At 41.4% G+C, this 144,179-nt stretch overlaps 1 protein-coding gene across 1 annotated transcript; it reads left to right on the top strand.

Annotated features, from left to right (window-relative positions):
* Nucleotides 1–16,963: 16,963 nt before the first annotated feature.
* On the top strand, nt 16,964–99,278 carry LOC308092284 (solute carrier family 23 member 1; the record flags this gene model as incomplete). Its single annotated transcript, XM_080438132.1, has 13 exons — nt 16,964–17,038; nt 38,399–38,719; nt 39,730–39,879; nt 46,433–46,590; nt 56,163–56,346; nt 57,352–57,533; nt 60,609–60,726; nt 74,210–74,366; nt 79,520–79,773; nt 80,403–80,567; nt 82,972–83,080; nt 96,907–97,002; nt 98,479–99,278. 13 exons carry the CDS (start codon nt 16,964–16,966, stop codon nt 98,664–98,666), a joined length of 2,157 nt encoding a protein of 718 aa, XP_080294258.1. The 3' UTR covers nt 98,667–99,278.
* Between the last annotated feature and the right edge of the window lie 44,901 nt (nt 99,279–144,179).

A 144,179-nucleotide genomic window follows, 5' to 3' on the forward strand; every position in this document is an offset into this window, starting at 1 on the left:
CAGCGATGGCATGGGTGTGTGGACCCGAGACCATAATGGCCGTGTGCTCACACAGTGTCGTCGCAAATGGGTGAGTGGACAGTGGACACCGTATGTGAGTGAATTGACGCCTACAGCACCAAGTTCATTAGCTATTGGCCTTATAGCTATTATAGCTATTATTACATTATATTTGTTTTATTGTTGTAGTAAAAGATAACTGATTGTTATAAACATAACTGTTGAATTTATTTAAATAAAGAACGGTTTTTACAACAAATGCAAGACGTTATACATCACTAGGCAGCATGGCAGGTGCACTGATAGCAATGCCTTGATGCCCGTCACGTGTGTCGGAGCACGTCACTGGGTGTGTGTGTTTATGGGGACACGAGGGGCTGAGAGCAGGTGCTGTTGGCTGTGAAAAGCCTTGTGATGTGAGGTTGTGGATGGATTCTGCAACATGACAGACTATGGAGCTCAGTCAAACCACTGTGTAATGTTGTTTTTTACAACAGAAGGAAGCAAGCCCAAATAAGTAACTACAATTTAGAAACCAAAAAATGTAACCCGCAACTACCAGTATTTACAAGCCACTTTACAGAAAAACAAGCCCAAGTTTGCTTATAATAATGTGTTTGTGTGTGTGTGTGTGTGTGCGCGCGGGCGTGTGTGTTGGAGGGGGCAGTTGATTGGTAGCCTGGCATGGCCAGATTAATATCACGGCGTAAATATTAGTCTGGAATCTATGTATGGAACGAGCATTTCCAAGGGGTCAATTAAAAAAATGCCGCTGGTGATAATAAACCCGACCCATATTTGCAAACTGGGCCCTGATTGGTCCCTCACAACCTCGGAGGGAGAGAAATCCAATCTCAACTGAGAGGGGCCAGACCTAATCTGCAGAGGGCAATTTTTTTGGCAATGGCAGATTCGTCTGGAACCAGGCTAGTTGATTGGCTGTTCTTCATCATAGAGGGGGAGAGGGATACAGTAGGAACACCCATGCATCGTTAACCATGTCTAATAACAAGTAGATTCACTGACGTTGTGAAGGTGGAAATGAAATACTAGGTCAGAACAAATGGGTGTGTATGTGTAGAACCGTATAACAGTTTTAGTGTTTGTGAAGTCAACACTCCTCTTGTGTCGCCTGATAAAATGGACAGAACTTAAAACGGCTTTGGTAATTATAGAAATGCAGACCGTGACCGTTGCCCCTCTCAGCCTCAAGCAGGTGATTGATATTGTAAGTGAAGAAAAAAGGAGGACTGTTTGGAACGCAGCTTGGTCTAGCATGGCCTTCTTTTGTTGATGGCTTCCCTGTAGTTGGCTGCTGGGGAACAAACAAAGAGGAACTGTACATGGTTCTTTTTTATTGTTTTTATATAGTTCTCGGTAGTGCCCTCATCTGAAAAAAGAGGGGGGGGACCCTTTTCAATTCCTTCAAGTTGTCTCAGTGGTGTTGTCATGACTGATGATCCCTTTCAGTTTCTTTATACCTTTTGATTCTCTCAAAATCTTTCGCAAGGAGCGAAGCATTTGTCTCAAGTGAATTTAATGTCATTCTCTTGCATCTAAATTTGCTCAGAGGTTTTGTCTGAGTTAAGAGCCGTTTGAAAGGGTTTTAAATTTAAAGCATCCATTAAGCAACCACCTCTTTCCCCCATCAGAAGAGCATTATGCAGAACAGAACAACGTCTGTTTGGAGAGCAGATCAATTCATTAACTGCATACTAGTTGAATTAAGATATCTATTTTCTGTCAAGTTTCCTCACTAGTTTTCTGGGGCATAGTAAATGTATTAATTCATTTAAAAATCAGATCAACTGTTGTATGCCAGGTGATAAGCAAATTATCACCTGACATTCGTTATTGCTCTTGGTATCCAACCATGAACAATGACAAGTGCCCTACATACAGTACATACTATAAATACATACTATATAGAATGTATGTACTGTAGGATAATTCTTACCATGAGATGTTGCTACAGTGTATCATAAGGCAGCCACGCTATACACAAATAACTATTTTTTTAAAATTAAATCATGTGGTGCCCTCATTGGCTGGTGCCCCATGGCACTCGCCCCCTACGGCCTATGGATGATCCGGCCTTATGCGTGCGTGTAGGCTATATGTGTGGTGCAGTATATATAGAATGTATGCACTGTAGGATAATTCTCAGAACACTGCATTACCATGAGATGTTGCTACAGTGTATCATAAGGCAGCCACGCTATACACAAAGAACTGTATTCACATGAATACACGTGTGTATACACTATTCACGTGAACTTGGTGGCCATGGTCTCCCTGTTACATTCCAAACTAGAAAAAGTGCTCCTCGGAGCACAGGTCTCCGCCAGGTCAGGTACTTTATTGTGGCCTCCTGGTGGCGCTATAATAGTCCAATGTGAAAAGGGTGTAATTTCTTCTTAGGCCTTTCACTGCAATCGGACACTGCATTCATGATTTGAGGCATTTTGTTCCAAAAATGTGTTTTGCTAAATTAGACTTGCTGGTGGAGCTATAACAGGCCAATGTGAAAGGGTGGCATTTCTTCCTCGGCCTAGTGGGAATGTGCGTGTGAAATTTCACGGAAATTGCAAGCTGCGTTCATGATTTGAGGCATTTTGTTCAAAACGGACCAATCCTGCAAACTTTGGAAGCCAACCTTAGCCAATCAGGATGGAATATGGGAAATCGGACAGATCCGGGTTGATCACATGACTATAGAGATTCTGTGTACCAATTTGCATGACGTTTGGATACAATCTGTAGGAGTAATGTAAAGAAATGGGTTTTGCACAAATCGGCCTCCTGGTGGCGTTATAACAGGCCCATGTGAAAAATTTGGGGCAGAGGTTCTGAATTGGCATCGAGGGAGTGTGTGTGCACAGTTTCGCAGCGAGCGGGCCAACGGTGCCGGAGATCATCTGGTAACACACGGACCGGACGGACGGACGGACAGGGGGTAAAACATACTCTCTCGCCATGCCTTTCGGCCTGGCGGAGACAATGAACAATAAAACATGTGAAAGTCAACACTTATAAACCATTTTATTCATTAAATTAACTGTGACCTGTCTGACAATAGGAAAGAGAAACACAATGCTATAAAAATAAATAAATATGTTTTATTCATATCAGTGCCAGACAGTGTCTGTCATTATCCGTGGTTGCCTGCACTTCCTCTCACCTCGCAACTGCAATTCCCACTATCTTCTTCTACAGTGGAAATCAAAATAGGGGAAAAGATCACGCACGCGTGTACAGTATAGCCCTAGAATGGCTAGACATTATGTATTCCATATACATCCACAGAACACTCAATACCATTTTTGTGGAGGGATTCACCTCCACGGCATTCCGATTTGTTGCGCTCTGTGTGTACTTATCCAATAATTAACCTCGGATTCCAGGCTTGCTTTCTCAGAAAGAAAGCCTGGAGAATGTTGAAGTGAAAAGTGAATAGAAGGGGTCTGGGCCACTGACAGTAGGGGCAGCAGCCATTGCATAGAGGGGGAGGGGCTCACTCAGGTGTCCACATTAAACTACTACACTGTGAAACAAACATGGCACATCCACCAAATAATGTTACGCCAGGAAAAGCTGTTGATACTGTATGTGTTGGGTTTATTTTGTGCAGAGCACATACACTACACACCTCGGGCAATGTTTTAATCCATTTCTCTTCCATTTTTGCTGATAGATATAAATTGTACTTGGATCTAAATTTGGTTCGCACCCAGCCGGGCTTAATGCTCTGCAATACCACTGCTCAATCACAGTTTTTCCAGGCCCTGCCTATGAGCTGCTCACTCAGTTTATCCACTGTTTATATTAAGAGAACTCTCCCCACGCGAGAGTTCCCAATAATGAATTTCTGTGACCAGCTTTTGTCATATCATTGTCTCCGCCAGGCCGAAAGGCATGGCGAGAGAGTATGTTTTACCCCCTGTCCGTCCGTCCGTGTGTCCGTCCGTCCGTCCGTGTGTCCTGTCCTGTCCGTGTGTTACCAGCTAATCTCCGGCACCGTTGGCCCGGTCGCTGCGAAACTGTGCACACACACTTCCTGGATGCCAATTCAGAACCTCTGCCCCAAAAATGATAGGCATTTCGGTCAACGAGCGCATATGTAATCACAATTAAAATGACCTTTCAACAATTGCATCGCACCTGTCAGAAGGATGATGTTGCATGACTTGTTGTTTTTGTATGTTGTAATGTTATAATGAAAACAAAAAATTATAAAAAGTCTGGTTTTCGGGACAAACAGGACAGGATTCAGGACAAGTGCTGTCCCGAGTTCTTCGGGATGGCTGGTCATCCTATTAAGCCATGGCCAGTTGTAATGCACACATTTTGTGCATCGAGCCTGAGTCAAACTAATTCGATAAGCTAGGTGTGACTGCACTTCTGTTGCGCATCGAGGATCGAGCTAATCAATGCACAACAGGTGTGGTTGGGATTCCATATCCATCATTTTTTATAATTTATAACATATATTAGTCATGTTTGAAGTGAGTTTTGGAGTTTTCTTTCACACCTATAATTTTGATCATGATAATAATAATACTGATAATGATAGTGATATGCGGTGATATCCGCATTTAACATTCTCATCTCAGCTGTCTGTCTAGCTCCTCCTTTTCCCATCCAGACACCAGGGACATGTGAGCTTCATATGATCTCCCATATCAAATTTGCATTTTCCGACAAAAAGCACCTGAAGCATCACCACTTCCAATCCCAACACTACCTTTTCTCAATGGCCAGTCCTCTCATGACAGGCCTCCATTTGCACCGTGACATGGGAGTGAATGGATTTCACGTTACCCTTTGCTTGCAAATGGGTTCACGTTTGGTATGTGGAACACTCTCCAGCTGATCTTAAAGATCCTATAGTGTTTATTTTCAAGTTCCCAGAGTACGTCGGATTCCCTGAGCATGCGTATTGCTGGCAAACATGTCCAATAATGTCCTTTAAGGTCATATGAGGTTTTCAAGTGGAGACGGACATTTTGCAGGATCAGAACTGCCCCTGCTGTTTTTGTCCTGGGCTGATTTCAGTTGGAACAGTTGAAAAATTATAAAAATCCACACACCAGTATTATGCTCCCAATCCCATATGCAAGTATTTAATGGTAACATTTCGAGCCACCAGGCTCTACCTCAGACCTTCCAATTTTAACCATTGCACCACATCATTTCCTCTCCATGGAACTATTCATCCTTGGAAACATCCGTGTAAGGGTCGTACACGCCAATGAATGTCTGGGATTTGTTTTAATTAATAAATATATATTTTATTCATCTGGAATGTGTGCGTGCATTCAGAAATCCCAGATCTGAGCTTTAAAGAACGCAAGTATTTAGCCTATTTCTCTATATAGGATGGCCATAGCTGAATGGGTAGAGAGGTCGTCTGGGATCTGGGGTTTGCACCCTGGCCCCGGTCTATGTGTCGAATTGTCCCTGAGCAACAAGACACTCGCCTAACTACTCCCTTGGCACTGCCCCAGTAGCACCCACTGCTCCTAAATAGCTAGGATGTGTTACATACAGAGGACAAATTCCACATATGTGCAAATGTACATGACCAAAAGAAAAGAAGGGAAAAGAGCCAATGGAGTGGGGCCCATATTATTGTCTCCGCCAGGCCGAAAGGCATGGCGAGAGTATGTTTTGCACCCTCTCCGTCCGTCCGTGTGACCGTGTGTCCGTCCACGTGTAATTTCCGGCACCGCTGGCCCGGCCGCTGCTAAACTGTGCGCACACTCCCTAGATGCCAAAGCCGAACTTCTGCCTCGAACTTTTCAGATTGGCCTGTTATAGCGCCACCACAAGGCCGATTTGTGAAAAACAAATTTTTGGATATCACTCCTACAGATTTTGTCCAAACCTCACGCAAATCAGTACACAGTATCTCTATAGTCATGTGATCAACACAGATCTGTCCGATTTTTCATATTCCATCCTAATTGGCTAACATTAGCTTCCAAAGTTTGCAGGAGATGTCCGTTTTGAACAAAATGCCTCAAAATATGAACGCAGCGTGCAATTTCCGTGAAATTTTGCACGCACATTCCCACTAGGCCGAGGAAGAATTGCCACCCTTTTCACATTGGCCTGTTATAGCGCCACCAGCAGGTCTAATTTAGCAAAATCATGAATGCAGTGTCCGATTGAAAGCCCTAAGAAGAAATGGCACTCTTTTCACATTGGCCTATTATAGCGCCACCAGGAGGCCACAATAACCTACCTGACCTGGCTCCGAGGAGCAGTTTTTCTAGTAATTATTATTTGTATCCAGTTTTGGGGACTAATGTATTTGTGAGAGACATAATATCTCTCACATTGTACTATATAGTACAATAAGTAGACCCTCCAGAAAAAACTCGGGCAAAAATCCTTGATTATGCGGGCTAAAACTCTTGATTATGCGGGCAAAAATCCTTGATTTTGCGATGAAATATGCGTTTTTTTTGGAATTTTACGAGGTGAAATTGCGGGAAGTTGTGAAATATGCGGCAATATGCGAAATATGTGATATGCGAAAAGTTGCGAAAAATGCGAAATATGTGAAAAGTTGCGAAATATGCGGAAATATGCGAAAAATGCCATGCAAAGCGCATATTATGCGATGCGATGCGAATATTATGCGATGCGCATATTATGCGATGCGATGCAGCCTTTTTGAAAAAACGTTACTCCTGCATAATTATGCGCCATTTTGCTGATTATGCGGTAAATTCTGCAATCGCATAATCGCATTTTTCTGGAGGGTCTAAATAAGAAGCAACAATTATGGCCAGTCTCTACACACAGGTGGTGTTTTTAGGTTTGGGGTATTTTTTCTGTTTCATTAAGTTTAAAAATTCACCAGAAAATAGAGGGTGGTAGAGAAAGCAAAACAGCCCTATAGCCAGCTGTGTACACAGAACCAGTCAATCTCATGCTGTTTAGCCTTCTAAATACCAATGTCAAGTCACAACTTCATTTCATTCACTTCATTACTTTTCGATTCTTATGGTCGCTGATTTCACATTTTAAGGTCCTTACCATATAGGCCCGCCCTACTGTATAATAAAATATGCACAGTATATACTGTATGTATATGCACTTCCTTTTATTGCATTTAAATATAGAACCCCCTCCACTCCTTCCCCCAACATGTCATTTCCATCTTGCTCTTGTCCCTGTATATGCCACTGATGTATAATATTCTCATAGATTGGCCACACTCATGTTCACTGGTCGTTCACTGGACAATATTGGCATCTGTGAACGCAAGGCAATATTGTTTAAGCATTCCATCATCTTTAATTAACCTCTGTTAACCTCCGCTATGGCACATTTAAGAAATGTATTCTGAAATGTATTCATGCATCTGATTCTATCCAGCGTGACTACCTCAACCTCATTTTAGACCACAAGTGGAGATGTGAAATGTAAGAAATGATGACCGTTCATTTGGGATGGCATTCACTTCACTTTATACTGTATACTTCATTGTATGATGAATAGTGAAAATAGCTGAGCTTGTAGATCTGCTATTTTCACAATTTATTAAACCTTTTGAATTTCTTTGAAAATGTTCACCTATAATAACATACCCAAAACTAGAAAAAGTGCTCCTCGGAGCACAGGTCTCCGCCAGGTCAGGTAGGTTCATGATTTGCGGGATTTTGTTCAAAACGGGCCACTCCTGCAAACTTTAGATGTCAATGTTAACCAATCAGGATGGAATATGAAAAATCAAACAGATCCATCTTGATCACATGACTATAGAGATCATGTATACCGATTTGCGTGAAATTTGGATAAAATATGAAAGCTTAATCTCAAAATATGTGTTTTACATAAGTCGGCCTCCTGGTGGCGCTATAAAAGGCTAATGTGAAAAATGCAGGTCAGATGTTTTTCCTTGGCCTCTAGGGAGTATGCGTGCAAAGTTTCACGCAGATCGGTGCAGTTACAGTTAAAAACGCAAATTGGCCTTTTATAGCGCCAATTTGTTCCAAAATGTTCAAGTGGCATTTCTTCCTCGGCCTAGTGGGAATGTGCGTGTGAAATTTCACGGAAATCGCAAGCTGCGTTCATGATTTGAGGCATTTAGTTCAAAATGGACCAATCCTGCAAACTTTGGAAGCCAACCTTAGCCAATCAGGATGGAATATGGAAAATCAGACAGATCCGTGTTGATCAAATGAATATAGAGTTACTGTGTACCGATTTGCGTGATGTTTGGATAAAATCTGTAGGAGTAATATAAAAAAATGGGTTTTTCAGAAATCGGACTCCTGGTGGCGCTATAACGGGGCCATGTAAAAAAAAAAAAACTGAATTGGCATCCAGGGAGTGTGTGTGCACAGTTTCGCAGCGACCGGGCCAACGGTGCCGGAGATTAGCTGTTCACAGACAGACGGACACACAGACACACGAACACACACACACACACGGACGGACGGACGGACAAGGGGCAAAACATACTCTCTCGCCATGCCTTTCGGCCTGGCGGAGACAATACTTTTTACAGTATAACCAAATCACTCCATAAAAGGCACCAAAGTAGACCAATACAGAGGAACCTTTGGAGGGCCTCCAATAATTGTTGAAGGTTAAAGTTGTCCCACAAACCCTGCTTTGGCAACCAATAGCATATAGTCAGTCAAAGGTTGTGGGCAACAACGCTGTGAAAACGTAGTGCAATTATAATGAAACTCTTGCTCTTGTATTTTATGCTTCAGTGATTGATCCTTGCATGTCATGAGTGGAAATGAAACTGATTGACCATGTAGTTATTTTTGAGTATGGCAATAAAATCTGTTTGTATTGCATCTATTGTATTATAATAGGTATTGCATGCCGGTCCACGCAGTATCAAAAACTGCATATATTTGAGTATTCTTGTTCTTGGGTATGCAATGCATTATGTGTAAAGTGCCGGGGTGCAAAGGGCACTCTTATTTTCCATCCCTGGAAGGGTAGGCTAGAAGAGTGAAATCAGGACATGAGCTGGGTTCAAATCCCATTAGTCAGGACAAGTACCCTAGTTCACCCCCAGCTCAGGCCATGAGGCTTAAGGGTTGTGTCAGAGGTCATATAGGCTGGCAGTAAGGATTTAGACAGCTCAGTGTGACTGAGAACAAGAGCAACCGTCTCTTAAATCTAGAGGTCCAAGAATCAATACCTTTTGCTGTTTCTTAAAGTGTTAATACTGAACATAGTCTGTTTTTGTGGATTTAGTGACACTTGCTGTGACTTGTGATAACATCAAATGTGTTTTCATGATAGATTCCACAGTTCCATTCAAAATAAAACATGTAGTAGCTATCACCTGTTTTAAATATCTTTTAAATCTCTTCTTAAAACTAACTTTTACGAGAAAGCCTTTTTATAATTAATTTATACTTACTCTGTTTCATTATTATATCAGTTGCTGTTAACTTTGATGCTTTCCTGCATGTTTGCAGTGAACACGTTCAATGAACGATCGTTCACAAACTCGTTCATGTTTTTGGCGAACGTGAACTGAACGTACTGTATTTCTGCTGGATGAACGTTATTATAAACAAGTTCATTCTGGTGTTTGTGAACGGTGCTCTCTCACAAATGCAAACTATAAGGTGCTTACCCGCTTGCCCCAAATGTTAACTAGGTGTCTGGAGTATTTGTGCAATGTATTAGTCCACGTTTTTCAATAAAGAAGTTTTAAATCCCGTCTGTGGCCGAAGGCCATTTTTCCCCCCTCGTTCACTTCCAGTGTAATTCCGGCTTTCACCGGATGCGCCCCGTCACTACCACCCATTGGGAACTTCCGACAGAATCGGCCACAGACGGGATTAAAACACTTAATTGAAAAATATGGACTAATACATTGCACAAATATTCTGGACACCTAGTTAACATTTGGGGCAAGCGGGTAAGCACCTTATATTTTGCATTTGTACATGTTTGGAGAAATACAGGCTTTACTGGTGACATTCCATGGCAAACTGGGGGGGTGGTCGCTAAGACTCTCGTAGATATAAAAATGTTCAAATTGATAAAATACATCTATGATAGTCTTGATCTAAGACTAACGGCGAAGATGAATCTGACACATAGTTTCAGTGTTAAAACGGATAAAATAATTGCTGTCTGTGCTTCTACATGGGCTGTGGCAATAATTTTCACAAATAATAGCTCGCAGCAATGTATTGAAAAAAATAAGAACTGTAATCATTTTTGGAACCATGAACTTTAGTTCAAATGTTCTAATTATGAACTATGAACTGAACTACTGTAGTTCATTTTAAAAATGTGTGACCTGAACTTTGACCTAGTTCATGTAGAAAGTGAACTTTCCTAACACTGCATGTTTATCCTTGTTAAATGATCTCTTTTCCCATGTCATGTCTTCATTGTTCTCTCAGCAGTTGTTAATCATTATAATACCCTATTGAACTTATATTTTACCTGGGTTTTGATCCCATTTGTAACATTGTTTTGTAATATGCTATACGAATGTTTATAATAACAATACTACTACTACTACTACTACTAATATTATTATGCATACATGCATGATTTACTGTGTACATACATTTTCCTATTTGGAATAGAAAGGCACCAATGGAATCTACCATGGGAGGATCGAGCACTTACAGAACACAATTATATTGACAAATGAAAGTGAGAAGAATATGAAATAATAATAACAAATATAGCTGCAAGCAGCGATAATACGGGGCCAGTGGGGGGGGGGGGGGGGGAGGAGAGAGAGAGAGAGAGAGAGAGAGAGAGAGAGAGAGAGAGAAGAGAGAGAGAGAGACGAGAGAGAGAGTGTGAGATTAGATTAGATTAGATTAGATTAGATTAGATTAGATTGAAGAGAGAGAGACGGAATAGATTGAAGAGAGAGAGACGGAATAGATTGAAGAGAGAGAGAGACGGAATAGATTGAAGAGAGAGAGAGACGGAATAGATTGAAGAGAAAGAGAGAGAGAGAGAGAGACATGGAAACGGAATAGATTGAAGAGAGAGAGAGAGAAAGAGACATGGAAACGGATAGATTGAAGAGAGAGAGAGAGAGACAGACATGAAATGGAATAGAGAGAGAGAGAGAGAAAGAGAGAAAGAAAGAGAGAAAGAAAGAAAGAAAGAGAGAAAGAGAGAGAAAGAGAGAAAGAAAGAGAAATGGAAACGGAATAGATTGAAGAGAGAGAGAGAGACTTGGAAACGGAATAGATTGAAGAGAGAGAGAGAGACTTGGAAACGGAATAGATTGAAGAGAGAGAGAGAGACTTGGAAACATAATAGATTGAAGAGAGATGGAAGCGGAATTGACATCTCAACCTATTGCCATTAACAGGAATCGAACCCTGAACTGACATCTCAACCTATTGCCATTAACAGGAATCGAACCCTGAACCTTCGGATTGACAAGCTGCAACACTACCTATAGTGCTATAGCTTTGTACAGGCTGAGGTTGTCTGTTGAAGATAAAAGTGAACCAGTGAAAGCAGCCGATCTACAAGCTCAGAAACACGTTGCTATCTGAAAAGTTTTGAGATTGTAGATCGGCTATTTTCAGAATGAACTATGTCATACATTGAAAAGACATACTCTCAAAATAAGCATTTCAGGTTATCTTTAACAATTGCACTTGCATTAATTGACACAATCATGTTGTGTGCAATGCAACTTAAATGAAGTCTGCATCAAGTGGGGCTTGAACTGGCAACCTTGAGGTTCTAAGGCACACACTTAAGCGAGAAGCATTGGACCAACAGACCTGACCTGGTGAGAGAGAGAGAGAGAGAGAGAGAGAGAGAGAGAGAGAGAGAGAGAGAGAGAGAGAGAGAGAGAGAGAGAGGAGAGAGAGAGAGAGAGAGAGAGGAGAGAGAGAGAGAGAGAGAGAGAGAGAGAGAGAGAGAGAGAGAGAGAGAGAGAGAGAGAGAGAGAGAGAGAGAGAGAGAGAGAGAGAGAGAGAGAGAGAGAGAGAGAGAGAGAACATTTTACATCCTGCCAAGTGAAAAGCAACATGTGGTTTCACAGTGTCTGAATTAAATATTAGATTGTAATGTCTTAAAAATTGCACATGCATTATTTGATGCAGTCATGTTTTGTGCGATGCAATTGAAAAGTGGAATGACCCACCTACAGACAGAGCCAGATAGACAGACAGAGTGAGAGAAACAGACAGCTCAACCTATTGCCATTGACAGGAATCAAACTCTCAACCTTCGGACTCACAGAATGAGACACTACAAGTAGTGCTATAGCTTCATCCAGGCTGAAGTTGTCTGTTGAAGATCATACACTTTTGCCTTCTGTCATGAACCAAGCCCCTGTTTCACTAACACTAAGATCACTCGTTCACAAAACCATTTACCAATAGAGAAATTGTATGTCTCCCTCGAAACCGAAACCAGTGAAAGCAGCCGATCTACAAGCTCACAAAACGTTGCTATCTGAAAAGTTGTGAGATTGTAGATCGGATATTTTCACAATGAAGTACGTCATACATTGAAAAAACATACTCTCAAATAAGCATTTCATGTTATCTTTACCGTTTTGCATATGTATTCATTGATACAGTCATGTTTTTTTGCAATTCAACTTAAATGAGTCTGCATCAAGTGAGGCTTGAACCGGGCAAACCTTGCGGTCGTGAGGCACTCGCTTAAGGGAGAAGCCATTGGACCAACAGACAAGAACCTGTGAAAAAGGAGATCACACAGATGATACAGTTTTCACGCAAATAGCTGAAAAATCCTGGGTTTAAGTGTTTTTCAAACTGCTCAAAATTGCAGACAATCTAAGGGCGGAGCTTACTGGTTAACGTGATACATGTGTTCCTCATGAGTCAAGGCACATGTGTAAGCAGGTTTAATGGCTGTCGGCCAAACGAGGCATGACTTTTGCCTGTTTAAAGTTTGCATTTAAAAAAAATCGCTATAGCGCCCCCCTTTGACCAATTGGAGTAAGATTGGTTTCAGTGATATTTGGAATGACCCTCAACATTACCGCAAAGTTTCAAAGAAATGTGAGTCTGCATGTATGTGTTAGGGGGGCAGATGAATAATTGTCATAAAACTGCAATATTCATTGGCTCATTTAAAGCTTCATTTTTTCACTTATGGAAAATCTTTTGCATCAGTTTTTCGGCATAGGTTCAAAAGTTCATGTGTAAAACGTTTCGTGCAGATTACTAAAAAATCCCAGGAGGAGATAGGTTTTAACTGTTTTTCATATTATTCAAAATGGTGGGAGATCTAAAGGGTCAGAGGTCAAAAGTCAGAGTGTGAAAGTTGTTGATCATGAGTAGACGCATATGTATATTGAAAGTTTCATGGCTTGTAGGTCAAACAGGGCATGAGTTGTACCTGTTCAAAGTTGGCATTTTGCTATAGCGCCACCTTTTGACGAAAGATTGTGAGAATTATTTCTTGATAGTTTTTCATGACCATCTACCATATGGCCAAGTTTCGTAAAAAGCGTATGCACAAAGTGGGAGAAGAAAAAACAGGTCCAGAGCTGAGAGCTCTGGCCCCGTAATAATACAGTACAGTATGAATATGCTGTTTTTTAATATGATGATATTAAGGATTAACACTTAAATATGCACAGTCTAGGGGTGTTTTGCTGACAGTGGCTTGGACTACTACTACTACTATTACTACTTTGCCTCGATATACACAAATATTAAAGTTCCAAAAGAATGGCTGGGAGGTGCTCTTTGGTGGGAGAGAATAAATAAGCAGAGAAAAGCAGAAAGACACTCAACCAGATACAGTTAAAATGCCATCACATGTTCAATATGGAACAGTTAAGAAAGCTCTGAGGCATACATGGACTACGTCAGGGTTTGCTTGAACTTTTACTTTAGACCCAAAGGTGGTCTTTCAGAGTGGTGTAATGATTTGTGAACGAAACATGACCACGGTTGCTGAATGGAGGTGAAAAGTTGGAAGATGCCACAACAGCCCATAAATATGACATAAATAATCAATGTATTTTAAGAGTTTAAAATTCAAATTAGGTGTACTAAAGCGTACAGGTGGCCAGTAATGGTTAATTTAGCAGGTTATGCTTCACAGGCTGCTCTGTCAATAGCTGCCCATTCTGGCTGACCTTTCCAATGATGTATTAAGCCTTTTTTGTGTGTGAGGAATTGGTTGAAAATTAATTATGGTGGTGTTGCAATGCGTATGACTATCCAACCAGCAGACTTACACCCCAAGACATACTACGCCACAGTGCTAGGGCATTCACAACTAATGATTTGTGTGAGTTGAGTCGAGCATTGTTTTAATGCCATCCTACTACTATATTACTATTATTATTATCCTCCTGCCCTTATTTTTATGGCGTTTTAAGGGAAGCGCTTCTGGCACAGCAGCACAGCACCACAGCAGCGTCTCCAAGGATCCCCATTGCCCAATAATAGGCTTTTATTGGGCATACTTTTGACCCCCTTTTGATCAAAAATAAAGTCAGGAGGATAATAATAATAGTAAGACGGGCCATTACTATGGCATTAAAACAAATTTCAACTATTCGACTAGTACCAACAGAGTCGACTAGTGGTTATACTAGTCGACTAGTTGGTGAAAGCCCTACGCCACACCAACTAGAGTAGCAGTACAGTTTTCTGTGTTTTTGCAGGAATCTGCAGAGCATGCAGAGGCGTCTCCACTCAACTGAAAATGTTATGCTTTAATGCACAAACTAAACAAACACTAAATGAAAACAAGGACGCTAAATACGCACTAAATATTAAAAACCTATTGTGATTTTTGTTGAAACAAAAGATGTAAATGTTGTGAAGACAAAAAAGCCCATTTATATTTGCATATACTGTACAATACTATACACATACACTAATAGAGTTGATAAAGGGTCGTAAATCCTGCTCTATGTTAATTAAAACTATTTGTAGTTAAACCGCTGAAAACCCAGTGTAAAAAGGATGAGGCGAAATCAAAGACAGACACAGGCCGGTTCTCAAATTAAAAGGTTGACATTGTATTAAGAGAAAGAATCAATCCACGAGGCACCGTACAGCAAAAATATCTCTCTGATATTACAAATACAGGCAATAGTATTTATACACAAGTTGGAGTCCGGACATCAGATATAAGGTGGATCCTAACGATTGGTTAAGACCCTTAGACGTCAGATCATATCTGATGAGCTGTCAGGCATCAGGGTGTCATCATAATAAGTTGTTGTTCATCTTGGGGAAGGCAGTGGCTCAGGGGTAGAGTGGCCGGGTAGAGTGGCCGGGTAGAGTGAACTGGAAACTGGAAAACCAGAGTGAACTGGAAAACCGCCAGGTTCCCAGTTCGATCCCAGTTCGATCCCGGGCTGGGGCGCTCCCCTAGAGTTAGTGTCGAAGTGTCCTTGAGCAAGACGCTGAACCCCTAATTGCTCCTGATGAGCAGGTTGGTGCCTTGCATGGTTTCCTCCGCCATCGGTGTATGAATGTGTGTGTGAATGGGTTAATGGCACAATCAATGTAAAGCGCTTCGGATAGAAGCGCTATATAAATGCACAAAAAAAAAAAAATCTTATAGTGTCCTTGTGTACAACTTTTGGTTCCATAAACAAGTTATTCCTTCGATATCATAGGACATGTGGCAGGTTTATCTGTGACAGGGTGACAGCTGACAGAGTAAATTAGTGACAATATCCCGGTCATACAGAGATATAGGTCATCGTACAGAGATACAGGTCATTAGGACATTAAATCACAAAGCGTTGACCAAGACATGTTTTTACTGATTGGAAACATATGGAGCCGGCACCAGATAACAAATATGGAGCCAGCTACATGGCCTTGGTAGGGAAAGTACAGGCCCAAAAAGACATCACTTTATTAATTTGACTGGTTAGATCGATAGTTCTAGATCATATCAATCTGGTCCACAAAACATATATATTTTTAACTCCATCATACACATACAGTACTGTTATGTCGCATGTCAAAAATAACTGATCTACAAGCTCACAAGTTGTGGGAAATGTGGAAGGGTTGGAGGGGGTGAGCAGATTTTAAAATGCGAGGGAGGTGCAAGGCTTTTTCAATAAATCTGATTGGCGCATGGAGAATGGATCACTAAGTATTAGGAGGAGCTCAGAATCAGGCAGATTGTGACAACAGGCTTTAGAAAAGAGGAAAACATGAACAGCTGGTCGTCGCTGCAGGTGTTGTTGGTTTGTCATAGATGGTCAAGTTAAATCCAATGGGCTGTTATTGTATTCCTCGAGATAATCAGTGTCCTTGCATGCGTTCCTTTTGAGTTCAAAACACATGCAGGCCTGTTTTCAGGTTGAAAGGTCACAACTGAGAGTGGGATTGGTTACACGATGCCTCAGACAGGAAAAATTATATGATTTGGGCTTAATTGACTTGTTACACTACACATACAGGTCGTTATTCATTGATAAAGGAGAAAACAGACCTATCAATCATATTTTAGACTTCAGTTCAAATTACAAAACAATTAACACAACTAAATGATGTAACTTGTGGAGAGACGAGCATCATGAGAGTGACATATTGTAGATGAATTGATAGTATATTGCATGTGACGTGCACTCATCTCAACCCATGGGGTCTTTGTCACACTTGATGAGACATATGACCGTTAAGGTCTTACACTCACTCAGCAACAGAGACGGCAGACTTCCGAGGGCTCGAGGGAAATGAGAAAATTACTCTTGCCATTCACTACCATCCAGTAAGCTTTCGGTTACCCTGACAACGTGAAAATGCGACGTGACAACATGACAACGTGACCTGGCCAATCAGACTCTTGTCTAAAGTCCCTGTGGCCCTCTCCAACTTTCAACCTCAGTGGGTGTGCGCGGGTGAGAGCGTGTGTGTGTGAGTGTGTGTGTGTCTCTCTACTCTCTTCTAGTGAAGTCCTTGGGAGCCACGGTGACCACCGCCGACAACTGCATGTGTCTTACTGGAGAGCCGCTATGCATCTCTCCAACGATCAGAAAATAGAGCTGGGTCTCAGAGACAGTCAAGGGACAGTGAACCCTGCATTTGGGGTAAGTGCCATGTCATGCTGATCCTTAGTTAGGGACTGCTGTTACCTCCGTAGCTTGGTTAAGTTGCAAAGAGGAACAGGCTAGCCTTGTTTCAGAAGGGACTCGATCCAGAACAAACGGCATGTGTTTGTAAAATGAAAATAGGCTATGAACAATACACAATAGTGTATTGTTCGTTTATATTTACTGGCTTTTTTTGACTGACACGTGACATGAGGAAAACAGAGATTATAATAGCCTGCAAAAGCAAAGTAAAAGCTAAATGTAAGCTGGTGTGGAATGTGGTTTGACCAGTGCTTGCTCATGCTCTATAAGAGAATGGCCAAAATTAGATGGCTTCACTTTTATAAAAATGTGAAAAATCAGTGACCGTAATAATCAAAAAGTAATTGAGTGAATGAAATGAAGTTGTGACTTGACATTGGTATTTAGAAGGGGTGCTGGCTCAACAGCATGAGACTGCCTCGAAGTGTACACAGCTGCATGGCTACAGGGCTGCTTTGCTTTCTCAGCCACCCTCTATTTTCTGGTGAAGTTTTTAAATTAATGGAACAGCAACAAATATGCAAAACCTAAACACCACCTGTATGAACAAGATGGGAACAAAACCTCCACATCTGTATAAGACTCTTTTCACTTTTGATGGAAAGTCATTTGGAGAAAATCTATGTACAGTGAGCTGCTGATTTTGGCATTGGCATTCATGTCAACTTTTCAGTATAGACTTTTCACTAGATCTTTTAATAAATGGCATTTCTTGCTTTTCTTTTATACCTTGAATAATGATTAAAAAAACATATTTTGAACTTTTGAAACCACAGCCAGGGCTTGGATTTGGCTGTGAGCACATTCACATTCATGCGAGTCATTTATTTTCCTTTATAACATCAGTTCCATTCACACTACAAAGTTCCTTATGAAATACATGTGACTCGGCCAGTTACAGTATGAATGCAATGCTCCATAGAATCTAAAGCGTAGCATTTACATTTTACAACTTCAGAATGGCTGAATTTCTCTTCCTAGATCACCAATTAAAGCTTTTACAATTACAAGATTGAATAGATCTCCAGCATAAAGTACATGTAGCCTATATACCTCAAATAATTAAATGCAAGGGTCAGAGCCATAAGGTTCTGCTATTGTTCCCATGATCTTAGAATAAGAGTGAAGTAAGTTTGTAGGAATGTAGGAAGTATAACAGAGACAGAAGGAATGAGACTAAAAAAGCACTGACAATGTGTAAATCACTGCAATTATGTACTTTTTATTAGATATTTTAGTTGTACGTGCAGTAATAAAATTGCAATTTCTTCTTTGTAGTGCAGTTTCCATTAGTTCAAGGATCTTTCTGAGGGAAATGAATGTCAAGAAATGCAGCATAGCACTCACTTTGTTCACAAAGTAACTTGAGTCAAGAGAACTGTTGAAGCAAATTCAACTTCTGTATGTTGGAATCAAGGTTTGAATGTAGGACAAAAACAAATAGTATTTCTTTGACAAATGTTTTAAGATGGACTCACTTGTTTAGATACTGTAGATAACTATTATTTATTTGACAAACTTCTTAAGATGGATTCACTACCTGGTTTAATGGTTTAATGTAGGTATGAAATGTGGTTTAATGTAGAAATGAAATGCCTTCATAATTAGACCAGCTGTGAATTCCTACATCAATATTCAATGCACATAGCCTATCCAAACCATGTTTAGTGAGTAGAATGCAACATACTGTAGGCCTAATCCATTTATGTGATGTTGTGTGCTTTAAGCTGCACTTTTTCTTTCATAGTTAGTGTGTAACTCTATGTATGTAACCTTCCTGTTCTAACTCAGATTTGAACCGCTGTCTCCTTCACCAGTTTTTTTTACCACTGAACTTGTAGTACCTGCCTGCTTGCTTGGGGAGAATTTTTTTTTTGACCCTCAGCTCAAAATCCAGAAACAGGATTAAAGGTCATGTCACCTAGACACAGGATCTAAATGTCTCAATAGAAGAGCAGGGACACCAAATACAACCACCCCCATTGTGTAAGTTATATTGTATTAACATACTCTACCATACAGATTGGACAAAAAAATTATACAGCACATAATACAGCTTTAACATTCATGTCACATTATAAATAAATACAAAAATGCTTCCTCTGTTTTCACTGCCCGGTGGTTTGGACAGGAGACTCATTGTTTCATAATGTTCTGTAGCTTTGAGTGTAATTTCTGCCCATTTATGGGTTTCAGGTGACAGTAGAGGCTTAAGGTGAGTGACACCGGCAAATACCGTACAAAATTGCAGCAGAAAAAGATTGCAGGTTAGGCAAAGCTAGAGGGTCCTAGTTAGCTGTGTCGGCAAGCGAGCAGTAACGTACAGTACAGCGTTTTTTTCTCTGGCAATTGGGTTGAAGTGTATTAGATTATTATTTCTCTTTTGGATTAAAGGTTTTCGTTTTGGTGCTGTATGGAGTTTATGACGATTTTATGTTTGGCTCCTGTTTGTGGCGATTATTAGGTGATTATAAATCTTATGTGATAGTGTAATAGTCTGACTGCACAACAGTGTATCTATCTGTGTACATCTATGCAAAAGAGTGACAGAAAAATGTGTTAGAATGACTGACAGACAGACAGACAGAGGCTGACTTAATCACCATGAGCTTGTGAAAGTTTATGTACACTGGTGATAAAACACTGCAGCCTTTATTTGGAACCTGAGCTAGCACAGGGCTGTTAATTTCATTTGACTTGTTGGTGAGACGAGGGGGTTCCAGAGGGGGCAGTGCATCTCATTGGTTGGTGGGCCTACAGCCTATATTCGGTTAAAGGCTCAAATAGGTTAAAACATTCACTGTACATGAAATCACCCATGAATATCTAAGCCAGAAAACACAATATAGGCCTATAGATTATTACCCAGCATTTGTCATTGTCTGAGGCTGGCCCTCCAACCGAGGGCCAACATATCAGCCTGAGCCATAAGAGAGGTTTGAGATGGATAACGAGGGCAACGATGAATGCCAGGTGGTTATTTGTTTATTACATACCCATAGCCTTGTTTATTAACTCATTGACTGCCAGTCATTTCACTCCAAGGCTCAGACCAGCAACGACAAGATTCTCGTCATGTGGTGTTTTCAGTGGTTTACGATAGAGGGCGCTCCTCTGAAGCCTGTGAATGATTATCATGATGAAGAGTACACCCAGAAATCACGTGATCACAACAAAAGGAAGCTGGTTTCGTTTTACCCAACTAACTAAGTTAGAAGAGTTAACAAAGACAATCAGGAAATAGTATTTCATCAACACTTAATTTAATAAATAAATTAACATTACCATCATAGAGGAACTGCCCCATTGAGTGAATTGGCAGTCCCACTGGGATGCAGGGCCGGATACAGAAATTATTAACTGGGGGGGCATTAATAAATGCTGGGGGGGCGGCTTCCTCGGCGACGAAATTTTTTTTTGGGGGGCCCAAAACCATTTGGGGGGTTTTCGGGGGCCCCAAACGGTTCTGCTTCATTTTTCTGTGTGTGGGTTTTGCGAGCAGTCGGCCCGTCACAGTCCCCCCACCCCCCCGCTTCGGAGAGACACTAAGCGGTGCGTGTTCAGGTGGGTCTAAAATGCTGCCCACGGTGCCCACTTACAGTCTATGGTGCCCACCCAATCAAAATAAATAAATGTTACATAAATATTTTATGATAAAAAAAGAAATTGGCAAAAAAAAAAACTTTTTTTTTTTTTTTTTTTTTTTACCCCAATTTTGATTGGGTGGGCAGGATGCACGTTTGGGTGGGCACTGCCCACCCCTGCCCCCCCCTAGAATCGGCCCTGCTGGGATGTCCCGTTAGTCCCTTCGCTATTGCAACGTTGGCTGAGAACATGGCTGGTGGCGTTATGCAGCCATTCTGTGAACCGTCGATTTACGTCGAAGGTCACTGTTTTCCACTCTGCACTTTGGTCCCTTTGTAGCCGGATAAACGCCAGTGTCTCCTTAGCCATGAATTCTACCATACCACCCCCAGCAAACGTGTTTCATCCATCCACATAGTGAGTTCTTTCAACAGTACAGTGTGTGATGACACTTCAAATCCTATATAATTAGTTATTTAATTAGTATATTGTATTTTTTATACACTCTGCCCACTCTAAATTTGATTTTAATATATGCCTTTTGTTGATTGTTGATCTACCTTGAGTGTTGTTAACTTATTTTGTATCGTTGCATTATATATCTGTATTGTTTCTTGTTTTTTTGGGGACTTCGGATGGAAAGTAGCTTTCACTAAATCCGGCATATTTACACTTGCTCATTGTGTATGTATTACTCCTGTCTTGTGTTCATCAATGTGCACTGTCCCGCCCGAAGTAAATAAATTAAAGTCTCAGCATTTGTAAATATATTCAAGTACACCTTTACAAATCTGGACCATCAAGGATAAGTATACTGTAACATTTTAAATCAATAAATAAAAACATCACTTTGTGTTCTCATTGAAATGAAGATGGTGAATGTAATGTTACTGACCCCTGGGGGACACCTTGTGTAAATACAATTATATCATTGTTTCTGAGCTGTACCAATAGAGGAATACTCAACTAGGGGAAGTTCATATGATGTTGTTCTCCCCAGGTTCAGGACGCTTAAGGGGATTTTTTTTAAATTACGCTTCCACTACTCAGTGGAATGCCCTACCGTCAGTCCTGAAATCCCTAAATTCCCTAGCAAAATTTAAAAAGGACCTTAAATCATGCCTTCATCACAACACTAATAGTTAGATCCCTACCCTGGATAGCCCGCTCCTCTGACTGCATTGGATTCTTCTTTTAGTGTACCACTTATCCTATATGCATTGTTTCTAACTTTATATATAATGATCGCATTTTCTTTGTTTGATTGTTGTTGGTACAGTTTGTTGTGTGTTGTTCCATGTCTCAAAGTAGACCACAATGTAAACAGGCTTTGGCTTTTTTGTGTGTAATCCACATTGGCATTTTTTAAATGGTGTCATTGTTGTGATTTCTTAAATTGTCAATAAAAATATTCTAACGAAAGCCAACATGCATAATTCCTTTTGGCACCCTCATTCTGGCAAGACCCACCCAATCACAGTGGGTGTGGCCAGAATGAAGGCACAGCCAACGCAGCCAACAAAGGCCATACTGTATCATGCTAACAACTGAGCAATATAGCCTACTTGACTGATCAGGGTTTGTCCATACTTTGAACTTCCTCAAATGTTAGGAAAAATCTTAAGTAACAAATCAGAATAACATGGGCAATCTAGATATGCATACAAAGCTCCATGGCTCATTGCCGACCTTGACCTTTGACCACTAAATGGCATGTTTTGTAATTTGATGATATAATGATGATACAGTGTATTGAGTTATTGCATACAGTGACATACAGTACATGCATATACAGTACATACATACAGTAAATACACATGCATGCAAACAAACACGCGTGCACACAGACACAGTGATACAAACAAGGAAATTCTCGTGTGTGTGTGTGTGTGTGTGTGTGTGTGTGTGTGTGTGTGTGTGTGTGTGTGTGTGTGTGTGTGTGTGTGTGTGTGTGTGTGTGTGTGTGTGTGTGTGTGTGTGTGTGTGTGTGTGTGTGTGTGTGTGTGTGTGTGTGTGTGTGTGTGTGTGTGTGTGTGTGTGTGGAATAAGCAACTCGATATGAATGTCATGGTGGGTTGTACACGCCATGTTCCCACATTCCACTGTGGCGAGGGTGAGGAAATCGGTTATATCTACCTCCAACACCCAGACAGTGTTTGGCGTGGTGCACATCACTGTAAGATAACATCTTTAAAAAATTATGCCACTGCAGTATTTGATTGCAGGGCCAGTACCATGTACCAGTTGGGTACATACATACGTATTGGCAAAGAAAATAAGTTGTGTGTCCTTGAATAAGACACTACTAAGTGGCTAAGATGAGTGGCTGTTGAGAGCCCAGGTGAAGCTGAGTTAAAATCCTAAAATTCCTAAACTTGACTTTCAGATTACTCAAAGGGATTTGAACACAAACCCACAAGCTTATGAAATACATTTCTCAGCTTTATCTAAGCTTTATCCTTAATCTAACCACGGCCACGCCCTTGGGGACTAACTATATAGGGTTTAAGTGGTTATAAGTCAGTCCAAAAAGTAGAACTTCAGGTGCTTAACCAGCAGATGGCAGGAAATAACCAGTGTATAATGTACCTCAGCTTTTGTAATAACCTCTTCTATCATGATTTCTAAATCAAGTATTATGACTGTATATGAATGTGTCTTTAGTGGGCACATAATTGTACTAGGACTACAGGAATGTACAGTGTAATGGGAGGATGCAGCATGCAGTAGACAGTAGACTGTACATAACTCCACATACATGCGCTGTAGGGTTGGATGGAAGCAGAGGGTAGACACAAGATTTTCTTCATACACGTCATGATGATTCAGCAAGAGTGTAAATCTCTTCAACAAAGATACAATGAAACATTGTAATAGTGTGAGACTCGGGGGCAGAAATACGGGAGTGCCTGCTGGATGAGGCCTGGTCCAGACAGATTTAAGCTTGTCCCATCGTATGAGATCAGAGAAAACATGGGATTCCACCGGGCACGGCAGCGTCGCGACACAGCAGCCATACCTGATCGCAGCCACTCTAAACCAGCGGTTCCCAAACAATGGGTCGAGTAAATATCCCCATTTTTCCCACTTTTTTTTTTTCAGAATTAAAAAACTCAAACTCAAAAAATAAATATAAAATAAATCCATAAACGAAAAATAATTTTAAGAGATTGTGAAAATAGTGGATCTACAAGCTCACAATGCGTTGCAATGCGATCCATTGTGATCATGTAGATCGGCTATTTTCACTATTAAATGGGGCCTTAATTCATAATGTATTTTTGTATGCTTTTTGAGAGACACTATATTTATATTTTGGGACTCAACTCAGGCCAAGGACCCCTTAGCTGAGAGAGAGACGAAGTAGAGACCCCTACTATATTGTATAAATTGTGTCAGCATATATTTTTGAGAAAGCCTTCCATGCAACTTTATAAGAGGCATTCAAAGCTATCTCACCGTATTTAACTGATTATCTCATCAATTTCTGTTGACTGTTGTGACTGTGATCTGAGACTAGCTTGGAAGTATTCCACAGGTTTTTCATTTAACTGAATAAGGGTTCTCTCCAAGTGATGCTGCAGCCATGATGGCCTTAGTTTGTTTTGTTGGATTCATGTTAATGGGACCTCCTTTCGAAGAACCCTGCTCTAGACAATGTTTGTGATTAACAGGCGGGTTTAGGCCAGAATTGGTCTAATTGGTGACAGTGACAGTCTGTCAAAGTGAGTGACTCCAGTAGTCCCTGTTTTCTCAGTCTGCACAAGCAGCACATTGTGAATTAGCAATAGATATGTCATTAGTTTTGGGTTCAAACTTATGGCAGTTTATGGTTCTTACACTGTGCACTTTAGATACATAGTCTGTGTGTTATGGTCTGCTGGACAACACTTTGACTGTTACTGTCATTTAGCCTTTCTTAGTGATCTTTGTCCTCACTTACCTTTCATAGAAACCGAAACTGTAACCTCTCACCAGAAGTTCGTACCGCTTTGCGGCCCTCACACATACAGTATGTCGCCCTTCTGTTGTCGTGGTCCGCCGGCCGGCCAGTGCCATATCAGTCATGATGAATATCAACCCCTATATATGGTAGTGCTTTTTCTAGAGCTCATTATATAAAGCTGACCGATTTGTTTGCGCCTGATGCCATGACGACTTATTGAGATTAGACAACACACTCCATATTTGGGTGTAGCTGCATTGGGATCTCCTTATATGGTTATGGCTGAGTCATAGTGACATGAGCGTGATGACATGGCCCGCCCCCGCTGGCAGGCCATCCCATTAGCCAATTTTAATATAGGATAGACTGGCCCATCGACTGGTTGACACTTGACATCTTTATGTACATTTGGACAGATATGGGGGCCGCTGTCATTTACTGGGCTGATTTGTGTTCTCAGTCCACCGCTGTACAAAAATAATTGATGCAAGCCATTAACAACCAGCATCCTTAATCATAGCCCTTGCCCCCCCATTGCCCCACTTTCATGCATGTCCACAAACCCAAAACGTTGTCATCAGATGCCCCCCAGGTTGCCACACACAGAAAGATCATGGCCCTCCCAGATCTTTCCACGCCTAGTAGTCAATAGACACATTCTGTATCCGCCACTGACAATTTTCTTGTAAATGTGGTGAAATCCCGCAGACATCTTCTCTGGAGGGTAATTACAGCTATTATATGTAATTACTAATCATTGACACATTGGTACTACTCGACGCTTTGCGGGCCATCGGCACTGCTTTGTAATGAGACAGTCTGGTAATGGAACAGGTAGTTTCAGTTGAGCTTTCCAACTGTGCAGCAGCTGCCAGATACCCATAAATCACAATTATCTAAGGGTTTTATTTGGCTGATAAATAAAGCCTTGTGGTAATCAGGAAATGTGCTGTCTCAGATGTCTTTGTTTTGTTGTTGCTGTTGTTGTTTCGTGCTTTTCTCATTTTACGAATGCCATTTGAAGAGAACACTTGAGTCAATACATAGAAATTCCATTGGAAATATTTATTTATAAAAGACATAACCTCACTGTGGAATTTCTTAACAGTCATTAATGGGTACTCTGCTTAGGATTGCATTACTGTACACATACAGTAATAACAGGGCATAGGACAATCTTACCATGATCACTGGTGCTCTCAAACTATTTCTTTATGATTATTATTATTAGTATTTAATGGGCCAAAAAGTGATGCTGGCCAGTAATTTCAGGAGACATATGGAGATATACGGATATGTGCACCTGCTGACCACGTATTTACCACGCTGGGCAAGACCTGGCCGGTTGAGTGTCTAAACAGAAGTACCAGAATTTGGCCGCGGTACCACTCAAGGAAATGACGTTGACGCTTTACAAATCTGTTTACATTCTCCGTGAATGAAACGAGTGTTGTGATTGATCGAGAAATATCATTTCCGGGGGAACTACGTATGACAGAAGTCCCGCCCCTATAGGACATAGGACAATCTTCCATGATCACTGGTGCTCTCAAACAGTTTATTTATGATTATTATTAGTATTCAGGGAATGGGTCAAAAAGTGATGATGGCCAGTAATTTGAGGAGATATATGGATATGAGCACCTTTTGACCGCTTTGTAGTTCTTATAGAATCACGGTCCCCTGTGGGCAATGATAACAGTCCGTTTTAAAGAAAAAATACAATGACGTTTTGATTTACATAAATTATTTTATATTAATGTTATATTATTACTAAATCTTTGTGTTTGCCAGTTATTTTGGGGGCTCACTAGCGATATCCTCACGGAGAATCACTTCCCTATACCATTCAAATAAAGCAGAGTTACCAAATAAATAATCAGCGACTCCTTTGAAACCCTCAGTTAACACCACAGCATATTTGAAAGCCTTCCACTGTAAACACAGTTACACTTCAAACAGTCACATCCACAAAAGAGTTTGCACAAAGCTTATGGAAAGGGATCCGACCCATGGGGCATGTGTTAAGAGGCACCTGACCTCTTTGCATTTGAAGACAGCGCCTGTTCTCATATATCAATAAACCTCCGTGGGCCATTAGGCCTTGTTTACTGTTGATGCAAAGCTACTATGACTGCCCACACACATCGGGCCATTCCCTTTCGTTATCGTCCCCGGCTATCGTTTTTTTCCCCCCAAAGGACCATGTATGGTTTTCTTCCTTTTGAGGCGTTGATCATTCCCAAATGTTTTTCCCTCGACAAATCTATAAAATATGCTCAAATTGCTTTCCTCATTGAAGGTACCTGCATTGTTTACTCGTGGGCTTGCTTTATTACATCAGAAATAATGGTATTATTTGATTAACCAATGTTGACCAAAATGCTGAATTTGTTTCCTAGTGTGGCTTGTATCCTCCTTTGTCTACACCGTACCTGACAAGATAGTGATGTGTTAACAGCATGTGGGGGTGCCTGGTTTTTGTACTTAATGCAATGTAGTGAATAGTGTTGCCCCTAGAGGCCAGAATAAATGTTGCGTACTCACCTGTGCACAGTGGTGACTGCAATTACAGTATAACAAGAAAGGTGCGCTCAGGAGGCACGCCCTCTTGCCCCCATCTTTCTGTGTGTGGGAGGAATCTGATGACAATGTGTTGTGGACATGTATGAAAAGGCACAGGGCAATAGGGGCCAAGGGCTGTATGATGCTGATTGTTAATGCATTGGGAACACAAATCAGCCCGGGAATGTAAATGACAGTGGCCTCCCTATCTGTCCAGATTTACATAAAAATAAGTTGATAAAGCATGAAGACAAAGTGTGTCAACCAGCTGATCAGTCTATGAAATAATTTCTCAGCAGACATCCTAGAAAAACTCATTTCGGGGAGGTTGAGCAGCTGAACTCAGCCCTGTTTCCTGTTGTACAGTAGAAACCTGTGATGCCCTGTCATGCCCTAAATAATAATTAATGACCACACTGTCAGATTTGTCCTATACTACAATAGTTTCTGCAATATAATTATTGTCTCCGCCAGGCTGAAAGGCATGGCGAGAGAGTATGTTTTCGCCCCTGTCCGTCCGTCCGTCCGTCCGTCCGTCCGTCCGTCCGTCCGTCCTGTCTGTGTGTTAGCAGCTAATCTCTGGCACCGTTGGCCCGGTCGCTCCGAAACTGTGCACACACACTCCCTGGATGCCAATTCAGAACCTCTGCCCCAATTTTTTCACATGGGCCTGTTATAGCGCCACCAGGAGGCAGATTTGTGCAAAACCCTTTTTTTTTACATTACTCCTACAGATTTTATCCAAACGTCATGCAAATCGGTACACAGTATCTCTATAGTCATGTGATCAACACAAATCTGTCCGATTTCCCATGTTCCATCCTCATTGCCTATGGTTGGCTTCCAAAGTTTGCAGGATTGGTCCGTTTTGAACAAAAAGCCTCAAACTATGCACGCAGCTTGCGATTTACGTGAATTTTCACACGCACATTCCCACTAGGCCGAGGAAGAAATGCCACCTTTTTCACATTGGCCTGTTATAGCGCCACCAGCAGGTCTAATTTAGCAAAACACATTTTTGGAACAAAATGCCTCAAATCATGAATGCAGTGTCTGATTGCCGTGAAAGACCTAAGAATAAATGGCACCCTTTTCACATTGGCCTATTATAGCGCCACCAGGAGGCCACAATAACGTACCTGACCTGGTGGAGACCTGTGCTCGTCTCCGCCAGGCCGAAAGGCATGGCGAGAGAGTATGTTTTGCCCCCTGTCCGTCCGTCCGTGTGTGTGTCCGTGTGTGTGTCCTTTGATTGATTGAATATTTTATTAGGCAAAAAATGTAAAACAGCACAGTTACATTTAAAATACTTTGTCTAACAGGTCCGTTCATAAAAGTCCTTGCGGACTTGTTTCCAATGAGGGCCTTGGTATTGGTCCGTCCGTCCTGTCTGTGTGTTAGCAGTAAATCTCCGGCACCGTTGGCCCAGTCGCTGCAAAACTGTGCACACACACTCCCTGGATGCCAATTCAGAACCTCTGCCCCACATTTTTCACATGGGCCTATTATAGCGCCACCTGGAGGCCGATGTGTGCAAAACACATTTTTTCCCATTACTCCTACAGCTTTTAACTAAACGTCATGCAAATCGGTACACAGTATCTCTATAGTCATGTGATCAACCCGGATCTGTTCAATTTCCCATATTCCATCCTCATTGGCTAAGGTTGCCTTCCAAAGTTTGCAGGATTGGTTAGTTTTGAACAAACTGCCTCAAATCATGAACGCAGCTTGCCATTTCCATAAAATTGCACACGCACATTCCCACTGGGCCGAGGAAGAAATGCCACTTAAAACCTTTCACATCAGCCTCATGGTGGCGCTATAACAGGCCAATTTGCATTTTTAACTATAACTGCACCGATCTGCGTGAAACTTTGCACGCATACTCCCTAGAGGCCAAGGAAAAACATCTGCACTACATTTTTCACATCTGCTTTTTACAGCGCCACCAGGAGGCCGACTTATGTTAAATACATTTTTGGATATTAATCCTTCAGATTTTATCCAAACATCACACAAATCGGTACACAGTATCTCTATAGTCATGTGATCAAGACGCATCTGTCCGATATTTCATATTCCATCCTGATTGGCTAAGGTTGGCTTCCAAAGTTTGCAGGATTGGTCCATTTTGAACAAAATGTCTCAAATCATGAACGTGGCGTGCGATTTCCGTGAAAATTTGCACGCACATTCCCACTAGGCCACGGAAGAAATGCCACCCTTTTCACATTGCCCTGTTATAGCGCCACCAGCAGGTCTACTTTAGCAAAACAAATTTTTGCACCAAAATGCCTCAAATCATGAATGCACGCACATTCCCACTAGGAAGAAATGCCACCCTTTTCACATTGGCCTATTATAGCGCCACCAGCAGGGATGAGCTGTGGATTTTTGAACTAGGGGGGCTATATTTTCTGACGTCACGTGCACGCGCACGTGCACGCATGTGCACATAGCCAATCAGCTCAGTGCTAGTTGAAATACTGTATTCAACATGTGATTTTTAATGTAATTACATCTTATTATTTAGTTGCATTGTTAATTTGTTGTTTTTATTTTTGTTTCAATTAATTAATTATTTTATTTTCCTTTTAGTTTTATATAAAAGCCCTTTACATAGACTCACCCACACATAAGTACTTAAAATAATCAGACAACTTGTCTTTGTCTTCTAAGCGATCCCCTTCACACTCTGCAGTGCAGAGACTGTTGTCTCTCATTGTGAGAGGAATGTACACATTCAATTCAAGTCCATGGCTTTTTTCGAGTAGCCTAATGTTATGCAAAGCAGCCAGGTAGACGCTATTGAGAACGGCTCGCCGCTGACGGCGCGAACCTTGAGAGGCTATTGTTTAAACTTTAAGGTGTTAAGACCGCAGCTGACGGTGCGTGCTCGCGCGTGCATGTGGAGCTCCCAGCCCCCCAGCCAGCGCCAGAACTAAGGGGTCGCCGACCCCCCCATAGCACCCCCTACAGGCCACAATAACCTACCTGACCTGGCGGAGACCTGTGCTCCGAGGAGCACTTTTTCTAGTTATTATTATTATCACATTAAAACGGGAAAGAATCTGTGTCATTTTAGATTTGAGCTAAAAAGCATTATTTTATACTTTGGTTATTCAAATAGCAGACATACAAGCTTGCATATCTGCTATTTTTGAAAAATCATGACAATGAGTGCAAATCTTTGAATATATATTCTTTTAAAGTGAACATTTTTTACTCAAATCTTTGCTTCTGGGGGTCCCTGGAACAAAATATTTTTGGGGGTCCTTGACGCTTCCTTGACGTTTGAGCACCACTGATATAGGAACATACATTACAGTACGTTTTTCAGAAAACTGTAAGGATTTAGAAGACGCGTAGAATCTGCCTCAGGTCTTAATGGGTTATTATTATTACTTCTACTACAGGGTTAATTTGTCGGGTGTTTCTAATTGTCTAATTGTTCTCTCAGTATGCTGTACCCATATGGCTCAGGGCTATACACACACAAAAGCTTGCAGAGAGAGAGACATATCTATCTCAATGGTGTGAAGTTATCAAGTACTTAGATTTAAACACATAGCAAGCAGCAGAACCAAGGCTGGGCATGGTGCAGACAGACATTCCATTGGATGTACCTTTCCTGTTACAAAAGCTCACACATCTTGCTGCTGTGTGTGCACATTATTGTACTTTATTGTAGTTTAATTTTTGTATGTTTGTAATCTGAGGGTAGTGTGTGTTTCTGAAGACTGTGATGTCTTGGTACTGTGTGCAGGTACGGAGTGCATCATGTGTGCTGTGGGTGCACAGTCTGTCTTTTCTTGGGAGCCAGGTGTTTCTCCATTTCTCGACTGTACTCATGCCTCTACATAGTCAAGGATTTCCTTTAATTCTCGATCAGTCACAGTGCTCAGGTATTCTTCCATTGCTGGCTGAGGGGGCATTGCATAGTCTGTCTGTAGGTGAGGGCTTTGCTATGGAGTGTGTCTGGGTCACTTTCGTGCTTATAAAATAAGTATAAATGCTCTCCTTTTAATTTTGATAATTACTGGGCGTAATTATGTGTCTTTAATAAACGTGTCATGTGATACTGCCTGGTGTCATCTTGTTCTCCGAGCTTGCTGCTTGTTTACAGAGGAATACTTAAATACTTCAAAACTAACTATACGCCAACTAACTATACGCATATCCCATTTTAAGCGAGGGCTAACGTAGTTACTCGTGGGCTGGCTGAGGGTAGACCGTTCTGTTCAAAGTTGTAGTTTAGGGTAGTAACCATGTGTGTTTATGTGTGAATGTGTGTGTGTGTTACTAATAAATCTACAAAAGACACGAGTGGTGTAGAGCGTGCTTTGGTGTTTTGATGTTTAGTTGTAGAGCTGTTGAGTGATTTACGCCAGATCTATCTGCATGTATACGTCCCCCCGGTCTGTGGGGAGATTTTGGAGTTAGGTAGAATTCCAGAATAACGGAACACCCATTGATGTCTGCCTGTGGGTGAGTGTACACAGCCATAGAGATTGAGGAAAACTCCTAAGGGAGGTAGAATGGACGACACATGATCATCAGATGTTCCAGCTCATGCGAGAAGGAGCACGAGAGGATTTTAATCCCCTGTGTATTACATCAGTTATTGTTCATCATAAAACAGACTCCCCAACCCTGCTTTTTCAGACTCCTTTGTTCTGTCCTTGCAAATATTAGAGAAGGGCTCAGCTTGAGTTAATGCTATCCATTTCATACACCATAGAGATGTATTTATGTATTATTATAATTCAAGACCTGCAGAGTGGGCAGATGTGGCTCCTACAGTGCCTTTGAAACTATATATGGTAACCGTAACGGTCGGTACAACAACCTCGTCTGACCCCTTTTTTTTTTCCCGCGGACTTGGCCCTAGTGGTTCTTGTATTCGTTTTACTGAGGTTAAGGTCAGGAATAAGTGTAGGGTTAGGCATAGTTTTACTGAGGTTAAGTTTAGGAATACCTGTTGGCGACCATTCCGACTCGAGGTCGCCCGATTTGACCAGGTCCGACTCCGACTAGGTTTTTGTACCGACCGTTTTTGTATTCCTATATATGAGGTCCTGCTGTCCATACAAAATGTATTGTATGTTAGTACATACTGGGACATGTAGTATGCCTGTATGTCTCATCCCCAGTGGCAACAAGACAAACTAGACGCGTCGCAATTCAGGGCAATTGCAGAGTGTGGTTGCGCCGACGCGATTCGCGGGTCGGTGCCGCCGGGACCCGAGTAATACGCTGGGAGGTATACCGTCGGAGGCTGCGGCAATTACATTGTCACGTCACTCCTGAGATCACTTGCTTTTCATTTTGAGAGGATTGATCCCCCAAAAATCATGTTTTTTCATAAAACGGTTACGTTTTGGGCATTTGTGGCGCCCTCTATGGGTCAAAGTGGAAATTATTTTGGGGATTCGTTGAGTAAACCACCCTCGACATGTGATTCAAATTTGGGATTGACCGGACGTTTCGTTCGTGATTTGTAGCATTTTTGGTAAAACGGGCCCCTCCCACTAACTTTGGAAGCCATTTACGGACGAACGGTAAGGACTATCAAAATACCGTTTGGATATGTTTATCGCATGGGCCCAGAGATCATGTGTACCGATTTTCGTGAAATTTGGACAAAATATGTGGGAGGAGGAGCTAAAAGTGTGTTTTGAAGAAAATTCAAAATGGCGGAAAATCTATCCTGACGCAAATGGGCGTGGCCTATATGGGGAGATGCGTCGTGACCCAAGGAATCCAGGTGAAAAGAAATTTTTATTTTACGACCTACGGTTCAAGAGTTATAGGCCAAAACGTAAAGGGGGCTGTTATAGCGCCACCATGTGGCCGAATGGTGTGATAATTTTTGTAATAATTTCGGACTAAATTATGAACCTCCCCTACAAATATGGTAACTCTAGCTCTTACGGTTTCTGAGAAAAAAATACTTGAATTTGAGTTTTTTCACTTTTCCATTAAAGCGGATGGGGAAATTTAATGCACTTATAAATCAATATCAATTAAACTATTTAACCAATCTCTTAGCAAAATACAAGCACACGATTCCCGCTCAAGACGGTCATTTTGACATATGGCACGACATTGGGGGATAAAAACTGTGGGAGGAGATGCGGTTCAAAGTATTGTTTATCTAGGAAAATAATAAAGCCGGAGGATTACTATAGTCTGGTTGCCCTGTTAGGGCAACCACACTAATTATCGAGCATTATTAACCTATATTTAAAGGGCAAATTATTTTATTTGTTTAACCTGAGCCCTATTTTGGGGATCATTTGGGCCACAAATGAAGGGTGGGTGTCCAAAACATCGGAAACTAGAAAAAGTGCTCCTCGGAGCACAGGTCTCCGCCAGGTCAGGTCGATTAGTGTGGGCCAGCAATATTCGGAATTTGCCAATCAGGCTGGAATGTGAAAAATCTGACGGATGGGACGGATCCGTCTTGATCACTTGACTAAAGAGATCATGTGTACTGATGTGCGTGATGTTTGGACAACATTAGTAGGAGTAACATTTAAATTTTCTTTTTTGCAAAAATCGGCCTCCTGGTGGTGCTATAATAGGGCAATGTTCAAAGGGTGGCATTTGTTCCTCAACGTAGTGCAAATGTGCGTGCAAAGTGTCACCACAATCGGACGCTGCATTCATGATTTGTGGCATTTTGTTCAAAACGGGCCACTCCTGCAAACTTTAGATGTCAATCTTAGCCAATCAAGATGGAATATGAAAAATCTAACTGATCCGTCTTGATCACATGACTATAGAGATCATGTCTACCGATTTGCGTGAAATTTGGATAAAATCTGAAGGAGTAATATAAAAAAAAGTCTTTTATAGAAGTCGGCCTCCTGGTGGTGCTATAAAAGTCAGATGTGAAAAATGCAGGTCAAAGGTTTTTCCTTGGCCTCTAGGGAGTGCACATACAAAGTCGTATACAGATCGGTGTGGTTATAGGTAAAAACACGAATCGGCATGTTAAAGCGCCACCAGGAGGCTGATTTGAAAATTTTCTGATGGCATTTCTTCCTCGGCCTATTGAGATTGTGCGTGCAAAATTTCAAGGAAATTGCCCGCTGTGTTCATGATTTGAGGCATTTTGTTCAAAACAGGGCAGTCCTGCAAACTTTGGAAGGCATTCTTAGCCAATCATGATGGAATATGAAAAATCTGAAATACCCGTTTGGTTTAATGACTATAGAGATACTGTGTACCGATTTGCGTGATGTTTGGAGAAAATCTGTGTGAGTACTGTCAATTTTTTTTTGTTGCAAAGAGCGGCCTCCTGGTGGAGCTATAACAGGCCCATGTGAAGAATTTGGGGCAGAGGTTCGGAATTGGCATCCAGGGAGTGCAGGGCTGCCAACACTCCTGGATCCCGCAGGAGTTAGTCCATGAGCCAGAGCCCCAAAATTGAGCAATTATTATCGAAAGAGTGGGCAAAACCAAACCTATATTAAATTGTTCAGAGGGTCAATACGAGTAAATAAATGTATGATAACCTCACCACAGGAGCAGCTTTTTCATGGTTATCACACATTTTGTAATTTTCCCCATACGTACATGACAGGTCAAAAAATGACAAAATTTTAAAAAGAGTTATCATAATGAAACTGCCTGAGTTGATTACTTACATGAAGACGATGATTTATCGTATTACAAGTTTTCTGAAATTGTATATTTAAATATGCAAATTAGGCATAGGAAAATATGCCCAAATTTGCATAACTTTCCAGAATCAACATTGGACAAAGCCAGAGTCAACATACTTATTTCATTTTGTTAAAATGTTGGATTCAAAGGTTTTTAACGAGGGAATATTCAATATCTGCTCAATTTTGGGGCTCTGGCTCATGGACTAAATGCCTAATTTGCATATTTAAATATACAATTTCAGAAAACTTGTAATACGATAAATCATTGTCTTCATGTAAGTAATCAACTCAGGAAGTTTCATTATGATAACTCTTTTTAAAATTGTGTCATTTTTTGACCTGTCATGTACGTATGGGGAAAATTACAAAATGTGTGATAACCATGAAAAAGCTGCTCCTGTGGTGAGGTTATCATACATTTATTTACTCGTATTGACCCTCTGAACAATTTAATATAGGTTTGGTTTTGCCCACTCTTTCGATGATAATTGCTCAATTTTGGGGCTCTGGCTCATGGACTAAGTCTCCTGGTTTTTGACCACGTCTCCTCACACTGTCCTGGATCGTCATTTATTCTGTTTTTCTCCTGGATTTGGTATCAAACTCCCAAAATTCACCAAAACACAGGAAATTACATCTACTATATTAAATTGGGGGGGGACCCAGTTCGGGGGTGTGGTCAGTGCATGGCATCATATCCAGAGATATTAACTTTTAAGTAATGAATGGTTATTATTAAAGATGGGTCTTACATTGCTTCAGTCATCAAATAAATTTTTGTAGGCCTACTTTTTTAATGGATGAAATTGTACCCATTATTTTCCAATGCTAATAAAGCAAGCCTGATAAAAGTATCAAACTCACAAAATTCACCAAAACACAGGAAATTACATCTACTCTGTTAAAAAAAATCGGGGGGAGGACCCCCAGACAGCTAGCTACGCCCGAGACAATAACCATAAATATGAATACAATATTTATTGCTCTGACGTGGGAGTTGAGTTGTTTTGCTGGAATGGGGCTGGGGGTTCTTCTAGGCAGAGGAGTTTGTTGCTTTGCGCTACTGCACAGTAGTAGAATTTAGTTAATGATAATATCCCTTGCAGTAATCCAACATTCAGCTATATATGACTTCTAAAGGAAGGAAAAGGTATACCCACAGTTAACCCAATCATGCTGAATCTTTGTCTGTAAATATAACGCTCTGGATTCAAACCCGGGTCTCCCGCAAAGGAAGGGACACTTAAAGCCAATCATCTTATCCACTAGCCCAAAGGGGAATCCCCTTTGGCTGGGGGAGATATTAGGCTGCTGGTCTTCAGGCAGAGGCTCTGAGCCAGTCTGCTACATAAAGGGATGGGCATTATAATATGAATTAATGCTCGCTTACAAACCCCTTCTCTACAGTAGATGTGCTTTTTTTGAACATTTTGAACAAACACTACACTATGAATACTCTATTATGGGTATTCTTAAGAGGCCCAGCTCCACACAATAAGGTTTAATTCATCATAAGGCCTGCCGCCCGACAGACATTATGGCGTACATAATAACTGCAATTTTACACCTCAGTGACAAGAAACAATTACTTTCAGTGGATATTTACTGCATGCTTATCCTGAATGTAGCTGTAATTAAATTTCAAAGTCAACAAAAGCATGACAAAAGAGGAGCCTCTGGCTCTGCAGCCTGATCTCCAAGAATTTAGTATACATTGCACGGATCCAGCGCACGTCATTCCGTGCACTAGCCTAAAGTGCCGTCTCGCTCGCTCGCTTTAGCTCACTCGGTGATCCCTTACGTGGCGACAGTTCCCTTGAGACTGCGCGCCTCCGAAATGGTTTAGTCACAATGGGGGAGATGCGAGGCGGCTATACACAGATTTTCGGGTTTTCCAGTTGTCTATGCACGGAATTTGAAAAACGTTCAATGACTACGTTTCCTCTGGCGATCGGGTTGGGCTCTGACAGTAATTACAGCACAGTATGTTGTACAATTACTTTGGTTTGGCGGTGGTTGGCATTTCCTTTGGATGCCAGCTAGCCAAGCCAAAGGAAGTTTTTTTCACATTCCCCAAATTTAAGTTGTTTGTTAGAATTGTTGCCACAGGCTGTAGGATCTAGTCATTCGACTTTGTTGAACTTTGACACGTTTGACGGCTCGGCATTATGTTGGCCTATCAACTGCCATTGTTCATGTGTGACCATATAGTACACTAGAGGTTTGGGCCGTCGCGCGCTGCCGATCCAACTGATATGCTCATATACATTATGGCCGTATCAGAGGTACCGAGGGGACACATGCGCAAATTGGTGTATCATCATCATCATCATTTTTTTATATGAATCAAAAATAACACGTCTAATAATAATTGTTTTCTGTTATGTCTGATATCAGTGAATGTTGAAAATCTCCATATATGCATGTGACGTGGTTTCTGTTGTGTCTGACATCTGTCGATTCAGAATCTGTAGTGGGTACTCATAAAACATAAAAACACATTTAGGCAAAGACAAGAAGAGCCAAACTTACATGCACATTTGCAATGGAAACCCTGTCTGACTCAGCCTATGTCAAGACAAGACAAGACAAAACTTAAATACCAACACACACACCTTCAGGGTAAGGTGTTGGCTCACATAACTGCAGCTGGTCAAGATATTGATCTACACCAATGGTTGCTTACATGGTCAAAGGTACATCACTACAAGAATAATGTTCCCTGCGATATCAATACATCAGCTGTTCTGGTGGATACCAAAACACAAACACACAAAACTACGAGTTATCTTTAGAATACAAGACAGGTGGGCATTAGGGACTTCTGGGCACCATATTTTTGGGATGACTGGGCACCTGGACGAATGGGCACCTAGAGAGGTGGGCACCAAAACCATCTGGGCACTAGGGACATGTGGGCACCTGGACGAGTGGGCACTTTGGGATGGAGATAACTGGGCATCTGGATGAGTGGGCACCGGGATAACCGGGCACTAGGACGAGTGGGCACTAGGGACATGTGGGCACCTGGACGAGTGGGCACTTAGGGGTGGAGATAACTGGGCACCTGGATGAGTGGGCATCTGAATTAGGATTTTAACTTTACATAGCATGTTGCTTTGTTGTTGGTAAGTGATATTTAACCCACTGTTCTTTAAACCCCCAAACACAACACAACGACGAGGTCAAAAGTACAATATAAGAGTTTATTTGCCAAAATAAAAGTACATGTTGGGAATGTCTAAGTGGGAATGTCTGAGTCATAGTGAACTCTATGGTTATGTATGAGTCATAGTGACGCGGTCCACCCACCCACCACCCACCCATTAGACAATTTTAATATAGGATACCCTTATAGATGTAACACATCAAGATGGCAGTGACTTTAAGGAGCACTTGTCTTCACATGTTTAGAAGATTAAACACCTTTAAACCCAATGGTGTCGTGTTCCCAACCCACATCCGTCAGCAGTGTTCTCACAGTATCAGCCTACCATCCAGTGTTGTTCAACAGACGTCTCTGTCCAGACCTCCCTGCAGTACATTGACCCTGAAGAGCAACACCAACAACATGCAGCGGTGGTCCAAAAGGAGTACAGTCGGCTGTTCGCCGCTGTTCACTTCACCAGCCGCCAGTGGAAAGTGACCAAGCTGATGCTGATCGAGAACCACATGGAAGCCGAGTGCGGGGATAGAATCCGCGTGGAGAACGTGCTGATGGTTGGAGGAGAGGACTTCACACTTATTGGCAGACTGCTCCTGGGTTTGAACATGGTTCGAGCAGAAGCCATCGTTGTGTACGTAGAAGACAGAGTCATGGCCCAAAGTCCTGCAACGCTTCAGGAAACGCAAGAGATACAAGTAAAGGAAATGGATTGTCCAGCCGGTACTGAGGATTAACATCATAGAAGTGGCTCATACAGTGGGGGTGCCGATGGCCTACTAGTTAAGACACGTACCATATACAATATAGGCTCTGATGCTTGATACTTACATGATGATAATGCTTATGTTTTAGATTTGCACATATTCTGAATCAAACGCCCTGCATTCATTTGCCCAGAAGAAAAATACATGTTTTTATGTATGTCACTGTCATTTATTTTGTAATAATTGTAGTCCTTTTAACTATAAATTACTGCTTGTGAGATAAACTAAACAAAAAAATTGTAGTGTGTTGAACATAGGCTCAGGGTTATACACACACACACACACACACACACACACACACACACACACACACACACACAGACACACAGACACACACACACACACACGATAGAACACACCAGATAGAACACCAGCAGAGAGACAGAGATGTTGCTCAAGGGTGCAAATGTTATAAAATACTTTGGTTTAAACGCATAGCAAGCAGCAGACCTAGGAAGGAAGGCTGGGCTATAGAGACTTGGTGCACCGATATCCTCCTGTGTTGTTCATATACATATGAGTTATTGATAAAGTGCAGAAGTTTTAATTACAAAACAGTCTCATCCATTGCCTATTTTATATATTTATTGCCTTGGATGTGATTTGCTGATGAGAGCGGCTGTGGTTCTTCATTTCCCCTCGGGATTAATAAAGTATTTCTATTCTATTCTATTTTGTCTGCAAGAACCCACAGAGCGTGCTACAGTGACATAACCAATCATCGGAACGGGACATTATACACATACATGGTGGTTTTCATTAATTTTCCTCCTCAAGGGGTGGGTCAAACAATCTGAAATGACACATGTGCATTGACCATTGGCATATACAGGGACTGACGAAGCAGATTTTGAACTTCTCTCAAATATAAGCTGTTAACTAGCATTTTATTTTGCTTAGGTAGAAAATGATGAGTGTTACTGTTTTTCCTTTTTTTTAAGGGCCCAGACAAAGATGGTGAAGCGCCCCCCACTGCAGACCTGGAGGACAGTCCCACAGAGTCCCTGGATGATGTTGATAAAAGTCAGGACCTGGTTTACTCCCTCAATGACAGACCACCTTGGTACCTCTGCATTCTGCTAGGCTTCCAGGTAGGTTATGACTCTCACGCCTTGCTCAAGGACAGTTTGATTGGATTGGTGGGCACCTCACTACATTAATAATTCTCAAGAACATGTAGACATTATGTAAAGTCGAGAGAGACAGAGAGAGAGGGGCGGAGAGAAAAGGAGAGCAAGAGAGAGAGAGAGGGCGAGAGAGAGAGGAGATAACTTTCAAAGTCAGAAAGATGAATACAATACATAACCTAACCTCCATTATGCTATGCTCACAATGGCAGCATCAAAGCGACAGGCTACAAGTCATTTTCAAAGGAAGCCAGCGACATGAAGCTACAAAGTGTGTCACACCCAACACTCGTTGCTATACGTGACGGGTGTGACACGCTACAAATCAAAGTTGAGCTGGACTCAACTTTTTTCACTGCATCAAACAATCATGCTTTGGTTTTACCATTTCCACTCCTCTTCCCTCTCCCCCACAATTCCTGTTCCTCGTTATAGAGAGAGTATGTTTTGCACCCTGTCCGTCCATCCGTGTGTGTGATTACCCTTAATTATGCAGTGTGGCTTGAACAACACTTCAACAACGACTTAAGTTGGCATTAAATTAGGCGGTCACGCTTTGTCGTTTTGTAGCTTTGGCTGAATGCAGTATTAATCTACAGCTGTGATGTATTATTTTACTGTTGTTGCGGCTCAAGAGCGAAGCGCATGAGAGCCATACTATAGGAATACAATAGTTTTTCTGGCGACGTGTTTCTTACAACGTGTCTCAGTGTGATCACTCCCATTACTGCTGACATACTTTGCTCCTTTCTTCTGAAGACCAGTAAGTCTAGATCACACAGAAGAAAATTAATCGCTTCAAGCGGCATCCTATGTGCACTAGTTAATAAATGTGTCACGGAGACGCTCAGAAGGTTGAACTTCGGGTTGAACTTCACAGCATAACAGCCATGAGATGGGACTCATACAGTAATAATTAGTTACACAGGATCTCTGCAAAGTGTGTGCATCAGCCATGCTGGGCTCAGATAATCTTAAAATTTGCATGTGTTTAATTATGTCAAACAAAAGTGTATTTTTATTTTTGAATAATTCCCCTTCAACCCATTAAAACCGTAAAATGCATCTGTGTAACCACTTAATAACCAATTAACCATTAATTTATACTTTGGCCATTCAAAGATAGCAGATATGCTGCTCTACGAGCTTGTAGATCTGCTATTTTTCTTTTTATCTTGAAAAGTTGTGCAAATCTTTGAATATATTTGTTTTTTCAAGCAAACATTTTTAACTCAAATCTTTGCTTCTGGGGGTCCCTGGAACAAAATATTTTGAGATGGGGGTCCGTGGCCAAATACATATAATTTTGGGGGTCCTTGACATGAAAAAGTTTGAGAACCACTGCTATAGCAACATGTTAGGATTTAGAAGACATTTGCTGGCCTCAGGTCTGAATGGGTTAATAAAAACGTGTCATGCCAGGATTGGAGGTTCTATTATGTATGGCTCAATGGGCAGAATGTGACGCTAACATTGTCAAGGTTGTCAGAAAAGGATAGCCACACTCATCATGACCGACACACCACCCCCTCAATGGCCAGTGTCAACTCCTCCATTAACTAAAGTCAATGTTTATTTAATTTAAGACCTGGAACTGTGTCATTTTTAGATTTGAGCTAAAAAGCATTATTTTACACTTTGGCTATTAAAAAATAGCAGATATACAAGCTCATAGCGTGGCACCGAGTGCCGCGCTACGAGCTTGTAGATCTGCTATTTTTTTTAAATCTTGAAAATGTGTGCAAATCTTTGAATATATATATATTTTAAAGCAAACATTTTTAACTCAAATCTTTGCTTCTTGGGGTCCCTGGAACAAAATATTTTGATGGGGGTCCGCGGCCAATTATATATAATTTTGGGGGTCCTTGACATGAAAAAGATTGAGCACCACTGATATAGAAACATACGTTTTTCAGAAAAGTTGAGATTTAGGAGACATGTAGAATCGGCTTCAGGTCTCAATGGGTTAAAGCGGTAATCCGGTTTTATGTCCTCTGCCAACGGAGAGAGATAAACACCCAGGATTCAAACACCGGTTTCCTGTGCGGGAGACCAAACATCTGCCACTCTTCCAACAGGGAAGCCCTGCTAGGCCAGGGGAGATATTGGGCGTATGCGCTTCAGGCAGGGCTACTTGTCAATCAGCATGTGTCCTACCTGACACCAGGGTCCTCCATATTTTAATGGAAGAGCAGGGAGACCACCTTCAACCACTGCAAATATACTAGTTATTTTGTGTTTACATGCTCTACCATACAGATTGGTTGAAATAAAGTTGTATTCATTAAATTAATTTCCGGATTGCAGCTTTAAAGAAGCACTTTCAACCTTGTCTTCATATAATTGATCACTAATGTTCATTATAAGATGGCACCATTTCTGTCTACTCACTCTGTGTCTCATTGGTGGGCTATGGACAGTTCAGAACCATGGATACATTGAAGGGATCTTCTATTCAGTCCGAGAGGGGAAGCCAGTTCAGTGAATGGAGGGAGGGGGCTACAGTATGTGCTCGTATACACACTCTCAGCGGGATCCTAGCAGCGCTGTTCTCAATGTATTGGAGCTTTTGAAGGCTCTTACTAGGGATCCCAATGAGAAGTGCGGTACAGTAATCAAGCCTAGAGGATACAAAGGCATGGATAAGCTTTTCGGAATCAGACGGAGTGAGTATGGGACAGAGTTTGGCGGTAGAATGAGGTTTTACACAGGTGTTTAAAGTTCAGGTGCATTTTCACACCCAGACCTAAGTTTGTGCTTGTCTTATGTTTGCTGTTGCAACAGTAAAAATACAAAAACATAGCAAATAGTAGTTGTGTGCCCAACTACTGTCTTTGAACTGTTTTTACAGTTTTTGCCACGGCACAGCTCCAGAGCTGGATCTATTGTAAGGCCAGTGACTTGGCAGGATGTTATGATTTAAAGTTGGATAAGATATTGATGGCTATTATTGATGGCCATTATTTTATTTGTTATCTAGAGAACATCTACAATTTCAAATTCAGGTCTAACAGGCAGGCAGTCAGTCATTCAGTGTACTTTTAACAGAGCTTATAAATCAATATTTTTCTTTTTTAATAGTTTTTTTATGCTGTATTTCAGATAGGTCAGTGTGGAGAGACAGGAAACCAAGGCTAGAGAGATAGAGGAGAGACATATGTGAGAAAAGACGGAGGTTGGATTCGAACCCCGGTCCTCATGCTCACTATAGGAGCATAATGGTCTGTGCACTGGCTGAGCCACTACACACACCCCATAAATCAACAGAGTTTGAAAGTACATCTGCGTGCTCTGTCACAGTGTCAACCAGGTGAAGCTGTTCATGTTTCAGCACACATGCTGGTTATATTTTATACCTCCTTTTGTGCATAATGTAGCTCATCCAGTTTATTCCTCTTTTAACCCATTAAGAATCGGCCTCAGGTCTTAATGGGTTAACAGTCATATATAAAAGCTTTCAATCGAATGGTCTACATATAGTGTCTTCATCCAAAGCGTGCGCACGCACACACACACACACACACACACACACACACACACACACACACACACACACACACACACACACACACACACACACACACACACACACACACACACACACATTCACACACAGGCGGCGGTGACATCTTGCTTAAGGGCACTTTGACATGATGCAAGGAGGAGCCAGGGAGTGAACCGTGAACCTTCTAGCCTTGCATGGCCAGACTAATATCACTGCGTAGATATTAGTCTGAAATCTCAGTATGGAACCTGCATTTCCAAGGGGCGAATTCAAAAAAGGCCTCTGGTGATATAAACCCTCCCCATATTTGCATACTGGGCCCTGATTGGTGCCCCACAACTTTCCATCACAACCAAGCAGGGCCAGACCAAATCTGCTGAGAGCTATTTCTTTTTTTTTTGCACTGGCAGATTCGTCTGGTTTCCAGGCTAGGAACCTTCCAGGTCCCAGACTGCAGCTCTAGCAATGGTATTATGGTGATTAACTTCATACAACACATCAACATAGATATTTTATATAATTTGATCTGACTATATGCATACAAGGCTCTTGGGATATATGCATAATGGAGGGCAGGGGTTCTGTCACTGCACAGTAGGCCCCTCGTTTTATGCTACTGTTCTGCCATAACATCCATGTCTTCCTTTAGGTAACATTACAGAAGCATGATGATGATTCAGTTCTTTCAGAATTGATTTAAGATTCTCTAGATTAGAATATGCAAAACAAACTTTTTCAAAACACACAAAGTTTTCCTTTAGCATAGAAAAGGCAACCCTTAAAAGTGCCATGCTTTTACAGTTATTATTCTTTTCAGAATACTAGCCTTGGTGGATGATAGATTATCACCTAGGCATTTGTTGTTGTCCTTGTTGACCTTTATCCAACTGAGGGTAATAATGAATGACAGGTGATAATTTGTTTAGCACACACACCTCGCCCGTGGAGCTGGATCTATTGTAATGGCCTTACAATAGATCCAATAGATCCATCTCCAGAGCCAGTGCCTTGGCAGGATGTTATGCTTTAAAGCTGGACAATATGTTGATGGCTATTAACTTGATCTAGAACAACATCTACAATTGCATTAGACTGATATTATGCCAAAATGGCTGACTTTCTGCTTTCCCTTCAGTCCAACTTTCAGCCAAAGTGAGTCACAACAAAACTCATGAGAATTGCATCACCTGGGAATATTCTAACAAAATACACTTTCCCTTACAAAGGGGGGCAGCGGTAGTCAAAAGGTTAGAGGAGCTTTATGGCTGAACGTTTCCAGTTTCGGAACAATCTGGTTGGGCATTCTGGGGAAGTAAATCACCAACACTCATCCTTGCCTCAACACCCCAACTGCTCCCTGGGTGCTGCTAGGTGACTGTCCACCGCTCCTAATAGTTAGGATGGGTCAAATGTAGAGGATTTCCCCATAGAGATCATTAAAAGTGTAGCAATTTACATACACCACCACACTTCCAGTAGTATAAGTATAGGCATACATGATTTAAATCAGTAGTGTTTACCAAATAAAAAAAAACGGGTTGATAGACTAGTCAATGGAGATGCAGCTGTGTTTAAGACTGTTTTGATGACATTAATGAAACATTATACAGTATTATGCTGATCATTGATAAGGTCAGTATTATGCTGATCATTGATAAGGTCTTTTTTCCTTTTTTCCTCTTCTATGTTTTCTATAATAATAATAAATAAGGATTTAGGCAAACAATGGATGGTATTTTACTGTGCACACACAAGCGATATGATTGTCAAGCAATATTCATTCTGTAAGGGTATAAGTATGCTCTAGTCTAATGTAATATACTATTAGCTTAGAACAGCTATCTGGCTATTCATCCTTGGTCTGTTGACAGTCTTGTAGCTCTCATGTGCTTATTTAATGCATGTCCCGGTAGTAGAAAAATAAAGCCCAGCCATCAGATTTGTTCTGGTGCCGGGACCGAAAGGGCTCATTATATCTGAGAGAAATGTCAGTGACCTGAATTCAAGTGATTAACCACTTGAACCCAACATAATCTGGGGGGAACATTAGCCAACAATAGCCGATCTACTGTACAAGCTCAAAACGCGTTGCAACGCGTTGAGCTTGGTAGACAGAAAAAAAGCAGTTCAAGTACAGAGCCAACTGAGTCTAGAAGGTTTCAGTGGTTAAATTCCACATTCTGTAGTTTACATCTTCAACTGTGAACAATCATTGTACTAAAACAATGCAGAGAAGAGCTTAATCTGGTCAAATATAGACAGTGAAGATGTGAGCCCTAGACCTACCTGCAACGCTAAGTTGGGTGCCCTCCCAAAATTCTCAGCGATGGTTTTGAATGGCTTTGGCTGTTTTCCTCTGATTTATGTACGCTGTGAATTTGATAATACCCCATAAATCTGTACAAGATAACCAACATCTGTCTCAAATTATTTTTCTCTCTGTTCCTTCTTTTATTTTCTCCTCAGAGATCGGGTTAATGTACTGTATGTCCAGTATCATTTATTCAAACAGCATCTTTGTGGCCAGTCCACTGGCAGATTTACAATTTGCAAGGCAATGAGTTCCCAGCCCCTTGTCACAGAGGTTTTATTGAACACATAAACCCATCCATCCAAAAACCTGTGCCTATGGACACCTGGTATTAGATAAGCGAAACATTCAAAACCGGTGTTATAGCCTACTCTTGCTTTGCAGTGGCATTACGCTTCAAACATGCATTCACCCGAACACAGGGAAACAAGAATTATTGTAACCGGAAGGCACACACTCTGAGAATGGCTGCCTACTGTCAGAACCAAACTCCTAACTCTATTTTACCTGCTGAGGTACACAGGGATAGAACCTGCAACCCTGGCAGCAATAGTGCCTTGCTTTACCCAGAAAGCTTATTTATGTTACAGCAGCCAGTAACAGGATACAGATGTAGATAGTGACCAAAATAAAGACTTCTCTTCTGTCTTCCTTATATCTTCTGCATTAGAACTATTGTCATTTATCTGTTTTCACAGCACTATATCCTAGCCTTTGGAGGGATCATTGCAATCCCCCTGATTCTGTCGGAGCCTCTCTGCATCGGTGACAACAACGCTGCTAAGAGCCAGCTCATCTCAACCATATTTTTTGTGTCAGGGTTGTGCACCCTGCTCCAGACTGCTGTAGGAACGAGGTAACACACACACACACACACACACACACACACACACACACACACACACACACACACACACACACACACACACACACACACACTTATTATTATTACACACACACATTTTAACAATGCATTCATGTCCACATAAAGGAGAGCATACAAGGACACAAATATTAAAGGTATACTTATATGGTTACATTCACAAAATCATGTCATACATCTTCATGATACAATAAGCCTATCACTCACTTATTTATTTATTTTTTACATTTTAACAATTTTGGGTATACGGACTCAGTACTCTATGGGTATAAGTAACAGCGTCTCTGCCAATATGTGGCGGCTGACTTACATTCTTTACTTAGCCCCTTAACTTAACCTTAACCACAGTCGACCTAACTCTAACCCTTACGATATGCACCTGCGAACCTTAATCCGGCCTAATCCTATGAAACTCCTCCAATACTACCATCCCCTATGAGTTTGATGTTCAAAACATGTCCCAAATGTGTCCGTTTCAAGAGCTCTAAGGTCAGGGAGGGGCCCTATAAAATTGTGCCAACTGCTCCAGAGCCTGATCTTAAATTTCATGATCTAACTGTTTTGTTAATCCTTTAAAAGCTGTTATCTCCTCAGCAGGCCTGGAATTTCGTCACTTTAGGGGCAAGGCCACCTGGCCTTTGGTGGTCATTTTTTGAGGGCACAAAGGCCAAATACCAGGGCAGGAAGGTAATCAAATAAAACACTGTTTTTATGCACTTCACTGACTGGAGTAGGGGTCACACGGATCACATGAGCATCTACAGATTAGAGATTTTATTGAACACAAAAGTTATTTTCATTCAAGATGAATTGTGATTGGACTTGCAGTATTGACTTTACTTGATTTTCCACTATTTAAAATATAGTATTTCTTAATTATTAATAATATAAAATACAGTTAAAGATTAACTGTATTAATCATTAATTTGGTTTGCCTAATACACATTAATGTTATCATCAACTGTCATCCAACAAGTTTTTATGAATTTTTCATAAACTCTCTCTCTTCACTCTTTTCACTTGGCTTCTGCTGCATTTTAGGCTGCACGCACGCACGCACACACGCATGCACAACACTTATTTAATTAAGTATATTTGATGACATACAGTATAACATAAGATAACATAAAGTGTTTGCATTTACTGAATACTCAGAGAAAGCTTGGGATAAAACAACAAAGATGACATTGAAACAAATCTCAAAGTGCTACAGTACAGAATACAAAAACATTTGCTTAAAACAATCTAAAAAGGAGGGTTTAAAAACAATTTTAAAAAAGCAAGGGGGGCAAAGAAAACCTAGGGGGTAAAACCGGAATAGCTAACCGAATGCTTTATTAAAATGGAAAGTGCAATGTTTGATGTGGGCCTCATAGTTGAGGTGGGGGTCCATTCTCACGCCTAGGTTGGTGACGACAGATCCAGGTCCTGGCCAGAGAAGAGCTATCCAATATCTGTTTTTGTTTTAAAAATTAAATTTTATTAAAACGTCAAGTCAAATCAAATCATTGGTGATGTGTGAGTGTGTGGCTCCGTGTGCATGCAAGTGTGTTGCCTACATTCACCCTTCACTCTAAATAATGGAGTCAGTCAAAGTTTCAGAAAGTTGTTGAACTGAGGCCTCACTGCCTGCGGATGGATAGAACACTTTCACTTTGAGTGAAAGTGTTCTTCTTAAGACCCCGGTACAAGATTGGACAGCCCCTGAAAAAATAGGGAAAATTCCCCGATCTTTGAAAGAAGTGCATCAGAATCTTTTCATTAGCGAGGATTAATACCTTCTCTTTCTTTTCCTGTTGGGGATTTACGAAAGGAATATTTTTTCACAGAGATGGATACTCTATAAAGAGTATCTATATATGTTTATTGTTTTTTTTACAGAAGCATTCGTTGTATTCAGCCAACCACCATGCAACCATTGAATAGATTAATATAAATACGTTTTACATGAACAATTGACATGTAACCAGTTACTTTTCTCCCCTCCAAAAAAAATACCTCACAAGACGAGAAGGAAAGTCAAGTCAACTCAACCATATACTGTAGGTCTTAATGTATATTGCAATCTGCATAGCAGCACAACACTCCGGCAATAGGGCTTTGGAGAAAATTGGATGCCCAGGGCATTCTTTAGGTTTTCAGTTTAAACCTACGCTGTTACTAGTGCACCCAAGCGTCCTTAGTATTTCAATACTCCACCAGACCAAAATGGGTGATGCTTCGGTTAGGAATGAAAGCTACATTTATCCTCCTCACAAATTGAAAGAATGGACCCCATATTTTCCCAAATTTGGCGGAGCCACTCAATGAGTCTGATTTTTTCCAGTCTAAGAAAAATAAAGGACAAGCTCTCATCCAGTGTGTATGAGAGGGAGAGACAGAAGATTTCCAATAAATGAAAATCAGTTAGCCTATAGGGTGACAAAAGCCAGAATTTTTTTTTATTTCGAGAGGGAAGGCAATGAAGGGAAAACCGCGAACAATGCACCAAACTTAATTGGTTCTATATTTCCCCCTGTTATCTCTGAAGTATTAAAGATGTCCGTCTAATGAAGGGATGGGCATAGCCCAAACATATGCATGAGGTCTGCTGGAGAATCTTGACATCTATTACAGGCTGGAGATACACCATCATAAATTCTAGACAACAAAGCTTGAAGTGGGTACGGTGTACCACTTTACACTGAATAAGAGCATGTCTTGCACAGACAGAAGACCCATAAATCTCCCTCAAATCCTCCTCCAAATGGGATTTCAATGATTCTGGGCGTACAAGGCAAATCTCTCTTGTGTGTGTGTGTGTGTGTGTGTGTGTGTGTGTGTGTGTGTGTGTGTGTGTGTGTGTGTGTGTGTGTGTGTGTGTGTGTGTGTGTGTGTGTGTGTGTGTGTGTGTGTGTGTGTGTGTGTGTGTGTGTGTGTGTGTGTGTGTGTGTGCGGTGGCGTAACGGAGAGCGATGCGGTGTGGGGGGGCCACCAGCAGGGGGCCTGCGCTGATACAAATATTTATATTGGTCAAATAGAACCGAATTAGACCAGAATTTTTTCTGGTTGTGCACGCACAAACTCGCAGCAGCCCTGTGAGTGCAAAGTGCTGCATTGTCTTCAGTACAAGTTACTGTACTACAAGTCATACTTGGTACTTTTCAAATAATAAATATATTCTTTCACTGGAATATTTTGCACAATAAGTATTTCACATAAATGTAAAATACTTATGTGACCATTTCTCTAGGCCTACAATTTTTGCATGTGAGTGTCTGCTGGTGTTTGAACCCTACGGAAGTGCTTTGGAATGGAAATGTATAAATGTTTTACTAATCTCTCAAGAACAGATTCTGCTCTGCGTTGGAATCTGTCGTGAAGGCTCGTCATAACATGTACGCACTGGGCTACAAGTGGGCGTGCCTTCAGATCAGGAAGCAGGCCGCGCTTTACCCAATCAAATGTAGTGGGCGGGATTCACGTGTCCGTCGATCTTTCCCCCTCGAAACAAACCCAAACTAATTTAACAATAGCGTCCGCGGAGCAGACAAAACCACGGAAAGATGTTCACATTTTAACTTACTCTTTCATCATAGAAACAAGTGGGCTTATAACCAAAACGATCCATGTTCTCTGGAGAAGTGGTGTTAGTGTTCCGTGTAGAAATATTGTTAGTGGGAATGAAAAAATAGTGGCACCACCGGAAGTGAAAGCTGAAGGCAGACCAAAACCCCGGTTTCCTTTGCGCACGTGTGCTACGTCGCCATTGTCCCAGAGCCAAGTGAGATAGTACAAACAGCAGAGGGCGCTGTTTTTCATTCTTATTTGGTTCTGGGTTCCCAGATTGCATTTTTACTAGCAATTTTACTAGCAAAGCCAGTATAGTGGGGGGCTGTGTATTGAATTTTTTGTTTTCATTTGAAGTTCATGTGAAAGTTTCACTTTGTAAAATATTTATGTGACCATTTCTCTAGGCCTACAATTTTTGCATGTGAGTGTCTGCTGGTGTTAAACCCCTACGGAAGTGCTTTGGAACGGAAATGTATAACATTTTTACTAGCAATTTTTACTAGCAAAGCCAGTATAGTGGGGGGCCGTCTGCGCTGATACAAATATTTTTACAGCAAAAAAAAAGAAAAAAGTTGATTTGTATTGGTCAAATAGAACCGAATTAGACCCGACATTTTTCGCGCGCGTGCGCTCAGGTTGTGCACGCACATGCACGCGCGAGCGTGAAACTCCCGCGGGGAGGCCCCGCGATTCTGCGTTACGCCACTGTGTGTGTGCGTGCGTGCGTGCGTGCGTGCGTGCGTGCGTGCGTGCGTGCGTGCGTGCGTGCGTGCGTGCGTGCGAACAGATTATATTACATACTTACATAGAGAGATTATACACATACTGTACATGCAATGCTTGTTACGAGCCACATGTATATCTATCTATCTCTCTATATTATATCCTTATACACATATATTACTGTATGTGCATTTGCTTCTTGGGAATGGGAATTTAGCAATAGTAACGGAAGTATGTCAGCTCTTCAAACAGGTTGGCAAAAAACTAAAATAGTTTTCTGATGAAGATGCGTTGGTGTGTTTTTTTTGGGGTCTGTCAGTATTCAGATATACCATTTCTCCTCCCCCTCCTCCATTATTTATTGAAGTGTGCCTTAGATGTGTTTACCGGATTAACAGCTGGAATAATTCCCTTTCTGTTGCTAAATAATAAAATCTCGTCAAAAGTTCAGTAGTTTTAAGCATCCATACAGTAGCAGCCATTCAGCATTCTAAAACTGGGATGGAATGGAATCCCTGACGTGTGTAAGTTTCTGTTTACTGAAATTCTCTCTGGAGAACTTACGTTTTTTTGTATTTACCTGTAACTAAACTCCACTGGAGTTTTTAACTCCAACCCCCACTCCCACCCCCTATATCCACCATTCACCTCACCACGACACACAGATGCCATACTCACCCACAACCAGGGGTGCAATGCTCACTGGACGGCCTTGCACGCCGTGCCGGAACCTATTTGACCAGGAGCACACGCAGGCACACGCATAGATTTAAAACTACTTTAAATTCGCACCTCAACAAAGTTTTCAAAGGCTCCCGACTCACACCTAGCGAATTAACATAGGAATAAGCTTAGATGCATATCAATTGTCCATTGTGTGACTTGCAGTGTAGGTGTTAAGCGACGTGCGCGTCACGTCATTGAAATAGAGTGCAAGATCATACCAAATGAGCACTGCATGCCTGCCCACAACAATGCACATTACCACATAGCACTGTTTACCCTGGAGTGGTTTGTGCAGGTTCATGCCCAGACACAGCAGTGTTCAGTTGAGCTGTACGTATTTACACACCTCTGGGTTATAGGTCAACTAAGCGCATATAAAGATTTGCACGGCAGTAAATCATTCAAGCCAGCAAGACATGGTTCTAGTTGAGACAGCACTTATACAGTTGATAAGATTTCTCCTGCCCGATCAGCACTGAAATAGTTCCATTGTTATTTATTGTAAAGATCCTGGTACTGGTCCATAATTTGGGTGGTTTTGATTGTGGATTTGTTCTGGATTGTAACGACCCTGGTACTGGTCCATTGTTTGGGTTGTTTTAATTTGTGGATTTGTTCTAGATTGTAACGACCCTGGTACTGTTCCATCATTTGGGTGGTTTTAATTTGTGGTTTTGAAAACTGTTGCGCAATCTGGGGAAGCAGCCAATGGGTTAATGAGACAAAGCCTCTGGGAATATTGTAAAACATTTTATATAAAATAACACAGTCCCAGGTACAATAACGCACACATGCATGCACGCACGCACGCCAGCCCGCAGGCATGCACACACACACACACACACACACACACACACACACACACACACACACACACACACACACACACACACACACACACACACACACGTACATTACGCACACACGTACAGTACATGCACACACCACACACACCATCACCGCCAAAAAGGTGCTTTCACACATACTGTGTAGACAGGTACATCATACAATTCCACACACACTTTTACCAGTGTTCCTGCTGTTACAGTACAATATGTATGTACTATAGGTAAATGCTCCTTTTGAATTCCCCTTTTATATTTTTAGATGGGATGTATTAGACAGGTTTTAAATAAACCTGTCTAATCTCAAACCGGAGGTCATTCCAGTCCAATGCAACCATGTGTTATGAGAGTCTCTGTCTCTGAATCGCAGCCCTGTGAGTGCAAAGTGCTGCATTGTCTTCAGTACAAGTTACTGTACTACAAGTCATACTTGGTAACTTTTTCAAATAATAAATATAATCTTTCACTGGAATATTTTGCACAATAAGTATTTCACATAAATGTAAAATACTTATGTGACCATTTCTCTAGGCCTACAATTTTTGCATGTGAGTGTCTGCTGGTGTTTGAACCCTACGGAAGTGCTTTGGAATGGAAATGTATTCCATTTTTACTAGCAATTTTACTAGCAAAGCCAGTATAGTGGGGGGCTGTGTATTACATTTTTTGTTTTCCTTTGAAGTTCATGTGAAAGTTTCACTTTGTAAAATATTTATGTGACCATTTCTCTAGGCCTACACATTTTGCATGTGAGTGTCTGCTGGTGTTTAACCCCTACGGAAGTGCTTTGGAACGGAAATGTATTACATTTTTACTAGCAATTTTTACTAGCAAAGCCAGTATAGTTGGGGGCCGTGTATTGAATCTTTTGTTTTCATTTCAAGTTCATGTGAAAGTTTCATTTTCACTACTAATTTGAAGGTAAGGGTCTATAGAACAATTTTGGTTTGAGTGTCAAGCACTCAGATAACAAATTGGCCTCTAGGGGGTGTCGGCAGTTCCCAACCCCCCACCCCCCCCCTAGCAAAATATGTTAACTGTTATAACATTCGATTGGATTATCCGATCCGAACATAATGAGATATGTATGGATTTGGATCAGGAGTAGCATTTGGTACTTTAAGAGTATTACCCATAGAATACATTTTATTTTCCAGTATTGGCGCATATCCACAAAATTAGAAATAGTGGTATGGGTAATTTCTTGTTTTAATTTCAAATTGATGTGAAAGTTTCATTTTCACTGCTAAATTGAAGGTAAGGGTCTATAGAACATTTCTGGGTCGAGTGTCAAGCGCTCGGATAAAGAAAATGGCCTCTAGGGGGTATCGGCGGTTCACAGCCACACACCAGTCATAGCAAAATGTGGGAAACTGTTATAAATTTTGATTGGAGTCTCCAATACTGTATGAACATATGAGGTATCTATGGATTCAGGATCAGGAGTAGCAACTGGTACTTCACCCATATTGCCCAAAGAAGCAATATTTCTTCTGCTATCTGCAAATTTCCACAAGAATAGTCAGAAGAGGTCTGTGAGCTAACATACGTGTACGTGTTATTGTGGGTATTAGGGGGCGCTGAATCTAAATCTGCTGTATGCCCAGCTCAAAAATGGCTGCTAATGCCTCAAAATTGACCATTTAAAGATACCATTATGCTGAAATATATTAAAATATATATTTTTGACTAAACAAGGTAGAAACTTGATTGAATTTAGGTTTTCATATATGGGAAATTCAATCCCATATTCTGATTTGAGATCAAATGTGAGGAAAGTGTTTATAACGCATACAGTATATGTATATTGAGAAATGTGTCATTTATAGGAGATATTACAAACTATTTGGAACAAATTCCTTAACAAGGCATTTCTTCACTTGTAAAAGTGTCTTTTTAATGTTTTTATTTTTCAAATTCAACTCTCCTTGGCCTAGGGGAACCCGTGACAGCTGGAAGTCCAGGGAGTCCTGGGTTGTCCACCTTCTCCCCTGTACAGTTTTGATAAGTTCCAGATTGGAGGACTGAGCTGGGCCATTAGGTGTGTACCGTAGGTTAGACGGGCTCATCAGTGGGGATACAGTGAAGAGGCAAGGCCACTTATGGGTCTGGAGAGGGTGTGGAGATCAGTACAGAACTGTCAGAACATACAGTGTCTACTGGGTGTGGTGTCTAGGCATGGGTGGAGGCAGAGTGTAGCAGGGATAGGATTTACCTTTGCGTGTTGCTTTTTATCCGGAGCTTTTTAGCTGTGCCAGCCGCTGTATATGTGACTGAGTGTGTTTGTCCGTCTGTCCGTCCGAGCACGGCATCAACAGCTGCAGCTGATTGCAACAGTGTGCCACTTAAAGCCACAAACAGAGTAGCCCCTCTTCCTTATACACCTGATGGCCCAGCTCAGTCCCCAGGTCGGGAGCTTTTCAAATCCATATATTGTAAGTACAGATTGGACAGCAAATATGTTATAAATTCATGGGATAAAGTTGGTTGGAAAACCACCAATAAATGACAATTTTCCCAATATATATGAGTTTTAAGCACTTTCCTCACATTTGATCTCAAATCAGAATAGGGTAATGTATTCCCCATGAAAACCTAAACAATCTAAATGCAATCCAGTTTATACCTGATTTAGTCAAAAGGATATGTTTTTTAATATATTGCGTGCGTGCGTGCGTGCGTGCTGTGCCTAGTATACGTACGTATGCCTGTATGTTTATTATTGTTTTTTTTCCCCAATTGCCCCCCTGGCAGCCAGGGTCATCCCTGGACATACTAAGCTTCGGTGTGTAGCCAGGCCATGCTTGTCACCGTGAAGCTCTATGTGTAGATCAGATCTCTCCTTGGGTTGACTCCAGCCTTTAAGACACCAGGGAGTTGCCTGTTGAGAATACTGAACCTCCTAGTAACCAAACAAACCTGTCTAATCCCTTTTAGTGGTGGAAAGTAACTAAGTACATTTACTTAAGTACTGTACTTAAGTAAAAATGTGAGGTATTTGTACTTTACTTGAGTATTTCCAATTTCCAATACTTTGACTTCTACGCAAATATTGTACTTTTACTCCACTACAATTATTTGAAAACTTTAGTTACTAGTTACTTTTCAGATATAAATTATGATATTATAAAACATACATTAACCACTTTAGCCCTATTTTATAAATAGGCTATTTGAAAATAGCCGATCTACAAGCTCACTACACGTCGCATCGCGACGCGTTGTGAGCTTGTAGATCTTGTAGATCTGTGAGCTTGTAGATCTGCAGATACTTTTGTACTTTTACTCAAGTGCATTTTGAATTCTGGACATTTAGTATTTCTATATTGCAGTATTGGTACTTTTACTTAAGTAGAACATTTGAGTACTTTTTCCACCACTGCCCTTTTGAGAGTTCATGTCTATAAAATGTAAATGGATAGGTTAAAGAAACCTGTCCAACCTACCTTATCATAATGCTTGATCATTACTCTCTGTTGAGTAAAGTACTTACTTGGAAAAAAAATCAACATTACTTCTTTTTGAGCCTCGTTGAGCCTAGGACAGTACATCAACATTTGTATTTTAGAGTGACTTTCTTCAATCTCACTATAGTCTACAAATGTTTTTATACTTTTTAACGTGTCACTTTATTTTGGAATGTAATTGTAATAATGAAGTGTCACACCAATTACGATGAATGTGTTTAACCCACTACAGGTTACCAATCCTCCAGGGAGGGACATTCAGCTTCATCACTCCGACCTTAGCCATCCTTGCTCTTCCCAAGTGGCAGTGTCCGGACCCTGAGGCCCCCGTCATGGTGTCCATGGAGCTGGAGAACGGAACCAGCTCCCCGATGCAGATCAGCTCTGACGAGGTGTGGATGTCACGGATGCGTGAGGTACCTCATATTCTCATTTCCTTCTATTGGTTAGGTAATGTAATGTTACATTAACCCTTGCATTGTGTTAGAAAACAGCATCCACTTGTGGTGATAGCGGGTAAAATTTGACCCGTGATTTAAATCAGCCCAAAATACTCAAAAAATAATTATTTTCATTAATTGTTTTCTCCCACCTCATAGCTGACTTGTAATGCATTCATATCCATGTAAACACTTTTTAAAATATTATGTTGGGTTAGGGCTAGGGTTTCATCTTTCAATATATCTCATTTCTATTATAAAAATGTTAAAATTCACTCATTAAATGTCCTATAATGAAGGCAATGGATAATGATGTTATCTAGCTATAATAGAATAATTAAGAATAATAATTAGAACACAAAAAATGTTAATATTATTAAAAATAGTGACACTAGTGGTGTTAGGGTCATTTTTGACCCGTATACCATAGAAGGTAAAAAGTCATTTATTTTTCATAAACTCAAACTTTATTTTACTCCTGATAGCAAATGCTAATTGAGGACAAGTCTCTCTCACTCTCAAACATGTAAACATTGAATATTGACAATTTGGGGGGAATTGAGCCACACTTCTCTGCCGGGTCATTTCGGACCCTAACACCACAAGTGTCACTTTTTTTTATAGAGACCATCAGAATTAATTAAAATGATGATAAAATCATTTTGTTGTGTTAAAATGGCTATTTCTGAGGATATCATGAAGCCTCGTTCCAGTAAAGAAATGTAAAGGGTACTTTTTACCTATTTAAACTTGAAAACGGGTAAAAAATGACACAATGGAAGGGTTAAGGTTAGAGTCATGGATGCATGATATTTTTTATTCTCCTGTTATTTTAGTTCACATTATATTTAGGGGAGTTTAATAATGTCTCAATGAACATCTATAACATTCTTGTCATAAGCCTAATCTTGATAGGCTACAGTATGTAACATACAATATTAAAAAAAGCAGTAATGTATCTCTTTTCTCTTTTTATTAAAGATCCAGGGAGCCATCTTGATTTCCTCTCTGCTCCAGATCGTGCTGGGCTTATCTGGATTAGTGGGCTTGGTGCTAAAGTTTATCGGGCCTCTAGCCATCGCTCCCACCATCAACCTCATCGGACTGTCATTGTTCATCGAGGCTGGGAAGAAGTCTGGAGCCCACTGGGGAATAGCAGCCCTGTGAGTGGAAAGTGCAAGTTCATTGCCAGTCAAGTGTCTTTAGTAGCCTACAAGCTACCTCACTGTAAGCTCGGGCTTGAAATAATTAAATGTAAAGGGCCTGGTTGTAAATTTTGCACAAAATGTTACGATTTTTCAAAAATAGCAGATCTACAAGCTTGTAGCGCTATGAGCTTGTATATCTGCTAATAGCCAAAGAAATCTAAAAATGTCACAGATTCTTTCCCGGTCTAAATGGGTTAAAAACATTCAGTTCACAAGTGATCAATTACTAAACCCTGAAAACGACATGCTGTATAACCAAGAGCCTGGCGTCCACTACACTATGACTAATGAGGCACCCACCATACAGATTGCCCACGGACACCTCCTAGATGTAGGCGCCATGATAAAATGCAAGCTACTGTACAGTACACAGAGCTGGTCTAGATTATTCCTTGACATCCTAAGCTCCTACAGTGACTCATAATGCTGCAGTTAGAACCAATGTACAATACATACAGCATTTCAGCAGTAGTGTGATATGAACTGGAGCTCATTATAGCCTTGAGCAACTGAACCGGAAAAACTAAGTCGATGAGAATCGATAGCTACTGTAGATATGAACAGTGGAAAACCCACCATACATCAAGGCTGATATCTCACAGACATCCGGCAAGAAGATAACATGACAAAATGCAGGCTTGCCTTGAATGACTACTAGATCATGCCTAGACAGAATTATAAACGTATACACCCTCTACAGCAGGGGTCTTCAACAGGGGGTCCGGGACCCCTAAGGGGTCCTCAGAGTTACTACAGGGGGTCCGCCAAATCTATGTGAGATTTTTCTCTCTCCTTTAGTTTTTTTTTTACACTAACCACTTAGTCGTGCAGCTTGTAGACGCGTCGTGCAGCTTGTAGATTTTTGGTGACGAAGTTTGGTGTAGAGGGAAAAAAAAAGTACAGAGACAAATATCGAATTTACTAGGTATTGAGGGTTTATAAGTGGTTAAATGTCTGGAAAATGTCTGCAGATGAACGTATCCCATTCCCAACGTATAACTTTTGGGATAATCCACTCTGAACCGTGTAGATATTGACAGCATGCATGATTCGGGGTCTAAATTTGCCTCTGAATTGTGCATTTCTCAGTTTCTCATTAGCGTAGTTGACAGGCCTAATTCACATTTGTTTTATGTTGACCCTAAATAATGTTAATACTGTACTATTTATATGTGTAGTTATGTGATAAAGTTCAATAATGCATGATGGCCACGGTATAACTACAGATACACAAGGGGAAGTACCCTACTGAACAAACCTGTTTCAAAACATGCCAGCCCTCTCCTGCAGCATTTCCACCACCCTCCCTCATCCCTTGTTTATTCATTTAAACAACTTAACATGCACTCGACTTGGCAACTACCGGCTGTCTACAGGCAGTGTTGTGTGAATGTAGCAATTCAATTCATTTAAACAAAATTTGGAGCCAAAATGCAGTTAGAAGTAAACCTGCACTGGAAACTCCACCATAGTGGCGAGCATAGGGATGGAAACGGTGTGAATATATTTTCAAGAACATGGAAGGTGTCAAGTTGTGTTAACAAATCTAGGAGCTTGGAGAGGATAGCCAGAAGGCTGACAATGTGCAGGTTTTGTGCACATATTGGTCAGTGGTGTATCATTGAAACCTATATTTTTATAACTTGTGTGACACATTTTCACAAAATCATCTTTGGGCCTCTGTCCGATTTTGGAAAAAAATGTGAATTACTCGCCGGCAAATATATTGCATCAAAGCTATTCCTATTACAGATTGATGCTTGCGGTGTGAAAGCTCAGAAAAATCGACGTTGTTCCGAATAAAAACAACATTGCTTTAAAGACAATTCCTGACAAAAACAACAAGTTGTATGTGTAAAATCTGTCGATTTATTTTCACAATAATTGCTCCCGTTATGCAATAGCTCCCCCAATCCCACCAGTTTAGAATGGAATATACGCTCGTCAGGCTGTTTAGGCTTAAATTTGCGACCCTCTCTTTTCACATACATCGTTAGATGGTTAGTCAAAACACTCACAAGTCACTGCTTACCTCAAGGAGCTCTCTGAAAAAAAAGTTTAGCAAAGTCCCGCGAGAGTCCCACGAGAGTGAGACTTGTGAATCGGCTGGTATTTCTTGGTTTATTTTGCATTAATAACCATCTAACGCCGTCTGTGAAAAATAATTAGCAGTTTTGTGGGACAGCCTGAGGAGCATTATAACCCGTTCTAAGGTGGTTGGACTGGGAGTTACTGCATATCAGGAGCACTGGTCTTATGGTCTGCTTATATACACAGGAAAATAGGGCTGAATGTTGTTTTTGCCCGGAATTGTCCTTTAATCTATAGTATTTAATCTTCATGACGCTGCTTTCCTGGGAGTTGCCCTCTGATTTACCTTTGGCCATTAGCCAACTCCAACCCAACCCACTGGTGAAATTTGTCTTCATTTTCCTACTGCCGGCCCTAGATAATGTCTGACTAAACTCATTACATTGAATGAACCTTTGTGGGATTTAAAAGGGTCAGCTCGTCCAGTCCCTGCCGCCATGTCTGGATGGTAATCAGCCACATCCTTCTTAACCCAGTAGCCTTTCATCACCCGGCTCTTTCCCGCCACACAGTCAGCTCAGCCCAAGAAGAGGCTTATAGTATCAGTAGAAAAATGACACTATTTGCTAGTTTTCTAATTCATTTCAGAAACGAGTTCTGCTCTGTCATATGTGGCAATTCAGGGACAGAGGAATATATGCATATTATTACATAAATAATATGAGCATGCTGGCTTTTACCTGCCGGCTGCCTGTTTAACTCAGTATGCCACACAAAATCTTCAGGAGGTGAGGAAGGGCTCCAACACCTCTGCCACCCTGACCCTCAACAAAGAACAGGACCCCCCTGATCTATTCTTCTTCACGTCCTGTGTACATTTGTGTCCATATCTGACTGTACTAGTGTCACCAAGACAAATATCCTGTACTACTACTGTGCTTGGTGAATACCGTGATTCTGGTTCTGTTTTCTAAAAAAAGGTATATCTTTTTTTTTCAGGACTGTGTGCCTGATCCTTCTGTTCTCCCAGTATCTCAGTAAAGTAGATGTTCCAATGATCGCTTACAAGGACAAGAAGTGGAAGGTCTTCCAGTATCCCCTGTTCAAGCTCTTCTCGGTGAGTCACTCTCAAGCTTAAGTAAAGCCTGATTTATTTGTTGTCGTACGACACATTGTGAGCTTGCAGATCTGTTGTTTTCGGCACTGAATATCGTTGAACAAAGGAGTATTAGTTAGGCATTATACTCCATCACATGGCAATGTCGTTGTCCCCCGCCCCAAAATAACTGATTTTAAAGCATTCAGATTGCGTTAAGTTCTGTGTTTCTTTTCTCACAACCGGGAATAATTTGCTTTATTTTGACCACATTTCATTGTTTCCTATTGTCATGTCAAGGTTTATGCATACTGTAGATAGCATTCGCATTAGAGGACATGGAAAAACAAGGTAGCCTACATAATAAGTGTATTATACGAGCAGGTGCAAATCCATCCATCCATCCATCCATCCATTGTTGTGGTACGTCAAACAAGGGATACTTTTAGTGTCTACAGTACGTGCAGGATAGAGGAATACTCGGGACGAGGAATATCACCTATATCTTCTTTACTTCAGAATGGCAATAATAATCACACAGTCTTCAGTGCGCTCTAGCTCCGGTGCAGAGGAACGTAGGTTCACACCAGAGGCCTTAAACCTTGATGCCTGTAAAGGTTTTATGGATGTACACTATAGTCACTGCTAATAAAGTGGAGCAGTAAAACCACCTCACCCATGCTGCATGGGCTGGATTAAGTTAGCCATGGGCTACAGTTTTGTGTAAGCCCTCCCAGCCTAGAGGGACATTTATTATGTAGATTGGCTGCCGATGTTTGCGTGTAATGTGGAACATTAGCAGTTCATCATCAGTAGCATCTGCCAGCGGGCAGCGGCAGATCTTTTTCATGTTGTTGTTCTTTCAGCTTCAGTCATTTTCATTTCACTGATCAGCTCATGATTTCCAAATTCCGACATGTGTTCCACGCCAATACGCCAAATACAACTACACACCATGACCTGGGGCTGACACCTGGTGGATTAGTTAACCAAACAGCAACAAATCAACAAGGAAAATTGAAACATCCTGGTTTTCAAACAAACCCACACATTATTTCTTTCTTTTTATGCAATAAGTGAACAAATATATCTTTGAACAGGTATTATTTATTTGACAGAGGGGGGCCCAGATCTTATTTTTATCAAGTTAATATTTTACTAGGTATATAGGAAAGTTACATTTTGAGGAGGCCTTTGTGTCCATGCATCAATCCGCCCATGCCCAAACTGCATGGTGTGACTTGATAAAATCAGTGTGGCAGTTAACAGCCTGACCACAAACGTGTGGTTTGGCATGAGCACAAAACAAGTAATAAATGAAGTGGGACGGCTAAAGCCTTCCTTCATGAAAAACACACTTAACCTTCTGTAATGTTTTCCGACTAAAGGTTCAAGTTGAGGCACTCTTCTCTGAATCACATTGTGTTTAATGGTACAGATACAACTGTCGACATGTTCTGAAACTAAATTACTGTACATACTTCAACACAAATGATGATGAGTGATTGTGGATTTATGTTTACAAATTCCCTCCAGCAAATACAAGCCCATGCAAAACTTTTGGAGGGGTAAATGAGGATATGTACAGTACAGGTGTACAGTGCAGGTGGTGCTGCAGACAGGACCTGTTTCTAAGCCCCTCGGGTATTAATATCCATGTCATCAAAATGACAGTTAGGATGAAGCAAAGTGGACCATCAAAGGGTTGGGTTGAACACCCATATTGTCCTTGAAGGACCAGACCACCCACCCATATTCGTACCTCAGAGCGTGCATACAATCAGTCTTCCACTAGTCAGGAGCAACTCTGCTGGAATGACTAAGTATCATCCAATTTCAGTGAATGATGTCCCTTGCTCAAGGATAATTCAATGATGCTGAAGGTGAGAAGGTGAGAGAGTGTTTTTCATTAAGTTTTCCTGGCAATATCTATTCTTTTTACATTCGTTATATTAGAAAACTATAACTAGTACTAGTGACACAAACTATAACAAAACTATAGCCAAAGAGGCTCCACTTCGCATATCTTTTGGAGCCAGACAGACCAAATAGGGTTATTATAATAGACCCATCATATTATGATGGGTGACATGTAACGTTGGAAAAATTTTCCCACACATTTCCCTTCAGCTGTCTGTTCAGTGCATCAGTCTTTCTGTTCTACGTCCAGGAAAACTTCTCTAAAGGCACACGCAAGCCTCATTTCAACACAAGCTGTGCACATTTCTACAGTATATCAACAACAACAACCCCAGGAACAACAACAACCATGGAATCAGCCACACTATGCAGTGAACAGATAATAACGGGAAGTGCAACCATTTTAACCCATTTAGTGCCGATTCTACAAATGTCTTCTAGATCGTAACAGTTTTCTGAAAAAACGTATGTTGCTATAATATCAGTGGTTCTCAGACAATTTCATTGCCGCGGACCCCCCATCTCAAAATATGTTGTTCCAGGGACCCCCAGAAGAAAAGATTTGAGTCAAAAAATATCTAAAATGTATTCAAAGATTTGCACAAAGCCACTGAGAGGCCTAGCTGGTTTGTACGGCCAGCCAGTTGTCCTGGTACTCTGTATAGGGTCAATATGTTCCTCGAGCGTCGCTGATTACACTGGATTGTCTGATGAGCTATTCCTGATTGGGTCTATGTTGTTCACTCTGGAAGGGTTAAGACTGGGTCTAATGCCGATGATGAGAGTAGTTCAACCCTGACATACGGCTTGTTTTATACCACTGAGGGTGGCTCCTGACATCACGGCGGTGATGTCAGGTGGTGTCAGGCATTCCCACATATGGAGCTGGCTATGTCTGTCATGCCCAAACCGGGGACTATGATGTCAGTCCTGGATGGTTCTAAATCTAAAATTACACATATATACGTTCCTGGGTTGAACGGGTTAAAAGTGGTATCAAACAACATTTTCTAACTGTAAGCCTTCAAACTGAATACACTACAGCAGTGATTTTCAACCTTTTCTGGATCAGGGCCCACTTGAAAATCTGAATGTGTTCGCGGCCCACCCATCTGACCACTTCACATGGCAGGCGAATGGCTGTCTTAATTAAGTGGTCAGATGTGTGGGCCGTGTGCATTTTCAGAGCATGTTTATTTGTGTTCTGGCTTGGATCAGTGGATTTAAAAAAAAAGGTTTTACGTTAATGTTATAAATATATCAATGTTATTTATTAACATTAATACAGTAAATAACATTATAATTATTTTGGGGCCCACAGGTTGCGAACCACCGCACTACAGCACAACCTCCACTTTAGAGTTAAGACCTCATGTACAAATTCTGCCCCAGGTCAGTTTTTAGGAAAGGTTAATGAACAGCAAATCAAAACATTTATTTTCAGTACAAATGAGTCAGCAGTGACTCACATCCCATCAATTAAATAAAAAGAAAAAAAAAAATCTTTCATACTGCCCTTTACACAGGGGTGCGGTTTGTTGCGTAAGGCAATCACAACTGAGAAAGCAGGTGCAGCTTTCTCAGTTTTTATTTAGTTTGTTAAGCATCCAAGAGTAAACAAGTGTTTCAAGTCAAGACCTGCTTATGGCAAATGGTTGGTTTAAATACAGTACAGTACTATGTAACCCTAGTCTTGGAGATGACTATGTTGGGAGGGATAATTTGGCTGGGCATATTTATGTGTTTCATGTCTCTCTTTGACTTTAACTAATCGTACTTTACGATTCCACATTATTACCACAAACTGTGTCAAGGCAAGGGCTTTAACATCAAAGCTTCATGGGTAGATAATAGAATGCTGTTAGTTTAAGATGTTCTCCTGCCCTGAAGCTAACAGTCTATCAGCACTTCTTAGCGAGGCCTGTTCTCTCGTTCCCACGTAATTCCTACACGCAAATTCATTCACGAGAGCTTGTTGACACCCAAGGCATGTGTCATACAAAAATGCTAAATATTTATATCCTCGCACTTTATAGCCCAAGATAGGGCTGTTGCAGTGAAGGAATTTACCCTGCAGTGATTTAGTGTGGCTCAACAGCGCAATATATGGTATTAGCGCCATGTTTTGTTTTTACACATTACTTAATTTATCCTGATTTCAGTGCTGTATGCTTTATTGTTAGATGTTTTGTCTAAATTGGGGGGCTCTCACTTTCCATTCGACTGAAAGCCAAAATGTTCCAATGGAAACTAGAAAAAGTGCTCCTCGGAGCACAAGTCTCCGCCAGGTCAGGTAGGTTATTATGGCCTCCTGGTGGCGCTATAATAGGCCAATATGAAAAGGGTGCCATTTCTTCTTAGGCCTTGTAATGCAATCGGACACTGCATTCATGATTTGAGGCATTTCGTTCCAAAAATGTGGTTTGCTAAATTAGAACTGCTGGTGGCGCTATAACAGCACAATGTGAAAAGGGTGGCATTTCTTCTAGTGGGAATGTGCGTGCAAAAAAAATCGCACACTGCGTTCATGTTTTGAGGAATTTGGTTCAAAACGGACCTATCCTGCAAACTTTGGAAGCCAATACAATGTTAGCCAAGTAGGATGGAATATGAAATATCGGACACATCCATCTTGATCACATGACTGTAGAGATACTGTGTACCGATTTGCGTGATTTTTGGACAGAATCTGAAGGAGTAAGAGAAAAAAAATGTTTTACAAAAGTCAGCCTCCTGGTGGCGCTCTAAAAGGCATATGTGAAAAATGCAGGGCAAAGGTTTTTCCTTGTTGAAAGTTTTCAAGTGGCATTTCTTCCTGGGCCAAGTGGGAATCTACGTGGACAATTTCACGGAAATCGCATGCTGCGTTCATGATTTGAGGCATTTTGTTCAAAATGAACCAATCCTGCAAACTTTGGAAGCCAATCCTAGCCAATCAGAATGGAATATGGAAAATCGGACAGATCCGTGTTTATCACATGACTATAGAGCATCGCAGTTCCCGCCCCCTCCGGGTGCCGGAAGAAAAAACTCAATGCATTTTTCCCATTGACATTTCCAAACATATTTATATCTATTAATTTAAGCCTCGAATCAAGCCATCATGACATGACATGAATCATGACCATAAAACGTTTGATTCTGTGATTATTTATTTTTTTAAACGGCAAAACAAGGGTATTTATTAAATATAGTATATCATATAATTAAATATAAAAATAAAAAAAAATCACAGAAAAAAACGTTTTATGGTCATGATTCATGTCAAGTCATGATGGCTTGATTCGAGGCTTAAATTAATAGATATAAATATTTTTGCAAATGTCAATGGGAAAAGTGCATTGAGTTTTTTCTTCCGGCACCAGGAAAAACCAGGAAGTGGGCGGGAACTGCGATGCTCTATAGAGATACTGTGTACCGATTCGCGTGTTTTTGGGACAAAAACTGTAGGAGTAGTATCAAAAAATGTGTGCAAAAGTCGGCCTCATGGTGGCGCTATGACAGGCTGATCTGAAAAATATGGGGCAGAGGTTCTGCTCTGGCTGGGAGTGTGTGTGCGCAGTTTCACAGCGACCGGGCCAACGGTGGCGGAGATTAGCTGGTCACGGACGGACGGACGGACGGACGGACGGACGGACAGGGGGCAATTCAATAATGGCATTCAAGTGAACAGTTGTTGGGGTTTCTTGCCATCCATCCCCTGTGGCTGGCTTATCAATAGTGCGGTATTGCGGTTATTGTGAAAGGTACTGTGAGACGGTAGATTTCTTCTCCCCAAAATAGAAATGATAAAGCTCCTATTGTCACAACCAACATGGACATTATACTCTGAAGAAACAATACCTGACAATATGATCACAATTAATAGTTATTAGTTACAATATACTGTAGATCCTACGCTCAGGAGATGAAAATACGCTCAGACAACTGTCTACCAGAGGATGGGCGCTCTTATACACACAAGGGCTAACAGGACACAGGTAAATACAATAGACAATCAACACAAGTGTAACACATGAAAGGCAAAGGGATAGATCAAGACCCATGTGGCGTAAACCAAAGCACATGGTGGGAGAAAAGGTTGGAAACTGGGGAACACATGTTGTAAACAAATCAATGGAGACAGGAAACAACTGACAACCAAAACACCAAGGGAGAAACACTGGCGTTGCGAAATAAAATGAAGAGGGAAACTAGAAAAATTGCTCTTCGGAGCACAAGTCTCCGCCAGGTCAGGTAGGTTATTGTGGCCTCCTGGTGGCGCTATAATAGGCCAATGTGAAAAGGGTGCCATTTATTCCTAGGCCGTGCACGGCAATCGGACACTGCATGCATGACTTGAGGCATTTTGTTCTAAAAATGTGTTTTGCTAAATTTGACCTGCTGGTGGCGCTATAACAGGCCAATGTTAAAAGGGTGGCATTTGTTCCTCAACGTAGTGCAAATATGCATTCAAAGTTTCACCGCAATCGGACGCTGCGTTCATGATTTGCGGCATTTTGTTCAAAACGGGCCACTCCTGCAAACATTACATGTCAATGTTAGCCAATCAGGATGGAATATGAAAAATCTAACAGATCCGTCTTGATCACATGAATATAGAGATCATGTTTACCGATTTGGATAAAATCTGTAATATAAAAAAAAATGTTTTACATAAGTCTGCCTCCTGGTGGCGCTATAAAAGGCAAATGTGAAAAATGCAGGGCAAAGGTTTTTCCATGACCTCTAGAGAGTGTGCATACAAAGTTTTACACTGATCGGTGCAGTTATAGGTAAAAACACGAATCGGCCTGTTACAGCGCCACCATGAGGCTGATTTGAACATTTTCAAATGGCATTTCTTTCTCGGCCTAATGGGAATGTGTGTGCAAAATTTCACGGAAATTGCATGCTGTGTTCATGATTTGAGGCATTTTGTTCGAAACGGAGTACTCCTGCAAACTTTGAAAGACAATTTTTGCCAATCAGGATGGAATATGAAAAATCTGAAATGAGCCGTTTCTTTTAATGACTATAGAGATACTGTGTACCGATTTGGGGGATTTTTGGCCAAAATCTGTAGGAGTACTGTTCAAAAATGTGTTTTGCACAAATCGGCCTCCTGGTGGCGCTATAAAAGGCCCATGTGAAAAAAATTGGAGCAGAACCTGCTCCGGCATCCAGGGAGTGTGTGTGCACAGTTTCGCTGCGATCAAGCCAGCGGTGCCAGAGATTAGCTGTACACAAAATGACAGAATGACACACGGACACACACACACACACGGACGGACGGACGGACGGACAGGGGGTAAAACATACTCTCTCGCCATGCCTTTCGGCCTGGCGGAGACAATAACAAACTAAAAGCACAAGGAAATGTTCATGTTCTCTTCTCCTCTCTTGGGCTATTTGTCACTGTGCATAATGTGAAATGTGTCCTCTGCTGGAGGTTGGAGCAGGGGCAGACCGTGACACCATAACAGAGTCAACTAGAAAGAGTGTTCCTCGGAGCACAGGTCTCCGCCAGGTCAGGTAGGTTATTGTGGGGCAGCAATGTTCGGAATTCGCCAATCAGGATGGAATATGAAAAATCGACAGAACCATCTTGATCACTTGACTATAGAGATCATGTGTACCGATTTGTGTGAAATTTGGATAAATTCTGAAGGCTTAATATCAAAAAATGTGTTTTACATAAGTCAGCCTCCTGGTGGCGCTATGAAAGGCAAATGTGAAAAGTCCAGGGCAGTTGTTTTTCCTTGGCCTCTAGGGAATGTGCGTGCAAAGTTTCACGCAGATCGGTGGAGTTCTAGTTAAAAACGCAAATCTGCCTTTTATAGCGCCACCATGAGGCTGATTTGAAATTTTTCAAGTGGCATTTCTTCCTCGGCCTAGTGGGAATGTGCGTGTGAAATCTCACGGAAATTGCAAGCTGCGTTCATGATTTCAGGCATTTTGTTGAAAACGGAGCAATCCTGCAAACTTTGGAAGCCAATCTTAGTCAATCAGGATGGAATATGGAAAATTGGACAAATCAGTGTTGATCACATGACTATAGAGATACTGTGTACTGATTTGCATAAAATCGGTAGGAGTACTGTCAAATGTTTTTGTTGTTGCAAAAAGCGGCCTCCTGGTGGCGCTATAACAGGCCTATTTGAAAAAATTGGGGCAGAGGTTTTGCTCTGGCATCCAGGGAGTGTGTGTGCACAGTTTCACTGTGATCAAGCCAACGGTGCCAGAGATTAGCTGTACACAAAATGACGAATGGAATGATAGAATGACGGACGGACACACACACACACACACGGACTGACGGACAGGGGGTAAAACATACTCTCGCCATGCCTTTCGGCCTGGCGAAGACAATTAGAACTGCCTGCTGTTAGAGTGAATATATCCTCGATAAGATTAAAGTTGCATCCCAATATACATGTTTAAGAGAGTAACATTGTTGGTTTTTGGCTTCTCGAAATTGCAGCAAGAGAAAATGGCAAACTAGAAATACTGTATATAAAATGTGTATGCCCCCTGTCTGTCTCTCTGTCTGTCTGTCTGCCTGTCTGTCTGTTTGTATCCGGGTTTGGTCCGGGTTCCCTGGCACAGAATATTTTCAGGTGGTGGTCTGTGGCAAAATACATATTAATTTGGGGGGTCCCTGACATGAAAAAGTTTGACAACCATCACTGTCAACAGGCCAGGCTTATCCAACGGGCTGTAGGTGCTGAAGCACAGGGCACCAACCTTGGAGGGGCACCAACCTTGGGGGGGGCACCAAACGGCGTGGAGAAAATGAAAGAAGACAGAACAATCGGCGAAAAGCGCTGAAATTTAGAAGCAGTGGCTGCTAAAGGAGCGCTAAACATTGAAACGCACCGGTGAAGCGGCATTTTTTTTCGCGCTGCACCTCACAGGCCTTGACTGTCAAGCCAGCCTTAGACTGAAAGAGCGAGCCCTATCGATGGTCTTGAAGGGCGGATCCAAACCCAGGCCGTTGGATTCCAGCGCCGCTTCCTATTGCTTCACCAATCTATGTCCCCGCCTCCCCTCCCCCCCTCCCCTCCCCCCCCGGCCTGTGCACGGAACACTGACGTCACCAAATTTAGAGAGACGCCCCTCTGCACTCTGATTGGTTAGGAGATAACAAGGTTGAGGTTCACTCCCACTCTGAAACCACCGTTCCAGCATGGTTCCCCCAGCCTTTTTTCTTTTGTAACAAAAAAAAAAGGCATGGGTTTCCGAGGCTAAGCCAGCCTTGACTGTCAAGCCAGCCTTGACTCTCTCTCTCTCTCTCTCTCACTCACTCACTCACTCACTCACTCACTCACTCACTCTCTCTCTGCAGCTATACTATAGTGGGTAGAGAGGCACTCTGGTAATCAGTCACTGCCTCGCCTCCGGGCCCCAGTCTACAGTAAATGTGTGAAGTGTCTTCCCCCTCTCACTCTCTCGCTCTATCGGTCTCTCGCTCTCTCTCTCTCTCTCTCTCTAGTCTAGCCGCTACTAGTATAGTCATGTGAAATTCATACATTGATGTTTGTGAGTGTTTTAAAGTTAACCTGGGCAGGATTCCTAACTGCTTGCTCCTTGTGTTGTTCTCAATACGTTGAAGAAAGACAATTTATTTAATTTTTTGTTGTTACATTTGGCTACACTGCCATTTGACCAAAAAACTATATACTAAAACACTAATACAAATTTTTTTTTGTAATGCGATGCATTTGTTTGTGACTTTGTTATGGCTCAAATGTACAGCATGACGGGAGATGCAGACAGCATCTCCGTCAATTATTTTCAAATTCTCAAAAACGTTTTGAACGGTTGTAGATAGTCAGTACCAGTTGTCAGAGTACTTGGAGGCCAGTCTTTCATGTGAGAACTAGGACATCATTGCTGTGATGTCAACACTTTGCGAGTCATCTATGATGTCAGTACTGATCGTGTGTGTGTGTGTGTGTGTGTGTGTGTGTGTGTGTGTGTGTGTGTGTGTGTGTGTGTGTGTGTGTGTGTGTGTGTGTGTGTGTGTGTGTGTGTGTGTGTGTGTGTGTGTGTGTGTGTGTGTGTGTGTGTGTGTGTGTGTGTGTGTGTGTGTGTGTGTGCGTGCGTGCGTGCGTGCGTGCGTCGGTCGTCTGTCTACAGTATATACAACTGTAATTGAGTGTATAATCTTTGGGTAAAACACAATATGTAAGAGGTCTTCACGTGGTAATGGGTTGTTTTGGAATTGCATGCAGCTAAGGAAGATGTTACAGCAGTGGTTCTCAAACTTTTTTATGTCAAGGACTCCCAAATTGACACTTATTAGCCCTCGGACCCCCATTTGAAAAGATGTGCCAGGGACCCCCATACAGTAAGAGAAGATTTTTACGGCTTTGCAGTGATTCTCAACCATTTTAATTTCAAGGACCCCCAATTTGATACGCATTAGGCTACGGCCACCCATTTAATGGCGTTTCTATCTCTGGGACACCAATTTATATTGTAATATCAATGTTCATTTAACTCTGAGAGTGTACACATTTGGTTCCATTTGTACACTCTCAGAGTTACAGACCCATAAGGGTCCATTTGGTTCCTATAACTAACTATCATTTAGCTGGGACCCCCTGGAACTCCCTCAAGGACCCCTGGGGGTCCCCGGACCCCACTTTGAGAACCAATGTGTTACAGTACCTAGGTAGGCTGCATTTTAGACTATAATGTATCTGGTGAGAGTATGGCCAGAGTTATCGCAAAGGTCAATCAAGAAGTAACATTTCTAGCCACAGTATCCACATTCATTGTCAGACGTGCTTGTCAAATGTAATTTGATTACGCATGTACATCCTGGTACAATAGCATCCTGAAGAGTCTAAAAAAGAAATTGCAGACCTCCCCAAATAAATGTGTTAGATTGAGCCTTTATCTCCATTCAAGAACTCCTCCCTGCTCACTTTATCAGCCTTGGGTGGCCCAGAGTGGAGAAAAATGTGTATGGTTCACGGAATTGTAAAAATGATTGCTCCCAAATATTTGTGCTATTACTTTTCCAGATGTTCACAGCTACCCCACCAGAGGTAGCTCCACAAACTTCATGCCATGCAGGTTTAAAACGGAAAGGACTAATATTCTGCAATGTGCTGTATGTGGAATGGTTTGCCTGCAGGCATCATGTCAATCAACGCTATTGTTAGCTGTAAGTCCACCTTAAAGGTTTCATGACGTTCAGTTTTACCACACATTAAAAGTCTTTGTTATGGTCCTTCAAACGTGTATAGAAAGTTTTAACAAAACATTCCGCTCCACTGATCCATGGCAGGTGTTTTTCTCTCACATTTCTAAAGCCTTTTCAACTGCAATGAAAAAAGAAATCTTTGCCTGCGGGTGTCGCTGGTGAGGGATTTTGCCTGTCAATCATCGCCTCTGCTCCGCCCCCCCCCCCCCCAAAGGAAAGGATAGGGGAGGGGAGGAGAGTGGGCGGGATTAATCGGCTGTGACCTCACTGCCGAAGGGCCAAGCTCAGATTACTTTTCAGCCTAATTATTCAGAAAAACCCAGACCACAGAAAATCCACTGAATGTTCAAAGTTCAGATTTTTTGGGTGTAATTGAGGTCATAAACCCCCCCCCCCCAAAAAAAAAAAAAAAAAAAGAATGTCATAGAACCTTTAAAGAGGCTGCTGAATACCAGTTGGTCCTGATCATAAACATAAATACATTTTACATCTTGTAGATGAATGTGCCCCACACATATACTGTACACATTGACTGTAGTATTCTGTAATGATGTCAGTGATCATTGTGACATTTTAATGATTGGAAGAACAATCATTTTTACATGATTTGTAGTAATTAATTAGCCTGTTTAATCCATGATGTTGAGTGTGCATGATGGTGTCGATTTGCACTAAGCATGCCCCTATAACGAAATTCAATATTTCTGGCAGGGATAGCCTTAGAGCTACAGTATATTCTGATAGTAATCATTGCTATAGTAGAGCAATACCACTAAACTCTGGAAACAAATAGAAATAATTATCACAATATTATCTTATACTTAAAATATCTCCGAATTTTAGTTGACTCCACTCATATATTATATCGGTGGACACTAACATTTTACTCCTTTGCTGGCTCACCCCCTTTGTTTTAGACCTATCTCTAGTGTGGAGATCTGTAAAGCTTTGGAAGCTATTGATCCAAAAACATTGCCTGGATCCCTCTCTTTTAAGGCTTGCAGCTGAATGTATTGCCAAGTCTATTGCTCATATGATCATATGTTTAATCGGGGTCTCCAGACTAATTCCATCCCCAAAATCTGGAAAGCAGAATATATTCTATTGAATCAAAATAGAGCTAGCCTTAAGTTAACAGTTAGGAAGGTACCGGTCCTTTCCCCATGTATTGCATATGTACTGCACAGTTGTATATTTATGTTTGTATTGTTTGTTTATCGTTGTAATAAATGGTATGCTGCTCTCTTGGCCAGATCACTCTTGAAAAAGAGATTAATCTCAATGAGACTTTCACCTGGTTAAATAAAGGACATGATGATGAACACTCCTTCAGGCTATGTCAAGTGCTCTAAATTCTAGAGGATGTAAATAATGTCCCTATAGTCTAGAAGCTAGACGCTTTGAAATAACACGTTTTCATTATGGAAATACATATGTAGGCCTATTGTATTACTGTGATTCCTGTCTTACATGAACACCGCAGTTACATATATACTATATCCTCCAATGCCTCTGTAGCTCTGTCTGTGCTGTGTACAAAAAATCGCCCAGTTCTCCTCAGTGCCTCGAGCAATTGATCTGCATTTGCACACAGCCATTGACCATTACCATGTGCACAGAACACCGACGCGCGTTTATTAGCGTTTTTATGTAAAAGAATGTCGCCATGGTTACGGCTCCCCAGCTGTGGGGTGGCCTTACGACCTATGGGATTGAATGATCAAACTGCGCATGCGTCGAATCCATAGACCCACTGTGTTGCACTGTTGCCGTCTGCCACAAGCGCACACAGAAAACGTGCTTAAGCGGCGACGGGACGCTCGCGCGCGTCCGGGCCTGCCACAAGCACACACAGAGAACGTGCTTAAGCGGCGACTGGGTCCATCCGGCCGTGTGTGTGTGTATGTGTGGGGGGGGGTGTGTGTGTGTGTGTTCACTGTGCGTCCAGGACGCCGCGACGGGACGCACGAGTGTGCGGGTCCGTCCGGCCGTGTGTGTTTGTGTGGGGACGCACGTGTGTGTGTCTGTTGGAACTGTTGCAGGTACCAACAGTCACTTTCCATCCCTGATATACTATCTGTACACAGTGCATAACCCAAAATGCATATACTCTGGGTGCTCATATCCGCCGACGGGTATGGGCTAGTATATATATATATATGTGTGTGTTTGTGTGTGTATTTATTTATATATATATATATATATATATATATATATATATATATATATATATATATATATATATATATATATATATATATATATATATATATACTGTATAAATATAAATATAAAAAAAAAATATATATATATATAAACAAACATATATAAACCTTTATTCTAGACGAAATTGCTAATGTGTCTCTGTTTTGAATCCCAATCCTATAGGCCTTGTTTGGCATGTGCGGGGGCTGGCTGGTCTGCTTCCTGTTGACTGTATTTGATGTCCTGCCATCAGAACCTGACCGCTATGGTTACTTAGCGAGAACCGACACCAACCTGGACGCCGTAACGAGCGCTCCTTGGTTCCACGTGCCCTACCCAGGTGTGTAAAAACTAATGATTACTGTATTTTGTTTTCCCTTGTGAAAAGAGAGTGGGAGGTCCATTCCTTATTTTAAAAAGACACTTAGGAATTTTCCAGCTTTTTTGGCCATAAAGGAAGAAGGACAAAAATAACCTGTGATTCCTACATTGGAACCAGTTGATACAATTAAGTTACAGTATATAGTAATAAGCTGTTGTTAGTAGTAGTTTCTATTAATAGAATATTTATAAAATACATCCACAGACTTCACCACTTTCAACCTGGCGTCCCTAATTTGGACATTGTAAAATTGATTGAAACGTTTAAAAAAAACAAGAAAATAGCAGATCTACAAGCTCACAACGTGTCACATCGCGACCCTTTGCGTGCTTGTAGATCTCCTTTTTTGGCTACTTTTGCATCACATTGTCACACGACAAAGTATCACTTTGGGCAGTCATTTATGAAAAAACATGAAAAAAGATTAAATATGGTGATTGGCAAGGCAAGGGCATGGCAATTTTATATGTATAGCACATTTCAACAACAAGACAATTCAATGTGCTAAATGCAATAAATGCTGCCATCCATCCCCTGTGTTTGGCTTATCAATAGTGCGGTATTGCGGTTATTGTGAAAGCTGCTTCCCCACGTTTATTTTTGTTTGTAGGAACAGAAAGCAGACCTTTCCCAGATGACCTGAGAGGTCTGGATGGTTCATGATATCGCACAAGATCAGAAATGTTTTTTGGCCCTAAACCAGAGGTCTTCAACAGGGGGTCTGCGACCCCTAGGGGGTCCGTGGAGGTACTGCAGGGGGTCCGCGAAATTGTTGTTTGATTAAACAATATTTTTGTTTGAAAAAAAAAATTATACTTTTTTTTTTTCCCAAAAAATGTCAAATTGTCTTTAAACATAACATTAATCCATAGCATACAGATAAACGGAGGCACAATGCACAATAACATACATGGTATGTTTATACATATTTTGTAGAGATTTTTTTTTCATAATATTTTTATTTTGCACACCTACTGGGGCAGGTGCGTAGGAGCAGGCAATATAAAACAAAATTTTATACATAAATATACAATATATGTGGTAGCCCCCCCTACCCTACGAGGTAGGGGGTCCCTGCTCCATCTCCCCATCAGTTTGGGGGTCCCTGGCCTGAAAAGGTTGAAGACCCCTGCCCTAAACCATTCAAAGCTGTATACTGTAGATTAACAGTAGTAGAAATACAAGGTTTCTGCTGAACAGCGACAATATGTAACACATACAGTACCAGTAAACAACATACTACATGATTATTAGCAAATTCAGTTTAAAACATATAGAAATTAGTCAATGCAGTATGTAATTTTTCATTACTTAACTCACGTACATTTGTTGTTATTTTACTGCCATTCTAATGTTGCTGTAAAACAATTCTGAGTCCGACCCAATAGACCACTTCAGAATGTTTGGGGTTATTTCCGAAGGGATATGCTACATCCGCCCAGCCTGTCTGCAGGTCTGAACCTGAACTAAACATTGGCAGTTACGCTGGAATCATGTCATGCTTGGGGCTTTAAAACCAAGTGCTCTGTATGTAATAAATTAATAATAGGCTTTTTTCCGTTTTCCTGCTTTGACATCTAAACACGTAAACATACACAAGCGCATTAATTGCGCATTAATTCCGTCACTGTGTCGCATCACGTAGGATATAAACATGGCCAAGAAGATGACATGTCCTGGACACACCCAGAGGTGCTGGTCATCTTTATATAATAAAACAATTGGGTAAGGTTTCAGCCTGATCAGAGCCACATTGACATCCATAAAAATAAAAAATATTTCAAAAAGTAAAGTAATGTGAAAAATACGCCTATAGGGCATAGCAGTGGCGGCCATTTTGTGGTGCCACAGATAGAACACCCATGAATTTTTCCCATAGAGATTTCCGGAAAAAATGTAGGCCTATATGAATTATTTTAAGCCTGGAACCAAGCCATCCAGGCTCCTGGCGAATCATGACCATAAGACATTTGATTCTGTGTAAAAACAATATTTGAATATTTAATTATATTATATACTATATTGAATAAATATCATTTTTTTTGTATCCTACGATACTATGCTATGCCCTATACTGCCAGTGTGAACAGGAAAGTTAGCGCTGATTGATTCTGCAGTTTGGGTGATTAACTCCAGACACACAGACAGACAGACGGCAGACCATCTTATAGATGGCTAGATTCATGCAGAGCCGCGTCATAAAAATAACGCTAAATGACAGGAATTATACCATGGTTAATACTGCCCCAGTGCAGCCCTGCTAGCAGTGGTGGACAAAGTACTCAACCCCAGTATATAGGAATAGAAGCAAAGGAAACCAAAGTTCTGCTTGTGGTGAGGCAGACTAAGGAAAAAATACTGAGGCACTCCGTCTTCAGGTGAAAAAATATATTGATTTATTTGAGCAGATGAGCAAGGCAACAACTGACCACCAGTTGACTCAACCCCCAGTATTTGAGTCAAAGTATAGATACTCCTAGTCTAATATTACTCAATTAAAGTGAAGGTTGTTCTGTCAAATTTATGCTTGAGTTAAAGAACTGGAGTACTTGCTTTTAAAAATACTTAAGTTAACAGTGCAAATTGCAATGATGATTTGGCCACTGGTGTTGAGGAAGGCACTGATGGATCATGGGACGTGAGGAAAAAGTATGCTGTACATAAGAAATCTTTATAGGCAGAGATGGTGTGCATAAAGTGTGATTTATACTTAGTCGAATGACGTGTCGCACGCCAAATACAGCAGATCTACAAGCTCACAAGGCGTGCTGCACACGACAATGTCATATGGCTATATATAGTATATAATATAGTACAAATAACACTGCAGATGAGCTCCCATGGTGCATTCATGAAGGCAGCTGAACACAGTAACATGTTGAGTATGCTTCATCAGATGAAAAGCAGCGTGCTCAAAATATTACTGGGTGTCTTTAAGCCACACAGTTGGTCTGCAGTATCGTTATCCACTTCAAATTGTGTTCATAAACACGTAATAAACCTGTCAACAGCTGTCAGTTTACCAGTCCTGCCCCGTTTATTATCTGCTTTACTCACCTTCGCTGGAAGTTCATTTTTGTCAAACATCCAAACCAAGCCCTAAAAGAGAAGGAGACACACACACACACACACACACACACACACACACACACACACACACACACACACACACACACACACACACACACACACACACACACACACACACACACACACAGATCTTTCAGATTAAAACAACTGAAGATATTGTTCAGTAGTATTAACTTTCCCTTGCACGCTATCACTACTTAAAGTAGGGTGTTTATTTCATTCAACACTAATGGCTGCGGTTTACCACAGGCCTTTTATTATTTTTACAGTTTATTATTTTTACAGTTTCCAACTTGTTTATGAACAAGTGTGATAAATGGCACTATCAGATCTCAGTAAGTGGTTCCAGGAATGTCAGCCATCTTGCCAGTTAATTGTCTATTGAGAATCCTGAAAGTGACAGATGATAAGGAATGTATTGTTTTTTGTTTTGTTTTTGCCATTCATGATTTGAACCCTGGAAGTATGCTATAAATGTATGTTTTGGTCGTTTTAGTATCATTAATTTGTGTATTTGTGTGTGGGTGGATTTGGAGGGTTTTAATTCACCATGCGCCCAATCCAGTTGAAAAAGTATGGTTCTCGGAATAAGTTTAGACATAGCTGTCATTAATCAAACTGCACATTGTCATTGAATTATTGCTGACTCATGCACATCAGAAAGACACATCCATAGCAATGAGACATAGAAAACACTGTGCTGTGTAGTTACAGTCATAACACGCTAGAGCAGCGCTACTCAACCCGCGGCCCGCGGGCCGCATGCGGCCCGATCGCAGCGTCTTGGCGGCCCCCTCATGGTCAAAAAAAAAAAAAAAAAAAAAAAAATTTTTTTTTTTTTTTTTTTTTTAAGCACAGGATAAAAATATACATTTCCGTTCAAATATATGGGTTGCTAAAACATTTTTCAAAAACAAACAGACAGACATACATACAGGTGCGTCAATTGTTACAGGTATAATGCATAGTTTTCTATGCATTTCGGGTTTTTGGGGGGGTTTGACCCCCAAATTTTTCCGACCGCGCGGCTTTGCCGCGCGCCCAGGATAGGTGTCTGCCACTGGACATACACACAACACAAAATAAACTGGTACAGTGAAAAGAATATGATGTCAAAATGTACATTTTCTTGTGCGTTACAAAATCGAAAAATCCAAAATAGGACCGTCATTTTTATGGCGGCCCCTTGGACTTTTGGTATTTTGCTGAGTGGCCCCTGAGCCATCTTAAGTTGAGTAGCCCTGCGCTAGAGGAGTCTAAAAGGCCAACTACTGTAACTCATGGTTAGTACTAACCCCCGAGCAGAGTAGTAATTAGGTTCTGAGAACCATATCTGTGTGTAGAAACAAGAACCCGTGACATGTGTTACACGCCACGGCACCACACGTGCTGCTTAGTTCTCTAGTCGAAAAGCGCCACAGTGACCTGGGGATTTTTTATATTCACTTAACACATGGAAGGGTTAACACAAGCTTTAAAGAGAAATCAAATAAAGTACCAAAATAGAAAATCTTCAAAGTATCTTTAAAATGGAATGCGAATTTGGGTTTAAGGGTAGCTCTAAAAGCAAAGATCATGGTGTCACTCAAGGGCTTGGTTTAATTCTCCAGTGATCTTGAATGTGCTCACCAAGTTTCATGCTAATCCAGCCATCAGATTTAAAGATATCTTGTGTGGAAGTTGACATTTTGGTCTAAGGATGGCGCTGGAGGAAAGGCCAGTAGGATAAAGGCCACCTTTGTCCTCCGGGGAGCATAAAAATGAACAGCAAATTCCATGTAGATTCAGTCAGTAGTTTTCAAGATATATTGTTTGAGACTGAAGTGTTGGACAGATGGACAAACCAACATTGCCATCAGTAGAACCCCACCAGTAGCGGGGCTAAAAACTGTAACCATTGTCAAAGGTTGCTAATGTCAAAAGGCTCTAATCTAGTGTGTGTGAGAGTGTGTGTGTGAGAGTGTGTGTGAGAGTGTGCGCGCGTGCACTATTAACACCAACAACTCATGCCTCCCCTGTAGGTCAGTGGGGTGTTCCCACTGTGAGTGTGAGCTCCGTACTGGGCATGATGGCGGGGGTATTGGCCTCCACCATGGAATCCATTGGGGACTACTATGCCTGTGCCCGCTTATCCGGGGCCCCTCCCCCACCCACCCATGCCATTAACCGAGGTATTGCTGTCGAGGGCATCGGGTGCATCTTAGCAGCCCTGTGGGGCACTGGGAACGGCACCACTTCCTACAGCCAGAATATCGCAGCACTCGGCATTACAAAGGTATTGCCTTATACTAATTATGTCATTATTAATGTCTTATATGTATATGTACATAACCACAAGATCACTCTGCCCGTGTCCTTTATTTTATAGTACTTTTAACAAGACTAATAATAAGCATTCCTCAACATTGACCTTCTCTATCATTATTCTTCACTTCCATCATCAACAGGATTCATGTGTCCTTTATTTTATCATTTTAACAAAACTAATAGTTTAAAACCCCTGCTTATACTAGTACTAATAGTTGAGTACTACTACTAAAATGTCATGCATTCCTGAACATTGACCTCCTCTATCATTCTTCTTCTCTTACCGCTCTTCAAAACCATCAACAGGATTGATGATGTAAAAATCTGCAAAAACAATGTTGCCAAGTTTCACATTAATGTTTTTTTTGGCATGGCAGTTCTTCCCTCTCCCCCTCTATCAGGCTGTTTGTGTGTATGTGCGTGCGTGCGTGCGTGCGTGCGTGCGTGCGTGCGTGCGTGCGTGCGTGCGTGCGTGCGTGCGTGCGTGCGTGCGTGCGTGCGTGCGTGCGTGTATTTGAGTTTGGGATGATGAATAGTCTCAGTGGCTCTGCTTTGATAAATGAAGCCCTCGTTGTTGTTGTTGTTGTTGGGTGCCAGGTTGGCAGCAGATTGGTTCTTCAGACAACAGGCTTGCTGATGATAGTCCTGGGGATCTTTGGGAAGTTCGGAGCGGTCTTCATCACCATCCCAGACCCTGTTATAGGTGGCATGTTCCTCGTCATGTTCGGAATGATCGCAGCGGTGGGAATATCCAACCTGCAGGTATGGAAAGAACAAACAAGCTATTAAAACAAATAGGGTGGTTAATTTGGTCCATGCTGCTTCCACTACTCTGGCCAAATGTATTTTCACTTTCATTTGTAATTTGATGGCAGGAAAATTGGCAGGGTTTACTACAACTACAGCTATAAACTCTGATTCCGTATCCGTGAGGATATGGCAAGTGGGCCGCCAAATAATTGGGAAAACACTACGATTTGAATGATAATGTAACGTTAATATATATATATATTTCTCTGCTGTCCGGCAGCAACCAGCTAACTCCAAAATGTTAATTTTTCAGGAAATGACAAAAATAAAACAAAACGTGGAGTTAGGAGGTTTTGTTCATCATTGATAAGAACAGCTAAATGGACCTCCATGCTCACAATGAGGTTGGAGGTCAAAAGGGGGTGGAGCCTGGAGTCCGCAAAACCAGCTAACTCCACCCCCCTTTGCTGGACTTAGCTGGTTTAGCAGAAGGCTTGAGGATCCAATGGAGTCAGCTGGTTTTGTCAGAAGCACTTTTTAATACTGTTCATTGGTTCAATATCTTTTGGATCAACACACAGACGTAAAGGGTGTTCAATAGCACTGATTTATGGGAAAAAATGCTGTGCAGTGTTTTCATTGTGATACTTAATAAATAATAATAATAAATAGGAGATTAAAGTACACTACGTTTGTTCCAATGACCCAAGCTGGAACACAATCGACTGATTGATTGATCATTAAAATAAACATGCTCTGAAAATGCACACATCTGACCACTTTTAAGTGGCCAGATGTGTGGGCCACGAACGCTTTGCAGATTTTCAAGTGCGCCCTGATCCAGAAAATGTTGGGAACCACTGACTGAACTACAGCACAGGACAGGGGGAGATCTAAGGGTATTTCAGGGCAGCTGTATACTGTTTCATTGTTTTGGGGTCCATGTGTAAGTGAGCACTCCAGATAGGAAACAAACAATAAGGCACGCACATCCACTCACTAAAAACCAGGTGCTGGGCTGAGGTCAGAATCCTAAAAGAATAAAGTCTGCACACTGGGTCATGCTCCAAAGCTTAAACATGTTATTGGTTCCTTTACACCACCATTGGACGTGATGTTTCGAGCCTTCCGGCTCTTCATCAGACACTCCAGGCAGGAACCACATCAATTAATCAAAATGATCTGTAACATTATCTATGAAAACCATGTCTATAATGCTTTATAAATGATATATAATGCATTATGATCTGCTTATAACACCGTTTAATTATAGTTATAAGAAGTCATACATATTCATAATGCTTTATAAGAATAATCATAACCTGTTATGAAGCATTTTTAAAATGTGTAACGTATAACGCAATAAAAGTATGTTTATATGCATTACAGACACAGTAAGTGTTATAAAAGACCATTTTCAAAGCAGACATTGTGAAGGGTAAACACAGCTGATGCTTAACGCTTTCATGTACAGTATGTGTTACCGTGGACAACTCCTGTAGCGCCAGTTAATTAATTTCATGCTGGCACACAGAAACACATCTAAATGAAAACACACCCGCTATTAATGTTATTACCTTTGGCTGTGTTTACCTGGCATAATGTCTGCTGTGAAAATGGTCCCTTAACACAGACAACAAGTCACATGGACATACAGTATAAGGCTGATGTACAGTGCAGTGCTACAGGACATTACAGGACATACATTTAGACATTTGATAATGGCATTAGACAACATATAAGTGAGTGAGCCACAGGATTGAAAACATGTGATGGGGGCATGCTGATGGCTGAAAAGAGATTATGCCGACCACATGGGTGCAGCAATTCCAGGCTGGAGGCCTGTGATGCGTGTCCTTCCCCCTCTCTGTCCTCGTTGTCTTGTCTCTCTACTTCCCTCTGACCTGCACCTAATTTCATCTGACCCCCAAAATGTCTTTTTATGTTTGCTTTTTTTTTGTATTATGTCAATTTCAATAAAAGAGGGGAAAGAAAAAACAGCTATGTTTCCTGTAGCAGTAGTTCTCAAAGTGGGGTCCGGGTTCCCTGGCACAAAATATTTTCAGATGGTGGTCTGTGGCAAAATCCATATTAATTTGGGGGTCCCTGACATGAAAAAGTTTGACAACTATCACTGTCAACCGTTCACTCAACATAATGACTCACTCGTTCTGTAATCTCTCTGACTCACACACATTCACATACCTGTATTCCTCTGTCTAATTCATTACTCATGCCAGCACCAGCCTATCACTCTCCCTTTCACTCTCTCCCCTTTCTTTTCTTCTCTCTCTCTCTCTCTCTCTCTCTCTCTCTCTCTCTCTCTCTCTCTGTCTCTGTCTCCCTCACACAAAACTCTTGCTCTTATCTCCCCCCCCCCTTTCTCATTCACTCACTCCCCCTCTCTCTGTTTCAGTATGTGGATCTCAATTCATCCAGAAACCTCCTCATTCTTGGTTTTTCTACGTTCAGTGGCCTTGTCCTACCAACCTGGTTTCACTCCAACCCTGGTATCATTGACACAGGTGACTAACACACACACACACACACACACACACACACACACACACACACACACACACACACACACACACACACACACACACACACACTCACTCACTCACTCACTCACTCACTCACTCACTCACTCACTCACTCACTCACTCACTCACTCACTCACTCACTCACTCACTCACTCACTCACACACCCCAGTGACATCATCTGTAGGCAGATTTGATTTGCAAGAACAATATTTCAGCATGCTAACTTTCCAGGTAGAGAAAGGCTATTTTTGCCGGACCCAGGGGGTCTGGCTTACATGAGGCTTTGTACCTGTTTCGTCCATACATGGGCATGTTTTGTACCTGTTTTCTCCATACATGGGCAAAAAACTGGTTTTGGTCACTTTGTCCTTAGGCCCCAGCCATAAAAGTCTGTCCCCCTTTCGTCCATACATGGGCATAGACACAGGCTGACACGTCATGTGAAGTCTGGGTCTGGCAGAACCAGGTCTCCTGGTCTTTTTTTCTATTTGCTTGGAATCCCCATTGATGATGTCATTGTCATTGATGTCACAGATTTCTGAACTGTCCAGCCCACCAAGGAGAGTGAATAGACAGAAACTGTGGCATCTTGAGCATGAGTAAAGAAGGACCAATTATATTGTATATTGTAATTCAGTTTCCTCCTTAGCAGATGTAGTACAGTGTGCCACAAGGCTCTGATCTCTGCCCTATATCTTTCTCTACATGATTCTACTACACAGCCATTGCCCATTACCATGTGCACGGAACAGCGAAGCCCGTTTTTCGCTTTCCCCAACTGTCAGCTGTTTATTAGCGTTTTAACGTACAAAAGAATGTCGCCATGGTTACGGCTGCCCAGCTGTGGGGGGGCCCCCACAGCTGGGCAGCCTTAACCCAGCTGTGGGGGTTTAACTGTCTGCTATGGGACGGGACGAATGATCAAACTGCGCATGCGTCGAATACTCTGCACTGCTCATAACCCAAACACTGCACATACTTTGACTGCACATAACCCCGGGTATGGACTAGTTGTCCATAAACACAACATCAATTTCCACTGTTTTGCCGATGATACACAACTCTACCTGCCCATTAATTCTCTGGAGTCTGGTTGCCTAACAATTCTCAAAGCATGTTTAGCTTATTTACATTGTTGGATAGCTCACACCCTTTTACAGCTAAACAATAGCTGTAATTCATCAGTCCCTGCATATGGCAGTCCTCAATGCTCAGGTATGTCAGATCGATTGGTCAACCCAATGAGGAGAAAAATGCGTGACAAAGAATGGACTGAGAACTAACAGGTTTTTCTGTTAGTAGGATGATCAAGCAAGATTATCAGGATTATCTAGGTACAGACTGTACAGTCACCCTACTGTCAAGGAACATTTTAAGCAATGATTGTTTTACATGAGACAGATGTGAGTTCATAGCCTAACTCAGCCTTCTCAAGCAGTTGATTTGATTTGATTTATTTAATTTATTGATTTGCACAACAGGAATCGTATACATATACAAAGTATAGTATATTACTTCTTTCCTAGGAAAGATGACGGAATATTGTTGGGCTGGTGAGGTAAGAAACCCTAGAAGTAATTCTATTGTTTCGTCCACCCGCCACTGTAATAATTCAACATAATGTTGGTGACTTAGCTGCCACTGTAAAGCCTATGACAGCGATCTTAGTTTTAACATACAGGTAAATAAGATGGATGGTCCAGTTACATTTTACCAGCTAAGAAATATCTAAAAAGTATTTTGTTACTCCTACTGATCTAGAAAAAGTCACCTGTGCTTTTATCTCCTCCCGTCTAGATTACTGCTGCTCAACTGTATATATGCTCTGGCATCATAAAGAAAAACGTATCCCATCTCCAATTATTTCAGAGTGCAGCAGCCAGCTGTTAACTAATGACAGAAGAGCAGAGCAATTAAGCTGGGCTCACTCTACAGGAGTTTTAAAATCATAACCGATTTTGAAATTGTTGTTGCGACACACACATGACAATCTTCACAAATGTTCTTCTCTCTAATCTCAAACATGCACACACTACAAGATTAGAATAAATAAATAATGGCGCATCACACACTATGGGATATTATTAACAACGCACCACCTCAACAATGGAGCGTTCGATCCCTTGCTCCCCCTGGGTTAGTGTCAAATAATCCCTAACTGCTTCGGGTGAGCAGGTTGGTGCCTTGTATGGATTTCTCTGCTATCTGTGTGTGAATGTGTCCGTGAATGGGTGAATGTAATGCACATTGTAGCGCTTTGGATTACTTTTAAGGCATAGCCTTGGTATAGGCCCTTACATCACAGACCTTTTAACCCCATATGAACAGGAGTGCAGCCTAAGATCCTCGGGCAAGGCCCTTAGCCATTCCAAGTCTACACTGTGTTCTTATCCTTTAATGCTCTCTTTTGCTGTGTTTCTTAGACACAGTTTTTCCTTTGTTTTTATTGTTAATACTGTGTGAAGCAAGTTTTAACTATTCTTATTCTTATTCTTATTATTATCATTATGTCCACTCAGTCTATATCAGTCACACACTCAAATGAGAACCTTAGTCATGACAACTTCCATCTGCTCTCGTTTGATTCCAGAGCTGTACGGAAACATACATCCAGCTGCTTGCCATGCCTTAAGTATTAAACTCACTAAAGTTGCTGTATCACCACACATAACTTCTGGAATCCAAGGAGTGCAGATGGAACAAGTTGTCATGAGTGTTGGGATGGCTGATTTCCTGTGTGCATCGATTAGCTGGATGCACCACAGATGTGTAGTCACACGCAGCTCATCATCTCGGCCAGGCCGAAGGCTGGGGGCGGGGATAATGTTTTCGCCCCTGTGTGTGTCTTTCTGTGTGTCTATGAATCTGGAGCTTATCTCGCAAACCACTGGACCGATCCAGTGTCAAACTTTTCGTTCAGGCTGCCAATACTGTAGGCCATGGTAGACATTCTAACCAAACCGAAGTTTTCAAATCGGCCTCATAGTGGCCCTATACCAGCCCACTTTACGTTTTGGCCTATAACTCTTGAACTGTAGGTCGTACAATCTACATTTCTTTTCCCCTTGATAACTTGGATCATGACACCTCCCCATATAGGCCACACTATTTTCCACCACACTAGATTTTCTGTCATTTTTCTTTTTCTTTACACACTAACTTGTTAGATTTTTTAATGTTCCATAACGATTGGCTATAATTGGCTTCTAAAGTGCGTGGGATGTGCCTTTGTTACAAAAAACCTAGGCACATCCCAAATTTGAATCAATTATTGAAGTGCTTCTAAACAACACAGAGCCAAATGTGATTTTACTTAGACCAGTGGTTCTCAAAGTTGGTGCAGGCCAGGGACCCTGAAGGTTCCTTGAAGGGGGTCCAAATGGACCTTTACAGAGTAACTCTGAGAACCAAATGGACTCTTCCGGGTCCATTTGGTTACATGTGCTCACTCTCAGAGATCTGGGGATCTTTGAAATAAATAAAAATTAAGAACCTATGACTTAGACCTGTGGGGAGGCACGGATGTGACAAATGTTTGTTGCAGAAACATGATATATTTCTCATAATTTATTTATTGAAAAAAAAAAGTTTCACCACATTAGGTGCAGTACACTTGATCTGCAGTTCATTCATTCAGATGACAGTAAATAAGATCCTAAATTTGTGTTCAGACTGCTGAATTCACTCATCTGACAATGACTACTAGACAACGGAGGAACGCACACACTCACATTCATATGCATGTAGGCACACACATCTTGACATACACACGTACGTACGTACGTACGTACGTTACAATACAAGTGAGTAAAGGCAAGAACATGCACACACCCTAATGCTTTCGCTCTCAGACACACGCATGCATGCATGCACACACACACACACACACACACACACACACACACACACACACACACACACACACACACACACACACACACACACACACACACACACACACACACACACACACACACACACACACTCTTTCTCTCTCTCTGGTACTTTTATCACTTCTACTGAAACTTTTAGTTTCTGGTGTCCGCTTTCAGCACCAAGGTTGTGAGTGGTTTTTCCACATAATTCTCTATGGAAAGAATCTTTAAAGTGACAAATGAAAAAAAAAAATGTTTTCGCATTTTTAACATAATTTACTACTTTTGCAAACTACAGACAGAGAACCCACAACTTAAATAAAAAAAATAAAAAGATCAAGGTTAACACCTTGATTTATTTATTACGAACAGAATATCAAATTGCGGACAAAATCAGTGACCCCAGATTTTACGACAGTTTCACATGGTTAGGTTAAGCGTTGGTTAAGCATGGAGTCTGTTAGGGTTAAGGTTAGGGTAAGGGTTAAGCATGTATCTGTTAGCGCTAAGGTTAGGGGCAATATAATATAATTACTGTAGGTCAGGCTGCGTACCGGCTCAGGGTCAGATGGGTGGAATTTGCCACAAGTGTACAAAGGAGCTTTAATGTTTAGAGTAGATCATAATACATAATAATGGCCATCACAGAGAAGTTTTCCGGCGACCTTGGAAGACTAGGCACCTGGTAAATCTGGTAAAAATGTTGTGGGCGTCAATAAATGTTCCATGCGAAAACAAAGCGCTCCTCGGCTCACTTTGTGTGGACGCATTCCGTCAAGCATAGGATATGAGTCATATTCTGAAAGAATTCTGAGAGTCATATTCTGAAAGAATTCTGAGAGTCATATGCTGAAAGAATTCTGAGAGTCATATTCTGAAAGAATTCTGAGAGCCATATTCTGAAAGAATTCTGAGAGTCATATTCTGAAAGGAAATACTGTATATTCTTTGGAACGGTTTGCATCGTGAGAACATTCGCACAAACGCTATTACATAGTAACTTCTTTCTATTCATTCAAGCCCAACACTAAACATTTCAAGAAAAATCTCATCTCTTAATGACTCTCTTACATGCAGTCAGACATCCATGTTTAACAGGTTGTCATACACTTCATTTTCCAAAGCATGCAGTTAATCTGAATTATTTTACAGTTAGGAAATTTGCCAATTAGGTGCCCAGTGTTCCGGGGACATTTCTACTGCCCAGAGTTCCCAGGTGTCCACTTTTCCCATTTTTTTGTCATACACATGAGCGGCGACTGCAAACCAGATACAACTGAGAAAGACGTGAACGTACTGTAGAACTATGAAGACTAGATGAGGGAACATAACGCATACAAGACCTAGACAAGACAGTAAATGAAGCAAATCTGTTACTGTGACAATATTATCAACAAAATGTTTCAGTATGTGTGCGGATCATCGGACCTCTGATTATAACCATATGGGCAAAGCGGTCACTTGCTACATAATAGAACACACAGTAAAAGGCCAGTTTTACATAAAGTTGCTGTGCCACACATGCACGTGAGTTGATGCACATGCATGTGTGTTTGACAGGTATGATTTATGATATGCTGTATAAGTTGTGACTTATAACACCCATGACAGGTTGACAGTGTACATATGATTTATGACAGTGTCCTCTCGTTTAGTCATCAGTGTGGTCAGCTGGGGACAGTGACTTCACACATGCATCCTCTTGCTTCTCTCTCTCCCTCAGACAGGGGACCATAAAACCCCACCACGCTCCTTTCTCGTTCTCTGTTTGTGGTTATATATTAGATATTTTCTGTTCTAATAATATATAAAAAAAACTATAATGATTATCAACATTGGCTAAAAGTAGAACTAAGGGTAAACACATGAGAAAAATAAAAGCCCAAGAACGGAAAGAAATTCAAAACAGAAAACTAAAACATAAATCAAGGTAAAACGGAGCTAAAAAAGATTAGTAAAAGAAACATCGCCTCACTCGGGCGTGCCTCTCGGGGCAAAAGTCTGCTCCTGACGGCGGACATGCCTAAATACTGTGACCTGCGAGTGAGAATGTGTGGACAAGACTGCCGGCTCTTAAGCAGCGGGCATCTACTGGAAGGCACAAGTGATACAATCCTGAGGTCGTATGAGGTTGTTCATTCCATGCTTGTATGTTTTTAATCTTCTCTGCGCCTCTGTGTTTGTTGTTGATGTCTCTGTTGGTGTGGGTGTTTGTGTGTGTGTGTGCATAATGGGCTGCAGGTGTGTTTGGCTGATTGAATGAGTGGATGATGAAGTGTGCTGTGAAATCAATGAACACTTCTATGAAGACATCTCACACAGAGTGACAGTTTAGCTGGCAGTCTGGCTTGGAGTGCAGAGAGGAAAGCCCGCAGGCGCTAGGGAAAGCCGGCCCTTTAAACCCACCGCTGGAAGCCTGGAACCAATCAGCTCCCTGGAACAACATACATACTCAATCATCCACTTCATTCAATACGCCAAGCACACCTGCAGCTCATCACACACACACACACACACGCACACGCACACGCACACACGCACACACACACACAGAGGCACAGTGATTACAACACAAACAAACATAAATTGAACAACCTCACACAACCTCAGGGTCATAACACCTCGCCCCCTAAACATTGAACGTTTTCCCCCAAAGGATATCTTCAATAATCACATGTCACAGGAACAAAAAAAAACATTTCTTATGCTGAATTCCATATGGAAACAAACCTTGCCTTTCACTCAACTCCATGTTGACACTGAGACCCAATGCTCTCCCGTCTCCACGTAAGGTCCTTGCACACTGGTGCGTCTTTTCGTTGCGTTTTTTTTTTTTTCATTGTTTTTTCAATTTATTTCATTGTTGTAAAAAAAACGCAACGAAAAGACGCACCAGTGTGCAAGGACCTTAAGACCCCATTCTCTCCCTGTCTCCACGGAGGCTCCATCTCTCCTGCCTCCCGCATCCGAACATCCCTGTTGCAATGCCACCGAATATCCACAAACTACGTCACCGAAAACCACCAACCACTTAAAACACTTTGTTGGCCAGGGGCCTCAGGGGGTATATACTTGTTCCCCTCTTTCCTCTACACCAAATCTCTGAAAATAGCCGATCAAAGCTCCCAACATGTGGTTAATTTAACGTATTACAGAGGAAATTACTGTTTCCCGGACCCTGCAGTGCACCCTCCTGGAGATGAGTAATTAAGCTGCCGTTTTGACAAATTAAGGTTTCGTGCGTCCCCCCGTGCCACCAGACTGCCACGTTTAGGAGAGATGCCATCGCTAATGGTTGGCTGTGATATACTGGACATATCCCTGATCTCCTGCTGAGGTCCCAGTGGCCAAAACCCCCGACCTGGAGATCACATGCACTGGCAAAGTAATGGCATTCGATCGTTGGGTTTCTCTCCTTAAGTGAGGTTCCAAATTGTGGCATAACTCCAGAAGGACGTGCCATGGAAAGATACAAAAATACTTGCACGCGCATAGAGGTTTTAATAGAGCTAGATCTGCCATTGTCTAGATCTGATGGCAAGGCAAATTTATTTGTATAGCACATTTCAACAATAAGGCAATGCAATGTAGCCTGGCGTAGCCAGACTATATCACTGCGTGGATATGAGTCTGGTGCTTCCATGACGAAGTTTTTTTTCCCAAGGGGCGGGATCAAAACAATGGCCCTCGACGCAATTGGTTAGACCTACAACCAACTACCAATTACAGTCTCCCATATTCGAATACTGGGCCCTGATTGGTCACCCACGTCTCCTGGAGCAGGAAATGGATTCTCTATGGAGCGGTGCCAGACCCAAATCGCAGAGTGCAATTTATTTTTTGCACTCGCAGATTCGTCTGGTCCCAGGCTAAATGCAATGTGCTTTACGCAAAACATTAAGCAATAGGAAACACATTATAAAAGGACATTTTAATTCAGTAAACAAAAAGAAAAGACAAAAAAGTTAAACACGTATCTAATAGAAAACACCTATTTAGGACACAGAGCAAAAAACACAATACAAAATAGTAAGACCAAAGAAGTGGAAAAAGGACTCGGGCAGCAGCGTTCTGAATCAACTGCAGTCATCTGATTGATTTTGTAGGGAGACCTGTGAAGACACCGTTTCAGTAGTCAAGTCTACTACTGGTTATTTTAAATCCTGTTTGAACATAAGTCCTTTAACCCGTGGTATATTTTTAAGGTGATAGTGTTATTAATGTGGCTGTTAAAGTTCATTTCCAGGACTACACCAAGGTTTATGACTTGGTTTGTGGTTGACTGTCAAAACTTGTTTAAATTATTGTTTAAAATATTGCTTGTAATTACTTTATTAAAGTTCCTTAAATCTATGAGAATTTAAATATGCTACTGTATGATCCTGGCCAAATGAAAAAGTCTGCGAGTGACCAGCAGTTTCCTGTTCACGCCAATAATTGCAAACAATTCACTATAGCTTCGGGGAGTTAGGGTTAATGTCGATGTTGTTCTTTACGAAATAGAATAGTTTGACATAGGTTAAATATTTTTGTATTAAATAAATAGCGGCATATGTTTAGATTTAGATTTAGATAGAGCCATTTACCACATTTGACCATTGGCTATGCTCATGTCATGTCAAATTGACGACAGATTGAATGATGTCGAGCATTGTGTTGAAATGACCGAATGCCCACGTTTTGGTCACACACAAGTTTGATAAATGAGGGCCATTATGCCGTCAATATTTATTCTCTGTGCGTCATGACGTACAACTGTTTTGTTAAGATACAAGCAATTAACCATTGTCATGTGTGTATGCATAAAAAACATAATTATGTCAAAAGGCTTGCATTGCGCACCAGCAGCCAATGTGGAATCCAAGAGTCGTAACACAAGTATTGTTTTTCTTCAATTATTTGATTACAGAATGTAATGGAAGGGGACAGCTTTCCTTACGTAAGGGCCCGCTCCTCTATCGCGTGTGTGTGTGTGTGTGTGTGTGTGTGTGTGTGTGTGTGTGTGTGTGTGTGTGTGTGTGTGTGTGTGTGTGTGTGTGTGTGTGTGTGTGTGTGTGTGTGTGTGTGTGTGTGTGTGTGTGTGTGTGTGTGTGTGTGTGTGTGTGTGTGTGTGTGTGTGTGTGTGTGTGTGTGTGTGTGTCACTGTGTGTGTGATTTATACAGCACATTCAACAACAACAGGATTTGACATAAAGTGCTTCCAGTCAATGCAGCTGGATTAACTATACATGAATAAACAGAAGGAGGAGAATGAGTTAACTGCGGGATTAAGAAACCCATAACAAAAACCCATCACTATTTCATTATGATAATTTTATGATGCATTATACACTGTAATAATGCATTATAGTGTGATTATTATGTTATTGTAAGTGCCTTTAAGTGGTCATTGGTGCTTTAAGTAAAGTAATGACATTCTTCAAGTTTAAGGCAGAGATGTTTTGGGATGTTCTTGCATGGAATCAATGCAATTTCACTTTAATTAAAGTACCCAATGATCACAATTTTAATCACAATATAATGCATTATAGTAGTGATTATAATGCATTATAAATTTATTATAATTCATTACATCTATGAGAATTATATAATACATGATTATATAATCATAATACATGATCCTGGCCAAATGAAAAAGTATGCGAGTGACCAGCTGTTATGAAGTATTATGATACTTGATCTTAGAAGTCATAAAATGCTTTATAAAATGTTGTGATTATTATGAAAATTCAGTACTCATGCATGCTTATCCTATAATTCTACAAAGCTCTGTAGTGGTGAGTGCATTGACCATTACCATGTGCACGGAACAGCGAAGCCGTTTTTTTTATTTCACCAAATCTCAGCTGTTTATTTGCGTTTTTGTGTAAAAGAATGTCGCCATGGTTACGGCTGCCCATCTGTGGGATCGCCCCGCGAGCTATGGGACGAACTGCCTCCCGGGTTGCCAGATTATATGCGCATATCCCCCCACGGGTATGGACTAGTACCTATAATTATAGAGTGTTATGCTGATTAGAATGTATTTATACTTCTAAGTCATTATAAAATACTTTATAAATTATAAAATGCTTTATAATGTGTTTTTGATTGATTTGATGATTACTGGAACAGCCGAAAGGTTTGGGCTCATACCACATGGGCGTAATGCTCTGATGATGATAATAATAATAATAATGTGTTATGATTATTGTAATAAAGTATTATGAGTATTTATGAGTGAGTATAACTATAATTGTACAGTGTTATATAATGTATAATGTTGTACATAAGTATGTTTATAATGCATTGTATACGTAGAAAGTGCTCCCAAGCTTTTTCACAAAGCTTGACACATGACAGAAATCAATCAAAAACCCAGTGACCCTTCCTGCCTTTTGCGCCCACTTACGTGCAACATCAAAAGAGCACTACTACCTACTCTTCTCTGCATGTGTAACACCTTGATCCATCGTGGCTAATCCAAAAGCTAGGCACGAGGACTTTGTCTGGTCACTTCAGGTCTGGGCTACTTACCTAAACAAATCCTCTTGGCTATAGCAGCCTCCCCAGCGCAACCGCCAACACTATCCTGTGTCACTGTGTGTAATCTGCTATAATCAGCATGGCCAGGACAAAGCAGTTTTGACGGCAGATCTCTTCTACACCTACCATCATCACCATCCCATCCTACACACACACAAATACATGTGCACAATGCACCCACACCAAGGAGGGGAATAGGCAACTGGAGTTCTTTGTGAACATAACTGTTTGGTTGTTTTCCGTTCAGAGGAGACTGTGTGTGTGTGTGTGCGTGTGCGTGTGCGTGTGTGTGTGTGTGTGTGTGTGTGTGTGTTTCATGCAAGGGCACACTTTACAGGCGAGCTAAAAAAAGGTGCCTAATCTGATTTGAGAATGAGACAGAACACAGATTTTAAATGTATCATATACCTAAAAGTCAGAACTTTTGTATAAATATCAAGTCAGGGTTAGTTATATTATTTCACGTGTGTGGCTCACCGCTGTTGTTAAATTACATTGGCTGGCCCTGCAAAGTCTGTTTTTCATACGATCTTGCAGTAATGTTACGAGATCCAAATAATTCTTCTTCAGTCCATGAAAAAAAGTGAGATTCTTTTTCTTCTTTTTTTCATCACTTGAAACCCAGCATCCATATTCTGGGGGCAACATTAGCCAAAAATAGCCGACGTAGATCGCCTATTTTTGTCAAAGAAACTTTGTGTAGACGGAAAAAAGCGGTCCAAGTACAGGGCCAACTCAGGTCCACTTTACTAAGTCTAGAGGGTTTATGTGGTTAACTACGTAGTTAAGTTGTGCATAGAGATATGTGCATGCCATTACGGCAAAAGTAGACAAGTGACAGATCACAGACAAGTGAAATTCCTCACAGTTTTCCCCCTCCTTACATTTCTCTGTGTTTCGTAGAGAGATGCCTGGATCTCCCCAAACGCAAAAGAGCAATTCTTTTCTCTATCAGTGCTGAATTATTGGATAGGGATCTGGCTAGAGAATACTGAGGATAAAGCATAATATTGTTACATTTGGTTGTAATAAATGCTTATAATCTGTGTCGTGCAGATCAACTAAACTGATGTCAGGCTTACGAATATGATTCGATATGATTGCGAAAATCATTCTCTAAGCCTAAACTTCTTGAATTCCTGGCAGTACGACTGGCCCTGACAATACATTACAGTTATAGTAGATTAATGCAAAGCTCCTTCTGCTTCCTGTCTTTTCGTTTGGATGTATTGGCTGAATTTTATGATTCTCAGTTTTCTAGGACGTTTAAAGTGGGATTGGCTCACTCCATGTCTCAGACGGTTTGAAAGGCGTCTGTTGTGAGTGGAACCTCTCCCAGCTTGTTGATTTAACAACACGTCCTAATAAGTATGAAAATAAATCCACTCTCTTGGACCTAATCATAACCATCAATCCTAATGAATTCTTGCCGGTCTGAGTTTTCTCAAATGATCTAAAGTGACCACTGCGCTAACACATGTGTCAGATATACTAGGCTTCCCAAAACGGCATGATTTAGATAGTGGTGACCTGGTCAGAATTAGCATGATCCCAGATGTGGACAGTGTGTACCGGTTAAGAAAACAGTTCCACACAAACACGCACCACGACAAAGAATTCTAATGAAAGTCAGAAACAACCCATGGTGTTCCTCAGAGGTCTCTACTCTACTTCATGAATGTAACATTGCCTGGCCTGAAGCCAGATCATTAAATTCCCCTTCTCTCTGGGCTAGATTTCAACATCTCCATAATAAATGCAGTATTTGCATTAGGAAATCGAAAGCTGAATTTGATTTACATTCTACTGTATCTCTGACAACTTAAATAACCCCTTCAAATTCTGGAAAATTCTAAAGTCTCTAAACCCAACTCCCTCTGTGTCGCTCCCACTTCAAATACATCACAAAGTGCAGGCAATAAACAATGGATTGCTGATGTGTTTAATGAACATTTTGTTTCAGCTAGGTATTTGCTTGACCGTACATCTCCTGCTCTATGTCTGATGTCTCAACGAGGCCTTCTAGTGGTGATCCTGGTGATGGAAAGGGGTGAAGAATAGTAAAAGAAAGAAACAAAGAAAACAAGTCACATATCGTCACCTTGCTAAACTAATGGCCTAAGTCATTTTTTGAGGAAAATTATATTTTTGCCTAAGTCAGCTCCTCATGACACCGGCCACCTCTGGTAAAATCGCCCAATTCCATCATGCTGTTCACTCCCCTTTTAGTATAATGGCTTAACTACCTTGTGTGACTTAGGACAAAATAGGCCTTTTTTGTCACATGGTTTTGTGACTTAAGCCAAATTATTTACTGATTTAGGCCATTTTGTAATTTGTTTTGCTTTTTCAGAGTCAGATTTAATCCTATTTAAACCTATTTAAATCTCTTATGTTACATGACTGACAGACAGTGTTATTTCTATTTAAATAGTCATAATTTGTTATAAACATGTTGGGTGAAATGATTAAGAAATATCATATAGTTTTGTTTTGGATCAGTTTTTTTTTTTCCTGAAAAACTAAAAAATGAATTATATACAATTAGGCAGAAATGCTTCTGGTGCAGGTACAGAAACATGTACAGCAGATAAAAATTTGCCTGGTAAACCCTCCCTCCGGAAATCTCATTTCCATTTGATTCCAGGAGTGAGTCTGGCCTGATCGCCCATTCTGCAATATTGGAGTTGGGCGGGAGTAATACCGTTGACTGACAACCCCTTCAGCCAATGATCGTTTTTCCCCTTCAGCCAATTGCAGTGCATTTTTACCACCTCCGCGACTAATGTGACACAACGGGACTTTTGAGATGGCCATGCCCAAAACAGGTTGCCTTATTCGGATACATGCGTGTCACTGCTCGCCCCTGCCGGTTCTCTGAATTTTTATTTTTAAATAGGCTCTGTCATGATTAATTGACCACATATATGAAGTTAAACAACTAAATTCTATCCAAACGATATCTTATAAGTAAAAGTTTGAGAGCTTTTTGAAGTTCTTAAACAGCGGAGAAAACTGCCCACAGAAACAATGGCTGCCGTTCGTGTTTCACTCAGGCTGCACTCGGGTCCATTCGGGCTCACTCGAACTCGCCACCTGATTGGCCAACTGTCACTGTCAATCACAGAACGATGTGCGACGACGCTGATAGGCTCGGTTTTTTGGTAATGCGCTAGAAACGCCCATACAAGCCATCAGGCCAGACTCACTCCTGGAATCAAATGGAAATGAGATTTCCGGAGGGAGGGTTTACCAGGCTAGATAAAAATGGCAGCAGATATCAAATCACAGTCGCTTGTGCCTGGTTAAAATAGCAGCTGATTTAGAATCTCTGTGAACAGGAAATAAATTCAGATTAAGTCATCCACCATTTTTTTCCTGTTTGTTTTTTCCCTCTCTGCTTTCAGGAGTTAAAGAGCTGGATCAAGTTATCGTGGTTCTGTTCACCACACACATGTTCATTGGAGGCTTTTTTGGCTTTGTGCTGGACAACACCATACCAGGTATGACATCATCCCCACCTCACAACCAAAGCCATAACCACTTTACTGATTTTATATACACACAGTCATGTAAATAGATGTTTATAGAGCAGTAACAACCTTGCACACAGCACCTTCAAGCACTTTAAAAGGGAATTGCGCATTCTTCTTTTCCTCTTTTTTTCCCAACATTGCCAGTGCTTCATTAATGCCAGGAATGGCACTTTTAGGCGCACATTTTAAAACAAGATTCGTCCATATGTCCCCCCCTCTCTGGCAAATCCTGACAGAAGAGAAACGAGGGAAGTCAGTGAAGAAGGCATGCACAGTTGACAAGAGAGAGGGGGGGAGAGAGAGAGCGAGCAAGCTGTTTCAATGTGCGTCCCTTCCCATCCTGTTTTTTTTGTTGTCAGAATCGTTCATAAATAATAGCATTCTTCTATTGCTACATTCCTATGTTAAAGTTCTGAATCCACATCATTATGAAATAACGATGTGGAAACATCATTATTGTTGGCGGGGTTGGGTTGGCAAGACTGACGGGTTCATGAGCTCCGGCACCTAATAATTTACAAATTAAGCACTGAATATAGGCCTTTATTTTGGATCATCTGGGCCACATACGAAGGGTGCTTGTGAAAACAGCCCTTCAAATTGTTGCCACAATTAAGAAATTTGCTAAATGAATCATTGTCCTTTTTGTCTTCTTTGTAATAAACAAAATACACAATGCTATATAACAACATAAAGAGGAGTCTCTGCTCTGATTGTTGCAACTCTTCCCCTGTTGGACATGCTCCTGTTCCATAATAATAATAATAATAATCATTATTATTATTATTATTATTATTGCTGCTACAATGTCTGAGGAACCAGAACAAAATATAAATTTTAAATACTTTTAAGTACCTGTACACAAGAAACAATGAACTGTAACCACATATGCCCTACATACATATTTCATCATGCCACAGACCTCGCTAAATCCCTTCTGATCGCGTGTTCAACTGTTTGTAGACACACAGGGTAGTTGTGTGAGTGGCCCAGAGAACAAATTTTCAATCGGCGACATTCCATTTTGCAGTAGTAGCAGTTTCTAAACAGCGTTTCTAAAAAGCGTTCCACGGCGGAGAAAAACAAAGCCGAGATAATGGCGATTTAGCGGAAGGTTTAGAGCGGCGGCAGGCGGCAAGTCATTTCCGTATCCGGGTGTGCTACAATGAAATGTATCACTGCGAGAGATGAAGGACGGTGAGATCTTTTAAAATCAACGTTTTTTGCAAAATTACGTTTTTTACGTCGGTGGCAGATTTGGTAATTGGAAAAAAATACGTTTTTTACGTCAGTGGCAGTGAATGAGTAACATTTTGTGAAAATCTTCTTGGAATTTCTTTAATTTCCCATAATGACATTCCTCAAATAGGGACACAATAACTGAGCCACATCTCATAGCTCCTTGTCTCTTTCATTTGTTTCATGTTTTGTTTGTTTTTTTAGGAACCGAAAAAGAGAGGGGTCTAAAGAGTTGGCGCAAGAAAGTCGAGGAGGAGGGCAAAGGTCACGTGGCGGACCTGTCCTGCTATGACATCCCTCTATGCAGTGGCTTTTTGCGGCGGTTCAAATGCTGCCAGTATCTACCTTTCCTACCGTCCTACAAGGCCCCCGAACAGAGAATACCCATGTAGCGATCAAGTGGAATTACCCACTAGCTGTGAATACCAACGTACAGTATTATCTGTAGCATCTATACACAGCCTGGAGTAGAAGTGAAGTGGCTTTGAGTTCACGACATGGTAACACTGACACTTGGCGTTCTCTCTCGCTCTGGTAGCAGAGGGCAGCACAATGCTTCATATTCACTGAAATCACAGTGAAATCTGGCATTTTAATGTAACATTGCTATTGGGAGGGGGGGATACTGTGCCACATACAATTATGACTACAAATCTTTCCTAATTGTTGGTGTTCATGAGCAGCTCGCTCTCTCTCTCCCTCTCACTTACTTTTAATTAGCTAAATTCAAACAGAAATTCATTTTTTTGTTATGTTTTGTCTATTATTCTTTTGTTTTACTGTATCAGGTACAGTACCACATGATGGGGGCAAACCTGATATGCAATGGATTTCAATATCAGCTAACCCAAAGGATTGTTTGATGGACCATAATGTTAGCTTGTTTGTTAGAATGGCTAGCTAAACAATTAAGACCTTAAATCATCTTCTAATACAGATATTACAGCTATTATGTCACTGCTCTCTGAAACTACTTTGTGACCCAATTGTGGTGCCCAACCAATGTTGGTGTACACACAGTTGTCAATTAAGCAATTTAGCATTACTCTGCCAGATTTGGAGATGGAGTTTAATGTCTGACTCTTTTGTACAAAGAGACTAAGAGAAGGGCGTGTTTTGGGGGGAGAAGTGTGGGTAAGTTTTGGTCAAGCCATCAAATGTCATTAATTTTGGACTACTGTACCACTCCAGATATAGTTTTGCCTATACTGACAAACCCAACCCTCTTTGCTGAGATAGCATACTATTCTGAGGGAAAAGATAAATTGTTGCAGTGAGTGAGGACCTGCAAGTATCTATATTGTAAAACAGATTGGAGCTGCTGTGTAGCTGTATATAGGCCTACAGTCATAATTTAACAACTATAACCTGAAAATACTATAGAGAAATATCTATCTTAAAAATAGTTTTTAATCGTGTATCATATTGAGTGACTGTTTTATTTCTTAAAACAAGTGAAAGAATAAATGCCTGTGTGGTCAGGCCATGCCACTTGGTTTTATATGTTCCATAAATGTAAAATAATCCTGTATAAAAAGTCACGTTACTTTGAAATAAGACAGATCAGTTGATATCAACATAGATATCGAGATATTAAGTCTTAAGGCAAGACTAAAGGAAACATATTTTTTTCCAGTGTTAAGCATCACATTCACATAACACAGTTTGATCATAACTACCTCAGCAAGCAGATTACAGAAACTTTAAAAAAACAACTAAATACTACTACCAACTAGAAAACAAACTAACAGTTACTGTGTATGTGGTACATTTAAGAGTTTCTTCTAAAAGGCATCTCATTTATTTGATTGCTATTTTTTTATTTAAAGTCTTCAATGTTTTACAATAAACTGTAATTTTACTAAATTTTATAGAATATATTTTGAATCGATCCTGAGATGACCCAATAAAAGGATGGCTTTCAAAATGGAGGAATAAAGCCTGTTTCTCCTTGTTTTGCACACATTACTGTCTCCTTAAAAGTAAACTGTTGATGCCACTGTACGTCCATGACATCACAAAACTGAAGAAATGCCTGGTGAACTGAAGGTGAAACTTATGAAGAGTGTTAAAGTTGGATCATAGTTGATCATCTATGAATAAATAAGCAATTAGATTATCTCTTAAATACACCACATTGCTCACAACGCCTCGTAGTGCGCTTGTAGATCGGCTATTTTCGGCAAAGAGGTTTGGTGTGGGGGGAAAAGGAGCCAATCAAGTACTAAGTATTGAAGGTTTAAGTGGTTAAATGTCTGAAAAGAACAAAAACATGAATTTGCAGAACACTGATCTATGAAATCTATGAAAAAGTTTAATCTGCAACACAATTGTATGCAATGTAGTGGGGGGTCCCTGCTTCATCTCTCAGCTGGGGGGTCCTTCGGCTGAAAAACGTTGAAGACCCCTGCTCTAGGCAATCTTTGTATATTTTAATTAAACAGCACAGTGGTTCTTAAACATCTTCACGTCAATTGGACACCCAAATTAATTACGTATTTGGCCCCCATCTGAAAATATTTTGTACCAGATTTGAGTCTAAAGGCTTTCCACCGCACCGATGGACCGACTCTGCGTCAGAAAGCGTTGGATATCGTCGTCCCGTCGTTTAGTGGTCCATCAAGTGGTCCGTCGGCGCCTTTTCGTCCGACTCCGGGGAACCCGACATGTTCATTTCTTGCGCCGACTGTTAGAACCGTCAGATAGAAAAGAGGGGGGAGAGCTAGGGGTACAGGTTTAATCCACGCTACTTTCGATGTTGACAGATTCTGTGAGTGAAACCAGCGACCAGGTCTATGAAAACCTACATTCACTGTTTCTCTCCCCGTCTCAAAGCGAGCAAGCGCGCGAGAGAGAATAAGCCTACATTTGCTTTCATATACTCTTAATATATTTTTTCAAATGAGATTGGCCTATAGATCGAAATGTGCTCAGTTTTGGCGAAAAAACGAATATATGAAACAAAATATGGGAATATGAGAAGAGTCCAAGATATATCTGCATAGTAAACTATCAGGCTCAACTAGCTTGTACAGGGAATGGGAGATGACACTCTGATTGGTCTAATTTATGTTATGCCCAAAACACACCCATGACTAATTCAGAGATTAAATCTAACCCCTTTGCGTTGTGTGCCAAGAAAGACACGTCCACAATGCATTGGGCCTTGTGCCCTGCCCTGTGCCATAGATTATCTAAATAGGGCTATTTGTTGAAGAGATGGCAGCCTGCTCCTCTCCCTACTCACTACTCCATTGAGATATCCACCAGAGGGAAAGCTCAGAGTGGGACCGTGCATATGGTAATCCCCAAACCATAGACCAGCTGCCGCACATATGGTTCTGCAGTCAAATGTCCCAACCAAAGCAATGTGGAGGGGTGGAGGACCGAGTTCTGTCCTGTTTTACAAACCCAGCTGTGCAGCTCACCCATAGTCACCCATAGATCTAAAACAGTATGTTGAGTGAACTACATCTTTGGCAACTTTGGATCATCCTGCCCCATCCATAGCCATGCTACGTATAGGCCAAGTACTGTTTGATTAGAAACTTCCCACACTGAAACGTTGGCAGTACCTGCAACCTTGAATCCATTCCTCCCACTCATATTAACCTCACCTGCAAGCACCCCCAGCACAATGGTTACTTTTTTTTCTAGCAACCCTAGAATTAGCTCTTTCCATTCAAAATACTTTATACCTTTAAACACTTGGCATCATCATAATGGCTATTTGATAAACAGGCTATTATTAAAAAGAACACCCTGCTTCAATTTAGCCGTTGCTCTCTTGTCCTTGCCGACTACAGCTAAATGTGGCCCTCGCCCCGAAACAGGCTAGTTAAAGTGCAGTGTGCTGTGTCAAGACAATAAAAATGTATAAAACCGACGACGGCACTTTTTTATAGAGGTACAGGTCCTCTGGTTTAAACGTACAAAAAATAGGCAAAAATGATGCTGTGTGTGTGTGTGTGTGTGTGTGTGTGTGTGTGTGTGTGTGTGTGTGTGTGTGTAATATAAACTGGAATGCCCCACTTTCTTGGTATTAGTAAGGACTCTGTTAGCATCATTCTGAATCAACTGTAACTGCATTATAGACAAACATTAGGGATGTTAATAATGTGTTGATTTTTGACTCGTGCTCCTGTCGATTCTAAAAATGTTGTTATGGCTTCAAAAACCTTATAAACGTTACCGTTTTCCACAATAGCCAGTTGTCGTGTGCGCGCTGACTAGTTTTGTTTACTTCATGCTTGAAAGCCGGCTTAAAAGTGGAAGCTTCACATAGATGTGTGGTGTAGGACGATTTTTCATGTGGACATTTTGCACAGAAATGTGGTCGCATCCTTTTTGGATCCACGGCACAAGCATCTTAAGTTCACCACTGACGAGATCAGAGAAGCTGTCTACGAAAAAGCCACTGCTCTGCTGTCAAATCTCCCGGCCTTGGATGCTACTACTGAGGAGGACGAGGATGTGGAGCCTAAGGTCTCGCAGCCCGAATAGAGAGCAAAACTTGCGGATGCAATGATAGACTTCTTCGGGGATGAATATTTCGTAGAGGAGGCGACTTCATCTGTCCAGTCTGAAATGGAGCGGTACCTGGGAAAGACCCCATTTACAGTCATTTAGCAGACGCTTTTATCCAAAGCGACTTACAATAAGTGTATTCAACATAGGTAGGGAACGAAAACTACTAATCACCAGAAGTCTTTAGTGCATTATCTGCAAAAACAAGCAACCAAGAGTATACCTAGCGCTAAGGTAAAAGTGCAATATATCAGCTACCTATTTCCTTAAACAGATGAGACAAAATAGCTAAATCAAATGAGCATGAGCTAAAACAAATAAGTGAATCGACTAAACAAGATCCAATAAACAATCCAATAATCCAATAAACAATACAGCAATAGAAAACAAGCGTTCGTACAACTAGTTAACAACAAGTAGGTCAGGCAGAGAGGAAGGGTAGTGTTTCCTGAAGAGGTGAGTTTTCAGCCTGCGGCGAAATATGGGCAGTGACTCTGCTGTCCTAACATCAGTGGGAAGTTCATTCCACCACTGTGGGGCCAGAACAGAAAAGAGTCGTGACCGTGTGGATCGGCCAGAAGGACCCTTGAGTGACGAGGCAATCAGTCGCCCCGAGGTGGCAGACCGAAGTGGTCGGGCAGGGGTGTAGGCATCGACCATAGCCCGGAGGTAGGAAGGAGCTGTTCCTTTCACTGCCCTATAGGCTAGCACCAGGGTTTTGAACTGGATGCGAGCCGCTACGGGGAGCCAGTGTAGAGAGCGGAGAAGGATGGTTGTGTGGGAGAACTTGGGGCGGTTGAACACCAGACGAGCCGCAGCTTTCTGAACAAGCTCCAGGGGTTTGATGGCAGATGCCGGAGCACCAGCAAGGAGGGAGTTGCAGTAGTCCAGGCGGGAGATGACGAGAGCCTGGATGAGCACCTGGGCTGCCTTCTCCGTGAGGAAGGGGCGAATCCTCCTGATGTTGTAGAGCAGGAATCTGCAGGACCTCGTCACTGATGCGATGTTTGCCGAGAACGTCAGTTGATCGTCCAGGGTCACACCCAGATTCTTCGCAGTCCGAGTTGAGGTCACCACAGCATTATCAATGGTGATGGCCATGTCTCGGTGCGGACAGCCCTTCCCCGGGAGGAACATCAGCTCGGTCTTGTCCAGGTTGAGCTTCAGGTGGTTTGTCGACATCCACTCCGAGATGTCAGCCAGACAAGCAGCAATGCGTGTCTCCACCTGGGTATCAGAGGGGGGGAATGAGAGGATTAGCTGGGTGTCATCGGCATAGCAGTGGTAGGAAAAGCCATGGGAGTGGATGACAGCACCCAGAGATGTAGTGTAGAGAGAGAAAAGAAGAGGACCCAGAACCGAGCCTTGGGGAACCCCAGTTGTGAGCCTGTGTGGTTCTGACACAGACCCTCTCAGCATCACCTGGTAGGAGCGACCCGTCAGGTAGGATGCAAACAGGGAGAGTGCAGAGCCTGAGACACCCATCCCCTCGAGGGTGGAGAGGAGGATCTGATGGTTCACCGTGTCGAACGCTGCAGACAGGTCCAGGAGTATCAGAACGGAGGAGAGAGAGTTCGCTCTAGCGGCATGGAGCGACTCCGTCACTGCCAGGAGGGCAGTCTCTGTCGAGTGACCCACTTTGAACCCAGACTGGTTGGAGTCCAGGAGGTCGTTCTGGTGGAGATAGGAGGACAGTTGTTTAAAGACAGCACGTTCGAGAGTTTTAGATAGGAAGGATAGAAGGGAAACCGGTCTGTAGTTCTTGATCTCAGAGGGGTCAAGTGTCGGTTTCTTCAGGAGGGGGGTGACTCTGGCAGTCTTGAAAGTAGAGGGAAAGTAGCCAGATGTCAGAGAGGTGTTAATAAGGTGGGTTAAGAAGGGAAGAAGTTCAGGTGCAATAGACTGCAACAGAGTGGATGGGACCGGGTCCAGAGAGCATGAGGTGGGGCGACTAGAGGTAATAAGGAGAAGGACCTCGTTAGGGGAGAGGGGAGAGAAGTGGGATAGAGAGGGGATGGGGGGGGGGGAGAGGAGTAGATGAGGGTAGAGAGGGGGGGGTGGCAGGCAGACGGGTGTGGGTAGTGCGCAGGGCACCAGCCGGGGGAGGAGGGAAGGAGGATCGGATATCGTTCACCTTCTTGTCAAAGAAGTTGGCGAAATCGTCGGGGAGGAGGGACGAGGAGGGAGGAGGGGGTGGTGGTTGCAGGAGAGAGGTGAAAGTTTCAAAGAGTGTTTTAGGGTTGGAAGCAGAAGCCTGAATTTTAGTGCAGAAAAAAGCAGCTTTAGCAGCTGATAGAGAGGAGGAAAAAGTAGAAATGAGAGATTGGAAGGTGAGAAGGTCCTCCAGGAGGTTGCCATTTCTCCATTTGCGCTCAGCCGCTCTCAGGCTCCGTCTCTCAGTCCGCACTGAGTCCGGCAACCAGGGGGCAGGTGGAGTGTGGCGTGCAGGCCTGGTGGTGAGGGGACAGAGATGGTTGAGAGAAGAGGATAGAGTAGAGAAAAGAAGATCTGTGGCGGTATCAGGGGATAGAAGAGCAAAGGATTCAGGGGCAGGGAGAGCAGAGAGAACAGAGGAGGAAAGAACAGTGGAGGAAAGTGAGCGAAGATTGTGACGTGAGGCAATCATGTGGGTAGGGAGGGGCTGTGAGGGGGGAGAGGAGAGAGAGAGAGAGTAGGACATGAAGTAGTGATCAGAGAGTTTCTTACCCTTTTCACTGGAAAGAGGAGTGACAGACAGGTTAGCAATAGAGCAGCCTCTGGTGAAAATCAGGTCCAGTTGGTTGCCCGCCTCATGGGTAGGAGGAGATGGGCAAATAACTAGGTCAAAGGCGGCGAGAAACGAAAGTAGTGGGTCTAGCTGCTTCTCAGTCGGGAGGTTGAAGTCACCCAGAAGGATGAATCCAGAGCCATCGACAGGGAAGTGGGAGACTAGATGGTCCAGCTCCTCCAGGAAGCCACCAGCAGGGCCCGGTGGGCGATAAACAACTGCAATGGTGAGCTTGACTGGATGAGAGACAGTGACCACATGAAATTCAAATGAGGTAGGAGAGAATTGTGACAGTGAAACAGGAGAGTATTTCCATTTTCTGGAAATTAGCAGACCAGCCCCACCACCTGTCCGCACGGCTCTGGGAGTGTGAGAGAAAGAGTACACATCTGACAGAGCCGCGGGCGTAGCAGTGTTTTCTGGTCTGATCCAGGTCTCAGTCAGAGCAAGGAAGTTAAGGGAGAGCAAGGATGCGTAGGCTGAGATGAAAGCAGATTTGCCTTCCACCACAGCCGAGTGGCAATTCCAAAGCCCTCCCGTTACCACTTGCTCGACGTGAGTGGAAAGAGTAGGATATATTAGATTAGTTGTATCGCGACATCTGGGTGTAACCCAGTGTTTTTGCGACCACCAGGAAGAGGAGAGGACAGGAATAGGAAGAAAACACATCGTAGATCACTAAACATATACACACTACTATAAATACTACTACTATCACACTACTATATATCACTAAACACTGTTGCTGCTTATGAAGAGAAGAAGCACTCAATGTGGAAGGCCGTAAATTGACGAAGTCGGACTTTGACAAAGTCGCCTGTCGCCTTTGTTCGCCTGGCTGCCGCTTAAAAGCTGACGCTTTCAGAGCAAGTATTTAAGGCCACTTCAACTGATTGCTAATCGCCTGCGAGGAGTGTAGGCTCCTCCCCTATTTATCCAAGACTATAGAGCTGGTTCAGGTGAAACTGCCTTTAATGGGGCTGTCAGCTGAGACCTAACAATAGGCTAATCAAAAAATAACAAACTACTTTTAAGCTAAACCAACTATACAACACTGATACTTTGGAGCAAAGTACAGCTACTTAAAGCAACCTGCTAATACAAGAAAAATATACTCAAGCTGTCTAGGTGGGTCAGGCAGTTCAGGGTTCCTCCAGAAGTCAAATTACACACTTGCCCACACAAGACCCAGCTGTGTGGTGGGAACTAAACGAGAACGGGTACAAGACTCTGTCACGCCTGGCTCAAAACCTGTGCATTCCCGCCACATCCGTGCCAGCAGAGAGGGTATTCTCTGCTACAGGATTAATTTTGAAGAGACTTCGCACTCGCCTTACCCCTTCTCACGTGGACATGCCTTAGTTTTTGAACAAGAACGAGTCATTGATTTAAGAACGGTAGGATATTATTTTGACACTTTTTTTCATTTGTTAATATGTCCAGGACATACATTTGTGTAGCTGTAACGTATGCTGAACGTAACGTTCGCCCCAAAACGCGCTCGCCCCCAGCGGTTCTTGTATTTGTTTTACTGTGGTTAAGGTTAGGAATTGCCGGATTTGGCTCGGGGCGAGCGTGTGTTTTGGGGCGATTCTTGTATTCTATGCTGAGACAGCCGCCTCACTCCGTAAGATGTTATAAATGTTTATATCCAGGCCATATAGCTACATATTGTTGAACGGGTTGTGTTTTTACTATTATTATTTGGCATCGGGAAGGTAAGGTGAGTCTGACATAATTCTTCCTAATTTGTCAAACGTAGGCCCTGTTAGTTATAGGCTGCCGTAGCCTACGGATTAAACAAGTGTTCTGTGTTAATAACCATATACAAAATAAAGTCATTTTTATTATCATGAGGGCTTTGATGCAAATTATAAACATGAAGGCTGCATGAACACATTGACTGCCAATCACGTAGATCTACGCGAACCGCTTAAAAGCCGCCACGTGCCAATCGCGTAGATCTACGTGAAGTGGAAAAAAAGTTTTTTTTTTTCCAATTTCACCCAAAGACCAAGGAGATATGATTAGTTGAAGATCTAGACTCCTATCCACTTCCTTGTTAACTTAAAACTTAAAAATACTGTATTTCGGCTCCTGAGTACTTTTTTTTTTCCAATGAAAAACTCTGGCACTGGCTAAAAAAATATGAAATAATTCTGGCAGTCAATGTGTTAAAGGAAAGTGCAGTTTGCGCTCTCCTCTCAACTGTGCAGCAAAAAAGAAAAAAAAGAAAATCGATCGACATATCATTAAATGCCCCGACACTTCAACACGCAAAATACTGAGTCGTTCACGTCCCTAACAAACATCCCTGGGTGTTATGGTTTAAAGGTAGGGTAAGTGATTATTGTGATAGTACTCATTGAGTGTTTTTTCAGTAAGAGGAGTCTCCCTGTCTCTCCAGCTCTCTCCCAATTTTATCCAATTAGGAGAGAGAACTCACACAGGATACAGGATGAACAAGTGAAATTGGAAGTAATGACACTATGATGACTGCCTTCCAAACTTTGCGGGTAATCTGATTCTTATAGGCTGTAATTCCCTCTTATGCAATGATGAAAGTTACTGGTGGTGGGGTTTATTAAATCCAGACCGTGAGAACTGTGACAGAACTTACACAAAATACAATACATCACCAATCAAACAATAAACAACCCATACATCAATATTATTGTCTCCGCCAGGCCGAAAGGCATGGCGAGAGAGTATGCCCTGTCTGTCTGTCCGTCCGTCTGTGTGTCCGTCCGTCCGTCTGTGACCAGCTAATCTCCGGCACCGTTGGCTTGATCGCAGCGAAACTGTGCACACACACTCCCTGGATGCTAATTCAGAACCTCTGCCCCAAATCTTTCTCATGGGCCTTTTATAGCGCCACCAGGAGGCCAATTTGTGCAAAACATATTTTTTGACAGTAATCCTACATATTTTGGCCAAAAATCACGCAAATCGGTACACAGTATCTCTATAGTCATTAAAAGAAATAGGTCTTTCAGATTTTTCATATTCCATCCTAATTGGCTAAAAATGTCTTCCAAAGTTTGCAGGAGTGCTCCGTTTTGAACAAAATGCCTCAAATCATGAACACAGCATGCAATTTCCGTAAAATTTTGTACGCACATTCCCATTAGGCCGAGAAAGAAATACCATTAGAAATTTTTCAAATCAACCTCATGGTGGCGCTATAACAGGCCGATTTGTGTTTTTACCTATAACTGCACAGATCTGTGTAAAACTTTGTATGCACACTCCCTAGAGGTCAAGGAAAAACCTTTGCCCTGCATGTTTCACATCTGCCTTTTATAGTGCCATCAGGAGGCCGACTTATGTAAAACACATTATTTTATACTACTCCTTCCAATTTTATCCAGATTTCACTCAAATCGGTACACATGATCTCTATAGTCATGTGATCAAGACGGATGTGTTTGATTTTTCATATTCCATCCTGATTGGCTAAGATTGACCTCTAAAGTTTGCATTATTGGCTTGTTTTGAACAAAATTCCGCAAATCATGAACGCACCGTCCGATTGCGGTCAAACTTTGCATGCACATTCACACTATGTTGAGGAACAAATGCCACCCTTTTAACATTGGCCTGTTATAGCGCCACCAGCAGGTCTAATTTAGCAAAACAAATATTTTTAACAAAATGCCTCAAATCATGAATGCAGTCAGTGTCCGATTGTCGTGCAAGGCCTAAGAAGAAATGGCTCCCTTTTCACATTGGCCTATTATAGCGCCACCAGGAGGCCACAATAGCCTACCTGACCTGGCTCCGAGGAGCACTTTTTCTAGTCTCTACTTGTTGTCTTAGTGTCATATTTCTTTGCAATGTTAAACAAACTACAACATCTACAACAATAATTCACTTAGCAAACATTTAGTTAGCACTTTAGCTACCTTGCTACATAATTACCTACATGGGTTACAAACACAGCACAAAACATTAACAAATCGTACCTTATTGGCTGCAAACAACAAGAGAGGAAATAAGGGGGACTTTCTCATCTTCTTGATATCTTATGAACTCTTTAAATTACAACAACAATGTAACTGAAACTATCTGGCAAAACCGTGGAGATTTCTGACACGCGTATGTCTAAAACGTCCCCTTCTTCTTCTTCGTTAGTGTTTTATGGCAGTTGGCATCCGGATTTCCCGGGTGCATTGCCGCCACCTATTCTATATCTGCGACGACGTCACAGTGCAACTAAATAAAAGTGTCCACTCAACGTGACTAAATAAAAAGTGTCCACTCAAAGTAATCCCATTGATTCCCAATTCGCAAATTGTCCGCTCTGTTATGGGCCTCCTACTCCGAACCCGGAGTAGTCGTGAATTCCTCTCTTAACACATTGTCCAGGTCCTCTCCACTGACATCCTCAACCTTCAGAAATCTCCTTGCTCGATCCAGAATCATCTTTATTCTTTCTGATTTCCCTTTATTCTCCACTGCACAGTTAATAACCTTAGCGATGAACGCCAAAAATCTTTTCCTGTCCATACAGTTACCCCTCTCAGCTGCATTTCTCCTTTCCTTCTGTTGTTCTGCCATTCCTACCTCACTCCTTTCTTCACTCCCCTGAGTCCCCTCCACTCTCTTCACTGCTTCGGCATAAGACATTCCCCTCTTTCCTGTTCTAATCTTATTGTCTCCGAGAATATGTTTTACCCCCTGTCCGTCCGTGTGTCCGTCCGTCCATCTGTCTGTGAGCAGCTAATCTCCGGCACCGTTGGCCCGGTCACTGTGAAACTGTGCACACACACTCCCTGGATGCCAATTCAGAACCTCTGCCCCAATTTTTTCACATGGGCCTGTTATAGCGCCACCAGGTGGCCGATTTGTGCAAAACCCATTTACCCCAATATTTTATCCAAACATCACGCAAATTGGTACACAGTATCTCTATAGTCATGTGATCAAGACGGATTTGTCCGATATTTCATATTCCATCCTGATTGGCTAAGGTTGGCTTCCAAAGTTTGCAAGATAGGTCCGTTTTGAACAAAATGTCTGAAATCATGAACGCAGCCTGCGATTTCCGTGAAAATTTGCACGCACATTCCCACTAGGCCGAGGAAGATTACCACCCTTTTCACATTGCCCTGTTATAGCGCCACCAGCAGGTCTAATTTAGCAAAACACATTTTTGCAACAAAATGCCTCAAATCATGAATGCATGCACGAAACAGGGAGAGAAAGAATAGGGCAATGTTAAAAGGGTGGCATTTGTTCCTCAACATAGTGGGAATGTGCGTGCAAAGTTTCATCGCAATCGGACGCTGCGTTCATGATTTGCGGCATTTTGTTAAAAACGGGCCACTCCTGCAAACTTTAGATGTCAATCTTAGCCAATCAGGATGAAATATGAAAAATCAAACGATCCGTCTTGATCACATGACTATAGAGATCATGTGTACTGATTTGCATGACATTTTTAAAAAATCTGAAGGCTTAATATTTAAAAAATAGTTTTACATAAATTGGCCTCCTGGTGGCGCTATAAAAGGCAGATGTTTCGCTGTGATCAAGCCAACGGTGCCGGAGATTAGCTGTACACAGACAGAAGACACACGCACTCACACACGGAAGGACGGACGGACAGGGTGCAAAACATACTCTTTCGCCATGCCTTTCGGCCTGGCGGAGACAATGATACGCAGCAAAGGTCGTCGGGATAGGATCTCGTACCCGCGACACGCTGTCAGGCATTAGAGCCTATCTTGCACGCCACATTACCCCTTATGCCTAAACTTGTTCGCCATTTTTTACTATTAAAAAAAACGAAATAGCCAATATACATCGACACGTTGTGAGCTTGTAGATCGGTTTGAAAATGTTTTGATAGAGCCCTATCTTGAAAAACATGAAAAACATACTGTTACAGTACGTGTTATGCGCCTGGACCGTTTTATCATTCTTAACGGCTTTAGCTGTGGTTGTTTACTAAACATCTGGTCAATTTCATACAAGGTAACTAACTCAATGTGCTCAAACAGATATAAAATGTGTTCAACCCCCCCATCTTTCCATATATAAAAGAAGCATTCATAAAACCCCACTCATACACACATTCACATGATACAGCATTTATTAACCTTGTCCCACACACAACTCACATACACTTTCACAGGCCCTAGACAGCCAATGTCACACACACACACACACACACACACACACACACACACACACACACACACACACACACACACACACACACACACACACACACACACACACACACACACTCTTAAGCCTGCTTTTTAAGCCTGCTTTTAAAAAGAGGAGACAGTTGTTACAAATCTCAGGTAATCATGCAGTTTGTTGGAGAGAGTAGGACCATAGTGACTAGATGCACCTTCACCTGACCTGTGTCTAATCTGAAGGTTCTGATTGGTTAAGAGCCTTGTAAGTAGTACTTTGAAATCAATCTTTTTTTTAGGAAGTACCTGTTGTGCAAAACTTGCATGTACCACTTTTTCATAGTCAGTCTGAAACAAGAAGCTTCATTTTTTTTTTATTATTATTATTATTTTTTATCATAAACATATCCTAGTAGTAATGTAGTGATATTTTGGAAATTAGTTGTGTTGTGTTTATCACTGACATCCTATGGCACACATACTTTTTACCCTTTGGGTTATTTAAGGACATCATCATCAACATCCAGTACTGATGCCAAGTCTTTCAAACTGTTACCGTCATGGAATGAGGTAGATGCACAAATGATGTACTTTGACCACATTGTTAACTTGACAAAAAGCTAAACATGGCACCCTGGCCAACTGCCACAGTTTGTCTAGTCGAGCAACCTGAGGTGGCAAACATCCAATTAACTCACTCTAATCTGGATTGAGTTGGTGCTGCTGTTGTGCAAACAAATCATGGTAAAGCACAGTTCAATTCTGATCACATAACACCCTCATTGAACATTGGATATCAAATGAGGAAGCAGGTACAGTATCTGCCATTTGATGCGATCTGGTGAATCGATCACAACACGTTTGTCAATTATACTGCAAACTGTTCACCCTGATTATCAGGGCCGGACGGGGACCAAAATTCGGCCCTGGCATTTTGGCCCAGACCGGCCCACCACAACCGGCGAGCAGATAGCAGACACTCTACCGCAATTTTCCGCGAACACTCCGGATCTCCTAGCCTTCCCAATTGTCAGGCTCACCTGCCGCCTATGGGGCCAATCATGTGATGTCTCTCTCAGCTCTGTGAGCCGGTGCTACTGAAGGATTGGCCCTCTCCACTTAGAGGCCACCCAGCCCAAACATTACAGTAACTAATAAATGGGCCGCGCAACCCGGAAATGACCGTTATGATTTTAAAAATATATACATTAAAAATGTTGGCCCGGTATGCCAAATGGCCAGTCCGCCCCTGCTGATTATACAAATTAGTTCAATTTATAGAGTCAGAGTGATTTTCTTCCACACTGCTGAAGTTTGAAGTGTGTTAATCTCCAAATGTGGAGCTCAGGTGTCCTTAGATACTCTTCTCATGGACTTACCTAAGCCTCTTTATACAGCTTTACCGGCTTGGAGTTGGTGTGCAAGCCTTAAATGTGTTATGATTGCGAACGCAGCGGAAGGAGGCGCGCCAAAGGCGCGCCTTCGCGCAAGTGGAGCTTACTATGAAACCGTGCTCGGCTTGTGTGTGTGTGTGTGTGTGTCTGTCTGTGTGTCTGTGTGTCTGTGTGTCTGTGTGCAGTAAGTGTGGAGCCTGCCCCTGGGTGAAATATAGCAGCTACAGTCACGTACCATACATCAAATGAAAGCTCTTTGAAAACTGAACACACCTGTCAAGGTTGCGATTAAGCCCGCCCCTTCCCCCGGAAGCCACGCCCCGGAGAAGGCTCCTAAAAACTCCCCATTGAAACCCCATGTTAAATGAAAAGTGCCCGAATCGCTCCCAAACTTTTTCTACCCCCCCTAAGTGGGGGTCTACAAACAAATACTTCGGGCTCGGATTTTGGCTCCGCCCCCCGGAAGTGGGTGAAACAGGCACTTCAAACACTTTGTTGAATTGTTCAAAAACATTCAAAGTTTTTTTTTTGTGAATTTGTATTTTTCTAAGATGCTCCTTTTAATGCAGATTTTTTTGTATTTTTTGTATTTTAATTTTTTTGTTACTTTGTTTTTTAATAAAAAAAATGCATTACTTTTTTTTTTTTGCGTTCGCTTCCCGCGTTCGCGCGTCTTACTTGTGAATAGTGTTCACACTAACACTAAACATCTGCCTACACTTTGCTCACTAGTCATGCCAAAGGATAATGTGTTGCTCACTCCCCATCCATTTGTCTAAGGATTTTATCCAACACCAAGTCCTTTTTATCTTTCACAAATTTCAAAAGGATTATACATGTTATACATTAAAACCGGGAACTCTGTGTCATTTTAGATTTTTTGCGTTGGCTATTCAAAAATAGCAGATATACAAGCTAACAGTGCATCACAGCGCTGCAAGCTTGAACATCTGCTATTTTTTAACAACAAAGTGTGAGAACAACTGATTTCGAAGGCATTTGTTGAATCGGCCTCAGGTCTTAATGGGTTAATGTAATGCCCGTTGTGTTGGGTAAGTCAGGCATCCCTTACACGCCTACAGTTTGTCCAACATGCTGCCTCATGTCTTTCAACGGGAACCCGAAATCTGTTAATGGGTTAGCGCCAGCATATATCTCACTGTCTTATATATGTCCCCTCAAGTTAACTGAGATCAGCTGACGAGCTGTTGCTTGTTGTCCCTAAGACAAGGCCCCCCGCCCCACGTCAGGCTGGCCCCCTCACTACCTGTCCTAAAACTCCACTGCTTTTAACTCAGTTCGATAGTTGATGATGTTTTCGTTTTTTCTATTGTGCTTTGTAATTCTATTGTGCTGTTCTCTTGTTTTTAAATGTGCTTCATAAATAACGATGGATTGGATTTGTCTGTGAGTACAGGTCATAATAACGTGTGCACGTAACACATACGTATTGAAGTTCAACATCCCTGCCCTGATTCTTCCAGCCGGTAAGGGGGATCCAACCAGAAATCTTCTGGCCATAAACACACTACTCAAACCTTCAGAGCACCGCTGCACCATAATGCATGAACACAAGACCAAAATTAGCTTCCATTTCAAAAGCACATTATTGGTCATCACTCACTGACCTCGTCCAGTTGGCCAAGACATTGGCAGAGCCACGAGACGGCTAATTCATTCAGTATTGGAGTCAAATATTAGCAGCCCATGTGATTAAGATTTAACTATTACCAACACTGAAGGCAGCACAAAACAACTAGTCATGTGAGAACTGAGAAGAAGGAAAAACAGTCACTCACACTCAATTTCCTTTCGGTGCATATGGTATGAGGTATTTTTCACCCTGGCATAAACTATATGCAAGGAACTGCAGTATCATTAAATCACCTGAGTGTAGACCACTGACTAAATGCACCTTCTCCAGAACGATGTCTGATGATCAGAGAGTTCTGATTGGGTTATAGACTCTAACCCAATTATTGAGAGCCGATGATGTGATCTAAGTCAAGTTCAGTTTGTCTTCTCCCTGTACTGAGTACTGTGGCTGCAGCATTTGGAATGAGCTGGAGTCTTCCAACACTCTGTTTAGTCCAGCAAAAAGGGCATTATACTATAGTAACCTAACCTGTTGGAAACAAATGCATGAACCACTTTTTCAGAGTCAGTCTGAGACAAGAAGCGTCTTACTTTGAAGATGTTTTATTTTTAATTTGTTATCATAATCATCAACCAGTACTGATGCTGATCCTCTCAGACTGTCTGTCACGGAACGAGGCAGGTGCACACATGATTAACTTGACAAAAAAGCTAAACATGGCACTCTGACCAACCGCCACAGTTATGTAGCCGAGCAACCTGAGGTGGCAAACATCCAATTGGATTAGCAGGCCCTAATCTGGATTGAGTTGTATAGACGGATACAAGAGTTGATTAAGTGGCATAGTGCAATTGTCCACTTCAGCATGATGTTCTGAGCGTGAGGTATTATGGAAAGTCTGTTGGGATACAGCCAGCCAGGTTTTATGGTGCAAACAAATCACTATTAAACCACAGTTAAACTCTGATCCCATAACCTCCTTACTGAACACTGGATATCAAATGAAGAAGCTGCACCTGTATCTGCCGTTTGATGTGATCCGACTACTCCACATTTGTCAAATATGGTACAAAATGTTCACTCTCACTCTATAAATTAATCAACAATAAAATGTTTTCCCATACTGCTGAAGTTTGATATGCCTAAACCTCTTTTTACAGCTTTACTCTATGGTACACCATATTGAATTAGTCCCCAGCGGCCCACAAGGCTGGCGGCTGGTATTTTCTCGGTCTAAATGGGTGATTATGATTGGTCACTATCAATCAGGATATACAGTACATATATCAAAATCTTAAATATGTGACATTGCGCACACACTCACACACACACACACGCACACGCACGCACACGCACACGCACACGCACACACACACACACACACACACACACACACACACACACACACACACACACACACACACACACACTCTGCAGTAGGCCACAGAAGTACCTCCACTACTTTCATTTTGTAATGGAAGTCAGTGGGGCTTTGATCGGCCTGAAACCTTGTGATACATCAAATATGTGTCATAGACGACTGACATCACATATAACTGATGTTGAACCTTAGATCCACATTTAAAAAAAAATTATAATTAGGTATTGCAATATTGGAACGTAAAGCTATTGACCTATAATAGCAGCATTGTTTGAGTAACGGAAAGAACAAAGAGCTGCAGAGTGGCTGAATAAATGCAACTGTGTCATAGCAGCATTTATGGCATGTAACAAAGTTACATAATGTTCTTCACAGCATAATCAAGTACCTGGAGGCACGTCGACGTCCCGATAATAATACTTACACTGTTATAATGCAGTAATGTCAAGCTGTGGCTCTGTCCCTATTTTTCTTTCTGTGTTCGGTGCACAAATTCACTGTCACATGACTCCTGAGATCATGTGTACCCAATTTGGTACTGATCCCCCAAAAAATATATTTTCACAAGAGATCAACGCTGGAGCAACATGGACAGTTTTAAGCCTTTTATTATTATTAAAAGGCTTAAAAATTGTCTGTGTTGCTCCAGCGGTGATCTCTTCTGCATCTGTTGTCCCTGCCCCTGTGACGCACCGGACTGGCCATTTTAGGCTGAGGCGCACCGGTAGACTCCCTTTGTTCTCATATTTATTTTCACATTTGTGGCGAAGATGGTTTTTTTGGCATTTCTATGCTGAAGTTGCACTGTTTAATACTTGTATACTCCTTTTAAAAGCATTTACTTGACAAAAAAGGCAACAAAGGCACTTTCTGTAGTCAAACAATGATTCATTGTCTTATAAAGTCAATGATTAAAGATATTGCTTATAAAAGTTTATTGGATCGACATATGCCGTCTACACAATCTTCAGTATTGATAATTTCTGTCTGACACTACAGTACATGCAGACATCATAAATCTCAATCTTTAATGGGCCACAAAAGCCACCCATCATGGTGGTCTAGATTAATTGGCTCGAGGTAAGAGGTCTGTGGGTCTGAAGTATGTCTAACAGCCTACATAAAGACAGGTATTCCATGGTGTGTAATGGATACTGTCATAAATTTCACACTTAGCCACTTAAACCTTGTAAACACCACAGGTTTTAACCTCACGCCTGATAGGAAGTTCAAAAGGTCAGAATTGAATCTGGATGTACAGTATCCTTACGAACCACAACGTTGCCTACGAGGCAGGGGACTCCTCTGTGTTCCTAAAAGGCATCTTTTAACCAAAAAGGGTTTTGCTGTCAGGGCTCGTCAGCTGAGGAACTCCCTGCCTGAGAATCTCAGATAACAATTTTTTTCAGGGTAACCAAACTGTCCCCCATTTTTTCTCCCAATGCAGTCATTGTGCCAATTAAGTCCTCTCCACATATTTCTGCTGGCTCACCTGCCAGTGAGGACCCCCTCACCAGGAAGACCTAGCGCCTCCATCCTACTCTCCCGTTCAACATTCCCCCCTGACAGGCACGGCCCCAGACCGTAGGAGTATGTGCAGTCAGTGACAAAGATCACCCTCCCCGCCCAAGGTTTATAATAAAAACGTATTATTCGCATGAAAAGGTCGCCCCCGGTGTGTAAGGAGCTTAAGTCACCATAGCTTAGTTTTTACTTAGTTTTTGTCAGTGACCCCTAGACTCCACAGTGGTGGATAGGCACTTTTACCCCTGCACCACCCGAGCGCCCTACAATAAACTACTTTTATGTGAAAGCCTTTCTCTATTTATCCTTGTTTTATTATGTTATCCGTTCATTGCATTATTATTGTATCTATTTGTAATTTCTTGTTATTCAAAAATAACTTCCACGTCTATTTGATTTGCTTCATTTCCCTTATTGTCTGTGTCCTGTTTGTCCTGTTTGTCCAGCTCTTAATCTCTCTTAGTGTGTCTTATGAGTAGTTGTATTCTTTATGCTGCTTGTGTTGTCATGTTTTATCCTGTTTCTGTAAAGCACTTTAAAATCTTGTTTTGAAATACACTATACTAATAAAATAGTTTATTAATTATCATTATTGTTGTTGTGGTTGTTGTTGATGATGTTGTCGTCGTTATTGTCATGTTAAAATATGTGCCAACAAGCCCTCTATTTATGTTATTGTCTGGGAAAGATCTCCTTTCAGAAACCACATGGACAGATGTTTGAGCTGCAACAAGTTACTGTATCTCAGCGGTTCTCAAAGTAGGGTCCATGGACCCCAGGGGTCCTTGAGGGGGTTCCAGGGGGTTCCAGGGGGTTCCAGGGGGTTCCAGGGGGTCCCCCGCAAGATGAGTTAGAATAGCATCAAAATCAGTTTACCAACTTTAACCCTATTTACATTGACTACTTGAAAAATTGCCGATCTACAAGCTCACAAAATGTCGCAATGCGATGCGTTGTGAGCTTGTAGATGCTATTTTCGAAATATCCTGAAAGACTTTGTAGATTTTGGTCTATTTTCGAAAAATGTTAACAGACAAATCTTGTATGGGAGTAGCTGGCACAAAATATTTTCTGAATCTGCGGCCAAATACGAATACAATTTGGGGGTCCTACACATACCAGTGATTATAGGTGCCATCTCAATACTAAGTGAAGCCAAGTAAACTGAAGTGAACTGCAGAATCTCTCAAACATAAATACAGTAGCTGTCAAGCTGCTTTTGAAATGTCGAAATATTACTGAAGAGCCAAGAGCGTCTTGCTTCAAAACCGAGATGAAACCTCTACTGAAATAGTTAAATAAAAGGCTCGGATAGACTGGAAGCTTTAAGGAGAAATAACATGTTATTTCACAATTCACATCATCACTTAACTATTTCAGATGAGATGGTCTCAGGGGTCAGAGAGCTACACAGAGATTCATGGTGTGACACTACACAGCAAACTTGTGTGTTCTGTTAAATTCTGTGTAAAGGGTGTAAACATGGACCTGTAACTTTTCATAGTAAATTAACACTCAATACATTGTATCTGCATCTGCACATGAAAAACTTAGTTGAGAGCAGCATCTCAGTGGTTGAGAGCACCGTCTCAGTGGGACACTGAGGTGGCCCTCTGCTGGACACCAGTATGGAGGAAGACCAAAGGTGACCTGATTGGATAGGGAATGGCTGATCTAGAGCACTGTTTCCCAAACACTGGGTCAGGACCCATATGTGGGTCGCGGACCAATTTTTATGGATCGCGAGAAAATATCCCCTTTATTTTGTTTCCTAAAAAATATATATTATTTCAAAAGATTAGGTTTAAACAGAATAAATCACAACTTTTCATCAATTAAAAAGAACATTTCAAAAGTATTTCATGAATATATATATATATATTTTAAATCAAATAATTTTCTTAAATAAAACAAGTTTAAAGGTAGGGTAAGTGATTTGCAATCATTCAAATAATTGCAAAATGGGTCTATGTTCTGATAGTGCTCGTTACTATAGAGTGTCCTGTCCATATAAGGAGTCTCCATGTCTCTCCAGCTCTTTATAAAACAGAAAATGCATTTTTGTTTCATAAAGTTTCATTTCCAATTTTATCCAATCAGGATAGAGAAATCAATCAGGATATAGATTAAACAAGTGAAATTGGAAGTGATGACACTAAGAAATGAGCATGCAAAATTGGAACTGGAACACTATAAAAATTAAGCTTAAAAATTGGTACTTTCTCCTGATTGGCTGACATTTTGACACCTACCAGAAAATGTATTTTCTGTTTATTAAAGAGCTGGAGAGACGGGGAGACTCCTGTTACTGAACAAACACTCTATAGCAATGATTACTATCAGAATATAGTGTTTTAACCTTTTAACAAAATACTTTTTGTTTTAACCCAAAAATATCACTTACCCTACCTTTAAAGGTATAGTAGGCAACATTAAGCCTATATTTGAAAAATACCTCTATATATATATTTAGCATTTTTTCCCCTCTATCAGCCACTATATAATGATGCTGGGGTGTTTTCCTGCATTGAAAAACACTCCTCTTTCTGAAATCCGTATTTTCCCTACTATTTAGGTTACACATCCGGGTATCCGGTGCGTAAATTCACGCACGCATGTGCGCATCCGTGCGCGTCCGTGTCCGTGTGAACTTTTTACTTTCGGTTTTAAAATGCTCTCAAACTTCGTTTTTTAGGCACATAATTTACTTTTCAAAAAGCGTTTGGATAGAATTTAGTTGTTTAACTTCATATATGTGGTCAATTTGTCATGAAAGAGCCTATTTAAAAATAAAAATTCGGAGAACCGGCAGGGGCGGGCAGTTCCGCGAATTGTATCCCAATAAAGTAACCTATATTCGGCATGGCCTGTTTAGAAGTCTGCTTACTCTATGGAAGTCCTCCGTGCGTCACCCCCTGGTGGTCGGGGAAACGAACTGCTGGATTTTTTCCCTTTGTTTATCTCTGAATCGCCTACAATCCCTTTAAGAAGTAGTGAAAATAGCAGATCCACAAGCTCGACAGCTTGTAGATCTGCTATTTTCACTAGTTTCGGTCCCAGGCAATTTTTTTAGCTAAAACGTTTGGTAACCACTGATCTAGAGCTGTAGAACAAACAGGGAGTAACACCCATATGCAGCATATATTGGGGAGCGTACTCAAGTTATATATGTACTCAAAACATGAAGACAAACATACAATAATTAAACATTCAAGAGGAGTAATATACTTAATTAGAAGGACAGTTATAATTCACAATCCAGCAACAGGAGCACACACCTCGCATAATAATGTTAATATTTAGTTTAGCCACTTGAACCCCAGCATCCATATTGTGGGGGGAACATTCACCAAAAATAAAAGCAAAAAAAATTATAGACGGTTTGGTGTAGACGGAAACAAGAAGCCTAAGTGCAGTTGTAACTCAAGTCCGGTTCTCTCTAAGGGTTTAAGTGGTTAAAGTAGTTTAGAGAACAAAGTGGTCAAACTGTGTGCCAAAAATGGTTCTGCTTCTGGGGCCTACTTTCAATCTGGCATCCCTATTTTGGGCATGACTTGATAGGCGAACGTTTCCCATACACAAAAAGAAAAACACGCGATGCAACACATTGTGAGCTTGTAAATGATTTTTTTGCTATCTTCGTGTGACACTGTCATACAACAAAGTATAAAAAAGGGCTCAAGTGGTTAAGAGTAATGCAGCTCTGTGATATTAAACTATACCTTATATATATGCAATGGTGGATATTTGTTGAGAGTGGACAAGCAAGTGGATTTGTAAATAAGAATGTACAGTACGTATATAAATCTAGGAATGGATATCAAAATCATTTCAGTATCTTTTCAATAATATATCAGGAATATCAGGCAAGAGACTCTTTTGGCATTTTATGGGAATTCACATCACTTATGCTACTTGTACAGCCAACAACTGTTGGCTGTAAAGTACATTTTAGGCCTTAAGCAGTTCAAGAAACAAAAATTATACTGTCTCTAGCAGTGACATGATGATTAGAATTCTTTAGGGGGGCGGAGTGTCCAATGGAACCTCAATGGAATGAGAAGATCGGATGGGGAGGAACAGGTTGTTCCATAGCCTGTTTAAAGATTTAAAAACAAATAAAAGAACGGTAGAATCAATTCTAAAGTTGACAGGGAGCCAATGAAGTGAGGTCAGGACAGGACTGATGTGCTCACGTCTTTTTGTGCCAGTGAGAAGGCAAGCTGCAGAATTTTGGACCAGCTGTAGACGCCTGAGAGATGACTTCTCTAAGCCGGCGTACAGGGAATTGCAGTAATCTAGTCGTGAGGAGATAAAGGCATGAATAGCCATTTCTATTCAACATTTGGGGGAGATAGGCCTTAACCTTAGCAAGAAGTCGTAGTTGAAAAAAGCTAGCTTTGACGACGGAACTGATGTGTTTGTCCAATTTGAAGGCGCTGTTGAAGGTGCTGTCAAAGATTACACCAAGGTTTTTGGTAGATGAGCAAATATTGGAAATGAGGGTGTCCGGGGTATTGGGGAGTGAGACAGTGTTGTGGCAGAATATTATAATCTCAGTTTTGGTAGGTAGATCTGGACGTCATCAGCGTAGCAATGGAAGGAGATATTATGCTTGGTAAAAATTGACCCGAGTAGCAGCATATAGAGCAGGAATAGTATTGGGCCCAAGATGGATCCCTGGCGGACCCCACATGTGAGGGGGGCCATAGGTGATGAGAATTCCCCCAGCTGGACAGCAAAAGTCCTATCAGACAGGTAGGACTTGAACCAGGACAGGGCGGTGCCTGTGATACTTACCTGGTGTTCGAGGCCATGGCGTGATAGGAGAATCCTGTGATCTACAGTAGGTACCGGAATCAACAGTTAAAATGAAATAGTTGAAAACCTTCAGGAGAGCCGTCTCAGGACTGTGGCCTGGTTTAAAATATGGCTGGAATTTGCGTAATTGCATTGTTGAGATAGGAGAGAGTTATTGGCTGAAACTGATCTAGAGTGACAGGGCACAGGGAGGGAACAGGGTCAGGGGCGGTGAAAGTGTGTGCTGACCTAAGGTCTTACATTTTTTTAATAAAAGATTGTTGGAAATTTACACAGAGGGCAGGTAAGGGGGCAATGGGAGGTGCATCGGGGGGGTTAGTGAGGGAGTTCAAAATGTAAAAGAGAACTTGGGGTTTATGGCGGTTCTCAGTGACAAGATCAGAAATTAATTTGGTTCTGGCAGCTTTCACTGCCCTCTTGTAATCAGAGAGGCAGTTGCGTAGGATGTCTAGGAATATATGTAGATTATCCTTGAGCCATTTTTTATCAGCACTGCATGTGTGTCTGAGAGCTTGGGTGGAATCATTTAGCCACAGCTCGGGTATAGGGTTTTGGTGCGCTTGTGCCTAAGAGGAGTCAAAACTGTGTCATTAAAACTTAGGGAAAAGAGTGATGCAGTCAGGGGATTGATGGTGCGTGTGCGGCGAGTGGGGGCACCAGAGTTGATTACGGAACTGGGAATTGAAGAGGTGAATAAATAGGTGAGTGATCGGAAATGCATGGAATAGAGAAAACGTCAGTGACAGAGACAGTTACCCCAAATGACAACACAAGGTCCAGTCACAGTGTGTGGCCCTTTTCATGTGTTGGGACAGTGACGGATTGGGTGAGATTATAAACCTCAATGAGGTTTAAAAAGTCCTTGACAAGGGGACGAGACTCACAATAGTCGCCACAGAAGTCACCACAGAACCTAAACCTAACCCTTCCTAAATTTACACCTCTTTCATTTGTAGTAATTATCTCCACATCTGCTAATACCTCATTTCCTTTCTCCTACATACTGCTACAACATGCCCAAAAGCAAAACACCACTCGGTATGTACGGCCTCGCATAATTTCTCATGTTTTCATGAAAAATGCTATCTCTGATAACGTTCAGAACATAACAGTGACTGCCTACCACTCCTGCAATACCCTTAAACTCCCTCAACCCCATCTCTAATGAACTCCACTTATCATCCTTTTCGATAGAGTCCTATCAGTGGAAAACAGTGCGCTCACCAAGACTTTTTCTCTCTAACCTTCTTTGAGCGGTGCCAGCCGCTCCAACAAGTGACCGAGTGTGTTTGTACGTATGTTATATCTGTATGAGCACAGCATCAACCAGTTTAGCAAAGATGCAACCAGTTACACTAATTAAACACAAACAGGAGGCAGTGCAACATTAAAGACATGCACACACACGGCTGGCTCAGCACACGTGCGCACTTCCAGCACGTGTACACACACACACACACACACACACACACACACACACACACACACACACACACACACACACACACACACACACACACACACACACACACACACACACACACTCATAAATAAATTGAGAAAAAAAATACTTAAAATTACTTACAATGAGTAAAAATACTTACTAGGTAGGGTCAGTGATTTACTTTGGTTAAAATAAGTGTTAAATAGCTCTATATTCTGATAGTACTCATTGGTATAGAGTGTTTGTTTAGTAAAAGGAGTCTCCCATGTCTCTCCAGCTCTTTATTAAACAGGAAAAAAATGCATTTTCAGTGCTCTCTCCTGATTGGCTGAAATGTTGTCATCTACCTGAAAATGTACTATATTCGGTTTACTAAAGAGCTGGAGAGACCCCTGTGACTGAACAAACGCTCTGTAGCAATAATTACTATCAGAATATAGTAGGCCTACTTTAATCTTTTTAACAAAAAAAATGAAAAATACCAAAAAATATCACTTACCCTACCTTTAAAAGTCGTGAAAATTTGTAAAAAATACTTAAAAGTAAATAAAGTGAGTAAAAATACTTAAAAGCTATTACAATGAGTAACAAACTTGGCGTTGACAGATTTTTAGTTTGTGATACGTTGTTTTTCCTACTCGGGTTAGGGTTAGGGTTAGTATTTGTGTAATGATGATTTTGAACCGTTTGGTGCTATTTTATGTGTTTATGAATTGAATACAAGGACTATCGTTGGTGAAATTTCATGCAATATATCGTGATATCGCAATATATCGATATTTTCAGATATCGTGATATATCGTTGGTGAAATTTCTTGCAATATATATTGAATATCGTGATATCGCAATATATCGAATATCGTCGAATATTGTGATATATATTGTTATCGTGGGCCTAATATCGTGATATATATTGTATCGTGAGGTACCCATATCGTCCCACCCCTAAGCAACATTGTCAAAAAGCTTGTCCAGTGCTTACGTTGATGTTACACAAATGTTTGGCTATGTTCATCAAACGTTCTCCTAGGGCATAGCAGTGGCGACCATTTTGTGGTGCCACAGATAACACATTTTCCGAAAATATTTATATAAATTATTTTAAGCCTGGAACCAAGCCATTCAGGCTCCTGGTGAATCATGACCATACAAAATTTGATTCTGTGTCAAACAATATTTCAATATTTAATTATACATTAGATTTGATAAATACATTTTTTTTGCGTTTTTTTATTTTTTACACAGCATCAAATGTGTTACGGCATGCCCAGAATGCGGACGCTAGAGTTGCTGTGGGTAATCTCCAGTATTTAAAACACTATTATATAAAGTATATTACTTTCCGGGAAACGGGAAACAGGCAGCTGATGGATTTTCCACAGATCGACTCCCGGGTCAACCTCTCTGATCCACCTTTAGAATTTCCGTTCAATTGCATTTCTTCCAACCGTTGTCTAATTCGGGTAAACAATGGCTAAGCAATGAAGGTTAGCATCTCATTAGGAAGCAAAACAGATTTTCCGTTTTTTGGTTTTGTGTGTCTCGCCTTGCCTTTTTTTTTAAACTGCCTACCTCATGTATCATTTTAATTATTTCGCCCCTTCCTTGGGGAATGGCGGCTCGTGATAGGAACTTAATTAATGGGAGGAATAAAAGGGAAGATGGAGGACGAAGGAGCAGAAACACATCAGGTCTTTTCCCCCTTCTTTTCAGAGGCTCTCGACGCATTGCTTCGCCGGGATGAGCTTCGAGGCACGTACACGGGCCATTTGAGTAAAAATACTTCAAAGTAACTAATTTCAGTATAACTACTTCATAAAATCAGTAACTAAATTGCACACATATTGTATGGGGCACAATAGAGCACCGAAGTCTGACGTCACTGCCACTAGAGGGCGCTGTTCCACGGGTTCGTGGCTTTTTTGTGTTGGAATCCCCATTTGGGAATCTTAGATCACGTCATATAAGAACTGTGTTCCAAACATAAACACACCACCCTAGCGTTTTTGTCAGGGGGGTGGCTCTGCATCGTTTATGATATTAATTCATATTTGATACAGCCTGTTTCTGGCGAAAATGGAATTAATTCTGCCTTAAAAGTCTTAAGAACTACTACTTCCGGGTCTGAAATCACTGTCCCCACAGCAGCCGCGTTCATGGGAAATGTAGTCTTTGGGTTGTTTGACTCGTTTCTAGTGTTTATATTGTGTTACTCTTTGGGTAAATGTGTACATTTACACCTTCAGTCGATGCTTTATATCCATATGAGTAAAAACGCCAGGGTGGCGTGTTTATTTTTGGAACTTATATGAAGCGATCTAAGATTCCCCAATGAGGCTATCAATACAAAAAGTAAAGCCATGAACCTGCGGAAAGCGCCCTCTACTGGCAGTGACGTCAGGACTTCGGTGCTCTATGGGCCCTATAATGGGCCATACTGGCTAAACCCACTATTTGAGGATTTAGGAGTGTTCCCGTGCAAAAGTTGCTATTTTGGGACACCTGCCTTATCCGTAAAAACACCTGTAGCCTACTACCCGTTACATTATGCATAGGTGTGGTTTGGACGTTACAATAATAAAACCAATCACTGTGCCAGATGCCATTGCCTTTAAGAGAAGACTGCGCAAGCCATTATCCCGAATGCAATCTTACACTCTCCTCCCTCCCTCTCTGCCAGTGTTGCCAGGTCTGCTTATTATAAGCCACATTGGGCTTGTTTTTCTGTAAAGTTGCTTGTAAATAATGGTGGTTGCGGTTGTGAGGTGGTAGATCGCCTATTTTCAAATAGCCGACATATATATGCACATTGTTTAATGGCCGACATATATAGGTTTGAAGTGCTCATGTGGCCTTTTATAGTCGCTTCTTTTGGGCTTGTTTTCGTAGACCTGGTTGCTTATTCCTCTCGCAAATTCTGGCAACACTGCTCCTGTCGCAGGAGCCGCACTGCGGCGCTCCAACATTGGAAACCATACGCCCGATGTTTACTTCATAGGCTATAGCCTTTGATTGCCTTTCAATAAAACCACATTTGATATACATAAGTGCCACCTACATCTTACTGATTAGAGAGAATTTTATAATTTTGTAATCAGTTCATTATTTCCTGCGTAATCGATGAATAAAACTGAAGTGTGTAATTTGGAGAGCATTGCATTGCACGATGCACAAATTGTCTTCTTTGAATAGATAATCATCTTATATAAACACAATTGACACAAGGAATTGACACTCTCCCTTCTGCTGGTTATAGGAAAATTAGAATCACAGAGATTTGTTGAGAATTAGGAGAGAGGGAGCCTTTGAATGTTGTGCCGTCGGACTCCCAACATGTCCATTGCAGGCGCACACTCTACCAAACCAATTTATCATAGTGGTGCATGGTTTTAGATTATGCTATGCACTTTCCAAAACGTGTGTGGGCAAAATAGCAATTTTAGGGATAATGCAACAACACATGTAACAGGTAACAGTAGAAGGGACCAGGGTGCAGGTGTTGAATGGGGAAAGTAGGATGATGGTGCTACGACCGGGTCGGTGCTCCTCAGTGTCAGGTGAGTCAGTAGAGTTCAATAGCAGTGGCAATACAGAAATGTGTGGGAGGAAGTAATTGGCATCATGACTAACTTGGGAGAAAAAAGCGGTAAAACAATAATTGGCTATACTCTTGGGGGGGGGGGGGCATTAATCACAGACTCCATTTCACTGCATAATGCATATCCATTATATTTATGAGGTTATGTTGAGTATTTATGTTGCATTCTTTGCATTCTTTACATGTTGCACATATGGAGAGGATTTTATAACCCTCTCCAGTGTTAGCCCTTTTACTACCAGCTTACTGACTGCTTAGATGTTCCGCGGCGTAGTAAGTGTTTATCTTTTTCTTCATGATCCTGTTTCACAAGAGCTGTAAAACCCTCATTCTTTCTGTCCTTGATCCTATTAATCATTTACTGGCTTTTACAAGCTATTGAAGTAAATTAACATTAGGAATATCTTTGCACATCCCTCACAGCAACCTACTGTATGTTGTGAAGTTAATTGGCTGAATGTAACAAAGTTAACAAGGTTTGAATTACAGAGACTGTTGTAACAAAAGGCTAGTATTCCGGGTGAAGAAATGTACTGTTGTGAATAGTGTGAGAGCATGAAATAAGCAAGTATTTAAATGTCTCACTTGCCACTGAATTGACATCCTGGCAGTGGGGATGTTTTCAATTCTATAGAACAATGCTCTGATATTGCTCTGGACACATTCTATAAAGGCCAATCCAGAACAGGCAATTAGGCATGGCTGATCCCCTACTGGAAACAGTCCAACTCAGGAGCAGTGAGTTCACTTCTCTTAGGAAGTGGTAAGCAATCTAATCTATCTATCCATCAGAGGTACAACCATTAGCCCAATGCTTTCTGAATGTGTGGATGTATGGCTTATAAGGTGTGTGTGCGTGTGTGCGTGTGTGTGCGTGTGTATGTGTGTGTGTGTGTGTGTGTGCGTGTGTGTGTGTGTGTGTGTGTGTGTGTGTGTGTGTGTGTGTGTGTGTGTGTGTGTGTGTGTGTGTGTGTGTGTGTGTGTGTGTGTGTGTGTGTGTGTGTGTGTGTGTGTGTGTGTGGCCCTTCTAGCGGCAAATGCCTGCTGTGTTTTATTGCTCACATAAAATACACTTAAAAACACATGCCACCTGTGCAGTATTGCCAGTGCGTTAAAGTCCGGAACTTACGCAGCCTTGTGGCTCTTGCTTCTTGCCATGCATCGATTCCAGTCTATGGACTGTAACCCTGCAGCATAAGCCAGCATCTCCTCTGCTCCACTCCGGTCAGGTCAGGTGTGTCTATGGTTGCAAGCCGAGGTTCAGCACGCTAGGCGGGAGAGCATAATCAGTTAAGAAGTAAAACCTGACAAATTTACCAGCGCTGGCATTGCTCCCGTGAGCCACTCCCACCGATCTCTACGCTGCAGCAGAGCCCAAACCACACACCCCTACCACAACTTGATATCTAGGTATTTTGGATGGATCAAAAATATTAACATTATATATATATGGTATATGGTGCATTTTTAAAGCTCTTTTATCCAAAGCGCTTTACATAGACTGTGCATTACATTCACCCATTCAGACACACATTTATACGCCGATGGTGGAGGAAACCATGCAAGACACCCGGGATTGAACTGGGAACCTCGCGGTTCCCATCCGGCCACCCTACCGGCCACTCTACCCCTGAGCCAATGCGGCCAAATTAAGATAGCCCAGCATCTTATCTTGTACATTAATGTAGAGCTGTCACACATTCAGATATTTTTCTAAACTATAATAATAATAATTTGGTCCCCACTCCTGTTTTTTTGTCACAGTATATTTGCACAATTTTTTTTATTTGTCTTCTTCACTTTACCCATCCTAGGAGCAGGGAGCAGCCATTGGTTGTGGCGCTCAAGGAGCAGTAGGGGTTAAGTGTCTTCCTCAGGGACACTTCGACTTATTGCTGAGGCCTGGAATTGAACCTGGGACCTTTTGGTTTCCCATGCGGGCCCTCTAACCATTCAGCTATGGCCACCCCTACCTACTTGTGCGTACTGCTGTCCCAGGCGCCGTCTCTGAGGATGTATTATATTATAATATACCACAAGGCAAATTCCAATGACAAAATTGGAATGTCAAATTACTGTGCGTTGCTGTTACAAATAATCAGTTTCTCAGAACCCTAACTGTAACAGTAAACATACCTGCACTGCATATTGAAGCGTGCAGTATGTAAAATACCTGAATGTGTCATGTTAGAATACTAAACAGTATTTGGAAAAATGATGGGTTTCTGGTTTACCAGGTTAAAGGGAGGTTCATATGCTTCATAATAAGAGCTGCTTTGATGTTGAGATTTGGATATTACTCTTTGGCCCCATGTCACACCTGGCATTAACATGCATTTTATATCCTTGGACTTCCATCAGGATTAATATCTCAAGCTTAATAGCAATGCCAAACATTTATGGGCTACACCTCTCAGGGGGGTGATGGTGTCAGCAATCAGACCCACGGCTGCATACAATAAATAAATTAAATGGCACACCCTTCACCAGTAATTTGGGAAGCTGTTTGCCCATGTTTGTCGGTTGGGTGACTGAAATGCGTAATCTTGGAAGCATTGTTATATGTGCACAGTTGCCACTGATAATGATTAGAGGGCTGAGGAGTGACTGAAAGAGTTGCTCAGGTTTATTTCATAATATGCTCTCTACTATAGTAAAATGTCTTGAAGCAACATGGAATTGAAATTATGCTTCTTTATTATATATTTTCTTTATTGGTGTGTTCCTGAATCTGAATCTACATAGTGCTTTTACTTCTCTGGGTTGTGTTGTTGAGGTCCATGGCAAGTGTGTTGAACATTCCTGTTTGCCTCGTCTGCTCAGCATATGGACTTGTGGTGTTCTGTTTGGAGGAGTATGTGGCAGTGATCTTCCCCGGCATCCGTGGCAGTTAAAGCAGCGCTGGGGGATTGAAGACACTGGCTGGAGGGGTGTAACATCGCTTCGTGATCTGGACCGACCATGAATGGCCCCATTTATGGCCATTTCGTCCAACTTGGCTTGCCATCCTGGCTTTCGATGCACCCTGGCTCTCCTCCTTCTCCTATAATATGTATATTGATTGGTTCATTGTGTTTTCCTTGTCCACTGAAGCTCATGGGAAGGAGTCTTTTAACACAGTATATTGGTTCAAATTAGGTATGTACAATACATACCGTATTTTCCGCACTATAAGGCGCACCGTCAGTGCGCCTTATAGTGCGGATGCGCCTTATAATCCGATGCGCCTTATATATGTATCAATATTGGTTCCCTTGGTTTCCGCACTATAAGCCGCACCGTCAGTGCGCCTTATAGTGCGGATGCGCCTTATAATGCGGTGCGCCCTATATATGAAAATAATACATTTATTGAAGGTGCGCCTTATACTCAGATGCGCCTTATAGTGCGGAAAATACGGGTACATACAATATATGGTGAATTCATATTTTTGTGTATTGGTGTCTAACTGTGTTTTTACTTCTCTGGGTTGTGCTGTTGGAGGTCCATGTCAAGTACCGTATGTTGAACATTCCTGTTTGCTCCGTCTGCTCAGCATATGGACTTGTGGTGTTCTATTTGGAGAGGTATGTGGCTAGATCTTCCCCGGCACCCTGGAGGTAGTGCAAGACAGTTTATGAATTGACCATGTGGGCTAATTATATGTATAATTTCTTTTTAGGCTTTTATTTTTATTCGTTTCCTTTTTTTGTTTCTTTTTTGGAGGGGTTGGTTTTTTTTTTGTGTTATTTTGTCTTGCTTTTTCTTTTTTATGTTTATTCCGGGAACCATACTAAGTGGTGTGTATGGTGATCTGCAATGTTTCCATTTTATACCTCAATAAATATTTGATCAAAGGAAAAAGGATAAAAGTAAGTGTGGACTTCTCATGCGTTCTCATGCGTTCTTTAACAAAGTCAAAGCAAGTGATGGATTAATTACACAACAGTTCACTTGCAAAGCCATGCCAAGAACCCATTCTCACTTTCACAACATGAATAACCACAACAATCTATATTCTCTGTGTTTTTCTTTCATTACTGTGTATTTCTGTTGTTGTTGATCTTGTTGTTTTAGCTTATATGGTGTATTTTATTTTTAGATTTCTTGCATTTGTAAAATGTGCTATATAAATAAAGTAGATTAGATTGGATATTCCCATAACCGCATTTGAGCTTGTCCATCTATTTACTGCTGTTCAGAAACAACCTCTAACTCTAAAGATTATTGCAAGTAGAAGCTACAGCCATGGTGTGTGTGTGTGTGTGTGTGTGTGTGTGTGTGTGTGTGTGTGTGTGTGTGTGTGTGTGTGTGTGTGTGTGTGTGTGTGTGTGTGTGTGTGTGTGTGTGTGTGTGTGTGTGTGTGTGTGTGTGTGTGTGTGTGTGTGTGTGTGTGTGTGTGCGCGTGCGCTCGTGCGTGTGTGTCTTCTAGCGGCAAATGCCTGTGTTTTCTTGCTCACATAAAATACACTTAGAAACATACACACACACACACACACACACACACACACACACACACACACACACACACACACACACACACACACACACACACACACACACACACACACACACACACACACACACACTCAGTGGTACAATAAGATAGCTCTGCCCACCATTGTTTGATCGGAGGAGGGGGTCTCAGATTTCCATGGTTAGGTATTCTAGCAAAGAATTAGTAGACTAATCAAAAAGCAGATTACTATAGGGCCAGACAAAAAAGATTTTGGAAGTGTCTTTTCATACACTGTTATTGCGTATTTATTACCCAGAATATTCACTGGGTAATAAATAAACTAAACAAGCTGTAAAAAAGGGCTAATGCCTGATTTATAAATTCACTATTTTAGGTGTGCAACACCAAATAAGTATAAAACTTGGCTTAACATTGATATGATCCCCTGCTATGATCTGTTCTGAGGAGTTCATGACCTCAGTGTGTGTTTTTGTTTGCATGCATAGTCTGTGCCTGCACAAGCATCCTTGGGGGACAATTTTCCACGGTGACTGTTTTTAAGAAGTTGTCAACCACATGCTATGATTCAATTATGGAGCCTGTGCTTCTTCATTCATACTATACTACTGTTGCCAGATCCAATAAGAGACTTCACCCTGTTGTCATCGGTGGAGATCCTGGGGGCGGATTACACAATCATTTACAGCTTCGATGACCAGCTGTGCTAGCTCTGTGGAGGGGATGGTCACCTCCTCTGTTCTCTGCTGAGCCGTGAAAGAGTCAAATACATCTCAGGTCCAACCTCTCTTATTGGTGTACTCAACCATCTTCTTTGGGGAGCTGAAGAACAGCACGTGGGTGGCCTAATTGAACTGGGTCTGCTCTTTTGACAAATTTGCCCAAAATAATAACTAAATTGTTAAATTGTGATATTATCAAACATAAATTCTGCTCTGTAGAATACTGCTGCTCAAGTTCTTACAACCAAGAAAGTGGATCATAACACCCCAGTTCTCTGGTCTTCACACTGCCTGCCTATCTGTCAAAGAATAGATTTCAAAATACTACTGTTGGTTTATAAAGCATTGAACGTTTTAGGGACAAAATACATTTCTGATCTTGTGCTACAGTACATGAACCATCCAGGCCTCTCAGGTCATCTGGGACAGTTCTGCTTTCTGACCCCAGAATCAGAACTAAACTTGGAGAAGCAGCATTCAGTTTTTATGCCCCACATATCTGCAACAAACTCCCAGAAAACTGCAGATCTGCTACAACTCTGTTTTTCTTTTAATCAAAGCTAAAAACCTTCCAGTTTTCCTTTTATTTTGATTTTTTTTAAATCATTTTTATCATTCTCTTAATAATGATATATTATTCCTGATAATTAATCATGTTTTTGAGGGCCTAAACGTAAAAATTACGTATTTTAATGTCAAAAAGGGATGTGGCCTAATGGCTCAATAGTGCCCCCTACAAAATGTCAACATTGAAGCCCCACAATACAGTCATTTGATTCGGTTGAGAGTCCTTGTCCTTCATCTGAGTTACTTAGCGCCGCCCCCTATTGGTCGATATATCGTAGTTTCTATATTTTGCAGTTTGTCGTACAGTAATGAGTCGCCTCACTGGACTCGGTTGAAGATCCTTATCCTTCATTAGAGTTACTTAGCTTTATTCCCTGCTCTGATTGGTCGATATTTGCCCCTAACATGGACAGAGGTGCGAGCTTCATTGCTGCTGGCAGAAACAACAACAAATGTTTATTTTGCTCTGTGCCTTAATGTCTTATAATAACACTTAAGGTTTCATGTAGCACTTTCAAATGTGCTATACAAATAAACTTGCCTTGCTCATATGCCTTCTCTATGCAAACCGCACTCTCATCATGAAACGTGTTCATATGTATATTCAATATCTGTTGCACATTTATATGCCTTGTGCATCATTGCATTTAAATACAGCATATACTTATTTTTCTCCCAGCTCTTATAATGCTACGCTGATGTGGATATACTGCTGAAGGCTTCTTCATATTTGTTTTATTCTTATCTTATCTTAGCTTTTTGTATTATTATTATTACTGTTGTCATTGTTGTTGTAGCACAGTAGCCTACTTTGTGGACTGTACAAAATTGCATTTAGCTTCTTGTTCCTGTATGAGTGCTGACAAATAAAACCTTCTTGATTCTTGAAACAGGCATAGCTCAAACCAGGGATTTTCTCTGGTGAGAAACATAGTGTTGTAGCTTCCCTCTATCATCATGTATCTGTACAGTCATTTGACCCACAATGTGTGTCTATAAAGGTTTGGGCTTGGCAAGATGGCAAAGCTACAGATTGACCAAAAATAACGATCTGCAGTTTATTACATATTTAGTGATAGAGCAGAAAATACGAGGGTATCTTTATTCAACCTGAATTCAAGAACTCAGTGTGATTTAAAGTTTGTATAGTTGAAAAACATGTAGTAGTAGGTGTGCAACTGAAAAACATACACACATTCATTTAGGCCAGGTGGCTGAATCAGATCTGTGACAGATGGACAATTAAATTAAATGATATTTCTGAGTGTGACCCTTTTCATCACAAAATAGTTCAAAAACATTGAACAGCTGTGTTTCTGTAAAAGAGCAGGAAAACTAGGGTAGCTTTTTGTCACCTTGTATTCAAGAACTCGGTCTGATTTACAGCCCTGGCGTGTGCAGTTGCAGAAAAAGTAAAGGTACACACATTCTGGTGCCTGGTCTTACCACATTCCTTTTACTGTAAATTGGCCACATAATGTGAATGTTGAAACAGTGGTTTGTGGTTTGCTCAAGTAGGTTCAAAAAACGGACAAAGTCATTCTTTTAAAGGTTCTATCTTCCATTTTCACTTGAAAAGTAATCTAAGATTGGCCCTTGGATAGTGAAGTCACAGGCCATTAATCCCGCCCACTCTCCTCCTCACCCCTCCCCTCCCCTATCCTTTCCTTTGGGGGGGGGGGGCGGAGCAGAGGTGATGATTGACAGGCAAAATCCCTCAACAGCGACACCCGCAGGAAAAGATTTCTTTTTTCATTGCAGTTGAAAAGGCTTTAGAAATGTGAGAGAAAAACACCTGCAATGGCTCACTAGAGTGGAATTTTCAGTTACAACTTTTTATACACGTTTGAAGGACCATGACAAAGACTGTGTTGTAAAACTGAATGTCATGAAACCTTTAAAGAACACATGGTTCTCTATGACCTCATGCACACCGGCTCCGAATTTGTCGTGCGGCAAGTGGATGCGGCGGTGCGTTTTTTTTCTTTCAATCGAACGTATGCGGTTAAAACTGCTGGTTAAATCTGCAAAGGCACTTTACACTTGTACAATGACTGTTTTCACTATTTTCTTCTTCTTCTCCTCTTTTTTAAGCCATTTCACATTATGGGGGCCACAAGCAGAGGCTATGGCTATTTGGGGGTCCTCGGCATTGAAAGGTTTTGGAACCACTGTAGTAGGCTACCAGGTCAACATGAAGTGGTGTCTTGAATGTTCAGATTGTCAGAAAATTTGATTATCAGACTGTAACAGAATGTTTTTTTTAAATGTATGTTTCTGCATGTATTTTGCTCCTCCTGTGTGTGGAGATGTGGTGCCTCATTATTGGTGAGTTAATTATTATACATTACATGTATGATGTTCGTGGACGACATTGTGTGATATGTAGTGAGAGGATGGAACAGGTTGAAGAGAGTCTGGAAAGGTTGATGCTCTGGAGAGAAGAGAAGAGCAAAGCCACAGAGGATGTTTATGGATGTGGTGATGGATCTGCAGGTGGCTGGAGTAACCGAGGAAGATGCAGGGAACAGAAACAGTCTAGAAATGGTTAAATAATGGAATAATGGAAACTGTTAGATAATGTCGTAACACTTTACAATTAGTGTCCGGTCATAATACTGGAACCTATTCTTTGCATGTCATAATAGGCAAACAGTCTGCAGGTGAAAATAGGCTAACATTTGGCAAAACGTGTCACAATGCGATACATTGTCAGCATGTATATTGGCTATTTTTGTCAGCTATTTAATGAATGTTCGACTGTGTTTCAGTTCAGTGAGTGGGACTCATGGATGTATTGGGACTACGCAGGTGGAGCCTCTTGTTAAGCATTGAACTATTTGATGAACAAATCTTTTTAGTGAACTGATTCAATACACTGAATGACAGTGTACCCCTATTTTGATGTCACATGGCCCAATGGCAAGACACAAGACAGGTAGTCAGACAATAATGCACTATTTAACAGGAGAATGCATAAAACAACTGCATTAGCTACAAGGTCAAGGACTATCCAGACCACCGTTATAGTAGTCAACTAGAAGACGATTAAGGGCATTACTCAATACACTACACACAGTAGCCTATTTGAGCATCAGCACACCAGAAAGCAAGAGACACATTGCCTGTCAGTGCACATCATACAGATATACCTTGCACAGTTCAACACCACAAACAGCGACAATTTTGATAAAACCTATGAAAAGACAAATGCAAGTGTGCGGTGTGAAAATGACTACACCACAACAGAAATGCAGTGAAAAGGTCCTTAAGCGTGAAGCGAAAAAGAAAAAAAAAACATATACAGTATGTGGCAGTGGTGAATGCATTGAGTCAGTAATGTCATCCCTAGCCTATCCCTAACCCTAAAATGAACAAACAGCTCCATGTCCTTGTTTTGAAGCCGTGTACAGTAGTGTCATCAGCAAACTTCATCACCATGTTAGAACTGTACATGGCCTCACAATTAATGTGTAAAGGCTGTAGAGGAGGGGCCCCAGGACACAGCCCTGGTGGGCTCCTGTGTTGAGGGTCAAGATCAGATTACATACATACTAGAAGGGGGCTGGTTTGTATCCTGAGTTTGGTGTTAAATGCAGATCTATTAATCTACCAATCTGGGAACCCATTAAACTGTTTTACATAATTTTTTTATTAGCCTCTCATAATATTTACTCGCCAGTCATTAAGGCTAGATAACGTGGTCTTTTTTGGTACCAGGTCCTGGACAGTAACAGATTGCTACTTACGTAGTGAGGAAGACAATGGAGACGTAAAAACATAAAAGTGGGTTTCAGGAGCGAAAATTCAGAAAAGCAGCCAAAAAAGTGAAAGCAAGGCTTCCAAAATAACTAATTTGTATAATCATTTCTATATGACGATTAACTTGTTTTACAAACAACCTAACTGGTTATTTGGGTATTTACAAAGATGCATCACCTTTGCATTTCCAATGCAACTATCAAAAGTGAAAACAGTCCAAGAACTAACAAAGATGCTGATTGCTCAGAACATCACTGCAATGTTCGGGGAAGTCTGCATGGGTTTAATGTTTTTCTTAACAATCCCTGTGACAGTGGCATCTGCCGAACGTTCATTTTCTAAATTGAAGCTAATTAAAAGTTATCTGAGGACCTCAATGGGACTCTGTCTCTGTCTCACTGGACTTGCCATCAAGAATACCCATGCGCGCCAGCTTTTCGCAACTGTGTGCCAGCTGTGCGCAATTGCGAACAGCGAAAAGCCCTGAAAGTGTACCTACAGTATAGGCTATGACGTAAGTAGAGCCTCTTTCGATCTATTTTATTTTAATAATCAATCATTGCACTTGTGTTTTGTGTTTTATAGTGTGTGCAGACATAGCAATGTTGTCTATCTGTGATATGATGGGCTCAAAGCAATAATGTTTTTCATCTGTTATGTGGTGTATTGTCACCAATAATATTTGTCATCTGTTGTGTGGTGCAGCATCACCAAAATAATTTTCATCTGTTTTGTGGTGCGGTGTCACCTAATGTCTAACCTTTAGACACCCGCCAGGGTGACAGGCCAGGAGGCGGAGATGATGTTTTCACCCCTGTCTGTATGTCTGTCTGTGTGTCTGTCCGTGTGTCTGACTGTCTGTGCGCAGCCAATCTTGGACACTGCTGGACCAATTGCATTAAAAATGTGTATATACACTATATATCAAGAATGAGCAATAGCTCACGTCCGTCCGTCCGTCCGTCCGTCCGTCCGTCCAGTTCAATGGACAGGTGGCGCCATCTTGTGAGTTTTGATACAACAAATGATACAACTTGACTCTAACTCTAAGTTCACAATTCAATTTTCAGGAAACATTATGAAATGTTGTCATTGCAAATAGGATTGTATGCAAACACTCTGCAGTCAGTGTTCTTGGTTATAAAACCTGATGCTTTTCCAATTATTTTAAGAGAGATACCTTAACTCTTTACAATGGGCTCATTGAAAATAAAATAAAACACATATACAAACAGCTGATTATTACAGCTGAATAATGAAATTGATAATAATATGATTGCTGGTCTAAATGGTCTAAATCCGCTGTCTGTCTGTTTGTTTGTCTGTCTGTCTGTCTGTCTACCACGGTTCACAGACAAAGTCAGAGAGAGAAGGATGAGGCTGGCAGGGCACTGCGTCAGGCACTTATAACTAGAGGAAAGCAAACTGACACTATGGGAGCCAACCCAGGGCAAAGCCAGGAAAGACAAGAAGCGCACCACCTACGAAGATGGTGGAAGATTTTGCATTTCCTGGTTCTCTCTAAACAATAACAGCAATGGCCTGTGAAAATCCTCATGACAAATATTAGGGCCTTAAACCCAGTGCCAACAGCTCTATGTCTGGGGAACAGATCCATTCCATTGCAGTTAAGGGTTACACCATCTGGAGTTCAGTAACAAAGACAGCAAGCTCTCTGTCTTTTGTGTTATCACCTTATCACGGCTCATGCTAATGCTTTGAAAACATCTTATGTGAATGTATATGAAGGACCGCATTCAAGTTATCTGCCCCAGTTTTCGCTCATACACTGAATTGAAATGTTCCCAGACGTATCAGTGGGCGGAGATCTCTGATCGTCTGGTTACGGGAGACTACCATGAAACCATCTACCCAGTAGACAAACACAAAATACACTGTATACACAAGGAGGGGTTGATGGTCCATTGTGGAACCTTGGGCCGTCAACCTATACTTTATAGAGTGTGGGGCACAGTAGCTGCCACAGTAGTTGCCTTCGTGATATATCAGGTCGTATTGTTTTAATATCATTAATTTGCTGTTCTTTTATTCACTTAGTATAGAGGGAATCTCCCTTGTTTGTCAATAAAGATGCCTTGCGCATGTAAAAGATAATTTCTGTGTATGTCGTCTATAAACTGGACTTAAGGGTTTTATTGAACCAAGAGTGACAGGTGTTACGGCACATCAATACACACTGTAAGAGATATTAGAGCCTGATAATGGGCCTGATTGACTGGCTCACAATCAGCCCAATTAGAAACAGGTGATACACATACCATACATTCTTCACAAGCCTGCTGCACTGGCCGCCACCCCTTGGCTTTCCCTATGCAGCAGACACCAATACACCCCCACTCTACTGCATTTATCTATCTATAAATGCATAATAACAGATATTAATCAAATGGCTTATGCCTGTGGTGGTGGACTATTCCGCAGCAGGCAGAAACATTTTTTAAATACATTACGCAGCTGCTTTCATGTTGAAATAAAAATAAAAACAATTGCCAGTATTGTAAGATAAGAGGTTTTGTTTTGTTTTGTTTTATTTTGGGGGGTTCAAAACACTTTAAAATATTTTCTCTTTTTAGTTACTGACAAAAAGATATATTTATATGAGTTTACACAGGTTTTCGTTTTAGTTCCTTGAGCTAGTTTCAAGCCCACAGGTTGTAACCACAGTGTTGTGCCAACGTCTTGCCAAAATTCTATCATCTTAGGAGCAGTGGGGAAATCATTGAGGCTTAACAATTACTTTGACATGTGCTTTCAGTTAATGATTTTTAAATGAATTTGCGATCTGGATACACAAATCAAACCACTGTAGTCTAAACCTTGTTCCGCATCCTCAAGGCAGTAGGCTCTGTAGCAGGTACGTACTTACACACGCACACACACACACACACACACACACACACACACACACACACACACACACACACACACACACACACACACACACACACACACACACACACACAGTAGTAGGACCCATGCACACAGCACCTTTAAGCACCTCAAAGTGTGCTATGACTATTTCACATACTTTGTTATTTTTGAGGACTTGTGTACAATACACAAACAGAAGTAACAATAAAAAGCTTGAATCCTGAATGTAGTGTAAGAAAAGGATCATACTGTATATGCCAAGTGTTTAAACATTTGCCAGGAGAATTACATTTCAAACACTGGAGGCTGAAATAATATTGGACCTTCTAGTGAACATTTAAAAGATGATGCCATTATCAGCTCCAGTGCAGTAATAGATGAATGGTATACAGTCATCCAGTGTGATGGACTGACCATGCTAGAAGATGTCAGAAAAAGTGGAATACCACAGATTCATATATACATAATCATGTCCACCATAAAATTAAGAGAAATGTTTGTACTACACAGTGCTGTAATTTCACAATTTTGGAGGACATTATGTAAACAAACAAGTACAATTATACAAATTCTGTAGCCAATTACCCCCCCCCCATCCATTTTATTCCTTTGATTCCTTATTTCTCTTTAAATGCCTTTTCATGCCTTTTAATTCTACATTAATAAACGTCCCGTGACGTTGCCTTTGAAATGATGCTTGCAGGTACCCTGTAGTAGATACTGCTGTGTGATTAATGCTCGATCTTTGCTGATGAGCACCAGATGAGCAAGTGATGACAGCTGTATGCTCACAGCACTTACAGGACATAGACGATGCAGCCTCACAAAAGCTACTGTAAACCGACTGTAAAAAACTGTTTGAGGTCTCCCGGAGGGTAAAATCTGTTCATATGCATGGAAATCCATCATTAATGACGTGGTAATTGGCATCAAGCGGCTCCTAAAAGACTCAGACTTCACAGCGGAAGTGTGGGCTCATTGAATGATGCAGTACATGACCATAATTATCATCACCACCAGTTCACATAATGATTTATTCGATTGAAGTTTTACACTGAAACCTATTCTGTAAATTTTTTACATAAGAACTGATAGAATCAATTTCACACCTCTTGACACTGTAACAGTTTTCTTACATATAGACAATGGCATAAAGTAGACATGAACTTGTTATGTTAGCTGTTATGTTTCAGAATACTCTATGAGCCTTATCTTTCATCTATAAGTGAAGATGTTCAGCCCTGGAATGTATGGAATGTGCTAATAAAATGTATTTAAACTATTGTTTTGATGCTCATATTAACCTTAGGAAGTAATACGTTGTTTTTTTATTAAGACATGCTAATAACATTCCTTAGGGCTGGACCACACATGGACAAATGACATCATCAACTTGCGACAGGTTTTTTGTTTTTTATTTGAGTTATAGAGGGCAATTATAATCTATTAATGCATATTTGGCTCATTCACCAGGGATCCTTTCAAAAGGGACAGAAGGTCCGTGCAAAGAAGAGACAGGGGTCAGTGAGACAGTGAAGAGGAGCATGATACGAGATGAATCCAGATAACAGCTTTGTTCCCTCGATTGTGGTCATGACCTTATCTGACTGCAGACATATAAAGGAGGTGTAGATGAAATGTGGAGAAATTCACTGCTCACTGCTCAGCATTCCTGATATGAATGTACTGTAGACAGCTTTATGCTATACATGCTTGAAGTTGTCACCATGTGATAAATATTGAGGTGCTCTGCGGGAGGACAGTGCAACTGGCAAACAGATGAATGAAGAAAAGAGAAGGTTTGTAATCTACACAAAGGTAAGGAGAATGAAGAACAACGTGCATGAGATGCACACTGATTGTGAGATTTCAGACAGTGGTCCAAAATTCACCATTCAAAGCACCTCTTAGCCATTTGTATTTGACTACTTTCTTTGTTGTCATTCTTTTATATTTTTTTGCTACAATGTTAAACAAAATAATTTTACTCATCAAAGATGTAACATATCTGGTGTATCTTGAATCTTGAACTGATATGCAAAATCCTGAGTGGGAATTTAACTCTACATTTAACTCTAGAGTTACTGTATATTAACACTGAGGATTGTGCTATGCAGGTGTAACCAAATGGACTTTTGAGGTTACTAAAAACATACACTACTGACTACGCCAGTTGGAATTTCACCAACAACCAATTAAGGTTTCAACTTTAGAAAAGGAGGTTCGTAACAGAGCTTAAAGAACTGGGTAGGGAGGCTCAGGAAAGACACCAAGTTAGAAAATATGACATTTTATTCACATTAAATTAAAAGCGGCTTGTAACAATTTAGGCCACAATGAATTAGTCATGGTCTTCTCAATAAGTTACCATTTCCTTTTGACTCAATAAACACATAAAATACACAGCAAACAAAGCACACAGCACTACAAATAGGGTTTACTGAAATCTCAAAATCTGGCATATAAAAAGGGAGGACCAACATTCTAATTCAGTGGGTTTAAAACATTACCAGGTTAAATAAATACACATCTTCAACAACAAGTCAACATTACGTGCACGTAAAACCTAAAACCACTTACCACGGGGCGAGCAGAGTGCAGCGCACCTTCGCAGAAAGCTGCCTCACTTAAACAGTTTTAACCATAAGCATTACACATCATTTACAAATCAACCCCATACCAAAAACCCATCTCTTGCCGGTCACGCTGGATCCCACTCTGCTCGCTCCATGTTCAGTCTCCCTTTGTGCCACAACACACTGCTTTTAAAGAGCACTGGCACCACACCCACAAACACCTGCAATCAATAACAATCAATTAGTTGGTGTCAATGACACACCCACATAGACACTAGTAGGAATACAATAAATGACACGTCAATACTCCACCCGGTTACATCCACCCCAACTTTTACACAGCCATGTCCTCATGGCTCACAAAAATAATAAACAAGGCTACAGGATGGTCCTGCTCTCTGGAGGGGCCTCCATTGCTTCTGGTCAGTGACAGTCACATCACACCGACATTGGTCAGACTTGTAAGGGGTCGCCTGGATTCCAATACCGTTCCCAGCAGCACACTTTCCTAAAGGACCAGACAGATAGCAAAAACAGGACCTACCAGCAATTTACAGTCCCACCAGACCACACAACATTTAATTCCTGCCCATAACATTTATATCAAATTTATATTGCCCAACACCATCCCCTCAGTCATACCATCCGTGGGGAAGCTCCATGCCATCTGCACTCCTACCATGCGTCCCCCCTTTATGGGGTGGCTGCTCCTCATGGGCGATTCGACTCAACTTGGGCAGGGACAGGTCCACCGGGTGCCGTATAGGCATGGCCATCGCCCATAGCACCTGAACCTCAGTCCCCCTCACAGCCCAGCCACAGAGGCATTGCAGAAAGGAGTGGCTCCAGGGAAGTGGTCCCTTTGGACCACCTCCAACTTCCTTTAAGGACTGGCAACCAACCCGATCAAGCCTCTTAACGCCCAGTCCCTTGATGGGAAAGCCTGGACCCGCACTGGAGCTGCAGAGGCCAACCGCCTCAACGGCTCTCTCCCCCTAGATAACACATCTCACACACAGGGGTAATGGGGCAAACAATTAATACACATTACTTTGATAAAACCAATTAAAAACATTGCTGGTCTGGCAAAAGAGCAAATTCCACCTTCAGTCTCACCATGATGTTCCTCACCTAGCTCCCACCCAGTGCTCTGTCCTGCCGACTACGCCAAATGTAACCAAATGGACTTTTGAGGTTACTAAAAACATACACTACTGACTACGCCAGTTGGAATTTCACCAACAACCAATTAAGGTTTCAACTTTAGAAAAGGAGGTTCGTAACAGAGCTTAAAGAACTGGGTAGGGAGGCTCAGGAAAGACACCAAGTTAGAAAATATGACATTTTATTCACATTAAATTAAAAGCGGCTTGTAACAATTTAGGCCACAATGAATTAGTCATGGTCTTCTCAATAAGTTACCATTTCCTTTTGACTCAATAAACACATAAAATACACAGCAAACAAAGCACACAGCACTACAAATAGGGTTTACTGAAATCTCAAAATCTGGCATATAAAAAGGGAGGACCAACATTCTAATTCAGTGGGTTTAAAACATTACCAGGTTAAATAAATACACATCTTCAACAACAAGTCAACATTACGTGCACGTAAAACCTAAAACCACTTACCACGGGGCGAGCAGAGTGCAGCGCACCTTCGCAGAAAGCTGCCTCACTTAAACAGTTTTAACCATAAGCATTACACATCATTTACAAATCAACC

This window comes from Gymnoscopelus braueri (genome assembly GCF_963280865.1).
Source record: "Gymnoscopelus braueri genome assembly, chromosome: 9".
Lineage (NCBI taxonomy): Eukaryota > Metazoa > Chordata > Actinopteri > Myctophiformes > Myctophidae > Gymnoscopelus > Gymnoscopelus braueri.